The sequence below is a fragment of the Mesoplodon bidens genome, assembly GCF_964165515.1.
Source record: "Mesoplodon bidens genome assembly, chromosome: 19".
Taxonomy (NCBI): domain Eukaryota; kingdom Metazoa; phylum Chordata; class Mammalia; order Artiodactyla; family Ziphiidae; genus Mesoplodon; species Mesoplodon bidens.
The window spans coordinates 15,962,561-16,085,026 of NC_138179.1; the positions used below are offsets into that span (position 1 = coordinate 15,962,561).

Consider the following 122,466-nt stretch of genomic DNA (forward strand, 5'->3'; position numbering starts at 1 on the left):
TCAACCACTGCGCCACCAGGGAAGCCCTCTAATAAACTTTTAACTCTATAAAATCTAAGTACTATTTTATCTGTATCTCGTTTTGATATGTATTTTTATTATTGTTCAGGTTAAATTTCCTTTTAATTAGTTATCTTTCTTTAGTTTTTATAGCTTTATTAGTTATCTTTTAATTTTGGTTTCTAACTTGATTGCATTGTGGTTTGAGTGTGGTCTGCATGCTAACAATCCACTGAAATTTGTTGAGACTGACTCTATTGCCCAGCATCTGCTCAATTTTTGCAGAAGTTCCATATGTGCTCAAAACAGAATTAGTAAGGACTTCTCTCATGGTCCAGTGGTTAAGACTCTGTGCTTCCACTGCAGGGGGGCATGGGTTCAATACCTGGTCGGGGGTGAATGAGAGATCCCACATGCCATGTGGCATGGCCAAAAAAAAAAAAAAAAAAAGAATTAGCAGTTGTTAGATGTGGTAGGATACTAGATGTCTATTATATCAAACTTATTAAATGCTTAAATCTTCACCTGATTTTTTTGGTTGCTTGATCAATAATTGAGAAGTGTTAAAATCTCCCATTATGATATTGGGTTATTTGTTTTTCCATGTAGCCATCAGTTTTTGTTTTATATATTTTGAGGTTATTAGGTGAATACTAATTTAGAATCCTTCAATTTTCCTGGAGAATCAAGTGAGCATATAATTATGTATTGATTCTATCCTTAGTAATGCTTTTTGTTTTAAAGCCTATTTCCAGAGCCACTGTGCTGTACAATTCCAGGGAGGCTGTGAAAAACATATCCCAGAATTAGTCTGAGTGGCCATAATTTTGCTGGTTATTAACAAAGCTATACTAAATTTATTTCGGTTAGTACCTGCCTGATATATCTCTTCTATCCTTTTTTATCCTAGGTACTGATGTCTCTTGTAATCAACTTATGGCTGAATTTCTTTTAAAAATCCCATTTGACAATGTCTTTTTTCTGAAACATTTAACCCATTTATAGACATTGTAATTATCGTCACATTTAGATTTCTATCTTATTTGGACATGGTATTTGTCCTGTGTTTTCTTTTCTTCCCCCATCTTGTTTTATTTTAAAGTTAATCAATATACTTATCATCTTCCTCAGTGATGTGAGGACTTCAGAGTATGTTTATTTTATTCCAATCATCTCCCTCATTATCTATTTTCATGTATTTTGGTTTTATCTTTTTTTGAACCCTGTAAGACTACCCACAGTCACTTCTTGTTTAGATGGTGCACGTGTTTATCACTTTGATTCTACATTCTTTTGTTGAATTTCAGACCTTCTATATTAGATCACTATTGTTCTGCTTGGGCAACAGTTTTTGACTGAAGATGTCTTATTTCACCCTTGTTTTCCCCCTCCCCACCCTTGTTCTTGAAAGACAGTTTCACTCAGTATAGGATTCTAGGTTCATGGTTAATTTCTAATTGTACTTTGAAGGTACATTTCACTGTCTGCTGTCATATATAGTTGCTGGTGAGAAGTGAGCTGTCAATCTAACTGTCTTTTCTTTGGAGGCAATCTGTATTTTCTTCCTGGATGCTTTTAAGATCTGTTCTGGGGTTTCATCATGATATATCTAGAAATGGATTTATCCTGCTTGGAACAGGATTATTAGAATACTGTAAACACTGATTAATGCTTGAGCCTTTAACTAATGTTATCTTGGAAAGTGCTATGACAAATATTCCATGCTAGAACGGAGAAGGTTCTTGGAGAGCCCGAAAGGTAGGGACTCAGGCACTGATGGAAATGTTGATTAGGGTGCTGTATTTATTTGCTTTCAATGAAAGAAAGGCCCAGTCTTAGTAAAATACATACTCTTCAGCCCGTTCTAAGGCTGGACCTAGCAGAGCCTTACTTCCCACCCTTGTAGAGACCCTGGATCTTGGTGGAAGAATGGTTAAGTGGCAGGGGCACAAGCCCTCCTAAATATGGTGCCTGGAAGCCCTCTGCAGAAGCCAGTGAGGATCAGCACAGGCTGGGAAGGATCATACATCCCACAGAGAAGCTAAAGCAGGGCAGCCCTGAACCACCTTGCTGTTTTTTCACTGTCAAGAACACAAGTCACCTGGTTGCTTTCCTTTGTAGCTAAACAAACACACACTTCTTAGATCAAATAAGCCAACATACCTCATTTAGCAAAGTGTTTTATTCAAAAGCTTCTCAGCACCATCTAGTTGTCAGAAAGAATGGATATCCCCTTTACATGCCCACCCAACTCCCAAACCCAGAGGCAGAAGTTAAACCATTTGGTGAGAGCTCCCTCTAATGATTATAATTCAGATCATGATAAGGTTCTGGTTGTTCTCTCACCTACTTTCGCCAACCTTCTACGTAACCATGACTCAAGTAGAGCTGTGTTCCCCCGCAGTTCAGAACAACAGGAAGGAATCATGTCAGTTTTGATCAACCTCCCAATCCTGGGCTATTAGAGGCACATGAAATTACCTTGAAAAATCCGAATTCAGTGACTGCCACCTAGGAGGGACAGTGTTACTGCCAGGCAGCATGCAGTTTTGAGAGCTCAATATTAGGGCACCCTCCCCCGACTCTACTCTAGCAACAAGGAGCACTGAGTCCGTTTTCTCTCCACACACCTCAACTGCTCGTCCTCTCCTGCCTTATAAAACAGACACTGAACCAAACTGGTGTGACAGAGTTAAGACAGACAGTTACATGCGATGGAAATGCTAAGAGATCCTGAGCTGTTGGAGATGAGGAGACTAGAGAGTACGACCCGATGTTTCCCTTTGTGTCTTGAGAGAGTATTTTGTTTCAGCGTAAAGCACACTTTCCCAAAGAGGTTCCTGGAGGAGAAATCCAAGGGTCTGACCGTGTCCCGCGGGAACACGCAGTCACCTGTGTAACTCTGGCTTCAGTCCCTGGATCTGTCCTTGGCAGCTACTTCAGGTCCCATGGGAGGAGGAAAAGCTGGAGGCGATATCACTCAGCCAAAGCACCCATGGGGTCCCAGGCTGGCAGGACAATGGGTTCCTGCTCTAGCACAGCTAGCACCTCTTCAGGGACATGCTTCCTGTCCACCACCACTTCGTAGACATATTCAGAGAACCACTCATCTGTCATGCACAGGTAACCTGGAGAAAAGAACAGAAGCCTCGTGAGTCCAGAGGGCGAGGGGCAAAGAGCAGAAGCCTTACTGGCACTATAAGAAAGTCTTTTACAAAACTAACATTTGTACATGTTTTTCAGCTTTCCCATCTATAATCTCACTTAATCTGATTAAGTCTCATTAGCAACCCTGTGAAGCAGACAGGACAGGATGGCTATATTTTTACCAATTAGAAAACTGGGGCTCAGAGTAACTAAGTGATGTACCCAGCTCACAAGGGTTCAGAAGTTCAGGGCTGGGCCTGGCACCTAAAGCTGCTACCAGATGCTGCTATTCCACTGCCCAGGCTGCCTTGCTGAAGGTGGGTCAATGACCCTAAAGGTAGGTGGAAAGGTTTCTTGTTCATACAGCCATACATACGTAGGGGGTTAATCTCTAGGGTGAGAAGGGCAAGCATACCCGCTCGATTCTTACCCGACCCACCTTCTCAGCATCCGTGGCTGCCGTCTCTCCTTCCTCTCTACCATAAATTCCTACAACAGTCAGCTAAGCCATTAGGGGGATCCTGATGGGGCCTGATCATCACTCCCAGGTAGCCACTTATTTCCAGATGATACTGGGTGAGTCGCTGCTTTCTTAGGAGGAAACCTGTGGTGAGGATCAGGCAGGACGGACGACGAGACAGCTGCTCGACCTATATTCCTCACAAAGGCGCTGGGATTTGTGGATCTCTCCAGTGGCAGGACTAGAGGGGCTCAGCTGTACCAACACCCCAGGCTGACAGCTTAGCTGAGAAAAAGTGTGGCGTCACCAGGTACCTATCCTAGACACCTGCCTCTTCCCCTCAGGGAGACTGCATCTCAGGCTCCACTAGGACAACACAAATTCCTCTTCAGGATCACATGTCCAACAAACTGAAACAGCGGGGAAAATGCTTCACCTGAGCCACTGCTAATACAAAGAGCAAAATTAAAGCAAGAGATGAAAGAGTGTGTATTTAAAACAAGGATGGGCCAGGGAAAGAGCACAGAGGACAAACCTGTGTCCCTACACAGGGGTACTGCGTGCACCTACACACCCAAGGACTCACAGGAACTAGCAATCTTCCTCTTCATCATCATCATCATCATCTTATCATATCTGGCACCTGCTGTATACTAGACACTTGAGCAATTTTTCTCTGAAAGTGTCTGTGCAAATCTAGGTCTATGCTATAGCATTTCCCACTACACAGGACCAAGAGGAAGGGAGAGGAGGTAAGTATTTCTCCTAAGGTGATCTTCTAGTATGTTGGTTCTCAAACTTCCTGGCCCCAGGATCAAGACTGTACACTTAAAGCTACTGAGGACCCTAAAAAGTTGTTTATGTGGGTTATACTTACTGATATTTACCGTAGTAAGAGTTAAAACAGAAAGTTAAAAATATTGGTGCATTTAAAAATAAGAATTAAAAAAACATGAATATTAATAATATATTTTTAGGAAAAATAATTATATCTTTTAAAACAAAATAAATTTTAGTTAGGAAAGTGGCATTACTTTACAATTCAGAAGATAGCTAAATTCTTGTACCTGCTTCTGTGTGCAATCTGTTGTTTTGGATGAAGTAAATGAAGCAAATCCGGCCTCACACAGATACGTTGTTGGAGAAGGAAGACCTTGTAGATGCCCTAAAAGGGTCCCAGGGACCCGGCAGGGGTCCTCAGACCACACTCTGAGAACTGCTGCTCTAAAAGCAAGACTGATTTAAATAATTAAAAGGCATCACGGGCTTCCCTGGTGGCGCAGTGGTTGAGAGTCCGCCTGCTGATGCAGGGGACACGGGTTCGTGCCCCGGTCTGGGAAGATCCCACATGCTGCAGAGCGGCTAGGCCCGTGAGCCAGGGCCGCTGAGCCTGCGCATCCGGAGCCTGTGCTCCGCAACGGGAGAGGCCACAACAGTGAGAGGCCCGCGTATCGCAGAAAAAAAAAAAAAAAAAAAAAAGGCATCATGACGGTTAAGTCTAATTTTAAGCTAAATGGTGTGACAGAGGACATTATTTAACTTGAAAACACAACTGCTTTGGGGAGCTCATCTATGCCCAATTCTGCTCCTGCAACAGCAGTCAAAGACAGCTCATCCTGATGTGGCACCGCACGTTTACCCTCACCAGAAAATGTCCGGGAAGTGCACAAGGGCTTTCATCCCCTCACGATCCAGTGCTCCTTTCTCAACAGGAGATTCAGGGAAGAAGAACACAGATAAACGCTGTAGCCCGTGCCATTCCAAAGTCCCCGGCCCCTACCATCACCTACATTACTGCCACTAAGTTCTGGCAGCCAAAGCTTGGTCAGCTGAAGGACCAACCAGTACCATTTCTTGCTGCAAGAAATGTAAGTAAGTGCTTCCTGAGAAAGTCAGCATCTGCCTTGTCTAAGAGTTCTTGTGGGCAGGAGACCAGGCTACTAAACGCTACACCATTTGAGATATTAGGCATCCTTCCCCTCACCCTAATGCACGCTGAATAAATCCTTAGAGGAGCCTGGGGCAGTGAGGCAGGTGAAGGATAGAGGCGGATTCATGTAATAAAGTTCTGTATCCTTATGACAATACTATCATCACACAATCAAATGAGTCTTCAAAGAATGCCCAGAGAAAATGGACAATAAGTACATCTACACCATCTTGTTCCAAAAGCAGGAGATAAGAGTAAGTCCTTACAAATTAAAACTGCTATCAATTGTAATCCACCCTTTCAGTGTCCCTGCCAAGAGGGCCTGCCTTGATTAGTCTCTCTCTTCAGGATATGAGTTCTTTGGGGGCCCACAGAAACCTCACAGTCTAGGTGACTGCCAAGTAACTGCGCCCTGGGTAGGTAATGAACTTGTAGCCACTGTAACTGTTGATACTGCGTGTCTTGGAGTTTGACTGAGAAGATTAGGATCGGTGTGTCTAAAACCCAAGTGAGGGCTGTGCGGAGGAGCAGTAAGGTACCCACTCAGGCAGGACGAAAGAGGCCATTTCGATTTGAGGAAAGTTGCAGCCTCTAGCCCTTATGTACTCTGGCCATTAGAAACTGGTGTTCCCCAAAGGAAAAAGGAAAAAAGAAAAAAAAAGGAAAACAAAAAATCTGCTCCAAGGATCCCGAGGTTCAGGGAACAAGGCACTCAGGGAAACAGACAAATGGGTAAAGGAAGTCAGCTTTAGGAATTAAATTAAATTTTGTTTAAACTTTAATGTCTTGTTTACATGCTATGAGGAAGAAATAAAATTAATGAACAGGCCCTCAAAGACACTGGCAATGTTTCTGTATTTGTTAAGAGAAAGGGCAGTATCGGTCTGTAAGGGGAAAAAGTGTCTGTGGATACAGCTCTAGGCCGGTTAGGCCAAATTCACTCACAAACAGAAGAGTTTCGAATGGGTTCGTATAAGGGAAAGAAGAACTTTACCCTAAGAAAAGTTTTCTGAAATCCTGCTAAAGATCTAAATTTTAAATCTCTCAGACTAAATTAAAGTGATAAATATATTATCATTTACGAATTAGATATATTTTTTGCTTTGTTCTATGAAGTATTTCACCTCACTAACAAACTATTTGTGGTTAATATATATATATATATATATATATATATATATATATATATATATATATATATTTTGCTATTTTAAAAAAAGGTATGACAAAATCAAGTTATCAGCTCTGCTGTGACGGATCTGTCTGGCAGCGCAGACCTAAGGAAGCCAGACGACTGAAGCCTCATTAAGTCACCGCCAATCTTTCACCTGATGCTGATAACTCAAGGCTGAAGAAAGGCTCCCAGAAAGGAAAGCAAAGGCTTTACTGACAGTTGTCTCGTATTTCAAACTTCCTAATAAATAGTGAGAAACCACTTCACCCAACATTAATCAGTCATTTAAGATGAAGTTGCAAAGACTACATAGTAACATGGATATAAAACATGGATATAAAAACAAGTATACAAAAATGGCATATCCTATATAACTATGTTAAAAATCCAGATACACAGGGGGAGAAAACATGAAAAAAAAAAAAGCAAAATGATAATTTTATATCACTGGGTAGGTGATTTTCCCCTCAAAATTCTGAAATGTTATATTGCTTTTTGATTCCTTAAAGATTACCCAAATAATTAATGCCCATTATAAAAAATTCTGGAAACACAGGAGGAGGAGGAAGATGAGAAAAAGAAGGAAGAGGTGGATGGTAAGAAGATGAATATAAATTTTAAAACTGCCTACAGTCCCACCACCTTGGGATAAGCCCTATTCAGATTTATCATCCTCTGATAAAAGTTTCTACATATTCTCTGTACATTTAGATTCTGTACGTTTAATAAAAATGAGACATCATACGTGCTCTATTATTAGAGTACCACACATGCTGTTTTCCAATATTGCTCTTTTCACACTGATAAAAAAATACATCTATCTACATCTTAATTTTTAAGCTGAATTTGTATGAATAAAACCAGAATGTATTTAATCAATCCCCTACTGTTGGAATCTGGATTGTTTTTTTAGGCTTAGAAACAATACTGCTATAAACATTTTTGTAATTAAAGCTTTGTGTACATCCTTAATTATCTATTTAATTTCCTTATATCCTCATCAATACTTGGTATATATAATTACAACTTTCTTTTTGGGTCCAATTTGAACTTCTGTCTGTGTGTGCTTGCTATTTACAGTTTTCTTTTATAAAGAGTCTGTTTCGGACCTCTGCGTGATTTTAACTGGTGTGTTTGTCATTTTCACAGTGATCAGTAATAGTGCTCTCTACATTAATATATTATAATGATTGCAAACTTTTTTCCTATTATGCAATTTGCCTTCTAATTTAGTTGATGATGTATTTTTCTAGTATACTAAAAATTTTTATATTTTATGAAGTCAAATTTATCAATCTTTTCCTTTATGACTTCTAGCTTTTTTGTTATGCTTACAAACATTTTCCTGCTACTATATTAAAAAAATAAATAAGAGAGAAAAGTAGGGCTAGTGGTAAGAAAACATAAGAAACACAATCTCAGTGAAAAATCCACCACTCAGTAAGGCCTCGGCACAGTCTAGTCCCCAGCTACGAACATACACAATTTCAACAGGTAATTAAGTAGAGACAATCTGTCACCCACTTCTGTTGGTTACCCACTGTGTAAAGCATGCCTTACATTTGTACAGAGTATGCTGCAAATGTACAAAAAGACACAATCCCTATGGAATGGAATTTGGCAACCTAGAAAAAATTCAAATGCATTTACCCTCTTCACTAAGCAATGCCATTTCTGGAACTTCATCCTACAGACAAAACAGTACTTACAATGCAGACAATACATGTTTATTTAGGCACAATAATAGTTAATATTTATTCAGCTCTTACTATTGTCAGGTACTGTTCTAATCATTGTATGATATTAACGCACTGCAATATAGTTTGTAATAGCAAAAGCTTGGAAATGACCCAAGTTCCATTAGTAAGGGAACTGGCTAAATAAAGTATGGTACATCCAGACAGTGGAAGATAATGAAGCTGTACTGATGTGAAAACGTACCGACAGGCCTCAGACATGCTGTTTGGTGAAGTGAGAGCAAGACGCAGAGTGGGGCATAAGGTGTGCTACCTTTGTTGCACTAAAACACACTGGAAGGATACAACAGAAATGAACAGAAATGGGAAACTGAAAGAAGGGGAGGTGAAAGGAGTAGAGAGTGACAGAGGTGGAAACGAGATTCCCCTTTGTATACTGTTTTGTATTTTGATTTTGGAACAATGTAATTTTATTATTTATTAAAAGAATTATACCTTAGAAAGCAAAATAAAACAAAACACACACAGGGATCTGTAGGGAGCTTAGACTTCAAAATGCAATTTTAGGGCTTCCCTGGCGGCGCAGTGGTTGAGAGTCCGCCTGCCAATGCAGGGGACACAGGTTCGTTCCCCGCTCCAGAAGAATCCCACATGCCGTGGAGCGGCTGGGCCCGTGAGCCATGGCCGCTGAGCCTGCGCGTCCGGAGCCTGTGCTCCGCAACGGGAGAGGCCACAACGGTGAGAGGCCCGTGTACCGCAAAAAAAAAAAAAAAAAAAAAAAAGCAATTTTACATCCACTATCCTTGTTTTGATTTTAACCCTCACAGCAACACTACGAGGCAGGCGGGGTTGGTATGGGCTGTTTAAAGTCACATAGGCCAGTAAGTAAGTAAAGCCCAAACTCAAATCCACGTCTTAACTTCAAATTTGGTCTTTTCCATGGGGCTCAGCTTCCGCACTCAGGGGGGCAAAGAGAGTGGCAGGTAGTTATGACTTTGGCCGACAGATAACTGCTTAATCTAGCTCCTCATCTAGGCACTGTCTGGAATCAGGTCCCACCTGCTCAGACACCCCACATCAAGAGCCATGAGCCCAGGTTTTGCGGGGCCCATTTATGAGGTATTTTGTATCTTTAAATCAAAGAGATGTCATGTGTTCTAAGTGCATTTATTTAGAAGGCTGGAGAACAGGATGGGCTGGACGTTTTTCAAAAAGAAACAAGCCTACTACTTAAGAGACAGATATCTGGACAGTGATCTGAGGAGAAGCTTCTTTCTCCTCCAGAGTAAAACACAAACGTCTGGTGTGTAGTTCAGGTTCCTGAACCTTTTGCTGATAAGAGAAGGGCTACTCTTAAAGCTGGATATTACCTGTAGCCTCTTTCAGAAACAAAGGCTACAGAAGATTCTGTTTCCCTGGTAAGAAGGCAGAGTGGAAAAATGTGGTTGGGAAAGAGGGTTGTTTTGGTTTGTGGGTTGCATTTCTTTAAACCATCAAACCACAGCAAAGTTCAGTCTGCAGAAGTGCACACTTCCTGAGCAAGTGCCCTCTGCTAAGGGGTCCAGAAGAGGCCTGTCCACCTCTGGGCTGAGGAGAGAAGGCAGCACAGCAGCCAGCCTGATCTTTTGTTTCCCTGGACTGTGAGCATGATCCAGGCAAGTCTGAGATCACACAAAATCCTGCCAGGGTCTCGATGTTGGACAGGAGGAGAAAACACATCTTGAGGTGTCATCCAAGGGTTGTTTCCTCACCCAAACTCAATGACTTCTCTCTAACCCCAAATATCATTACTCCTATTTGTTTCAGGCAAAGCCTGCTTTCTGATCATTCCTCAAAAGCTCCATTGATGGCAGGCCACATTATTTCTTGGCTCCAGGCCTCGGACTGGCCTGAAGCATGCTCAACAGGTCAAGAGCAATGCTTCTCAGCTCCCCTTTCCTTGGCCTTCCACTTCGCTTCCCAAAAGAGCCACAACCCTAACATCTTTCCCAAAACTCTGCTCACCTTTGAAGAATCACTAAGGAGCCTTCCCTGTTCCAATCACTCACCATCTCTCTTGTAGTTTACCCCCTTTATTATTTTGCACTTATAATTATAAAAGCAATTTGTTTTTATAATAAATTGCTCTTATAATAAATTGCAAACACCATACAGAACAAGATTTACAGCCTCAATGGCCCCAGCTCAATTCCTGGCCTCCCCACTCCCTGTACCTAGCATTTGAAAGACTCAAGTACAAAATGTTCCTGATGTGGCATTTATAGCACAGTTGGGCTTCTACCCTCACCCCTCCTAAAGTTTCCAAAACCTGCCTTAAAGTCCAATCCCAAAGCCTCTCCCACTGACTCATTTTCTGGCTGCCCTGCTGCAGCACTATTTACCACCAAGTCCTCCCTGACATCCCCTAGTTCCATGACTTCTCCCTAACTCTTCACCCATTTCAATAACCTCAGCTTCAATGTCTTTCTATTGTCTCCCCACTGAGGGGGCTCTACCCGGTTCCTCCTCTTTTGCTGTCATCTGCCTTCTTGGAGAAATCATCCCTTCTCTTGCTTTCCTTGGTCCACTTATCCTATATCTTACAGTCTGAGGAGCACACCACGAATGCCACTTTTGTCCTATCACAGCCCTCTTCAAATCCCCTTCCATGTCTCAGGTGAATAAGTATAAATTCCTCTGAGGGTCAGAGACATTCGTTCCACCATGGTCTGTGCACGGTTCCCTGCATCCCATCAATAAATGTGAGGTGATGCTATTGCTAATGGGTTTTCCTGGGCACTAGGTTTATTCACCTCCACTGCTTTCTTTCATGCAACTAAGCCCACATGACGAGTCATCCATCCAGTAAACTGGTATGTAGTCCAGTGGTCACATGAGGGTCTTGAATTCTTAGAGACCTGACGCTAGAACCATGGGCAAGTTAAGACAGCCCTCTCCCAGAGGGAAGGGTTAAGGAGCCTTATGTTCTCTCTCTCCTGCTCCCACCTGTCTACAGGTAACATTAACAAAAGTAACAACAATAGCTAATATTTTCATGCACTTCTTATATGCCTGGCATGGTTCTCACAACAACCCTATGAGGTAGGTACAATTATTAACCCCATTTTACAGATCAGAAAACTAAGGCTTATAAAGGTTAAATACCATGACCAAGGCTACATAGCCAATAGGAGGGACTGCCAGGATGTGTTCCCAGGCATCTGGTGCCAGGTTCTGTGCTTAACCTCTATCCTCCTCAAAGCAATACAAACACACCTGGGAGACAATCTGGTGAAAATGACAGATCTTCTCTATAGGAGAAAGCAAATACACACACACAAATCTGTATTAAATGTGAAGAGATTTCTCCCTGAAACCAATGCCTGCTTGCAGGTTAGGAGAAGCCTCTGTTCCACAGTTTGTCCCCCTCTCACAAATGGTAGCCCTCTGCTAGTCACACACTTTGATAAGGAAGCAACGGTTAATCTTCCTCTGTTCCACTCACATGAACTATTTTTTAGCTTGAGTCATGCAGGTTCGTTGGTGAATGGAGATGGAGGATGAGGAGTCCCTCTGAAAGAACTCAGATACCCGAATCTGATAGTAGCAGCGCTTTCCCCAAGCCTGGAGAGACATGAAAACCCTGAGGTGACAAAACAAATTTGTATCTTGCTCTTTTACAGGAAATCAGAAGCATCCACTTTTAGCTCATATAATTTTCTCTTATTTCTGCAAGTCCAGCTCAATATTGTCTATAATTTATATTATCTGTGCTAGAAATCCACTGAATCTCAAACTGATCTGCAAATAACTGGTTATCTTTCATAGGTAATATACATTTTTAGGGAAGCTGCCTGTGTCACATTAAGAAATCTGAATTCCAATTCTCTCTCTGACACTGGGCAACCTGAACAAGTCAAAACCTCTCAGCATGTTTTCATTTTTTCACATCAAACATGGGTGTTCATATCCTGAGTTACTCTACATGATGCTGTGAGGAAAAAAAATACAAATACATTAGCAAATGTTGAATTCTTATGAAGCAAGATGTTATGAACTCTATGTCCTGAGTACCTCTGACAGAAATATGGAGTATTCATTGAACTTTTTAGAGTTATATAACAGTATACAGTTTGATGGCTATATATAAACTATAGGGCCTCACAAGGAAATAGTCACTATCCGTGTTACTGATAGAGAAATGTGAAACCATAAGGAGACAAATGACTGCCCAGGATCTATAATCAAGAAAGTAGTAACTGTCTCTCTTGGTTCCACCATTAACGTTATATGAAGGAGATGATGAATTTTGTGCCTAGCTTTGGACATACTGTTCCCAAAATCACATGGTGAGGCAATTTAAAGGCCATACTTTTGGTTTTTAGAAAGCAGCAGAAGCCCAGATGTAATGTGAATCAGCCACATAAATTTCTTTCCAGATTAATCTCTAACATGCCAAAGCCTCTTTAACTGAAATCATCAAGAGACTCCCTTTTATGAGGAAGTCTGGAAATTTTACTAAAATGAAATCAGGAACAGAAAGGCTTATCTGTAAGGAAAGATGAAGAATGTGAGTTAAAAACAACTTCAAGGGCTTCCCTGGTGGTGCAGTGGTTGAGAGTCCGCCTGCCGATGCAGGGGACACGGGTTCGTGCCCTGGTCCGGGAGGATCCCACATGCCGCGGAGCGGCTAGACCTGTGAGCCATAGCTGCTGAGCCTGTGCGTCCAGAGCTTGTGCTCCGCAACAGGAGAGGCCACAACAGTGAGAGGCCCGCACACCGCCAAAAAAAAAAAAACAAAAAACAACTTCAAAGTTGAAGTTGAAAGGCACAAAAGCAATCTGAAAAATGAAAACTAATCTTGGTTCAAAATGAAAATGTAGAGAAACAAATTTTTAAAAGACAAAGATTTTCCTTCAATGACCATTGCAGAGTTAGAAAATAATATTCCTCCTAACCTTACTAAAAAGTTGTATTATTCATCATATTAAGAAACTAGACTACAAGCATTAAGAACTATGTTATGATAATTCTACCTTCAGAGCTCTAATGTATCAGACTTTAGAGCTGGAATATCATCTCATGACTAAGTGAACCAATCATAAAAAGAAGTTCCATAATAAGACTGGTTCATTAGGGAGACCATCCAAGAATTTAATTTATTGAGTATCAACACTTTTGTTATATGCATGGCAGAATGTTGATAACTATTGAAGCTGGGTTATGGGCACATGGGGACTTCTTAATACTATTCTGTTTATATATGCTTGAAATTGTCCATGATAAAAATTAAAAAAAAAACAGAAACAAAAACAAAGAACCATGTTATAAAGCAGCATGGACAAAATAATCCTGGGAAATTTTTGGTGGTTACATACAGTTTTTCACTTGCCTAACTCACGATGTGCTAACTCTGGACACAAACCACTCACAAGATGCTCCATCCTCCCCTCCTTGTTCAGATTCCCAGACATAAACAGTGCTCTAAGAGCCCTTTCTCCTGCCAGCAGACATTTACTCGTCTCCAGATACTTTATACAAGTTTTATGTCCCCGTAGCCACTAGTTTCTGGTCACCAAGATCATAAATTGATCTGGTATGTCCATGAGCAGACTAGATGTTAGTAGAACAGAGAAGCTTGGAGGAAGCACAGTTAGTGGTTAAGAAAACAGGCTCTAATGTCAGACTGAATTATAATTCTGGCTCTACCACTTTTTAGTGAGATGACCTGTAGGTCACTTTGGCTTAAAGATTATGCTCTTCTCAGATGAATTTCTGACTAAGAGTAAGAAGCACCAAAGGTTATCACCCCTATTTTAAATTTTTAAACATTTTACAAACTACTTGATTCTAACAAGCCTATCAACTTTTCAAAATGAAAGACAATGTAACAAGTCCCAAGGTCTGTTCCCTCATTCAACTATGAAATCCATTTCTAATATGATCCATAAACACAGTCAAGTACTCCAAGAAGTGGGGGAAAAAAGAAAGCCACGTTGGTTGTACACCATCTTAGATATGTATCCAATTTTCAGTCCATCTGACTAAGAACACTAGAATTCTAGAATATTAGAATACTTCGCCAATATGAAGTAAACCAATGGCTTCAATAAGATAAGAATTAATTTCTCCCTTTATGTGTCTAGTGGTCAGAGGTAATATTTGTCCCCTTTGGGAAACAGTCAGGTTATCTGATTTAATTAGTAGTCTCATGACCAATGGGAAAGGCCAAAGCCAGAACTGGGCAGAAGGAAAAGGCAGCCTGCCCAGGTATCTCTGCTCTGTTCACCTCCAGCTTGTAGTATTATCAACATCGCTTTTTGAGAAACCATCAATCTTAACAAGCAGAAACCCCATAGAGAACAGTAACAAACTGTTAACGATGTTATCTACAGAAACAAAATCCTAGCAATGCTGTTTAAGGTTGCCCTGTCTCCTGAAAATCAAAGAGGTTCTGTCTCAGCCATGGCAGCCAATGCCCACCAGGATGACAGAAGGGAGGGCCCTGCTGGGGTAAACACACATCGCCAGCATAATAACATACTACGTATTCTCCTAAGGTCAGGCCAAGTGTGCCAATTAAATTAGATCATGTTTTCTTTCCTTCCTTCCTGTTAAGTCAGAAAGAACATTACCAAGAAACACATGAGAATAATTTATTTTGGCTTTGAATGAACTATTCACTACCCCCACTCAGTTCAATTTATCTTTTGGCTCTCTACGGAAATGCTTTACTCTGTATAATCTCAGGCATTTCAGTTACTCAAGAACAACAAAAAAGTTAGTTTAGTCTTAACTAGACAGCTGCAGGTTTCACTAGGAAGGATTACAGGCAGACCACAGGGATCAAGACCCCAGTTCTTGGGAGGAAGTGAGAGAGTGGCATGGACATATATACACTACCAAATGTAAAACAGATAGCTAGTGGGAAGCAGCCACATAGCACAGGGAGATCAGCTCAGGGCTCTGTGACCACCTAGAGGGGTGGGATAGGGAGGGTGGGAGGGAGACACAAGAGGGAGGAGATATGGGGATATATATATATGCATAGCTGATTCACTTTGTTATAAAGCAGAAACTAACACACCATTGTAAAGCAATTATACTCCAATAAAGATGTTTTAAAAAAACCCCGAAAAACTAAGAAGGGAGTTTCATTGTCATTAAAGTAAATTTTAAGAAGTAAAATGGTGATATAATGCAAATATAAAATGAACACGTGTTAAAGATTTTATTCAACTCACTACAAGAGTGAACCAGTAAGATAACACAATCAGTTCAAAGAGCCAAAGGACATTTGAAAATGTGTGTGTGATATAATTATGTGTGCTTTATAATATAAATTATAAAATTCATATAATTATGTAAATAATTAAATGTTAGACTTCTGGGTTGGAAGCAAAACTGGTTAATGTTTTATAGTGCAATAAGCTATAACCTTTGAAACAAACCATAAGCTATAACCTTTGAAACAAACAAACCATAACTTTAGTCCTTTTCCTAGACTCTAATCTTTATAATGACAAACCATTTACAGGGACCAAATGAGACCAAAAATGAAACAGAAGCTACAGAGTTTCATCTGAAACAATAGCTTATGTTTTAAAATGTTACAAACACCAAATCCTTCCAATTCAAGACAAGCTTTTCCTTTGCATCCACTTCTTAACCATCATCAACGGATATAACTGAATTCTGAGTTGTTTGTTTTTAATCTTTTTGCTAGTTTCCTTACACCCACCTCTACCTGATCCCAATGTTTTTGTGTCTTAAAATGAATTTATCTTATAAGAAATCACCAATTAAAAAATATGTTGCACTTTAATTCATAATAGTTAATTTAGCAAGTGCCCCATCATCACAGAACAATAACAGAAATCACAGATGGGGACATGCAACTACCTGATGATGAACAGATACGCACCAATAGCGCTGATATTCGTTTACATATAATCACTGAGCTGCTGAGTTTCACAGCAGATTCCAGGGATAGTTAGCCAAAATCCACCAATGAGCATTTCATGGGGAGATGAAAAGACTTGGAATGACAGATTAAATGGCCTCTAGGTGTTGGCCATCACCTACTAGCCTGTGCCACTCAATCGCAGCATACTCAAGTCTTGACAAGGCTCTTCTAAGACAGTAGTTTTCAAATATAAACAACTGAAGCCCCACCTGCTCACTTCCAAACCTCCACCTTTTACCTGTGAAAATCTTAGAGCTCTAAAGAACTTAGCTGGAAAATCACTTAAACAAAGAGGGAAGCAACAGGTAAAGAGTTGCTGAGATCACTATTTTTTTTTTCTTTCATTTTGTTTTACTTTTTTTAAAGAAAATTCCTGGCTGATTGCTGTTTGGGTGAGATAGCTTAAGTCTGATTCCAAGTGTCTGGGTAATCTCACTGGATTCCCTACCTATTTCCTTCCAGTCTTCTAACTAGTCTAGAGCGCTGTGGTTAATGTATCCTTCCTAGCCAGAATCCACTGGCTAAAAGTAAGAAATATGGACTCTGGGAAACAGCTGCTACAAGATATGACCAGCACATAACACACAAGCAAATACATGCTGACATGCATAATATTCTCTGGTAGTTGCCACTTTTTGGTTTGAAACTCTAAAAATTAAAGCATAACAACACCTTAAAAGGCTTTTATCTACTAAATCTACTATGAAAAATAGTCTTAAGAAATATGGTCTCCAAGATTTGCAAGAATATACCCTAAACAGTTAATCAATGGTGATTGCTGGGTAGCAGGATTATTAGAGACTTTTTTCCCCTCTTTTGGCTTATCTGTAGTTTTTATTTTTCTACAATTCATATATTACTTGTGGTTTTTCTTTAAGCCTAATTACTATAATTTACTTATGACTTCTGCCTGCGTTTTGTCAGAATAAAACCGTCTAAATGGTAACCACGGCATTCTTTCCCTCTTTAGACTTCACAACTTCTCATGAGTCTCCAATACATGCCTAAAGTTTCTTGCCAATCCCATTCTCCCACTAGAAAGCTTCTGATTTTCTAGTTAGTACAGTAAATGAAAATGCACCTAACTCCGTACAGCAAGTGTCCTGGCAAAGGGCACTCAAACTTCTTACTGGCCAAGTGATTCTGGTACAAAGGTCTACTAGGGTCAGCATGGTTTGGAACAAATGCCAGCACATACTGATCTCAGAGCCAACCAGGGAGTTCAGGCCTACCACGTTGGTCATAGGGATCCTGGGGGCAAACTAGATCCTCAGATTTTTCTCCAGAATAGTCTAGCTAATAATCTAGCTAATGGGACCAATTACTGAAAAATAAAAATGATCCACACTAGGGCAGCTTTTTCTTCACATTAGGAGGCAGAGAGTAGACCAGACCTAGGCACTCTGAGTTAGTATTACCAGATTAAGCTTACCTTTGTGGCCATGGTCTTCACCCCACGAATTTTCCACTCTCCATTTCACGAAAGCACCCTCCTGATCATCCTGCAAAAGAGTGGACGACAGTGTGTAGTCTGAAAGTAGATCCGTCCTGATGAGGTGTCATGTAATTTTAGCTCTTATTCAGCCACTCAGAAGAAAGAGCCTTCTCTATACAGCAATGATATACATGACCAGGGTCGTATATCTTCCACTATAACCAAAGGGATACTCGAATAGAAGTGGAGTTTGAATCTCTTGGGGTGAAAATGCAATAAACCCAGCAAAGCGATAAATACTATTTTCTTTATATCCTATTGTATACAGAAAGTAAGCACAATAAAATACCTCTTGGCTAAGAAAAACAAAATATTAAATTACTGAAAGCAGTGAACACCATCTGAAGCCAGAGACACTTGCTTTTAATTAATCAGCATTCTTTGCAGAAGTATCCCACTGTATTTATTTTAGAAATGATTCTAAGACCTGGTCAAGAGTTTAAAAAAGAAAACAAACACATTCTCATCAATACAGCCTACTTTTCTTTCTTAGGGGAACTGAGTAATGACACTCACCAATGTGTTCTTTTATTGATTCAGTTACACAAATATTGAATTTAATAGAGATTGAATGGCAAACCAAACACTATTTTCATAAAAGAAAACCCAGGCAGTTCCGTTCCTTCCATCTTCATTAATAAAATAAGCTCAATTTTCATCTTCTTAAAGGGACAACGATACTCATCATGATAACTTTCATTTATAGTCTTTATTACAGTGAAACAGAGAGGGATAAGAAGCCTGCACTTGGGAAAAGACTCTTCTCTCTCATGTTTACCCAGGGCATTAGCCGATGTCAAAACAACTTAAACCTCGGTAGCATGAGAAGAGAGCTGGCTCCTGAATTATCTCCTAATGATTTCATCTGTCAACTGCCACCTGCATAAAACTGCACGCGTCCCATCTACATGGGATTTGAGTTTACTCCTGACAGTTTTCTTGAATCTCAGTAATTTTCAGTCTCAGAAATAGCCAACAATCAAACCCACAAGTTTCAAACACCCTTCTCTGTACTACCTACCCCTTAATCTTAGCCCCAGGTACCTTTAAAACCACATCAATAAACTATACATTCTGGGGCTAGCTTATTAAATGTTTTGGTTTTCTATTCCCTGCATTATAGTCCATCTTTACTTTCCTTTTAAATATAACTGTTAGAATCTGTATCACCTAAAGTCATTTAGTATAGTAAGTTTGAAAATGTTTCTTCTTTCCTTTGCCAATGAATTCCTGCATGACCTAGATCAAGCCATGTCATCTACAAATATAGAATAATATCTGGACCTCCCTCAGAGGGATTCCAAGAAACCAGAAACAAGAAAGAATATCCCAGAATACTTACTAGCATTTATCTCTGCATTATCATTCAAATGTAGTGCAAACTAGTTTTGTAGTGGTCAAAAACTCAAAGTAGAAGGAAGAGAAAAATCTCAATATAAAATTCCAGTTATGATAGTATCGATTCTGCTTTATAATATTTACAGGTAATATAGCTCCATTTCCCAGAGGGGAAACAAAAGCATATTAATAAACCATGCCAATGAAAGAATGGAAGTTCCAGAGAAAATGACATGGAGTATGTATGATTTTATTTCTGAAAAACAGGAATACTCTATAATAGAGATGGAAAATGATAAAACCCAGAACTCTCTTGGAAATTACAAGGTTTTTAGTTTGTTTTTCTTTTTAATAATCCTCTGAATAGTTTAAAAGTTTAACTTTAAGGAGCTTTAGTTATAAATCCACTGAATTTTACAATATAGGAGGTCCAAACATAAATATGAACAACTTAATATTTTGAAGTCTTCTCTTCTTTATGATCCCTGAGCACAGGAGTAAATATCTATTCTACAGCCTAGAAATGGGGAGGCTTATTTGTGAAATAAAACTGCAGTTGTTGTTTCCAACACTGTGTCTTAGAAACAGTGATATTATTAGTCAGAGTATTTCATAGGAAATTCAACATACTTTTTACATCCAATTTCCTGAAGCTCTGCATAAATCCAGTAATGGGCATGGAGTCTACAAATTACTGTTATTGACATTTTACTGCAGAAGAATCTGAATGACAAATGAAAGGATGGTGAGTCTGAACACAAGTCATCAAGATATGAACACTTTCAGGGCACATTTTAATTCTTTTTTTTTTTTTTTTTTTTTTTTTTTTTTCTTTTTGCGGTATGCGGGCCTCTCACTGTTGTGGCCTCTCCCGTTGCGGAGCACAGGCTCCGGACGCGCAGGCCCAGAGGCCATGGCTCACGGGCCCAGCCGCTCCGCGGCATATGGGATCCTCCCAGACCGGGGCACGAACCCGTATCCCCTGCATCGGCAGGCGGACTCTCAACCACTGCGCCACCAGGGAGGCCCTAATTCTTGATTAAACTGAAGTTATCCTCTCCCAAGTTCCCTTGCTGACCTCTTTTCACACCAAGAATTTCCAAAGTTACAGAAAAGCAGTTACTTCCTTACTCCCTGCTGACACAAATTCCGCTCCTCATGGAAAGTTTCTATTTTTATTACTTCTGAACATCCAGCCAAACCCCAAGTGAGGCAGGTACAATGTCTTGCTAACTTTTAAAAGAAATCATATACACTATGAAGAAGCTCTGCTGGAATAAACGGTCTGCAGGAGCATGTAGATCCATCTATGCAAACACTGGAGTGGGCACGCTGAGGGTCATACCTTTTCTGAGACGGCAGTGAAGGTCATGGCGTGGGTCATAAGTGACTCACCAAAAGTCAGCCTCTCAGCTTTATTCATGTTCTTCATGGAGACACCAAACACTAACTCATGGTCATAGCTGTAAAAGAGAACAATAGCACAGAATATACAGAGTACAGTCATGGGGGATAATTGGCTTCTGGTTGTAAAAGCATCATAGAAGAACCTGAAGGGGCTTTGCAGCTCCAGATATATCTGGGCTGTAGCTCTTTAGAGAACGTGGTACATGCAAAATTTAGTCTCTCAATGGGATTCCATTCTCTCTGTGTCACAAGAGTACTCAGAAAAATACAAAGTTATTAAACATAAATTCCCCAAATCAAAAAGTTGACAAGATTAGCTTGCATTGTCATTTTGGCAAGAAAACTTAAAAGTTTCTGAAGTAATTTCTTTCAAAAATCGTCTCTTTTGAGCCGGCAGAAGCACTTAGTTTCTGAATTCATTTAGACCACTGCTAACTGAAATTTAAATAAATACTGTCAAAATATTGGAGAATATTTTCAAAGTTTAAAAAACCTCATGAATTCTCTCTTTTAGCAGATTTCCTTTCTCCTGTTGTTAACTGTCAAGATATTTACTCAATTTCCTACAAGCAATAATTACTTACAAGTAACACTAAAGTGATATATTTTAACAGTCAAGGAATTTGAATGATTCAGTTCACAAATCAATCTTCCTTGTCATAAACAACCAGGAGGAATGCTTTAAAGTATGTATGCATATTAGCCCTAGTTGTCATAAAGACAAAATACATAAGGTATCAAAGCAACAGAAGTAGTTAAGAAGGCTCAAATAGCAAACAAGAGATCTGGAAAACCTTTCATTATATCCCCAAATGCACTACGCAGATTTATACAGTAATCAATTACTATTATTTTTATAACCTTTCATAATCCAACTCTCTTTTTTTTTTTTTTTTGGCTGCGTTGGGTTTTCATTGCTGCGTGCAGGCTTTCTTTAGTTGTGGCGAGCTGGGGGCTACTCTTCATTGTGGTGCGCGGGCTTTTCATTGCAGTGGTTTCTCTTGTTGCGGAGCACGGGCTCTAGGCACGCGGACTTCGGCAGTTGTGGCGCACGGGCTTAGTTGCTCTGTGGCATGTGGGATCTTCCCGGACCAGGGATCGAACCTGTGTCCCTGGCATTGGCAGGCAGATTCTTAACCACTGTGCCACTAGGGAAGTCCCAGTAATCCAACTTTCAAGTTGCCTTTTTAAAAAAAAAAAATTTATTTATTTGGCCGCACCGGGTCTTAGTTGCGGCACACAGGATCTTCATTGCCGCATGCAGGATCTTTAGTTGCAGCATGTGGGATCTTTTAGTTGCATCATGTGAACTCTTAGCTGCAGCATGTGGGATATAGTTCCAGGGATTGAACCCGGGTCCCCTGTATTGGGAACGTGGAGTCTTAGCCACTGGACCACCCATGGAAGTCCCTTAAGTTGTCTTTTAAAAAGTAATTATTGTACAAAAATAAAGACAAAAAGTATGTGGTATCTTTGATAAATACTTGGTATCAAATACTTGGCATCACATTATTATATCTTTTACAATATTACTTTAAGTGTTACATTATTTTTTTTTAATCAAAAAAAAATTTTTTTAAGTGTCTTTCTCATGTAGGATGACTTTTTAGGAACGTCCAATAATTTCAACTCAGATATGAAGTATGATCTTGACTTCCCAGGTTAGAGCATATAAATATGTGAAGTTTCTGCTATGAATCCTCAAACTCTACAAAATAGAAAGAAATAGACCCACCCTCAGGCCAACCTTAATCTTTGAGTGAACCTGAGCTGAGTCACTTCATACCAAGAGTGCACTCCAACAGTCACAACCCACAAATGATTTTCTATTTTAAATTTCTTGCACTCACACATTCATGTCACTGAGGCCCAACTTGCCATTGAAGTGTTTTCCAACATCACAGCCAAACCATACAGCCTAGAAATAGAGGAAAGAAGAAGAAAGAAGTCAACATAAGTTCTTCCTATTACACCAAAGAAGTTGGAAGAAGGGTTTTAACGCCTATGCAGAAGACAAAGAAACAATACCAACCTCTCCATCTTTGATGGAGGCAGCAACCATCTTTTTCAATAAGTCAATGGGCTGGTTGTTATATAGAGTTTTCCTCCCTCCAACCATGTTGCTTAAGTAGTCCACCGTGTAAAGTTTGCTGTACTTGTGGTGGGGCCGAGGGTCATTCACTAAACAAATCTATTGAGATCAAGAACATGTTGATTAGAGCATAAAACCAGGAGTGTCAAGCAAGATACAGACCTCTCCTTTAAGTTCATATATTTGTATCAAGCTTAGCGCCTCTGCCTACCAGAACAAGCGTTACACATTGTTAAATGAAAAGCAAAAGGTGGCAAGGTCATGTGAGAGAGGTCCCTGTATATTCTAATTAGTATAAGGGACATATTTGGGAGTTGCAACAACCTGTATTTCCTACTGGCAGGAATCACCCCAAAACTAATTCTGCAGAATTGTGTGCACTGAGTAAGGCAAGTTGGCAATTCACGAGTCCATCACTACAAAACCTCCGCTCTCAAGTTACCAGAAAGGCTCAACATCTGGCAGTACCACAACTGAGTTGGGACTCCAATCATAAAACAACGCCATGTGCTTTTAAGACGGTCAAGATGCCAATGAAGAAGGCTCTAGTCATCTTGCTAGGCAGGCGGAGAAGCCCTGAAGTGAGCGGGAAAAACTAGGATGGGACACTGCTCCTTTCCGCAAGAGAGTCCCGAGAGGGGCCCACAGTAGAGTGATGCTCTGAACCCATGGTAAGAAACTCCCAATATACTTTTATTGTCTTCGCACCTGAGAATGACTCAGGGCCCAAATCAGGGGAGCTTATGAGAATTAAACTGACTGCTGGCCCATAGTCAGAAAAGTCTCTGATGAGGAGCACTGGGGATCCTGATATGATCAACTGAATTGGTACATAAAATACCTCAGAGGAAGGAGGAAAGATTTTGTTTAGTGTCTAGTTTGATGACCATGCATGGTAACCCAGGAATCGTGTATTCTTTCTTGTAGTCAACAGGCATTTGAAAGTAAACAGCCAGGGCTTCCCTGGTGGCACAGTGGTTGGGAGTCCGCCTGCCGATGCTGCCGATGCAGGGGACACGGGTTCGTGCCCCGGTCCGGGGGGATCCCGCGTGCCGTGGAGCGGCTGGGCCCGTGGGCCATGGCCACTGGGCCTGCACGTCCGGAGCCTGTGCTCCATGGCAGGTGGGGGGCCGCGGCGGTGAGGGGCCCACGTGCCACGAAAAAAAAAAAAAGAAAAAAAAAGAGAAAGTAAACAGCCAGTGGCTACCAGTGCCAGTCTCCAACCTTATCTTCCATATTGAAGAGTGGCTTGACATGTTCCTTGTAAAACTTCAAGGGTGTTATGGGGCCAATCTTCTGATAGTTTTTATCTTTGTCTCGATACTCCCAGGTAAACGTCTCTGGTGGATTACCCAAACAGATGCACACCACTCTGAATATCTGGAAAAAAGGAGGACAGATGAGTGATGGCTAGGGGGAAGCAGTATTTTTTACCTCTTCATTTTCTTCTAGCTTGGGAAACACAAGAAATCAGTGGCTAAATTCAAGCCAGAAATTTCACAGGAAATCTAATATTGCTCCAAAAATTGGAAGGTTGATGTCCAGGATTTGATATCAGCTAACTTCTGAGTTCTTAAATAAACACTGTGAACAATACAATTCTGAAATGTTAATATTTAGTGCTTAGTATTTGCCCTGCAAATTAAACTTCCCTAGCCAAGAAGTCACTCACCACTGATACACAAGACCTGGGTTGCTGTTCTGCTGATTATATTTCAAGTGACAAACAATTACATACATTTTATAAATGGATTTCCTTCCTTTTATGTTTCTAGGTTTTGCTTTGATTGTGACAGGGGTCTCTACTCACAGAAAAGTCATTAACTTTTTGGTGGAGCTTAGATGACAATGTCTATTAAAATTATTATTAGAACAAGACTAAATTTAGTAGTAAGGTACGAGTTTTTGGGTTGTGAGACCTAAACATACTATCCAATGATGTCATAAAACCTTCAATTAGCATTATTACAATCCAAGGATATTTCAATATTTTATATTATTTTCATCTTATAGAAAGACAAAAATAGAAGTATAGAGACATACTTTCCTCTTCTGTATCAAATTTGCTTTATCTTTTAAAAAATACACACTATGATCCGCTTCTTCTTTCTCCACCCCAGGCACCACCCTAATCCAATCTTATTACCTGTATTATTTGCGCCATACATTTGTATTGATATACTCCAATACAGTCAAAAGAAACGGATCCTGTATTTATTAAGTGTGACTATTTTGTGCTAGATACTATATATCTGCTAGGTTAACTTAATTCTCACAGAACTCTCTCAAGGCATAATTTCCCCTCCTTTTTCGTTTCTTCCCCCAAAAGAGATAGAGACTCAAAGAAACTAAGTAACCTACTTAAGATCACATAGCTAGTAACTGGCAGAACCATGGTCTAAACTGACGTCGCACACTGTCCCCCCCCAAAAAAAGTTTTGCTCCATTGGTACAGGTTTTAAAACAAAAAAGGGAACATTTATTGACTGTTTTCTGTGCTGTACTACAATCTTTAAATATCATATCTCTCAATCCTCTCAAAAAAAAAGGTAGGTATTATTCACATTTTACAGATAAGGAAACCAAGGTTCAGGGAAATAATTAGCTTGACTGAGGTCCTAAAGCCAATAAATCACAAAATTAGGATTTGAACCCAGGTCTGACCTCAGCACTATTTCTATAACACCATGAATTAAGCATTTGTCGTTTACTGTAACTTTCTCGGTTTCCTATAACCTGTCTCTTACAAAAGGTCATAAACTTCTCAAGGATAAGGACCAGGTCATGGATATTTTGTATCTCCTATAGCATCTAGCACTATATCTGACCTAGATATGATAAATGATGTGAACACTGTTCCACTCTCCACCACAGGATGAATAATTTCAGAAGTACCACCCTTTCTTCAAGTCACTTCCTTGTTGAAGATTCAATAATGCTTTCCTATAACAAATCTAAACCCCATGACCTGATCTATTTGTCTTCTTTTTTTTACTTCAGCATAACATACATTCAACAGTTATACAAAGTGCACTAATCTTACATACAAAACTCAGTTCAATTTTTTACATAGGTATACACCCATGTAACCACCATTCAAATCAATATACAGAATATTTCCAGGGTTCCAAAGGTTCCCTAGCTCCCTTCTAATCAATAACCACACCTTCCCCAAGGTAAGCATCATTCTGACTTATATAACCACTGATTAGTTTTGCCTGTTCTTTAATTTCATATAAATGGAATCACACAGCATATTCTCTGTTGTGTATGGCAACCTTTGTTGACATAATGCCTGTAAGATTCATTCATGGTGCTGTGGATATCATTAATTTGTCTTTATTGCTGTGTAAATATATTATAATTTATTCACTTGTGTTGGTGGACATTTGAGTTGTTTTCAGTGTAGGGTTATTTATAAAGCAGCTAAGAATATTTTTATCCAAACGGTTTTCCAGAGGCTTGAAGGAATTTCCATACTCTCCAGCAAAGGAAGAAAGTTCCAGTTCTAACAATACATTCTTGCCAAGCCTGGCACTGTTATTTTTAATTTTAGCCATTTTGGTGGGTAAGTAATGGTATCCCCAATGTGGTTTTAGCTTGCATTTCTCTGATGAACATGGTTGGATTTTAAAGGCTCTCTGTAACTTCACCCAACCTTGTTTCCCATCATGGAGCCTGCTCACCCGTCAGGCCTGTCTATGTCTCTCCTTACTGTCCACTCAATGCACTCAGCTCGCTGTCACCTTCATAACTTTACTGTCTCTTCTGTTCCTCAAAACCCAATCCTACTCCCATGCTATAAACTCAGTGCAGGGAACTCCCTGGCGGTTCAGTGGTTAAGACTCCACACTTTCACTGCCGAGGGCCCGAGTTCAATCCCTGGTCAGAGGACAAGACTCCGCAAGCCATGTGGCACAGCCAAAAAAAAAAAAAAAAAAGCTCAGTGCAGGATGACCCTTTTCCAGAAAGTTTTCACTAATTAAATTTTTGTCAGAAGTATTCAGAGAAGGGAGAAATTAGTGTGAGCTAGAAAAATTAACATTTGATTCCATAGTGTCATTTGTGTTTCTCTGTCTCCCCTGCTAGACTTAATCTACCAGGGACAGAAACTAGACCTTAGACGTATCCCCACATTAAAAACAGTTTTCTTAAATTGAAAGTTCTTCTCCAGTGACTGGTGTAAAACTTAAATTTAGGAGTTCAAACTGGGCAGACCCTAAAAGCAGAACAAAAGGGAAGGCTTAGAGAATAAAACAAAGCTATAGCCTGTAAGAAATAAACCTTTCCTTCCCCTCCTCTCCTTGGACCCCAACTCTGGAGAACTCCGCTGTCCTTAACCTGGCAGATCCCACCCTCTTCCCTCACTTTACCCTCCACTCCCTTCAGAAATGTCGGCTCCTGCCTCTGCTCTAGAAAGAATCACCAGAGAATGATCTATGATGGCCTGATTTCTTAATACACCCAACCCCACCACTTTCAGCCAGAAAGACCACTTAAGGAGCTTAGTTTTTGATACTCCTTAGCTGTACATTGGTAGTTGTTTTGAGCAGCCAGGACTTCTCCAGACTGACCTTTAGGTAAATTCAGTAGATACCCCAGTCCCTATCTGGCTTTAGGGAACACATGTCCAAGATCCCCCAATTCTAAATCGGTATCCATATGTCATCATCAGCCACTGAAATTGTATTTATTTCTCTTCATCATCTCCAGTGCATTCATTCTAGGCCTCAAAAAGCCTTGGGACAGACTGGAACCTGATACCAAGGCTCAAACTTATTCTCTGAACCAAAGCTAGAAAACTAAACATAGGCCTGCCTATGACATTAGGCCTATAATTAAGGGTAAAAAGACTCTTAATTCATGTGTTATTTTGGAAGACAGAGCCTGACTCTACCATCTTAACAGAAACAGATTAACCTACAGATGAAGTTATGTTTGCCTTTCATTTTATGTTTTGTTTCCCAAGAGAGAATCTTCCTTTACTAGGATTTACTTTGTGTTTTATGAGCCTAAACAGCTGCTCCTTAAACCACCTCTTTTTTTTTTTTTTTTTTTTTTTTTTTTTGCGGTACGTGGGCCTCTCACTGCTGTGGCCTCTCCCATTGCGGAGCACAGGCTCCGGACGCGCAGGCTCAGCGGCCATGGCTCACAAGCCCAGCCACTCCGCGGCATGTGGGATCTTCCTGGACCGGGGCACGAACCCATGTCCCCTGCATCGGCAGGCGGACTCTCAACCACTGCACCACCAGGGAAGCCCCACCTCTCTTTTAATGTTGCATCATTCTCAGGTTGGTTTCTAGTACAGAAAAGCAGCAGCAGGGCATCACATTAGCAACTGTAATTGAGCTAATCTAGCCATGGATTAATGAGCTCTGTTTGGGATTCATAAGGACCAGAGAGTCATTTTGTATTTGCTCAGCACCAAGGCCACAAATGGCACCTTTCATCATGAGGACGCTGCCACTGGTAACTAAAGACAATGACAATGAAAGTATATAATCAGAACATGTTTAAGTAAGGAAGGTTTTAAAGACTTAAATGATGTGTATTTTCAACTAGTAATCGTTGTCACATGTGTATGAACATTTTATATGGGGTCATCTTGATTAATTCTCAGTCATCCAAGGGTGGTTTATCCAGTTCAGTTAGGCTCTGGCCAAAAAAAGGAGGCTAGGGCTAGGCCTAATGAAGATTTAAGACAACTAAGTGAATTTCTGTTTACTTTAAAACACATTCTAAATACAAATGAGTGTTTGACACTACAATTTACATATACCTCATTATGCACTTGACTCCCTATCTAAAGTAAAAAGTGTTAAATCATTCCTTCCTTCTCCCCAAAAATGCATTAAAGGAAACCTGCATTTTAGTTATCTAAATGAATTCTATGATTAATCTTTTTGGAATACAAATACTTATGCCCTACTGCATATGATTTATAAATCTGAATTTTTATCAGAGGTACACATAAGGCATGAGTGAGGATAAGGGTGATATCTCTTTCTCTTGGATTTTAGTAAAACTGTAATTTGAGACATGTTGCTTTGTTTACCATGACTATAATTATCCAAAGCCATTCAGATTCAAGTCAGTTTATAACACTTTGGAAGGAATATTTGGCTCCAAGTCAACTAACAATAGTTAAACAAGCTCTAATTTTTTAAAACTCTCCAAAGTATAGTCTCCAGGGCCCCTGATACTACATTTCTTGATAAGAGACTCTGCTGTTCTGAAATAATATTCCCGGTTCCCAAAGTATAAAGCTGGCACTGAGTTTTGGATATCTGAGTCTGCTCTCTGGTGGGCAACTTGGGAGTGTCACCTGCTTCTCACAAGATGCACTTGGTATTCAGGACAAAAATAGACGCTGGACACTGAACACAAGTCATTATGCAGAACTGAATACTGGTGAATAATAAAACCAGGAAAGGGAATGGAAAAAAGAAAAAGGACACAGAAAGCATGAAATACAGGACATAGGGAAAGAATGTGTGGACCCCAATTTAAAGACAAATGATGTGGGATGGAGTCAATTCCTATACCCATGGCTAAACTGGGAGACAGACATCAAGTGAGAGGAGGAAGGCAGGATGCAATAGTTGAGAGTCACTCATGAATACTTAGAAGAGTGAGAGTTGAAAGCCAGCTACAGGCAGACGCAGAATGGAGGAAACCGTAATAATTAGAAATGTTAGAATGGGAAGGTAGTGCAATGGTAACAACCAAGCTACTTGTAATGGAGCAAAATTGATAAAGCTAAAAGATTTCAGTGCTTGGAACCACTGCAGAAGTGACAGAATATTAGAATCTTCATTTGTATTTACAATACTGTATTGCCTAGTAAAGTCTAAAGCACTGTAGAAATGTTACTTACTTCTATTGTTATAAAAACGCAAAGCTACAGTGCCATTAAGAAATCACCTACTCTGACTTTTTAGTTTCACTGATGGAGAAATTAGGCTCATAGGTAAAATGACCTATTGATCACAGAGTTGAATGACCGCAAGGACACAAAAGTGGTCAAAGAATATAGCTGAACTTTGAAGAAAGTTCAGTGCTAAGGGTAAATGAACCAGTTACAAGAGGGAAGGAGCAGAGACCTTAGTGACTGCTGATAATGCACAGAAAGGAGAGAGAAGACAGCTCTCTACTGCTTTCTGGTGGGGAATGAAAGAAAGGCAAGGATCTGTTTTAAAAACAAAAATCTTACCTGTGCCTGCAGAAGCAGGCAGAGAAGGAGATACTTTCTGGGGGCACCAAATATATTTTCAGGCAGGGAAAGACATAAGAAGGTACACTTAAAGGGTATGTGCCCTTCTGTGATGTTAAGAGAAATGAGGTCATACAGATGATAACTAAGAATCAAATGATCATCTTGAGACTCCTTCTAGAGCAGTGGTTGAATCAAAGAAATAGTTAGAAATTCAGACTCTCCAGTCCCACCCAGACCTACTGAATCAATCTGCACTTTAGCAAGATCCTCAGGGGATTCAACTGTACATTAAAGTTTGAAAGCACTACTTCAGAGCACATTTATTCTTTCCCTCCTCCAAAACCTTGCTTCTTCAATTACTGCTTCTCTCACTCGCATCTCCTATCCCTTACCACACACAGGTTTCCTCATCACTGCCGAAAAGCCCTCTCTCCTACCTGTAACCCCTCCCACTTCAGACACTATACATCACGCCAATTCTTCCCTCTTCCTTGTCCTCCACATCAGCAAGTCCTGACAGCTTCACTTCCAAGATACACCCCCAAATGTATTCACTTCTCTTAATCCTCACTCTCATCAATCTGGTCGGAACCACTAGGATATCTCATCTACACAACCACAAGAGCCTCCTAACTGGTCTCCCTACTTCCTCTCCCACTGTTTTACCATCCATTCTCAAAACAGCCAGAGTGGCATATTTTTAAAACAAAAATTAAACCATGTCACTCCTCAGTTTAAATTCCCCAGTGCCTAGCTCACTTAGAATAAAATGCAATATCCTTACCATGGCTCACAGGTGCTATATTAGCCGGTTCTCATTTCCTCTGAGATCTATTCCAGCCATTCCCACTCTCTTTCCAAGCTCGAGTCACACTGCCTTCTTTCTGTTCCTCAAAAATACCAAGCTTCCTCCTGTCTTAGGGCTTTTGCACCCACTGTCTCCTCAGCCTGCTATGCTCTATGTCCAGATCTCTGAATGGATGGATTCTTCCTGCTATTTATATCTCAGCTCATATTTGACCTCAGAAAGGCCTTTTTATTTTTTTGGCTGTGCCATGGCTTGCAGGATCTTAGTTCCCTGACCAGAGATTGAACCCCAGGGCCACAGCTGTAAAAGCCAAGCCCTAACACTGGACTGCCAGGGAACTCCCTGGAAAGGCCTTTCTTAACCACCCTATCAATCACTGCATTCTATGTTCTTCAGAGTACATATCACATCAGATTGTTTATTTACTTGTGTATCATCTGTCTCCCTCCACTAGTATGTAAAATCCATGTGAGCAGGGACCAGGTCTGTTTCAGTCATCACTGTACCCACAGTGCTTAGAACATGCTTAATATTTAGTAGGTACTCAATAAATACTTATGGAATAAATGTGTATCAACTTCTCTCCTCTGCACTGCCCAGCTTCTTGAAACCCCCTGCCTCTCCGTGCCATGGTCTGACTCCTCTCCACCTAGCTCCTTCCCTTCTCCATTCCACACACCCTTACTCAGGAATCAGCAGCCTTTCCTCAGTCCTCAGAGTCTCTGGCCTGTCTGCAGCATCTGACAGTGATGACCAGCACCTACATCACACAGTTCTGGCACTCACTTTTATAGAAATGGAAGTTTTATGGAAACAGATTATTTTCCAGAATTCTTTACTCAGACCTATTCTATCCTTCCATTCTCCCTCAGGAATTTCAATAATTCGCAAGGTTTCAGCCACCGGTACTAGCATCATTATCACTTTTCTAGATCATTCTCTTTCCTGAACTTTGGAATGATTTCCATATGCTTGAAACCCATTTCCAACTGGACAGTGCCTTGGGACTAGGCACTCTGAAGTCAATATTTCTCCTCTTCACGGTGGCCTCTGAAAAGAGCTTCTCTTACTGACGTGTGTGACCCACAGCAGCATTCTCCCAGTTGCCAGGCTTAAAACCTTAAAGTTATTTGTAATGATGAATCCTTGGCAGATAAGTTGCCAAGTGCTATGGATTTTTCCTCTGAGATCTCTCACATTTCTCTCATTTCCATTTCTATCCTCACTATTCTTGTTCAGGCCAAATTAGTACCACCTGGACTGCTGCAGCTTCTAACTGGGTTTCCTACCTCTCTTCCTTCCAGTTTCACCTATTTAACTAAATCTCCTGAAGTGCAGCTTTACTTCAAAAGGGAAATGCAATTTGTGAATATAATCTATTTCCTTTAAGAACCTCAAGGGAAAGGTTAGTCCCCTATTCAGTGTCAGAAATGTCCTCTATGACTATCAGAATAATAATTCCTTTCCTCTTCCAGAATCCAAAAGAGAAGACCATATTAGAAAATGTTACATCTTAGCAGCAGTGGCTCTTAAACCAGAATCACCTGAGAAGCTTTTAATGGTGTAGATGCCACAATTCAACAAATGCCAAAACAAAATTCACCAGGAAAACAATAAGAGAACAATGAGATGGGGGCTAACTCTACAAACACTAAAACACTATAAATAGCTTCAGTAACTAAAATACAGAATTACTGGCAGATGAATAAACACACTAAACGAACAGAACTGCATGCCTGGAGACTTCAGAAATGATAGATGGCATCTCAAATTAAGGGGCAGGGAGAGGATGGACTATTTGAAAAGATGTGGGTCAACTGGGTAGCCTTGAGAGGAAAACAGTTAGATCCATATCTCATACCCTATGCCAGGATAAATTCTAAATGGATCAGAGATTCAAACACAAAAATCAAAACTCTATAAGTACTAGAAGAAAAATGGAAGAATTCTTTTATAATTTGAGAAAAGGTTTTCTAATTAAAAACCATAAAAACTTCAAATTTGACTATATATAAGTAAAAAATTCTGCATAGCAAAAAAAAGCATATCACAGATAAGCAACAAACTAAGAAAAAATTTTTGCATCTCTTATCACAATGGGCTAATTTCTGTAACATTTAAGGAATACCTAGAAATTGATAAAAGACCAAGAAAAAAAACAAGTAAAGGATAAGAATATACAGTTCACAGAAAAGATGCTTAGCCCCACTCAAAGTAAGAAAATATAAATTAAAACTACAATGAGATAGTTTATCTATCAGACTGTTTACCTGTCAACTGTGTACCTTATCAGATCGGTAAGGATCCGATTGTTTGATAAATGCACTGCCTTGATAAATCTAAAGGGAAACAGGTTCTGTCAGATATTGCTGATGAGAGCGTAAATTGATAGACCCTCTTTGTTATGTTTTTTAAAAAAGAAATCTCTGGAAGGATGACTAACAGCTAAAACTAATAACAAAAACTAATAAAACTAATTTGGGGGTACATGGTAATTGGAAGGATGGAGAATAGGGTGAGAAGACTTCTCACTGTATATCTTCTTCTATTTTTGATATTTATGCTAAGTGAAATGTCAGACAGAAAAATACTGTATGATATCACTTACATGTGGAATCTAAAAGATACAACAAACTAGTGAATATAACAAAAAAGAAACAGACTCACAGATACAGAGAACAAACAAGTGGTTACCAGTGTGTGTGGGGGAGTGGGAGGTACAAACTAATGGGTGTAAGACAAGCTCAAGGATGCATTGTACAACATGGGGTATATAGCCAATATCTTGTAATAACTGTAAATGGAAAGTAACCTTTAAAAATTGTATTAAAAGAAACTATAGGCTTTAGAGAAAGACAAAGAAAATGAAAAAAACAAGTTATAAAACAGTGTATAGGATCCCTTTTTAAAGCTATTCTCATATGATCTTAAATGAAAAAAATATGGAAGAAAATGCACCAGAGTGTTAGCAGTGCTAACCTTTGGCTCACAAGGACTTTCTATGTCATCCTTCCTTGTGTTAGTATGTAATTTCTTATATTTATGAAGTTTAAAAGTACAAGCATTATTCATGCTCCTGGTATAACACTCAAAAGTCTCTAATGTGCAACACGGTAGAATGATTAGCAAATGTAATTCAAATATGTTGTATGTTTCAAACTAAGAAGTTAATTGTTCAGTTGAAAAAATAAAATAAATGGGTATACCTCCGAAAGAAAGATAACTAGGCCCTAATCTCAAAGAAAATGACCTTGACCTTAGGTCTGAAGCAAGCCTAAGCCCATATATTATTTTTGTTTGTTTGTTTGTTTTTGTGGTACGCAGGCCTTTCACTGTTGTGGCCTCTCCCATTGCGGAGCACAGGCTCCAGACGCTCAGGCTCAGCGGCCATGGCTCACGGGCCCAGCCACTCCACGGGCCCAGCAGCATGTGGGATCTTCCCGGACCGGGGCACGAACCCGTGTCCCCTACATCGGCAGGCGGACTCTCAACCACTGCACCACCAGGGAAGCCCCCATATATTGCTTTTAAAAGCTGAGAGCCACTGCTATAGAATTTCCTGAGTAAATCATAATGACTCCCTGTCTCTTCCTATGGCACTGATAAATATTGTTTCTGGTCTTTGTTCTATGTTTTGTTTTTTAACAGACAGTTTTGGTAGAGAATACACTTAATAATCCTAAAGGAATCTGGAGGCTAAAAGAGAGTAGACACACTAAGAAAACACTACAACAGAAGTGACTACACGGTTCCAGATCTGCCTTGTCTGTCATCACAACAAACAACCTGCCTTTCTGTTCTCTTAGAAAGAATGCCTTTAGCATACATACATTTCATTCAAAGCTATCTGAGCTTCATGGCTGTTAAGTCATCATTTTGATGTGCCTACAAGACTAGGCAAAACATACGTACTGATTTGCAGCTTTAAAACCACAGCTAGGGCTTCCCTGGTGGCGCAGTGGTTGAGAGTCTGCCTGCCGATGCAGGGGACACGGGTTCATGCCCCGGTCCGGGAAGATCCCACATGCCGCGGAGCGGCTGGGCCCGTGAGCCATGGCCGCTGAGCCTGCGCGTCTGGAGCCTGTGCTCCGCAACGGGAGAGGCCACAACAGTGAGAGGCCCGCATACCACAAAAAAGAAAAATAAAATAAAATAAAATAAAACCACAGCTAGACTCTTCATTACATAAGAGTCAGGTTAAATAAAGAGTTATCTAGGGGATTGTAAAAATCTAAAGACCTATACCACACAGAATTCTACAGTCAACAGTTTACCTAGAATCATTAAGTAAACAACCCTATTTATAAAACATCCATACTCAGGACTTGGTAAGGTGGTGTTGTACTATTTTTCCAAGGTTAGGAACAGGAGAGAAAAGATATGTGAAATATACCTGCCCTAATTTGTTTTTGTTTTTTCTTTTGGCCGCACCACACCACACGTGGGATCCTAGTTCCCCAACAAGGGATCGAACCTGCGCCCCCTGCACTAGAAGCGCAGAGTCTTAACCACTGGACCGCCAGGGAAGTGAACCTGCCCTAATTCTTATCAGCTAATCCCAAAGTCAGAACATGGATTTTAGACATATCATTTAAAAGATCATTAAAGCAAACATCTTAAGCCAACAGAATGCTTGTGATTTGCAATAAGTGTTATCTGAGCCCGTTTCCATAACTCTTTATAGAACCTTCATCCTTACTACATCCCACCATCTTACTATAATCATAAAGAAAGGCAAATTATGCAGGAGATATGGCCTCAACAGGAGAGATCATTCCAAGGAGAAAGAGAAAAAACTAACATTTATTGGACCACTGCTATGTACCAGGCACTACGCCTTACACTCTTATACTTAATTCCTTATTTGATCCCCACAAAAATCCAATGAGAAATATATTTTAAACCCCAAACGGAATCTCAGACAGGTTAAGTATTTTATCCAAAATCACAGAGCTGTTAAGTGATAGAGCCGGAACTGAAACCCATGTCCTACTCCAAAACCTATTTTCTTCTACTACAGTCAGATACCTCTCTTAACAAAGAACACTTAAGGAGTAAAGAAAGAGGTAAATATGAGATAATTTAAATGTATCTAGCAAAATGAAAACTCTGTATTCATCCACTGAACAATATTTAAGAAATGAATATTGTATCAAGCTAGACGTGTTACACTTGAACAAACTGAGACTTCAGAGCTTCAGGAACCTGTCTCAGGTCACATGGCTGTTAAATGAGGAGATCAGATAGCCTGACTCCAGAGACCATGCTCTCGACTACACTATGCTGCCTCTCTAAAATTCAAAGGAAAACACGAGTGAAGCATTAATGTTGTGCGCTGCAGTGAAAAAATTTAGGCCATCTTAACTCCATACAAACAGTCTTGAAAGTACTGTTAGTTGAGTGATTCCTAGTAATGGGCCCACTAGATGAAAAAGGGAAATGTTTGTACTTTTCTCAAAGTGATTTCACAGTTTTATACATATTCATCTGGATTATGAATAGTATTTAATAATAAAGATTTTCAACTGCCTTGATAATAAATATTACTACCTTATATTTGTTTAATGCTTTTTAAGTTTTCCAAAATGTTTTCACATACATCATTTTAACTGTTATAACCATCGATAGCTTCTCATCTTTATTCCTATAGAATAAAACCAAAAGACCTGGCATCTACCTAAGATCCCTCACAGCTCTGCCTTTCTAGCTTAATTTACTACCAAACACACTCACAAAATGTTACATTTCAGCTACCATGTTCTCTGAAGATTCCACCTTTGTTCATGCTACTGTACATGTAATTCCTGTTGTCTGGAATGGTTTTCCCAGTTACCCATCTGGTACATCTTTACTGCTCTTTCAAGAGCTGGTTCCAATATCTTCCCCATGAAACCTTCAGTTCACTGAATTAGTCACTCCCTCCTTTATGACCACCAAATTCTTTATAACACATCTCTAGCATAGGATTTATTTTAATTATTCATGTGTTTCTTTTACCAAGAGATTGAGCTCCTTGAAAGTAGAGACCATGTCTTTCTCATCTTTGTATTCCCAGTGGCAAACTCATAGCATGTATTCAATATTTATGAAATGAATAAAAGAGTGAATTATGGAATAATAAATTGGGAAATAGAAGATATAAGTACAAGTCCCATACTAAACTGCAAAGTTTATACTTCAGCTTTTTCAGCTTTAAAATAAGTAATTTTCTTCCTTTTATTTTTTAAAGATTCTACACTTTATTTTTAATTTATTTATTTTTGGTTGCATTGGGTCTTCGTTGCTGCACGCGAGCTTTCTCTAGTTGGGGCGAGCGGGGGCTACTCTCTGTTGCGGTGCATGGGCTTCTCATCGCAGTGGCTTCTCTTGTTGTGGAGCATGGGCTCTAGGCATGCAGGCTTCAGTAGTTGTGGCACGCAGGCTCAGTAGTTGTGGCTCGCAGGCTCTAGAGCACAAGCTCAGTAGTTGTGGCACACAGGCTTAGTTGCTCTGCGGCATGTGGGATCTTCCCAGACTAGGGCTCAAACCCGTGTCCCCTGCATTGGCAGGCAGATTCTTAACCAGTGTGCCACCAGGGGAGCCCTTGTTTTTTTTTGTTTTTTGTTTTTTTTAATATTTATTTATTTATTTTGGCTGCACCAGGTCTTAGTGGTGGCATGCAGGATATCTAGTTGTGGCATGCGGACTACTTAGTTGTGGCATGCATCTGGGATCTAGTTCCCTGACCAGGGCTTGAACCCAGGTCCCCCACATTGGGAGCTCAGGGTCTTACCCACTGGACCACCAGGGAAGTCCCTAAAATAAGTAATTTTCAATTCAATTCAACATTACCTACAATGACCACGCTTCCCAATCAATGTAACAGATAGGCATATTCTGAGAGTTCTTTAGAAGGGACACAAAAAATCCAAATAATTGTTATTACCTCCTCCATCATGGCATCCTGTGTGGCTGAGATTTCTCCTTTGGTTGCGCCACTGTGTACCAGGTTCCTTAGTCGTATACAGAATTCTCTCATCTATGATAGAAACTTATTCAGTTACCCATATTCAACTATAAATGAGCCTAATAGACCAGTGCTAGCTCTATTTTGAAGTATAACTCAGCCAAGACCCCAGGCAAAGTTCATAAAAGCAAATGCATCTTTCCCCAACCAGTCCACTTAAACACAGAGCTAAAAACACTCTCCATAAGGAGAAAAGACATGAATCATTCCCCAACAATACTAGATGGAACTGCTCCTGCTCTGCAACTGATGGTACCCTCTGTGATACATGTCTGGGGATGGGGAAAACATGTAATTCCATAATGCCATCACCCTCAGAAAAAGCAAGAGACAAGCTGATTATGCCACTAAGTCACTCTAATAGATTTTAATTTACAACTTTACTGGTTGTCCATTTCTGCTCTGTAAAATCATTATGACCATGGCTATGCCAACCCCCAATATACTTTTCATTTTTGTTGTCTTCAATTTTGAGAGATGCCAAAGATAAAAGTGAGTCATAAACCTAACCACTGTGCTAAAGAGAATCTTGCTCCCACCTGAAATGGAATCCAGTGCTATACTATTAATGACCTTTTAGCCTGTGGATAATATTCCCCAGTTTCCTGGATGGAAAATAACCTACTTCTAATATTGAGGAAACACATTTACAGTTTATTTTAAAATGCAGTCTTTCTCCCAGGAATGACAAATCCAATTTTAGCCTCATAGATCAAGACAGCAGATTCTGGCAACTCCCAGTTCTTAAAAAAGATGTCTGGCTGGCAGAGCAGCATCCCTGTAGGATTCACAATCCTCCTTGGGAAAATGGGTTATGTAGAGAAGAGAGAATGATTCATTAAGACAACTGAGGCAATAAAAAGCAGTTCAGTGACTACATCAAATGTTAAGTGAATGGATAAACTACACTGATATAGTTTGGGGAAGCTGCAGAACTCTGCATACTCTCTGAGGAAGTCTTCCAAAGAGTTCTTTTTGGTTTTACTAGAACATAAAGCTGCCCCAGTCCACCTCCACTAGAACCAAGTTAGCATGCTTATGGCTGAGAATGGGGCTTTCTTTCCTCAGTACCCATAAGAAAATATTAAAATCAATAGAAATAAAAGTGGGAGATTTTTAAAGAGAAGGAAAAAAAACACCCTAATCTCAATTATTTTTAAAGTTAATATGAGGCTACATTGCCTTGGATAGACACTGAGTAGCTATCTTGTACACAGACTGTGTATACTGAAATGCCCAGGAATGTCCCTGGAAAATCAGTTAGGAGTTTTAAGGTAAGTATACTACATGTAATCCCACCCTGCTCCATATGCTGTACCTTGTGATTCAGAATATCATTCATCCTTCTGGTTGCCTCTGTTGTATAAGATTCAGGGAAGCACTTCTTAGGGATGACACCGTATTTTTCTAAAAGAAAACAAATTTTAATGTTCAATAAAGTAAACGTATACTCCAGTGTCAGGAACCCTGGCAAAAATAGCTATTGCTTTTAAAAACAGGCCATATTGGGCTTCCCTGGTGGCGCAGTGGTTGAGAGTCCGCCTGCCGATGCAGGGGACACGCGTTCGTGCCCCGGTCCAGGAAGATCCCACATGCCGCGGAGCGGCTGGGCCCGTGAGCCATGGCTGCTGGGCCTGCGTGTCCAGAGCCTGTGCTCCGCAACGGGAGAGGCCACAACAGTGAGAGGTCCGCATATCGCAAAAAAAAAAAAAAAAAAAAAGGCCATATTTTGCTAGTCTAACTCCAAACTTAATGACCTTACAATATTATTAAACAGGTCATTTAATCTGCCTATTTATCCATCTATCTTGAATTAATTCTGTTCTTTTTAATCTAACACACTTTGTAAAGTATTCAGCATGATGAAGTTTCTCCAAAAGACAATTTTTTGAATGAGGACATTTTCAAACAGTTGCAGTTTCAACGCGTTTCTTGATTACATCAATGGATAAGAGGTAAACTTTTTCATAGAAAGTTAGTTCTACTTAATACAACCTTTTCTTCTCTAACTCAACCTTCACAGTACCTATCTCCTTACCTCTAATTTAAGAAAGGTACTTAATAGGTAAGAGTGTGAGATAAAGGTTCTTAAAGCTAACTGTATACCCCTCTGGGGACCAATTCTACTCTGTACTTAACCACCAAAGAAATGACCTATGCCTAACTACAGAGCCTTGCTTGATCATGCTGGGTTTCTGTTTCATTAGAGAAAGGCTCTTACCAACAATATTGACAAGCATATCCCATTGTCCTCCATCATTTGCAGGATTCGTAAGCAAATACTGCACCAGCCTACCATCCTCAGGCTCCTTTTTCTGGGCTGTGTCCACAAAAGCATTTAAGAAGAAATAACAGCGTTCAACCTAGAGTAAGAGAAGTTAAATAAAATTAAAGGAGAAGAGAGCTAATATCTTTATTGGCATTATCAACAGAATATGAGTCCTGGAACTACTGCAGACCCAACAGAGTAGGTATTTTTAAACTAAAATTGGTAATTACATAGCAGTATCTCTGGGGCTTCCCTGGGGGTCCAGTGGTTGACTCTGCACTTCCACTGCAGGGAGCATGGGTTCGATCCCTGGTTGGGGAACTAAGATCCCACATGTCACGTGGTGTGTGTGGTGGGGGAAAGCAGTATCTGGTTTCATGAGAATGTCTGAAGTGTTTTCCTTTATCTGTGTGTACACATTGTAATAGTTTATCCAAAACAAGGCACTGCTTTATTCTGAAACAGAAAAATCTGATATCTAGAGTCTTCAATCAATAAAGATCTAATGGATACATATAACATACACTTTAAAGATAAAAAACTGGAATAAAATTATTTACTGTTTTTCAGACAAGTATTACCTGGAGAAAGGGAATTAGGTCCTAGAAATACAAATAATCTACATAAAGATGCTAAAAGGGGAAATCACTGAAAACAAAATAAAAAATTTTAAATAAGAAAGAAACAAGGAAGTAGTAAGGTGAGTCATCAGACTTATTATTTCATTGCAAAAAGTAGCCACCTACAAACCAAAAGTAGTTCTGCCTTTGAAAAGAGTCAACTTTTGATACTTTGGAAATCAGAATAAATGCTGTCCCATCTATAATGGAAGGCAGACTACAACTAGAAAAGCAAGAAATGAAGAGATAGTCGCTACCAAGGCTGACACTGAAACCAAAAGAATATTTCAAGATCAGTCCCATACCTTGTCCCAGAAAAAGAGGTAAGACTGACTAAATTCAAATTCTTCAATATTTAATTTTCTCATGAATGGAAGTCTCATAACATTCAGACAAGAAAAGATCCAGCAACGCCCTGAAAAAAGAAAGCAAATCAAGAAAGTATGATGAATGTTCACATAGATTACATTCTTCCAACTGTATTTCCCAATACTGAATCTATGAGAAGATCTTGGACAATTTAAGACCAAATCAGAAAGAGCAGAAAGATACAAACACAAAAACAAGAAAGGTAGTACTTACTATTTGCAATATATATGCAAAGGTTTATATCCTTAACATATAAAAAAAACTCTTTACGTATCACATAAAGAATCAATTACAAATCACCTAAGGAAATTACATTAGAAAAAGAAATACTGGTAGAGAAACATGAGCAAAGATCATGAACAGCTAATTTAATAGTCAAAAAAGATACAAATAGTCAAGAAACATTTTTTTAAAGTTCATCATAAGACACCTGTTAAATGCAGAAACATTATTTTTCAATTAATAATGCCCAATATTGGCAAGGACCTGGGGAAACACCATTATTATATACCCTGGATAGGAATCTAAACAGGTAAAAAATATCTGAAGGCAATCTGGCAATATGTGGCAAAACCTTTAAAAAGTCTCCACCCTTTAATGTGGAATATATAGTATATGCTTCAATATAAGATGACTCTAACATAAGTCAATCCCCATGCCCCAACGAGAATTTTTCTTTAAGTTATTTAGTTAACTGGATTATATAAACACTTAAAAATATAGATGAAATAGTAACTGTCTGCCTATAATATTTAATTTAGTAGCTTTAATATTTAGATATTTAAAATCATATTAATATAATAAATTGATGTAGAAGCATTGTTTTTTCCACTTTGACATGTCATTTTCACACTGATCCACACTTTTCACGTGCATCTTGGCATCAGTGCCTTTACCATTATTAGATCACTCTTTCAAACAGAACACATCATCCTTCTTCCATCTACTATGTTTGAGTCACAGCAATGCTTTGAATCCATGCATAATGCTGTCCCTAAAAAATGTTATGCCACCACCATATAGTCATATTCGTCATTTGTCCTGTAAGTGGATAATCACAAACTCCACAATGTCACCATCTTCTGTACTTCTGTACTTCATCTTAAGTGATCTTTAGAGGTCTATTTACAAGGATATCCAACATTTCCACGTGAGGTCATGTCCTAGAAAAATATTGCATTCAAATTGTCTGCTTTTTAAAAAAACTGATTCAATCAAATGATCTCCATAAGCATCCCAAACTAGCATGGATCAAGGTCATTTCAGAGTAATTAATGTCTTTCCCAAAATGTACTTTACTTCAAATTAAATTAACTGAGAATGCTCATGATCAAAGTCTTTGTAAAGCCTCACACACAGGGTAACTCTTTTCTAAGGAAGATTCAGAGGGGAAAAACCTTGACTTTTATCCGGGCATAACTTTTTTACTAATATGAAAATACGTTCACAATATATTGGTAAGTGAAAAAGGTAGGTAGGTTACCTAACAATATGTAAGGTATCACCCATATTAAACACACACACACAGAATAAAGACCTGACAGAATACTTACTCATCAGTATTTTGCAAATATTCTACATTGAACAACAGTAATCTTACAAGAAGAAAAAATAATTAAAAATAAGTAACTACACACAGTGTTTTTCAAAAGTCACTAATGGGGCTTCCCTGGTGGCACAGTGGTTAAGAATCCACCTGCCAATGCAGCGGACACGAATTCGAGCCCTGGTCCAGGAAGATTCCACATGCTGCGGACCAACTAAGCCCGTGCACAACTACTGAGCCTGCGCTCTAGAGCCCGCGAGCCACAACTACTGAGCCCAAGTATGACTACTGAAGCCTGCATGCATAGAGCCCGTGCTCCGCAACAAGAGGAGCCACTGCAATGAGAAGCCTGCACACCGCAATGAAGAGTAGCCCCCATTCACCGCAACTAGAGAACAGCCCGCGCACAGCAATGAAGACCCAACGCAGTCAAAAATAAATTAAAAAATTTTTAAAAAGTCACTAATGACTTAGTATAGCTCATCTTTACCTTGGTTTTACCTGTATGCCACCTCTCTCATAAGCACACTATTATTTCCTAGTGAGGAAATCTGGATGAACTGTTAATGTGAAAACTGCAGGGAAATAACCTACATAGCTCATGTGCTATTTGTACCTCTTGCAAATAAAAATGACACTACAGGATATATAAGACATGATCTGTTCTAGATGAACATTTCCAGGCTTTTCCCTAAAAGGGCACTGCAATCTAAACCATGTAGGACCACTAATAACATTACTAACTGGATCTAACTGGATAATTTGTAGCCTGACAGGCCACACCACCCCAAGCACTTTCTACTGTGGCAAAACATTAATTATTGCAAGATCATAATTTTTTTCTTAAAATTTAAAAATGAACTTTACTGAGGTATAATTTACATACAATAAAATACATCCATGTTATAAATGTACACTTTGAGTTCTGACTGGCTTTAAGCAAGCACTGATCTGCTTTCTGCCAAAATAAATAGACTGGAAGTAGTTTTAAAATGGATAGACTTTAAAAAGTCCTTTTAGTACAATTCTGCCATGAGAATGTCCTTATTTAGATTCCTGGATAACCCATCTTTCACTGTAGCTGTTTTTCTGTTTTCTAGTGGTGCTAGATAGCAGATAGCAAAGCAAGAGCTCTTGACCAGCAAGGCATGAGAAATGAGTATTTTTCTGTATTACAAACTAGTCTACTGGTGGTAACTTAGCCCATTAGCACATGTGTTCAAACTGCAACCAAAAGTTATACTTAAAAATAACATTTGATGACATTTTGATGCAATTACATTGTGTCTTTTCCATCCCATACATTTGTACATGGCCTTCAGGGCAACGTGGAGGTGTCCTCTAGGGCATGAACCTTTTTGCATGATCTGTTTCGTACCAAGAACATATATCTCCAAGACATGGGGCTGCAGTCACATAAGTTCAAGACAGAATGTCGTGAATTAATTCAAACAGATGACCATGGGCTAGTCAGTCACTTTAGTGCTCAAATCAAATATACTAACGAACCACAGAGCACGAAAACAAGTCACAAAGTAACCTTCTTGGCCCAGCCTGTACTTGGCGCCTGTTCTCTAAAAATTTACTACAACTTCTTTCTATCCAAACCTCTTCTCCCCTAAGGCCATTCTTAGGTAAGACACCACAATGGGACGCTGTCAAGAAAGTCAAGGGAAGTGTGCAAGAAGTTTAAAGACCTCACCTGAGCTCTTCTGGTTGGTGACAGGCTTGCCTTCAGGATGCACGGCGTGCTGGAACACATGCTGAACACCCTGGACCGTGGCCCTCTTCAGACAGATGTCCAGGAGGTCGTGGGTGGTGCCGACATTCTGGGCCAGTACGAACTGAGGATCGGAATTCAGTTTCTGAAGCAAAGCAGCTACCTTCTCCGAATTCAGTCCTGCTAAAAGACCAAACGGGATTGATTATAACATCAAAAAGAGGCTGAGAAGGGCTGACCCGGGACTCCCACGCTCGGGCTCTAACTTGCTAAGAACATCCCGAGGTGACCATAGCAGCGGAGAAGCCCTTCACCGGCGTCCTCGCCCACAATGCTGCCTCCCTCCGGGCCGCTCCAGCCCACCCAGAAAGCTCTACCCTCAGCATCGCCTCGGGACCCGGCCCCGGCCCCGGCCCTTCCCCGCCGCCGGGCCTCCGGGGCGCAGCTGAGTCCCCAGAGGCCACCCGCGCCCCCCGGCTTACCCTCGGCGGGGAATAGTGGCGCCTCACCCGCGTCGTTCATGGCGCCCACGCTGCCCGGCGGGGGAACGGTAGTTTTGGGGTCCTCAGGCAAGAGCCGGGGCTGCACAGCGGCTCGCTGCCTAAGCTGCCCGACCTGGCTTTCGCACCCCGACCTCCGGAAAGAGGAAACCGGCTCAGCGGCGGCGGAGGGCTGAGAGAAACGGGGTCCGCGGAGGGACAAAACTCCCCCCACGCGTTGCTGAGTCAGCGCCATCGGGGCGGGCCCCGCCCGGGGGAGGGCCGAGGGGGCGGGTCGCTGACGCACTGCAGCCGCCCGCGCCCCCGCCCCGGGCGGGTCCCCCTCGGCTCAGGCCCACGCTCTCCCTCAGCGCTGCCTACCGTCTGCCCCACTGGCGCCGGCGTTCACAGCCAGCCGTGATTACGCTTCCTGACCACCGGGGCGCCCTCCTGGGATAAGGTCAGTCCCGAGCGTGGAACTCGAGGGTTCCATGCCGGGCCCGGAGACCGAATACCCTAGCATTGTGAAATTGGCCCCATGAAGCCCTTTCAGAGGCCAAAAGGGGGCTCAAAGGCGGTAGGGCGGGCTCAGGAGCCGCATAATTAAGCACTGGGCTTAGGATGGGTTGACTCGTTTCAGATATGAACCCGAAAGCTCTTCCAATAGGCATCCTTCGCTGACCAGTCACTGCACTTTTTTTTTTTTTTTTTTTTTTTTTTTTTTGCGGTATGCGGGCCTCTCACTGTTGTGGCCTCTCCCGTTGCGGAGCACAGGCTCCGGATGCGCAGGCTCAGCGGCCATGGCTCACGGGCCCAGCCGCTCCGCGGCATGTGGGATCCTCCCGGACCGGAGCACAAACCCGTATCCCCTGCATCGGCAGGCGGACTCTCAACCACTGCGCCACCAGGGAGGCCCTGCACTTTTAATGGCAATGTTTTTGTGTTTGAGGGGAAATTGGAATCAAGCTCTTTCCTACCCACTCAGTTGCTACCAGGGTTCTACAAACATACAATTGCTGGAACTTCCCTGGTGGCGCAGTGATTAAGAATCCGCCTGCCCACGCAGGAGACATGGGTTCCATTCCTGGTCCGGGAAGATCCCACATGCCGCGGAGCAACTTAGCCCATGCAAGCCACAAGTACTGAGCCCGCATGCTGCAACTACTGAAGTCTGCGTGCCTAGAGCCCGTGGTCCACAGCAAGAGAAGCCACCACAATGAGAAGCCCACGCACCGCGTGGAAAAGTAGCCCCCGCTCACGGCAACTAGGGAAAGCCTGCGCGCAGCCAAAAAACCCAAAGCAGCCAAAAACAAACAAACAAACAAAAAAACCCAACACCACAAAAAACATACAATTGCTCATTTCGAGGAAACTACTCATTCTGGGCTTCATGGAGACAGTGAGTGTCTCCTACCTAGCTAAGGGGAGTGACAGAAGTCAGTCTAATGCATCGATACTGTTTGTCCAGCCCTCTACAAAACCTTCAAATGAGCGGGCCCTCGTCCCCAGGCTTTCAGGATAACTGAGAGGTTTAACAAGGTTTTGAGATAGTGAAGCCTTTTTATGTTGTTTTTCGTGCTCTAAAATCTCAAACCTTAGTGAGATGTTGGGATGGGACCCAAAGGTGATGAAACAAATCCAGATAGATCTGTCTACCACTGAAAAGCCTGACTCTGCTACTCAGAGCAGTGAGAGTCTTCTGTGGAACCTAGCATCTAGGTCCTAGATTGAAAATAATCTCTGATTCGAAGGAACTCTAATATCTGGGGGAAAAACCATACTCAGACACCAATCAGTCATTTGAGAAATCACAGTCTCTGTGTCCCTAGAGAGACCTAGCCAAAGTTTGGGGATATGATGTAACAACTGTCTCCAACAGAGCCCATCAGCTGTCCCATTCTGAGATTCTTCTGATGTCTGAAGAAAAGGAACAGGTTGAAAATTATGCTGAAAGAAATCATTGGTCCTTTCACAAAATGATGTTCAAGCATCCTGCCCAATTCAACTCATAAAATTTTATTCAAGGGCTTCCTTTGTGGCGCAGTGGTTGAGAGTCCGCCTGCTGATGCAGGAGATGCGGGTTCGTGCCCCTGTCCTGGAAGATCCCACATACCGCAGAGCGGCTGGGCCCGTGAGCCATGGCCGCTGAACCTGCGCATCTGGAGCCTGTTATCCTCAACGGGAGAGGCCACAACAGTGAGAGGCCCGCGCACCGAAAAAAAAAAAAAAAAAAAAATTTTATTCAATATCCACCATGTACAGTCACTGGGCAAACTGCTGATGATATGGAGACCAACAAGCTTAAACTTGCCCTTAAGAAACACACAATGTAGTGAAAAAGATGCAAAATAACTTTTGGAGAATTTGTATTAACATAACAATAGAGATGTAAAAAGCAGTAAGGAAGGAGCTGTTAATTGGACCAGAGGTGCCTGAAAAAAGGGGTCACAGTGAGCATAGTCTTAAAGGGTGGATGATGGGCTTTCACAAGGCAAAACACAGAGGAAGGGCATGCAAGGCACCAGCAAAGGCACTGGAGCATTAAAGCATGTGGCAAAATTATGTTCAAGAAACTGTGCATCATAGACTGATGTGGTTAAGATCAGGGAAGGTGTTAAGATCAGGGACAAAGTGTAGGACTGGAAAGGTAGATTTGGGCCAGAATATAAAGGCTTTTGTATGCCATGCCTGAGTATCTGGACTTTATCTTATGGTTAACTAGAAGCCAACGTAGGATTTTGAAAAAGGGAACAATATGCTCATTTCTATGTAAAGAAAGAAATGCAAGAGCAGTGGGGAGAGTGATTTGGAGGGGAGAGATTCTGGACCTAGGGAAACTAGTTAGAAGGCTAATCCAGCAGTGCACTTGGGGGATGATAGAAGCTTTAAACTGTGAAAAAGGAGGAAGCACAGATAATCTGGAAGTTTTCACTTGATGAGTGGATGCATGGTGGTGTCATTAACTTAGAGAAGGAATACAGAAAAATGGATATGTTTGGGAATATGCAAGTGAGTAGATAATGAAATTAGTTTGGGCCTTGGCAAGTTTGGGATGCCCACAGGACACCCAGGAAAAGAAGTCCAGGAGGCAGATTAAAAGATGTCTAGAATTACATAGGTCTTCGAACCATGAAAGTCAACAAGGTTACACAGGGAAAGAGAATAAAGCAAAAAAAGGTGAGCACCAAGAATTGTACCCTGGGCAGCTGCATGCTGTTGTGCAGGGTGTTAATGGCACAAGGGTACCAGGCTGAGTGGGGTGAATGGGACCTGAAGCCACATGCCCTGGCCCAGGGCTGTGCCCAATCAGATTATGGTGAACCTTTTAATGCTTGTTACAAAGATGCCATAAGGGGGTACCATTAACTCTGGAAATAGTGGCATTAAAGAATGGGTGAAGACAGAGAAGCCAGCAGTAAATCACAGAAAGAGCAGTGAGAGAGGGAGAAGACCCATAGAGTTATGCCCTGGAATCCCAGGAAGGCAAGGAGAAGATGGTGAATGGGCCTGAAAGCTCCAGAAAAGTTTGGTAACTACGTCAGAGGCAACCTTAGAGAGGACAGCGTCAGTGAATGATGGGGTGGGCAGAAGCCACCACACTGCAGTAGGTTGAGAGGGAAGGAAATACCAGGAAAGGTCTTTTGGGAGAAAAGGAAAACTAATGTCTACCTGGAGGGTGAAAGGCAGGAACCAGTACAGATGAGAGATTAAATATGTGGCAGAGAAGGTACAATTGCTAGAATATAAGCACTGGAAAAGAAGAGGGATGGAATCACTGGAGAAGGTGGAGGGGCCAGTTTTACAGCTACGGCTACCCTTTTCATGACAATGACTACATTTTCCCACCCCATGCCCAGAAATTCCTATCATCATCACTTTGCCAGGTCTCCTGCTCTGCCCTCATTGCCAGGGTGTCACCCTTAGTACCAGTTTCCCACCCAGCAACTCACACCCATACACTCAGCCCCTGTGTGGGCACAGAGAAGAAGAGCAGAGGAAAGCTGGTTTTCCAATGGGTCTGCCCCAGATGACCAAGCCAGGAAGACGTTTCCCTAAGAGTAGGATTGTTCAGACCTACCCCTTTAACTCCATCCAGAAAAGATACTGTTGAGCCCTGTGACATCTCATGGAACAAAGCTACAAGAAGCAGAATTCTAGCATGAATCCACAATTTTAGAAAAGAAAATGCATATAAATTCAGTGAGTGGCATCACCTGCCTTTGCAGATATGCCTTCTGCCTATTGCTTCTATGGGGCTTCCCTAGTTAAACAAATCCAGTGTCAAGGCAAATTAAAAAATAATACTAAAAATATGTAGAGAACTCCTAAGCATCAGTACGAAAAAGACAAAAAAAACAATAAAAAATGGAAAAAAGACCTTAACAGGCATTTCACACGAAAGGAAGAATGAATGGCAACAGTAATGTTGGAAATGCACAATAAAATTTTAATAAGATGCCATGTTACCTCTTGATAGGCAAAAATTTTAAAGGCAGGTATTAAAAAGTAATATTGGCAATCCTTACATACTGCTTGAGGAGATATAAATAATATTACCAAGTTGGAAAACATTTGTCAATATTTGTAAAGTTGAAGATGCAAGTACTTTATAGCCCAGAAACTTTATTCCTGGGTTTGTATTCGAAAACTACACTGTCCAGTATGGTAGCTACTAGCCACTTGTGGCTATTTAAATTTATTCATTAAGATTAAGTTAAAAATCTACTTTCTCAATAGTAGTAGTCACATTCCAAGTGCTCCGTAATGACGTGCGGCTACTATATTGGAGAGCATAGATATACAACCCTTTCATCATGACAGTAAGTTCCACTGGACAGCCCTGCCCTAGAGAAATTATTGCATACGAGCCCTAGGCGTCACAGTCATGACTGTTTATGTGAGCATTGCCGGTGATTGCATAGAACCTGGAAAAAACCCAATAGTTCATCAACAGGAGTGTGTGTGAATTGTGACATATTCATACAATGGACTACTACAGAGAAAATGAAAATCAACGTGGGTGAATTTCAGAAACATAATGTTGAGAGCAAGTTGCAAAGCAAATGACACACAACCACTTTTTAAAAGTTCAACAACAAACAAAATTACATAATGTATTGTTTAGACATACAGACATACATGGTAAAAGAATTTGTTTTTAAAACAAGGGAATATACAAGCAGCTCATGCAGCTCAGTATCAAAAAAACAAACAACCCAATCCAAAAATGGGCAGAAGACCTAAATAGATATTTCTCCATAGAAGATATACAGATTGCCAACAAACACATGAAAGGAAGCTCAACATCACTAATCATTAGAGAAATGCAAATCAAAACTACAATGAGGTATCACCTCATACCATTCAGAAGGGCCATCATCAAAAAATCTACAAACAGTAAATGATGGAGAGGGTGTGGAGAAAAGAGAACCCTCTTGCACTGTTGGTGGGAATGTAAATTGATACAGCCACTATGGAGAACAGTATGGAGGTTAAAAAACTAAAAATAGAACTACCATATGACCCAGCAATCCCACTACTGGGCATATACCCTGAGAAAACCGTAATTCAAAAAGAGTCATGTACCACAATGTTCATTGCAGCTCTATTTACAATAGCCAGGACATGGAAGCAACCTAAGTGTCCATCGACAGATGAATGGATAAAGAAGATGTGGTACATATATACAATGGAATATTACTCAGCCATAAAAAGAAACGAAATTGAGTTATTTGTAGTGAGGTGGATGGACCTAGAGTCTGTCATACAGAGTGAAGTAAGTCAGAAAGAGAAAAACAAATACCGTATGCTAACACATATGTATGGAATCTAAAAAAAGAAAGGTTCTGAAGAACCTAAGGGCAGTACAGGAATAAAGATGCAGATGTAGAGAGAGAATGGACTTGAGGACTCGAGGAGGGGGAAGGGTAAGCTGGGATGAAGTGAGAGAGGGGCATGGACATATATACACTACCAAATGTAAAATAGATAGCTAGTAGGAAGCAGCTGCATAGCACAGGGACATCAGCTCGGAGCTTTGTGACCACCTAGAGGGGTGGGATAGGGAGGGTGGGAGGGAGGGAGATGCAAGAGGGAAGAGATATGGGGATATATGTATATGTATAGCTGATTCACTTTGTTATACAGCAGCAACTAACACAACAATGTAAAGCAATTATAATCCAATGAAGAAGTTAAAAAAAGAAAACAGGGCTTCCCTGGTGGCGCAGTGGTTGAGAGTCTGCCTGCCAATACAGGGGACACGGGTTCGTGTGCCGGTCCGGGAAGATCCCACATGCCGCGGAGCGGCTGGGCCCGTGAGCCACGGCCGCTGAGCCTGCGCATCCGGAGCCTGTGCTCCGCAGCGGGAGAGGCCACAACAGTGAGAGGCCCGAGTACCGCAAAAAAAAAAAAAAAAAAGAAAGAAAACAAGGGAATATTAAACATCAAATTTAAGGTAGTGTTTGCCTTTGGGAAAGAGACACAGCCAGCTTCAAAGGTATTGGCAATATTGTGTTTCTTAAACTGGTGGTGGGTACATGGGTTTTCATCTTATTTGTTACACCTGATTTCATACATTATCTATATTTTTGTATATATGAAATATTTCTTCTTAAAAAGGTCACTCTAGCTGCAGTGTAAATGAGAGACTGAAGGGAGATGGGAATGTAAGCCGGAGACCTGTTAGGAGACTATAATTGTCCAGGCAAAAGGCGACTGGTGACCTTGATCAAGAGGGCAGCAGTGGAGATGAAAGGAAGTGGATGAAAATGGGATATGTTTTGGAGGTGAATCACCCTAACCCCAATCCTAACCCTAACCATTATGCTCTGGTAGAGGTTTGCATGGTGTAATGTGGAGCATTAAAGAGGAGTATGTAAGTCAGACCGGGAGCTTTAGGGAGAGCTCCTTGGAAGAGAGGAGAAATTATTTGAATTTGGAACAATTAGGGGTTTGTTAAATGATAATGATTGAGGAAAGGCATTCTACTTGAAGGTAATGGCTTTTAAGAAGAATTTAAGGCAGCAAGTCTCTGTCTGGGAACTGAAGACACTGAGCATAGTTGGAACTAAAGAGTGAGAAGGAAGGGGCCAAACGCGGAGAGCCAATTGTGTCCATCGGGGGTTAAGACCTTATTCTGGAAGATGCAGGGAAATTGCCCTTGTTTTCCTTTCCTTTTGCCAGATCCTTGTGAACAACAAAATAAGGACCGATATAACGCTGTGAAAATCTAGCCACAAGGAGGCCCTAGCTGGGCTACTCTGAAAATGCTTCTCTTTGAACTAATCGTTTTTAGAAAATGATCACCCGTGATCACCAAAACCTGAATTGTAGAATCACAGAAAGATTGAGATGAGTATGAAAAGAAAAGAAAGGCACATGGAAGAGAAAATGATAGAGATGAAAAAGGAGTAATTGGATTTGAGAGAAAATAATAAGCATCATTGGAGACCATAGATCCCTGTTTCCTTTTAGGAATGCTGTTAGACTGGTTTTCCTTAATGGTGCAATGAACAAAACCAGAGCTTTCTTTATTTCTTCTTTTGTTCATGAACTACATTCTTTGCTATCTTAAGCAAATATTTAAGTGTAATAATTATGACATTCTTGTACTCTTTTCAGAGGTATTTCTTGAGACAAAGTATAAAAATCTGAGAAATAAAGTTAATACGAAGGAGGTGGTGACTCAAATCCACCTTTCCTAATGCACATTCTTTATAATATTTTCTCATCAGATTCCCATTTGTGCATCTCATTTTATTTTTCTTTCATTTAATTTTCTTTCTTCCTTGTTCCAAGAATAATTCATAAGCTAAAAGTAAAACAACACATTCACAGGGCAAATAAAAAACTAAAAAAAGATAATATGCATCTCACCCTGAAAGTAGATGAAAAACTTGTCCTCTCTTTTTAGGACTAAAAAAAGAAAAGAATATGTTCCTTAAAAGCTCTCTGTTAGAAAGCCTGGTTTCTTCTGTTAAATAAGAAAAGCAATGTGGAGTTAGGAGGCGAAGGTTTGAAGTTCATTAGACCTTGTTTTTAAGTCCCAACTCCTGTTTATAGGTGTAAAAAATCATTTAATCTGAGGCTCAGTTTCTTCTTCTGAAAACTGGGATAGTAGCTATAATAGCTAAAATTCAGTGAGTGCTCAGTGTGTCTTACAGTGTACACGTCTCAGCTCATTTAATCCTCATAGTAACCATAAGTCAGGAGGTAGATTCTATTTCTATCCCCATTTTATAGATGAGGGAATGCAGGAACAGAGAGGTTAGGTAACTTGCCTATCACCACACAGCTAGTAAAGTGGTAGAATTTGGATATATATATACCTAGGTAGTCTGATTCCAGAGACTAAGAGTTCAGGCTGTCTAAGCCTAAGGATCAAAAGATATAATGTAAGTGAAAGAATTTTGAAACAAGTACTTGAGACATGTCAGTTTAAATAATAAACTTGCAGATTTATAAATTGCTGAGCGTTGTGTGTCATTTTTCAATTTGCAATGAAGTAACCATTGTGGATATTCCATTTGTGGATGGTTTAGTTTTATGGGTGCTTTTACTCTAGGCTTTGACAAATGGAACATAATCAGGAAGTTTTTCTTGGGCCCATACATATACAGCTGTTAAGTTTTCGCATTGGCCCATTTTAATTGGTCTAATATAGGTAGAAAATCATGATGACCACTCATATGACAAACATCAATGATAGAAGCCTTAATAGCTTAACAGATGCTTAACTTTTTTTTTTTTTTAATTTATTTTGGCTGTGTTGGGTCTTCGTTGCTGCGCGTGGGCTTTCTCTAATTGCGGCAAGCGGGGGCTACTCTTCATGCAGTGCGCGGGCTTCTCATTGCAGTGGCTTCTCTTGCTGCAGAGCATGGGCTCTAGGCACGTGGGCTTCAGTAGTTGTGACTCACGGGCTCTAGAGCACAGGCTCAGTAGTTGTGGCGCACGGGCTTAGTTGCTCCATGGCATGTGGGATCTTCCCGGACCAGGGATTGAATCCGTGTTCCCTGAACTGGCAGGCGGATTCTCAACCACTGCGCCACCAGGGAAGCCCCGAGATGCTTAACTTAATAGCATTGTGGAATCATAAAACACATTATGCCTACATTTAGAGTGATTGAAAGAGGTTGTGCAGAAATCTTAAGCAGAAATATGAAATTGTTACTAAATCGTTAAATATTTTCTTAAAAACAAATATGATCCACATGTCAAATTGGGGCAAAGTCCTTTAGACTGGTGATTTCCAAGTGAGCCAAGTTTGTTATTAAACACTTTTATGAGTACCATAACTATAAAATTCAGGAATTCAAGGCTATGATCCTTTATCGACAGCAAAGTCTATATCCTCTTTAGTGCAATGTTTTAAATGATGCCCTTGAGCTGCCTATAAACTGCTGGAGTGAAAAATGACCAGTTTTGGGATGAGAATCTGTTGCAAGAGGAACATACATTTTGCAGAATGACACACAAGAAGGTAGTAAGACTTCCTAAGTTTTGTTACCATTAAATTTTTTTTTTTTTTTTTTTTCCTTTCGCGGCACGCGGGCCTCTCACTGTTGTGGCCTCTCCCGTTGCGGAGCACAGGCTCCGGATGCACAGGCTCAGCAGCCATGGCTCACGGGCCCAGCCGCTCCGCGGCATGTGGGATCCTCCCGGACCGGGGCACGAACCTGCGCCCCCTGCATCGGCAGGCGGACTCCCAACCACTGCGCCACCAGGGAAGCCCCTAAATTTTTTTTTTAATGTCAGTCATATAATATGAGGGCTTGCAGGATCTTAGAGATTGTCTTTTGGTATAGTCCCTTAGTTCAGAGTCTCTGAAAGATTATGTGACACCCTTGAGCTGAGCAGCTCATTAGTGGCTGAGCCAGGAGGAGAGGCCTGTTTTTCTGTTCGTACATGTGGTAGCTTCATGTACATCTGGTAGCTGAAACTTTTCCATGAGCAATGTTGAATATATGCAGCAGAGTTGCGTTACAGCTATAGGAATCCAGCTACTCCCTTTGACCCGGCTCATGTTCAGTGATACAAGTGGGTTGCAGCTTACTCAGAGATAAAGTTCCAAAGTCAGGCAAAAATAGACTATAGTCTACACTATCCTTGGAAATTCTTTGGGAAAGTATCACTTCAGAGACCCAAACACCTCCTCTTAATAAGCACTGCAGGGCAGGTTTCTATTCCAGTATGGGAAGAGATTGCTGTTTCTTCAGTTGAGAACCAATGAAGTAGTTGGCAAATCTGTGAGCACTAGATTCATCCCCAGCACATGAGATGCTCACACTTTGAGAGCCATGAGGGAATTAACTGGGACTGGCCCGGGGAGCTGATTCTCCTCTTCATCTCATGCTCACTTCAGGGCACATGTTCTTTCAGTTGAATGGCAGGTCTCATTGCAGGCACTTTTAAGTTGTTCTTCCTGTGTGTTTGTCTCTCTCTCTTTCTGCGCCCTTCCTTTTTTACCCATCCTCTTTTTCCTCCCTATCTTCTAAATCTAATTTCGATTTGAATTCAAATGTTAAATGTGTCTCTTATAGGGATTAAATGAGTTTATATATGTTGTTTCCTGCCATGTAGGAAGTACTATATAAGTTAGTTATTAATGTAAGGGGCAATTTTGTCTAATGGTTAAAGACCCAGGACCATACAACCTTGGTCTAAATTCTTATTCAGCCACTAACAAACTGTGTGACCCAGGACGTGTGACTTAAATTCTCCTTGCCTCAGTTTTCCTCCCCTGTAAATTGGGTGTGATAAAAATAGGACCCTTCTTATGTGATTGTTATAAAGATTAAGTAAGTTATATATAAGGTGCTTAGCATAGTACAATATAAGGTAAGTGCTTATTGGAGTATAACTATTGCTATGTGATGTCACTATACTTCAGGTAACTCAGAGAACTCAATTTTAAGAAGTTCTAAAAATTACGTGTGTTAGTTTAATTTCTCATCTCCTGCCTCAATTCTTACTGGCATACAGTGATTACCCATAAGGCAAAAGGGCTGACTGATTGTCCTGTACAAAACTGAGAGCAATAGTAGTACTCACCTAGAGCCAAAAGTCAGGGTGATGGGAGGAGTGACTCTTCATACAAGCTGTGTGACCTTGGACAGATCACTTAACCTTTCTGAACTTTGGTATCTCCAGTTGTACATCATAAATAATGACATCACTACCTGTCTCACAGAGTGGCTGTGAGGATCAAACAAGACATGTGTAAAATGTTTTATAAACTATAAGGTAACATGAAAATGTAAGAGATTGCTGTTAATACCTATAATTTAAACAGAGGCTGACACTATTGTTACTACCAAGATTGCCCAGAGAAATAAAGACAAATAATTAATGAGTTTCCACAGCAACACTTTAGGAATCTGTTGGCAGGAACACCAGATCTCCAATTTTTTCTTAATATGTACACAATCCTCTGAGAGCGCAAATTTTTGAGAATTCACAGTAGTGCCCTTCATGTTTTCCAGTATTACATACACAAAAACTACCCATGATGTTTGCTGTACAACAACCTTGATGTTGCAGAGATAGGCTCTTGAAAAAAGATTATATGAGTGTTAAGGAATTTGTCATTAACTTATAGATTTTATGTTCTATAGTTGCTGGCATGAGATTAAGTATAATTTGTCTTTTTTAATAAAATGAAACAAATGAATTAATTTTTTCTAGCTGTACTACTGCTGCCCTATTTCCTTAAAGATGTGTTGTCAATAGATGTAAATCTATTCAAAGGGAAAATTATGATTTTACTGCAGGTTATTCAGCATTTTATATGACTCAGGGTCCCTGGTGGGAGGGGTGGGGATTATTATGAACTTGCCCTTGAAATTAAGCATTATTTCATTAAACTAGATTAAACTTTCCCCTGAATTCTTATTATAATGAAAGTTCTGTGAGTATTTGAATTATGCCAATGAAAATACCTGTGTTAGTCAGGATAGGCTAAGTTATGCTGCAGTAACATATTAACCCTAAAGAATAGTGGTTTAACACAAGGATCTATTTCTCACATACATGTGAGCAGGTAGCTCTGTTCCACATCATTATTCAGAATCCCAGACTAACAGATGTTCTCCCCAGTTGCCATGTCAGAGGAAGGAAGAAGTGAAAGAATATGCATCCATTCTGCTTTGCTTTGTCTGAAAGTGACACCGTTAATTCTATCCATAGCTCCTTGACTAGAACTAGTCACATGGGCTAGTTAATGGCAAGTGAGCAGGGAAATGTGAAGAGCACAAGGATATTCAGTGAATGATGAATATCTCTGCTACAACCCCCAAACTCCTAAAGCAGTAAGATGTTCTCAATTGCTTTCTGGTAGCTTTATCCTAATCCTTAGTCTCCAAGATAGTGCAATGTAGAGGAAGGAGCATGGACTGTGGGGTCAAACTGCCTTGGGTTCAAATCCCAACTACACCTCCTGCTAGTTGTGTGAGTTTGAGCATGTTGTTTTGTTTCTCTAATCCTCAGTTTCCTCATCTGTAAAATGGGGATTCAAACACCTACCTGTTAGGGTTGTTGCAACAACAGGAAATTATGAGAGAAGTGGTTTGTCTTTATTATTCAACTTTTGCCCCTTCTGTGATAGCTTCTCTCCTACTCCAGGTCCCAGGCTTTGGATCAGCTTGGTATGAATTCCAGTTTAGTCACTCTCTATAACTTAGTTAAGCATTCTGAGCCCAAGTGTCCTCATCATCAAAATTGAGACAATCATGACTACTTTATAGGGTTGTTCACAGGATCAAGTAATGCAGGTAAAGTCCTCAGCACAACGCAGGCATACTTTGTTTTATTGCCCTTCACTTTATTGAGCATCACAGATATTACGATTTTTACAAATTGAAGGTTTGTGGCAACGCTGCATCGAGCAAGTCTATTGGTGCCATTTTTCCAACAGCATATGCACACTTCGTGTCTCTGTGTCACACTTTGGTAATTCTCACAATATTTCAAACTTTTTCATTATTATTATATTTGTTATGGTGATCTGTTATCAGTGATCTTTGATGTTACTTTTGTAATTGTTTTGGGTGCCACAAACTGTGCCCCTATGAGACAGCAAACAATTGATAAGTGTTGAGTGTGTTCTGACTGCTCCATCGACCAGCTGTTCCCCTGTTTCTCTCTCTCCTCAGGCCTCCCTATTCCCAGAGACACAACAGTATTGAAATTAGGCCAATTAATAACCCTACAGTGCCTTCAAAGTATTCAAATGAAGGGAGAGGCGCGTGTCTCTTACTTTAAGCTTAATGAGGAAGGCATGTCAAAAACCAAGATAGGCTGGAAGCTAGCCCTCTTGTGCCAAACAACCAAGCTGTGAGTGCAAAGGAAAAGCTCTTGAAGGAAGTGAAAAGTGCTACTCCAGTGAACACACATATGATAAGAAAGCAAAACAGCCTTATTACTGATATGGAGAAAGTTTGAGTGGTCTGGATATAAGATCAAACCAGCCACGATATTCCCTTAAGCCCAAGCCTAATCCAGAGCAAGGCCCTAACTCTCTTCAATTCTATGAAGGCTGAGAGAGGTGAGGAAGCTGCAGAAGAAAAGTTTGAAGCTAGCCAAGGTTGGTTCATGAGGTTTAAGGAAAGATGCTGTCTCCATAACATCAAAGTGCAAGGGGAAGCAGCAAGTGTCGATATAGAAGTTGCAGCAAGTCATCCAGGAGATCCAGCTAAGATAATTAATGAAGGTGGCTACACTAAACAATAGATTTTCAATGTAGACAAAACAGTCTTATATTGGAAGGAGATGCCATAGCCAGAGAACAGAAGTCAATGCCTGGCTTCAAAGCTTCAAAGGACAGGCTGACTCTCTTGTTAGGGGCCAATGCAGCTGATGACTTTAAGCTGAAGCCATATGCTCTCTTACCATTCCAAAAATCCTAGGGCCCTTAAGAATTATGCTACATGAGGGAAGGGATGTGGGAACAGATGTATATGTATGACTGATTCACTTTGTTATAAAGCAGAAACTAATTAAAAAAATGAATAAATAAACTTAAAAAAAAATGGAAAAAAAAAAAAAAAAAAAAAAAAAAGAATTATGCTAAATCATAATCTAAACACAAACTTTAGTTAAAATATATATATACATATAAATCAGTAGAATACCATATTACAAGTGCCCAGAAATACAGTATAAAGATCAGAAACTGCTTGGAAATATTTCTAACTCTTTTGGGGATTATACTCATAATCTAATAAAGATTATGAACTAGCACAATCATTACTGGGGCCAACATTTCAAAATTCGCCTGTCAAAGCTAGCACCAAGAGAGTATTATACACATAAAATTGAGAAACAGATAAACTTTACTTCAGAAAATAACAGTCCTACAGAGTATTGCTCTCATTATTTAGCTAGTATAAGGGTCAATCTGTCTCACTGAGGCATGTATCTATCTTTGCGCTATTAACATCTTATCTGAAATGCTTTCCAGTTTTTTGGTACCTGTTGAAAACCTGTGCTCTATAAATGGAACAACAAAGCCTGGATGACAGCACATCTGTTTACAACATAGTTTACTGAATATTCGAAGCCCACTGTTGAGATCTATGGCTCAGAAAAAAAGATTCCTTTCAAAATATTGACAATGCTCATTGACAATGCACCTGGTCACCAAGAGCTCTAATGGAGATATACAATGAGATTAATGCTGTTTTCATGCCTGCTAACACAACATCCACTCTGCAGCCCATGGATCAAGGAGTAATTTCAACTTTCAAATCTTATTATTTAAGGAAAACATTTCATAAGGCTATAGCTGCCATCGATAGTAATTCCTCTGATGGATCTGGGCAAAGTCAATTGAAAACCTGGAAAGCAGTCACCATTCTAGATGCCACTAAGAACATTCATGATTCATGGGAAGAGGTCAAAATATCAACATTAACGGGAATTTGGAAGAAGTTGATTCCAACCCTCATGGATGACTGAGGGGATCAAGACTTCAGTGGACAAAGTAACTGCAGATGTGGTGGAAATAGCAAGAGAACTAGAATTAGAAGTGGAGCCTGAAGATATGATGAATTGCTGCAATCTCATGATAAAACTTTCATGGGTGAGGAGTTGCTTCTTATGGATGAGCAAAGAAAGTGGTTTCTTGAGATGGAATCTACTCCTGGTGAAGATGCTATGAAAATTGTTGAAATGACAAGAAAGGATTTAGAACATTACGTAAACTTAGTTGACAAAGCAGTGGCAGAGTTTGAGAGGATTGACTACAATTTTGAAAGAAGTTCTACTGAAGGAAAAATGCTATCAAAAAGCATCTTTGCTACAGAGAAGTCACTCATGAAAGAAAGAATCAATTGATGTGGCACATTTCATTGTTCATTACTGCCTTATTTTAAGAAATGGCTACAGCCGCCCCAACCTTTCAGCAGCAACCATCCTGATCAGTCAACAGCCAAGAACATTGAGGCAGGACCCTTCACCAGCAAAAAGATTACATACAACTCACTGAAGCCTCAGATGATGGTTAGCATTTTTCAGCAATAAAGTTTTGGGTTTTTTTCTCCACTGCACCCCGCAGCATGTGGGAATCTTATTTCCCCCGACCAGGGATCGAACGCGCACCCCCTGCATTGGCAGCCCGGAGTCGTAACCACTGGACTGCAGGGGGAAGTCCCGGCAATAAACTATATTTAAATTAAGGTATTTACATCGTTTTTAGACATAATGCTGTTGCACATTTAATAGACTACAGTGAAGTGTAAACCTAACTTTTATATGCACCGGGAAACCAAAAAAATTTGTTACCCACTTTTTTGAGATGTTTGCTTTATTGCAATGTATCCGCAATATCTCTGAGGTATTTCTGCAGAACCTCTGATTTGGTTCTGCAGAACCTCTGATTTGGTTCATCGTGATCATGCTTGAGCTTTGGGGAATAGTAGACTATGAGTGAAAATTACAAGAGCTGTTTCACAAAAATCTCCATGAAACAATGAAAGCCCAAGTCAACACCAGGTTTCAACTTACCTAACAGAGAATGACACATATTGGGGTGAGGAGATTCTTCTACTCCTAGGTATACAAGATTTTTTAAAAGTTTTTTTAAATTAGGAGAACTACACATAAAAATCCAGATTTCTGACTTCTCTTACAGAATCAGAAGACCTGTCCCCAGTGGTAAATATTAGCCCCCTTTTAGACATAGATGTGCTATTTGCTACAGTCCCCACCACTCCCTATTGTTGTACATCTAGCCTGCTTCATTCATTGATCTGCTTGACCCCTGTAAGAATATGACTTTATGACCCCTGGCTAATAGGTTCAGGAAAGTAGTCATGATCATGGTGATGACAGGCGTAAAGTTGGTGAACTATTTGGTAAAGTTGTAAGCTATTTTCAATGATTCAAAAAGCCTAATTGCAATGATTATATTGTTAACCTCTAAAAAACTGCACAGGTTAACTATAGTACGAGATTTATTTTCTTTTAAATGGAATTACATCAAGTGGGTAATTGTCTTGTCATAAAAGAAGCTTAGACTGACAAGTAGGGATCATTGATAAATGTTTTTTAAATTGGGAAAACAGATGACTCTTATTTAATAAATAAAATTTGTTTGATAGACCAGTTCTTTCAAAATACGGGGCCCAAGAAAGAGAAAAATAATAATTATGAAAGTTGTCCTTATTGATAAAAAGGTTGAGAAGGGAGCAACTGGATTTTTCTGTCACTTCTCCACTGGTATTTGTAGTCCAAAGGGTCAAAACCAGATGAGGGAATGTTGGAATTCCACGTACCTCACAGTAGGTAGAGAAAACACTGGGGAAAGGGTTATGGGGTTTCTTTATTTTTTTAATTTTTTTTTTTTTTGCGGTACGTGGGCCTCTCACTGTTGTGGCCTCTCCCGTTGCGGAGCACAGGCTCCAGACGCGCAGGCCCTGCAGCCACGGCTCATGGGCCCAGCCGCTCCGCGGCATGTGGGATCTTCCTGGACCGGGGCACGAACCTGCGTCCCCTGAATCGGCAGGCGGACTCTCAACCACTGCGCCACCAGGGAACACCCCTATTTTTTAAATTTTATTATTTTTTTAATTGAAGTATAGTTGATTTACATATGGAGTTTCTTTTGAATCCTGGAATTTAACATCTTTCTAAGACAGGCTCTAGGCTAACTTCTAATTTTAAATAATAGACATAGTTTTAGTACAGACTGTTTCAAAACTGTAAGGCAAAATGAGAGGCAATGACTATTTATAATATTACTGTGCTCTGTTAAAACTAGTTAAGGTTCCTTCTCTGTGCTAATGTCCAAGGTCATTGTATTTAACAAGGGTGAAGAAACTCTTTCCTGATGACCTGTAATTCTCAAGGATATTTATATGTTCTAGAACAAAGGTGATTCATAAGTGCTAGGTGGGGCAAAGGTATTACATTTTCAGTCTTTCTTGCCAACTCCTTTAGACATTTAACTAAACTATGTGGGAATCTTTTTAGGATCACAGAATTTTCAAGCTAAAATGAAAAATGAATCTTAATTCTCCTCTTAATCTAACCTCCTTATTTTCCAAAGGCCCAAGAGAGGGAAAAGCGCTTGCCCAAGGTACCACAGCCAAGATCGGAACTCAGATCTCCTGATTCCAAGTCCAATTAAATATGTTAAGTTTTTCTGTTTCCTCTTCCACTTTAAACTATCCCAACCCACCGTTTTTTAATTTCTCATTTCCAGGGTTCTACTTAATTGTCTAACCTTTCAGATTTTCACAATCCTCCTACCTTATCTTTACAGCATTTTCACAGGGCTTCCAAATTCTAATCTGAGAAATCCTGAATGAGGGACATGATCTGAAGGCTTCCCCACAAAACCTACTAGGGCCTCCAAGAAGACAGAGAAATTTGTGAACCACAGTTTTTTAATGGTCTCTGTCTCCATTTCATGCTGACGTTTCCAAGGAAGCAAAGAGGAGCCTAACAGGAGGATGTGTCTGTTCTTCTTAGAAACAAAAGACTGTTAAGGTTTAATACATTCTGCTCATTTCTTCTCTTTGCTTCTAAGGCAATAAAGGGATTTTAACCACCTGTCTGACAGCAGCTCTCTCTCCTTCTCTTTCACTGTGGCACATTTAGCTCCTGCAACATTAGACAAAAAATTTTTTTTCTAAGATAGAGTGAGAGCACAGCAGAGACAATCAAGGGTGCTTCTGGCCAAGGCTGCCTCTCCCTATAACCCACCCCAGCTGTGTGGGAAACTGAAGCAGAGACTCTTACAGGGAAAAAAATGAAGAAAGAATGGAAGTGGGGAAAGTCAGCAATAAATAATAAGAGAGCTGCAATTTTAAATTAAGGTATATGAGAAGAGTACAGGCTGATTCATAATATCGCTGGATCTATGCAAATGGTTATGCAAAAAGAACAAAGGATACTAGGAAACAAACATGCTATCCCCTGTCCCCTGCCGTTTTCATCTTCATCACCACACAAAACTCACAAAGTTTGTGACTGTCAACCACGATAAGATGAGAAAAATAAGGACATATGTTGTTTTTTATAATACTGAATTTTTCCATTTAAAGGAATACTTTATATTCTGAGATTATATCCTTCCTTTTTTAGTCCTAGAACATTTCTTTTTTGAAATGACAGTGAAGGTAGATATAATTGATATTACTTATGTGTTTCCTTGGCAACTTTAGAAATTGATCCCTCTATGTTGCCCCCATCCCCCAGTTTTTTTTTTTTGGTGGTGTACTGATTAGTGAAACCCAAATGTCTGTTAATCTCCTACCTAGAAGAATACACACTAAATGTAAATGGTTACCAATCTTTTCAGGACAAATTTCAATTAATTAACATATCCTTCAAGGAGAAGACTTTAAAAATCTTATCTTTCAATCTTTACAGCTTTCTTCCTGAAAGTGTTCTTGCAAGTATATTAAATTAGTCATAATAACTACTGCTAAGTGCTTAATGAAACACTTCTTCATAACCTCTGACAATTTGACAGGAATGAACTTAGTAATAGCAATAAATACAGATGGGACTACATAAATCAAGGAGGTCCTGATGCAAAACTCTTGCTGTATTAGATGTCATCTTGGCTTTTTCATCTGAAATGAATCAAGAAATTAATTATAATGGTGATCATAACACTAAGAAAAAAAATCAAAACAAAATTCATACTCTTGGAAAGAATGCCTCTGTTCTTTTTAGCCACTGCCCACTTCAGGTATGCTGGAGCCAACGGTCTAAAGGAAGCTCCAAAGAGAAGGCGGTATTTAGGATGAGGAATGTGGCTTCTGACCTGGCTGTGAAGGAGAATGCAGTAGTGGCTTCCCCCAGGGTAAGCTCTCTCAGACATTTACATTGTGTGGCAATAAAAGGCAGTTGCACAAGAATTAGCCTGAAATTGCTTAAAGAAAGAGTAGGCTCAAGACCAAAGGTGTTGTCATTTCTAAGCAACGTTCCAACCTAGCCTCACCTGTCTTCCTCTAAAGTGGAGGCAGATTCTCCTCCACCCTCCATTCTCCTCTGAACCACTTCACCTTCTAGCACCTTACATCTCAGGAGGAGTTTGCCCAGGATGGGCTTTATGATGCACACCATTGACTGCTACCCATCTGCTTATGGAAAATCGTTGACCCCAGCCCAGAGTACTTACAGAGCTGTTCTGCTTTGAAGATCTTTATCCTTTATGCAGAGCTAAAAGCAAACATGACAAGGGCAATGAATTTGCCTGTTTTGCTAAGGCCCGTGAATAAACATTTTGAATGCATCAAGGTGGCTCAAGGGACAGGAAACCCAAATGTCTGTTAACCGTCTATGTAGAAAAATACATACCAATACAGAGGTGGCTGGGAATACAGCCACCTCTGCACTGGTCGAGGTCTTATTTCTTTGACCACATTAATCATTTTTATTTAACCTAAGAAAATGTAATTCCACACTGGCCTTTCCTTAGAGGCTTTCTGCCACATTTGCCTGCCTTTGGCACTGGATTAACTGGTGGAGTCAAATGCATAGCATTAACCTATGCATGCAGGTCCTCTGCATCATGCTAACCAACAAGGTTAACCATTCAACAATTCAAACTCCAGCCCACCACAGCCAGGGCATGTGGCTGTACTCAAGAGGTGAGCAGTAAGTGCCATCTTTTTCACACAGATCTCTGAATCCAGAGCAGATGTGCCTCTATATTTATTTATTTGTTTGTTTGTTTGTTTGTTTGTTTATTGTACCAAAGGAACCATAGCAACAATAAAGAGAAATTTAAAAGGAAGAAAAATCAGCACCTACTTCTAACACCACAGCTATTTTCATTCAGGTCTTGTCCATATGCACGTCTATTCTTCTACTCTATTCTTCGTAAAGCTGTACTCATAATAGATGTACAATCTTATTCCCCTTGAGCAACTTCCATTTTAGATCTCATGGTAGAGAGACCAGATCGTTCAAGTATGGTTCCTAATTCTATAGTCACTTATATAGCCAGTTCTCTGCCTTTATTTAGATGACTTTTTAGCTTAGAATACTTAGATACCTTCATTATTCTTTTTCTTCTGGCAATCAGTCCAAATAACAAGGTCAGAAAGACCACAATACATGCAGCAATAATGGGTTCTATTGGTACAGATGAAGCTTTATCTGTTGGAAGTGCAAACACAGGAAACAAGAAAGTTCACATTTATATGCTTCTAATTTATGTACTTCTAGTATGTCCCAGCCACAGTGCCTTGAACTTAACACTTTTCCTCTTAATTAATTTCTCCAAACAACCTCGAAGAATATTATTATCATTTTTTTTATAGGCGAGGAACCAGGGTCTTTGAGTTTACTTGTCAAAGTCACAGAACTAGTAACTAGCAGAGACAGGCTTTGAATCTATTCCTTTTTGGAAGGATAATTTATTGTAATATGAATAACTCCCCAAAGTCAGATCATTTTGTGCTTGATCCATAATTTTTGCCATGCAGAAAGCAGAAGTAAGCTGAAATCAATGCTTTTTCCTACCATTTGAAAAGCCCGAAAGATGTTGGGAGGTATCCTGGAGGGAGAAAGAGAGGGAGGAAGGTTTTAAGAGGAAGAAGAGAAAAGGTGAGGAAGCTGCTGGACTAAGGAGAGAGGAACAGTGGGACCCTTGTAGCTGTGCTGTGATTGTGCTCCAAGTAGGTGACAAGACATTATACAGGGTGGTTGCATAGTGCCCCCTAGGAAAGTAGAACTCTAAGCATCAGCCTTCCCAATCTTGGCAAAGATTTTCATCTTTCTCTAAATGATATGGAAGAACAGAGAGTCTACTTCTAACTTGGGCTAGGAAGACACCAGCCACCTAGAAGTGAAAGCCCATTCCCTTGTTTTGTGAACACCAGGTAAGCTCAGAGCCATTTTGTACTACAGGTGCAGTCCCTGTGCTTGTAAGCTTTCCAAGAGCCTATGAAAATATTTGAGACCGGAAAGAAAAGTATTGGCTCCAAAATATGAAAATAAAGTAGCAAAGTTAATCAAAATTCATAAATGTTTAAGCATCTATAAAATGTAACTTTGTGTCAACTATCACCCAACTGTTAAATAATAATAATATTTAAAACTTAAGAACCAAATTAATAACTTATTTATAGAAAAATTCAAAATGTATGCAAGTTTTAAATACCCTTTCAAATTTTTACAGCAAAAAAGTATACTTAATACTTCATGTTAATATATTTGATATGGGGTGAAACTTACAAAAGTAAGAGTGCTAAAGTCAACAAAGGTATTTAAATGACTCTAAGCTCCTGGATTCTGATGCCACCCTAGGAGGGAAAGGGGCTCCAATCATGGCTAAGATAAAATTTTTGGAATTTATAGGAAATAAAGAGTGTGCTATTTATTGTATAATTGAGTTTGTAGAGTGAATGAAATCAATAGATTTTTGCTAAATGACTACTGTGTGTTGGGTGCTGTTCTTAGCCCTGAAAAAATAGGACAGGCATGAAAGGCTCCTGTCTCTGAGGAGTTCATATTCTAGTGGGAGAGACTGACATTAAAAAAAAAAACTACTGCAGATTGAGATAGTATTATAAAGGACAAAGTGTTATGAGATAGTATATGAAGGGTAAAAGGAAGAGAGAAGGGGAAGAGAAGACTTTTGATTAATTTCAAAGCCCAAGCCCTATATGCCTCAAGATTATGAAATGGGGTTTATCCCTCCACAATTGTATGAGACACTATTTACCTTTTAACTGTTGTCTTCTCCATTATGTGTCCGGCTCAGGATAATTTTAGGGAGTAGATTAAGCATCCTTTACTTTTGCTCTCTCGTGGCTGTTGCTAAAAATTATTCTCATGAGGATGTGGGTGACACCAAACCTCTGGAGAAGCTCTGCTCAGTGGGATTTCTTTTTTTTTTTTAAATATTTATTTATTTGGCTGCACTGGGTCTTAGTTGCGGCATGTGGGATCTTTAGTTGCAGCATGTGGGATCTAGTTCCCTAACCAGGGTTTGAACCCGGGCCCCCTGCATTGAACCCGAGCACCAGCATCGGAGTGCTTATGCTCCTAAGGCAGCCAATAGCCAGGCAAGTAATAACGCAGGAAGAAATAAGAAAAACCAGTTGGTTTAGAAGAGCTCAACCCAAAACAGGATTCTGCCCACCTGAAAGCTAATTTGCCAAGCTGGCATCCTGCTTGCCACACAAGCTGTATGTTTAATGTGACATAGAGAAATTATGATTCCTTCTTAACCAAGAGTTTGTGGGTTTGGTTTTTTTTTTTTTTTTTTTTTTTTTTGCAGTATGTGGGCCTCTCACTGTTGTGGCCTCTCCCATTGTGGAGCACAGGCTCCGGATGCGCAGGCTCAGCGGCCATGGCTCACGGGCCCAGTCGCTCCGTGGCATGTGGGATCTTCCCAGACCGGGGCACGAACCCGTGTCCCCTGCATCGGCAGGCAGACTCTCAACCACTGCGCCACCAGGGAAGCCCCTGTGGGTTTGGTTTTTAAAGCAAGTAGCCCCTGGGCATACTGTCACTGTTCTGCAGGAGAAATTACTGAACGCACCAGTAATCACAGTGATGGGCATTCAACTGGCAGCCCCTCCTACCCACCAGCCACTCTATTGGTACAGTAATAAGAAGCCCTATGGTCACATGTCCAACGCTTCTGGCTGGGGTTCAATTGGCTTCCTGAGGACTGGCAAGAAAGGCAATGAGTGGCACAGAGAGGCAAATGACAAAGTGACTGATGTTCTAACAAGATATAGGAGCCTCAGCTTGTTTGGCTGCTTCTAGCATCCTGGCCCCAGACCAGGAAATGTGTGCGTGAGCATTATCTGCATCTGCCACTCCAGGTATCTCGCCTTCCTCTTTCTATATGAGTGAAAAATAAGAGGAGGGAAAGACACTTGGAGCTTCTTTTGTTCCTTGTTATTGCAGAGATCATAAACCTGGGTAGAAGAAGCATGAAGCCAAGAGAAAGAAGCTGTTTCCCCCATTCTCCCCCACTCCCTTTTCTGATTAGCCTATAGGTTACAATTTCAGAGTTAGGAGTGATTTTATAGATCTATTTTCTTATCTAGTCAGTATATTTTTCCTCTATGTGTTTATGACTTCTCTTCCGTTTGTCACTAAGCTGTTAACTCAAAAGTCCAGTTTCGGATTTCCCTGGTGGCGCAGTGGTTAAGAATCCGCCTGCCCATGCAGGGAACATGGGTTCCAGCCCTAGTCTGGGAAGATCCCACATGCTGCGGAACAACTAAGCCTGTGCACCACAACTACCGAGTTTGCACTCTAGAGCCTGCAAGCCACAACTACTGAGTCCGCATGCCACAACTACTGAAGCCTGCGCTCCTAGGGCCTGTGCTCCGCAACAAGAGAAGCCACCGCAATGAGAAGCCCACGCACCGCAACGAAGAGTAGCCCCCACTCGCCGCAACTAGAGAAAGCCCGCGCGCAGCCATGAAGACCCAACACAGCCAAATTAAAAAAAAAAAAGTCCAGTTCCTACAAACCCTGTTGCCTAAGAAAATTCATGGAAATACTCCTCCATAAAAGCCAACCAGAACAGTCTTCTACTACTTGATTCTAGAAAAGGACCTTTGCTCAAAAAGCAGTATCCTATATGGAATGGGAATAATTCCCCTAAAAGAAACAACTAGAATTCCTTGGATCGAGATAATTCTCCAAAGAAAATCCTAGCTACTAATCATAATTGTCATCATCATTAGTTGTCACAAAAAATATTTACTGAGCATCTCTCTGAGTTTTGTACTATGCTAGATAGTACAAACTTTTAAAAAAGTTACCTTTGTGGATGGACCTCAAAAGTATTATGCTCTCTGTCGATTTGACAGAGAAAGACAAATACTGTATGTTATCACTTATATGTGGAAAAAAAATAAATGAATGTATAAAACAAAACAGAAACAGACTCACAGATATAGAAAACAAACTAGTGGATACCAGTGAGGAGAGGGAAGGAGGGAGGGGCAAGATAGGGGTATAGGATTATGAGATACAAACTCTGTGTATAAGCAACAAGGATATATTGTACAACACAGGGAAATATAGCCATTGTTTTGTAATAATGTGAAAGGGAGTATAATCTATAAAAATATTAAATCACTATGCTGTACACCTGAAACTAACATAATATGGTAAATCAACTATATTTCAGTAAATAAACAAGAGAGTTACCTTTGACAATAAGGTGAAAGTCCTTGGTCTTCGTTTCCATAAGTGAATTTGCAATACAGCTGTAGGTTCCGTTGTCAGATTTCTTGACTTTGGTGATTGACAGTTGAAGATACTCACTTGTCTGTTGGATTTGGTGATGGTTTTTCTCTAAATTCAAGAAGCCACTGTTTTTGTACCACATCATTTGAGCCTGGGGGTTGGATTTCACATTGCAAACCAACTTCACATCACTGCCTTCCTCAGCTGTTTGGAAGTCCTTTCCACTTAGGAGAGGAGGAACTGCAAGACGCAAGCATTTAAGTTTAATTAGCAGATAAGCAGTAGTTTATTGCCCGTGTTCAAGATGTCCCTTCAGTCTATCTCATGTAGTCATTCATTTATTTGACAAAAATTTATTGAGGGGGCTTCCCTGGTGGCGCAGTGGTTGAGAATCTGCCTGCTAATGCAGGGGACATGGGTTCGAGCCCTGGTCTGGGAGGATCCCACATGCCGCAGAGCAACTGGGCCCGTGAGGCCATGGCCGCTGAGCCTGCGCATCTGGAGCCTGTGCTCCACAACAGGAGAGGCCGCGATAGTGAGAGGCCCGCGCACCGCGATGAAGAGTGACCCCCGCTTGCCACAACTAGAGAAAGCCCTCGCACAGAAACGAAGACCCAACACAGCAAAAATAAATTAATTAATTAATAAACTCCTACCCCCAACATCTTCTTTAAAAAAAAAAAAAATTATTGAGTACCTATCGTTTGGCAAGCACTGGGTTAGGAACCAGGGGTACAATGGTAAATAACATACATCCATTTTCAAACTTAATAGCACTTTTTTTTTTTTTTTTTTTGGCGGTACGCGGGCCTCTCACTGTTGTGGCCTCTCCCGTTGCGGAACACAGGCTCCGGACGCTCAGGCTCAGCGACCGTGGCTCATGGGCCTAGCCGCTTCGCGGCACGTGGGATCTTCCCGGACTGGGGCACGAGCCCGCGTCCCCTGCATTGGCAGGCGGACTCTCAACCACTGCGCCACCAAGGAAGCCCTTAATAGCACTTTTAATGTGGTGGGGAAGACAAACCATGAAACAAATGTATATAATAATGAATCTGTATTAAATAGACAATTTGTAACACATGGAACAATAACCATACTTGCCCTGGCCAGAGATTTACCAATGCATATTTGCATTTCCTCAATGATCTTCTAGAAATAATGTCCTTCTATCAGAAGGCACTCCAATCGTGGCAACTCTGGCATCCATGGAAGATGAGCATAACCTTGAGTCCCTCTCAACCTTCTGTGTGAGCAACTTCTTATTCCCTTCATGATAAGGACATCTGTAGACCCATAGATTGTCAAACACATTTATCTTCACCAAATGATTCCAACCCTTACTACCACCAGGGCTTTCCAACATCTAGGGGGAGAAATGGCTGAACTGACTCTCCCCTCTTCTCCATGCTCCTTGCATTTTTTTGGCCAAGGTACAGAAGAGTAATAAAATGCACGAAAAGTGGGCAGTAGGAAAGAGGTAGACGCAGAGAAGGAGGGAAAAAAGGAGCTTGTATAATCTGCACACTGAATAATTAGACCCTGAGTAGGCTGTGCTATTAATAGCTCTCTCAGAAGAATGACATTTTATTGCTCTTTGGAATGTGTTTGAATTCTGTATCCATGTCCAACAAGAATGTTATACGGTATTCAGATAGTTGTTCCTTTTTATTTAACTATTTAAAATTAATTTTTAAGCATATCGGCTCTACATGAGCATTCCCTTTTAAAAGTATTAGTACAGGGCTTCCCTGGTGGCGCAGTGGTTGAGAGTCAGCCTGCCGATGCAGGGGACACGGGTTCGAGCCCCGGTTCAGGAAGATCCCACATGCCGCGGAGCGGCTGGGCTCGTGAGCCATGGCCGCTGAGCCTGTGCGTCCGGAGCCTGTGCTCTGCAGCGGGAGAGGCCACAACAGTGAGAGGCCCGCGTACCGCAAAAAATAAATAAATAAATAAATAAATAAAATAAAGTATTAGTACATTTCAGATAAAGTTAAGGTCCTCCTTGACTCCATCCTGGTCACTTCCTGACTCCCCAGAGACACCCCGTGCTATGAGTTTGATGTAAATACTTGCAGATCTTTTTTTTTTAATAGTATTTTTAAAATACATATGATATTCCCATAGGAAACATATTGTATTGTTCTAGGAGGGTGAGAAGTGTTTACAGAAAAGACTTCACTCTCTCAACAATCGCACGCTTTGAGATATATTCATGTTGAACCACAGAATTCCAGCTCATTGCTTTTAGAGTGCTATAGTATAATATCTGACTCTTTAATTATTTTATTTTGATGGGCATCAGGTTATTTTCATTTTAAAATGCTAAACAGTGCTTCAATAAACATCCTTGTAAACAAAAAAGAATGGGCTCAGGACAGAACCCTGTGTAGTGGCTATAATCTAAAGACTAAAAGCAAAAGCAAGGAGAAAAATGTGACCAGATGTTCAGCAAATACTTAAATAAAATCTAAAAGGAAAAGTCAAAAAAATCCTTGTATATGTCTCTTTATGCATATGTGCATGTATTTCTCTAAGGTTAACATCTCAAAGCAGAAACGCTGGGTCATAGGGTAGGTGCGCTTTAAATTTTGATAGATATTGCAAAAGAGGTGGTCTCAATTTATACTTTCAGCAACAACGTATAAAAGAAGTTTCTGCACACCCTCCTCAAATAGTGTATTATCAAGTTTCCATTGAGTTCTTGGTCTGCCATTTATAACAATAATCCATAATACTTACTCAAGACTGTACATGATATTCTTGTCACTTTTATGACCTTATCTTGATTTATTGATTGATGAGTTTGTGTCAGTTATTGTCACTATGAATCACTGGCCAATTGGTTTTCTTTCTATATATGTGCAACGATGATAATATTAAATGTGGAATCAGGCTGGGAAACTGAAAATCATTTTTTTAAGCCACTGAATCATATTATCGGCATTTCTACTGTGTCTCTCTTAAGGTTACAATGGAAAGAGCACTAGATTAGGAGCCTGGGGATTTGTGTTCTGTTCTCAGCTCCAGATGTGATAATTAGGGCCTTCATTCTGGGCCTCAGTTTCCTTGTCTGTCATTTTATAACGATTACAAAAGCTCCAAGGTATGCTGCTAGTCTTGGATTCTAACAAAGTTGCCAAGAGATAGCTTGTTAAAAATCACATTTTATCAATTCACAGGAAATAAAAAGCAAAGCTCCTTTGTCCAGAAACATGTAAATGATTCACTCTGGAAGCTCAAGCTGCAAGATGCCAGCAGATTCCAGCACTGGATTCCTTGGCATTTTTCCCACCCTTTTATCTCCGGAACAATGGCATCAATTTTTCACAGAAAAGTTTGCTGAGCTCATGGGATCAAATGGCTTTGACATTTTATTACTAGGTTCCAAGTCCAGAGCTCTTTCAACCAGACCACACCATATTATCACCCTTACTCACATCACCCCTCACCACACTATCCACACCCCCCTCACGTAGAACCAGTTTTCCACCCAAACCACCTACATGATCACCTCCATAGACTCATTCAAAGGACAACTAACCTCAGATAGTTCCACCAATGGGTTACCAGTACCTGGAACCCAAATATCAAAGAGCTTCACCTTTGAGGGTTTAAGGTGATGTTAAAAGATTCCCAATGAATATCTTTCTAAGTAGAACACAAAAGCTAGAAAAACTTTTAAGAAAGAAAAGATTGGTAATTTTAAATACAGAAACATTTAAAATTTCAATATGGCAAAGGAAAGAACTATTTTAAAATGTCAAAAATAAGTAGACAAAATACTTATCATTCAAAATGACAAAAGGCTAATTTCCTTAATGTACAAAGCGCTTCTACAAATCAATAAGAAAAAGGCAAATAACCCAATAGAAACATGGGTAAAGGACATGAGCAAGCATTTTGCAGGCAAGAACCATGAAAAGGTAATGCACTTACGAAAAGGTGAACGCCCTCATTCCTGATTTAGAAAATGAAAATAAAATTTCAAGTCAGGCTGGCAGATTCTTAGAGCTTGAGGATACTCAGGCTCATGAGGGTGAGGGAAACAGGCACCCTCATGCGTTGTTGTGGGATCATAAATAGGGCAATTGGGCAGTATCAAGCAAATGTTAAAATACACATACTCTTCAGACCCAGATTTCATCTACCACTGTGTACAGGCAACACAAACTAACTAGCAGTTTCTTTCCCCTCACTCACAAGTGACATTCAGCACCACTGAGATGGACGTCGACTGATTCCTCCTCAGCTTGCAGGTAAAGGTGATGCCGTTGTCATTTTCACTGATGGAAGTGACACAGACAGAGCTTGAGTTGATTTTGTTTCCAGATTTCAAATCCACTCTCCCATCTTCGCGGTACCAGAGAAGTTCTTCTTCTCTGGTATGGTTTTGAACAGCACAGTTAAGAGATGCTTCGAGGCCAGGCTCAGTGTCCAGAATATAGTTTTCAGTTTTACCATTCACAGTTAAAACAGAACCTGGGAGTGCAGGAAGAAACTATTAAGATAGAGTGAACAATCTAAATGACCATAATTAGAGAATTGGCTAAATATATTACATCGGTACAATGAAATGCTCTGCAGTGATTAAAAATAGTCATATTGAGTTATGTGATTTTACAAGGAAAAGATCGAAAAGGATTATTAATTTAAAAAAGGAAAAGGTTAAAAAAGGGTGGTTACCAAATTTTGCTGCACATTGGAATCATCTGGGGATCTTCAAAAACGTACTGATGCTTGGCTCCCATCCCCAGACTTTCTGACTAATTAATATTAGTGTAACCTGGGCACTGGGGTTTTAAAAAAGCTCCCAGGTGATTCTAGTATGCAGAGAAGTTTGAGAACCACTGGGTTAGAAAACAATATGTATGGAATTACCCCATTTATACACACACACACACACACACACACACACACATATACATATATATGTATGAACAAGTCTTGGGAAAATCCTATCTATATATTGACTAGGATTGATAAAAATAGAGAAAATGGCGGAGAAATAGTTACCAGATCTAAATTGTTTACTTCAAGTGCTTGAAAATAGCATAGTAAGGGGATGGGAGTGGGGAAATACAAAGGAGAAAGAAAGAGCAAAATGGAAAAATATTTAAGACATAATATTAGGTGAATAGGCAGAATGTAAAGTACATCTCTAACAATTCCTATAAATATATCAAAATTGAATATGCATGTGGGCAAAGCTAATTTGAAAACATTTTTGATTAGATGATGGGATTATAGACAAATTTGGTTTTGTATATCTGATGTTTCACTATTCTACTGACAGTGTAGTAAAATAAGATGTTTAAACATCTGTGGTTTGTGTGGTAAAGTTGCTGTTGTGGGGTGGATGATCAGGATATATAGCAGTTAATCTTTACCTCTGATTTTTAGAAATCCATCGTAACATCCCTAAATTTCAGTTTGTACTTTCCCCATTTAGAAGCAAGTAACAAAGCTAAAAAAATGACTTTAGCTGCCACAAACTTGCCCCCTATATATCATTTGTTAATATATTCTGTAAATGCATTAACTTTTCCTTTAAAAAGCATGAACTACTGGTGATTGCTGCCTAGCATTTTTTTAAAACCTGGAAGAATATACATCAAAACGTAGAGTGGTTATCTCTTTTTTTTTTTTTTTTTTTTTTTTTTTTTTTTTGCGGTACGCGGGCCTCTCACTGCTGTGGCCTCTCCCGTTGCAGAGCACAGGCTCTGGACGCTCAGGCCCAGCGCTCTGCGGCATGTGGGATCCTCCCGGACCGGGGCACAAACCCGCGTCCCCTGCATCGGCAGGTGGACTCTCAACCACTGCGCCACCAGGGAAGCCCGAGTGGTTATCTCTTGATGATGGGATTTGGGGGAATTTTTACTTTTCTTTATTCTTTTATATATTTCCTAACTTATATTACAATGACTGCTTATCACTTTTTGAATCAAGAAGGAAAAAGGTATTTCCAGGTTGGGGTGGGGAGCAAACGTAGAAAAGATTGTCATGTATGTTGTATGCTCAAATAAAGAGCAGAGGTTTATTTTAGATATGATTAGTAATGAAATGCATTAAAATGTAGGAAAATTCTGGCTGTGGCTTTGGAGAGCATAAAATACTTCACCCTGTCTTATAATATTATAACCATAAAAATATTTTTCCACTTAATTTTTCACTATTTTATCTGACTTCTGTACTCTGAGCCATATCAACTGTGTAATCATTCCATTTTGGATTTTGTATTTTCCCAAAGCCCCCAATCATTTTATAATCTGAAATTTTCTTTATTTAAAAAGAAGCCCAAAAGTATTAACTTACTTGTCATCTCATGTGGCAGAAATAAAATCACTAAGAGAAGAAATCTGTACATTTGCATTAGGCTGCTGGTCTTCCATGCCATGTTTAATGAATTTAAGTCTGATCTGCTAGGGGAAAAAGAGTGCATTTGGTTCTGCACTTTGGTCTACACTGAGCTTATGAACCTTCCTCTTGTCTATTATATATTTAAAATAAAGTCCCAGATGAGTCATCCCAGTTATAATGGTACTATTTCTAGTTTTTAATTAAACAATCTTGTTCTGACTACTAAGTTCAAAGTACTTCTAGTATTAGGTTTTCTTTTTTTTGCGGTACGCGGGCCTCTCACTGTTGTGGCCTCTCCCGTTGAGGAGCACAGGCTCCAGACACGCAGGCTCAGCGGCCATGACTCACGGGCCCAGCCGCTCCGCGGCATGTGGGATCTTCCCAGACTGGGGCACGAACCTGTGTCCCCTGCATCGGCAGGCGGACTCTCAACCACTGCGCCACCAGGGAAGCCCATATTAGGGTTTTTTTAAAAGACAGCAAAACACGAAACCACAAGGAAATAGGCCATAAAATAGAGGGCAGCTACAGAGCGGCCCGGAGGAAGGTGAAACCAGTCTTCCCTAGAGACGTTGATAGAATGTCATTTTAACAGTAAGAAAAGTGAAATTTCCTTTCTGCTCAGATAGCCTCTGCTGAACAAAGTAATTCTTGTCTTGAAAGCCTCTCTTGGGACATTTTTCATAAAGTTGCTCTCTGCTAATAGAGGGTTTTTGAAACTGTTCCAAATCACATAGATTCAAATGGTTTGTACCTTAGAAAAGACTCAATTTGAACATGGCCTCTAGTCTTTTTTTTTTTTTAACATTTATTTATTATTTATTTATTTTATTTATTTTTGGCTGTGTCAGGTCTTAGTTGCAGCGCAGGGGATCTTTGCTGTGGTGCGTGGGCTTCTCTCTAGTTGTGGCGCACAAGCTTAGTCGCCCCGTGGCATGTGGGATTTTAGTTCCCTGACCAAGGACTGAACCCGCGTCCCCGGCATTGTAAGGCAGATGCTTTACCACTGGACCACCAGTGAAGTCCCAGCCTCAGGCTTTAAACCACATTAATCTCTGCTTTCCCCCTTCCCTCCACCCCTCATAACACTCTTGCCCCTTGACCCAGCATGGGCTAAAAAGAATAAATAACAAAGGCCTCTTTTCTCCCTTCTTCTGCGCTTTTCCTGCCGCCGTCTCTCTCCCAAAGATATTCCCTGCTTCCATCTGGGAGAAACATGTATTTATTACTTCCTTTCAGGAGTATCACTGTAAATACAGTAGAAACACATGTGGACTGTTTTCTAAGCAACAGGCAGTGTGCTAAACACTTTACATACATTATTTCAATCTCAGTTAAGCCCCTAACAAGCTTCTTGAGGTCATATCTAAAGGTTTTGAGAGATTATATAATTTGACCAAATGTCAAATTACATGATCTGTAAATGTCAGGGTGACGATTCTAACCCAGGTCTCCTAAAGCAAGGTTCTTCACCATGCTGCTGCCTAGGTAAACATTATCTTCCTTAAAGAAACTGCTGTTCATCCCTTCCTGTCCCTGTCCACTCCAAAGACCTCAGCAACTTGGAGTTTTGTCCTCTTCACACAAATATAAATCTTCAAGAGCTGGAACATACCTATGACTTTTGGGGGCTGGCTCCGCTCCTCCCCATGCCAGGCCTGTCCTGCCAGGAGCAAGTTTCATTCCTGCCAGGCTCACTCTTTCTGGCTGGCAAGTCTTCATCAGTCTTTCAGTAAGATGCTATTAGAAATAATATTGATTCTTTTATAATTTAAAAATTTTGTCAGTAAGATTTCCAGTACAGCACTGTTAACAGTGATATTTCAGAATTTGGTCATTAATAGAGTTTTCTCAAGCACTCTCCACTGTAGGTGCTTAGTAAACAGTGAGAGTGTGGGCTTCTTAGCAGACCTCACCCACCCTATTAAGGAGGATGATGGCTGTCTCCCTTTATCTTCCACCCCATTAAGAAAACAAGTTTTCAAAATGAATTTCTCTCACTTGACTTGTTTTTAATTTTCATGACTCTCTACTTTCTATGCAAGACAAAGTCTTACCACTTACCCACTGAGCTCTGAAAGCTGACTTCCTTGGCCAATTGTTCCTCCGTCTGGGAACCTGAATCCTTTTCCTGTTACCATCTTTATAATACTTGAATCTGAACACTTTATGACAGTAGGTTCAAGTAAATAAGATACATTGGGTTCAAAGTCTGTTTCTCTTTGTGGATTCTTAGAGAAGACAGTAATTGGGAAAGGCATCTTCTTAAGATCCAAGTTTTTCTGTGTACTTAAGTTACTGGGTGGGGCCAGGTATTACTAACAAGGATGTAATTGTTCCAAGAAAGCCTGACCTTGTGCAAAAATTGTAGCACATCTCACTGAGAGTTGTCATGCTCAAGTTAGATGGCTGTGCTGGATAATCTGACAGCCTGAGAATTGTGATAGGGCAAGTCTGAGGGGAGTCTGATTTTCACAGCAGCTGAAACACTGGAAGATTCCACACAACTTAAATAATGCTGGAAAAATAATACTTACCACTGGCAACCCAAGTGTAGTATATAAGCTGTGCTAAGACAGGCATGGCAGGGGAAAGTTTTATCCCTTTGAGGCTCTCAACTGACTGGGAATCCTTGCTTTACACTTTTAAGATTAGCAATTTGAAGATAACGTTTTTATTTATTTGTTTGTTTGTTTGTTTATTTATTTTTTATTCAGCAGGTTCTTATTAGTCATCAATATTATACACATCAGTGTATACATGCCAATCCCAATCTCCCAATTCAGCACACCACCATCCCCACCCTCCCACAGCTTTCCCCCCTTGGTGTCCATACATTTGTTCTCTACATCTGTCTCAATTTCTGCCCTGCAAACTGGTTCGTCTGTACCATTTTTCTAGGTTCCACATATATGCATTAATATACGATATTTGTTTTTCTCTTTCTGACTTACTTCACTCTGTATGACAGTTTCTAGATCCATCCACGTCTCAACAAATGACCCAATTTCGCTCCTTTTTATGGCTGAGTAATATTCCATTGTATGTATATATGTACCACATCTTTATCCATTCATCTGTCGATGGGCATTTAGGTTGCTTCCATGACCTGGCTATTGTAAGTAGTGCTGTAATGAACACTGGGGTGCATGTGTCTTTTTGAATTGTGGTTTTCTCTGCCTATATGCCCAGTAGTGGGATTGCTGGGTCATATGGTAATTCTATTTTAGGTTTTTTAAGGAACCTCCATACTGTTCTCCATAGTGGCTGTATCAGTTTACATTCCCACCAACAGTTCAAGAGGGTTCCCTTTTCTCCACACCCTCTCCAGCATTTGTTGTTTGTAGATTTTCTAATGAAGCCCATTTTAACCGGAGTGAGGTGATACCTCATTGTAGTTTTGATTTGCATTTCTCTAATAATTAGTGATGTTGAGCAGTTTTTCATGTGCTTCTTGGCCATCTGTATGTCTTCTTTGGAGAAAAGTCTATTTAGGTCTTCTGCCCATTTTTGTATTGGGTGGTTTGTTTTTTTAATATTGAGCTGCATGAGCTGTTTATATATTTTGGAGATTAATCCTTTGTCGGTTGATTCATTTGCAAATATATTCTCCCATTCTGAGGGTTGTCTTTTCATCTTGTTTATGGTTTCCTTTGCTGTGCAAAAGCTTTTAAGTTTCATTAGGTCCCATTTGTTTATTTTTGTTTTTATTTCCATTACTCTAGGAGGTGGATCAGAAAAGATCTTGCTGTGATTTATGTCAAAGAGTGTTCTTCCTATGTTTTCCTCTAAGAGTTTTATAGTGTCCGGTCTTACATTTAGTTCTCTAATCCTCTTTGAGTTTATGGTGTTAGGGAGTGTCCTAATTTCATTCTTTTACATGTAGCTATCCAGTTTTCCCAGCACCACTTATTGAAGAGACTGTCTTTTCTCCATTGTATATCCTTGCCTCCTTTGTCATAGATTAGTTGACCATAGGTGCGTGGGTTTACCTCTGGGCTTTCTATCTTGTTCCATTGATCTATGTTTCTGTTTTTGTGCCAATGCCATATTGTCTTGATTACTGTAGCTTTGTAGTATAGTCTGAAGTCAGGGAGCCTGATTCCTCCAGCTCCGTTTTTTTTCCCTCAAGACTGCTTTGGCTATTTGTGGTCTTTTGTGTCTTCATACAAATTTTAAGATTTTTTGTTCTAGTTCTGTAAAAAATGTCATTGGTAATTTGATAGGGATTGCATTGAATCTGTAGATTTCTTTGAATAGTATAGTCATTTTCACAGTATTGATTATTCCAATCCAAGAACATGGTATATCTCTCCATCTGTTGGTATCATCTTTAATTTCTTTCATCAGTGTCTTATAGTTTTCTGCATACAGGTCTTTTGTCTCCCTAGGTAGGTTAATCCTAGGTATTTTTTGTTGTTGTTGTTGCAAAGGTAAGTGGGAGTGTTTCCTTAATTTCTTTTTCAGATTTTTCATCATTATTGTATAGGAATGCAAGAGATTTCTGTGCATTAATTTTGTATCCTGCAACTTTACCAAATGCATTGATTAGCTCTAGTAGTTTTCTGGTGGCGTCTTTAAGATTCTCTATTTATAGTATCATGTCATCTGCAAACAGTGACAGTTTTACTTCTTCTTTTCCAATTTATATTCCTTTTATTTCTTTTTCTTCTCTGGTTGCCGTAGCTAGGACTTCCAAAACTATGTTGAAAAATGGAGATAACATTTTTAATTGGTTAAAAATACATATGTTTATGATATCACTTATATATGGAATCTAAAATATGACACAAATGAACTTATCTACAAAACAGAAACAAACTCACAGACACAGAGAAGAGACTGTGGTTTCCAAGCAGGAGGAGAGAGGCAGAGGGATGGACTGGGAGTTTGGGGTTAGTAGATGTAATTATATATAGAATGGATAAAAAACACAGTCCTACTGTATAGCACAGGGAACTATGTACAATATCCTGTGATAAACCATAATGGAAAAGAATATGAAAAAGAATGTATATATATGTATAACTGAATCACTGCTGTAGAGCAGAAATTAACACAACATTGTAAGTCAACTACACTTCGATAAAAGAAATTTTTAAAAATACATGTTAATGGTGTTGTTGCAACATGAATTTTATCTGGCAAGTACTGTTGTTCCCATTCATACAAGAATAGAATAAAAAATATTTATGGTCATCTGTACATTTTAATACATTGGTTAAGAACACCAGAGATCTGCTGCTTGCTAGCTGTATGACTTCATAAAGTTATTTTACTTCTAGGGTCCTCAGGTTCTTCATCAATACAATGGGAATAATAATAGTGTCCTCTCTACAAGGTCACTTGAGGATTAAATGAAATAAAGCATGTGAAGCAGCCACACAGTAAGCTCTTATTAAGCAGTAGCTATTATTATTATTAATAGAGGTTGGGCAGGGCATAATAAATAAACACAGCCTCACTATAGCATTGTTCCAGTAAGAATCATAACTAAGAGCATTTCCTGTTGACTGGGTTGCAAGCACCATCTAAGCAGGTTTTGAGTTTGCTTCTGTATGGATCTAAGGGCACTGTGTTTTGCTATCATTTTAAAGACTTTTACATTTATTTATTTATTTTATTTATTTATTTTTGGCTGTGTTGGGTCTTCGTTGCTGCGCGCGGGCTTTCTCTAGTTGCAGCGAGCGGGGGCTACTCTTCGTTGCGGTGCACGGGCTTCTCATTGCAGTGGCTTCTCTGGTTGTGCAGCGTGGGCTCTAGGTGCATGGGCTTCAGTAGTTGTGGCACATGGGCTCAGTAGTTGTGGCTCACGGGCTTAGTTGCTCCGCGGCATGTGGTATCTTCCCAGACCAGGGCTTGAACCCGTGTCCCCTGCATTGGCAGGTGGATTCTTAACCACTGTGCCACCAGGGAAGCCCTTGCTCTCATTTTAAAATGAACTTAGCAGAGGATTGATGTCTTGGTTCTGGGTCCCTCCAGAGCAGACCTGAAGATAAAACTTTGCATGCAAGTAGTTTATTTAAAGGTGATCTCAGGAAGCACAGTAAGGGAGTGAGATAGGGAAGGAAGGAAAACTAATAAAGGATGTGTTAATGAACAGGTTACTATGGGTGACTGTTGCTGTGGACCCTTTGACAAGCTCTGTGGAACACACCTCAGAATCAACTCATGCGGGGGAAGGAAGCTTGAGTATCTATCTACCAGCTTTCCTCCATCATTGGTTAAGGGGCACTCTTGGGGTGTTGACTCCCCAGCACTTCCAGCCCGCCCTGTGAAGGCAGAGTGCACTCTCTTGATCTGGCTGTGAATGTCCAGGCAGACCCTCAGGAAGTCTTTGGCTATATGGGAATTGTTTGCGGGTGACCTCTAGGCAGGCCAAGGGATGTGAGTAGGGCACCAACATCAACTTCTACAAGTGGGTATTAGGTGGTTAGGAAATAACAGTTAATTACTCTTAGGTGTGATAATGGTATTGTTGTTATATAGGAGAATGTCCTCATTCTTAAGAGATGCCTGCTGAAATATTTATGTGTCACAGTGATTGCAACTAACTTTCAAATGATTCAGCAAAAATAAATAAACACACTCACAAAGCAAATACAGCAAAATGTTAACATTTACTGAATCTAGAGTCTAGGTAGTGGTCTATAGATATTCATTGTACTATTCCTTCAACTCTTCTGTATGTTTGACATTTTCATAAATAAAATGTTGAGGAAAAATATTCAATATTTATTGAGTGTCTGCTATGTGATGAATACTCTAAGCAATGGGGTTGCCAGTCCCATCCAAACCAAGGTGGTAGCTTTGTCATGAATTAGTAAGACTTGGCTTTTCAAGTCACTCTCCTGCCATCTGTGGAGAACTGTTTTAATAACTATACAATGGATGATGTCTATAAAACGAATGGTGCTCCCTTAACTCCACAACATTAGGTTGGTACCCTGGGAGATACAAAGATGAGCACAACAAAGCTCCTGGTCTTCAAGCGTCTTACATTCTAGTGGGGTAACAATGATTAGGAGCCAGTTAGAGTGCATTTTCAGATTAAAAAACGTTATCATGGCGCCCCTTCTGGAGAGTCAAAGAAGTGACGTGCTTTGTCCAAGACCATACAAATTGTCCCTGGAACATTCCTCTTTCCTAGGACCGACAGAGAGAGGAAACCATTTTGCCATAAGTAGTTAAGCCCAGTAGTTAACCATTAAGCCTAAGTAGTTTGGCTGGTTGGAGTATTAACAGAGTCCAATACTCCACGTCCTCCACAAGTGGCTCAGGCCCAGAGGGAGAGAAGACAGGCAGCCTCAAATGTGGAAATTCCTGGGAGTAGATACAGTCTGCTCCACATCAGGCCCATGTACTTCTGGGCAGAGGAGGGGGTCCAAGAATTGGCAGCCATGGCCATCTGATTTAAATGAGCCCAAGAAGCACCTGTGAAGTCTCTGGGCACCTTTCCTTCATCAGGAATCTCATTTTTAACAAACTCCCAGGTGACCGACATGGTGGTTCAGGGGTCTCATTTTGAGAACCATGGACTATGGGACTAAGTATTGATGAGGGTGATGAAGGTAGAAGCCCCTCAGCTCAGGGTAAGTGCCTAGCACAGTGCCTAGTGCATGGTGGGTACTCAGGAAACAGTAGTGAAAGGAAGGAAGGAGGGAAGGAAGGAAGGAAAAATGGAAGGGAGGGAGGGGGGGAAAGATGGGGAGGATGCCTGCTCAGAGGTAAATGGGGCGCCCTTCCCCGGAAGAGAATGCGTACACAGGGCTGCCCCGTGGGAAAATGACTCTGCTGGTGCACAGACCTCACAGTACTTCCTGCTGTGTGGGAATGAAGAACAGGGAGGGAGACAGACAACCAGGGGGACAGACCCGATGGGCAGCACAGCTGACTGCTGACAAGTGCCATCCCCAAAGGCCTTTGAGCTGCAGCCTTCACATCTGCTGTCACCAAGCTTGAGGTGACAGAGGCAGCAGCTCAGCAAATGGGTGGAGGGTCACAGGCCATCAGGGTCATCTGGCCAGGTCACTGGAAATACAACGAGGGTCTTAATGTAAAAGAAAAATTAGAAATCTGGCAGTCACAGCCTTGCAATGACAGAGTGGCTCTTTGAGCAATGCAGGGACCCAGTGTGGTGCCTTTCCATCTAGAATCCGACACAGTATCAACTAAACTGCTTAAAACTGGTCACAGAACTTCAGAATTTCCAGCTTGTAAACAGTAATTAATGATCCTCTAACTTCCCATCCTCCATTAGGATTCCTTCATCCCCCAAAATCCTAGACCTTAAATCAAGACCTGAAAGGCCACCTGTCTAGGGTTGCCAGATTTAGCAAATAAAAATACAAGACACCCATTAAATGTGGATTTCAGATAAGTAACAAATAATTTTTTAGTATAACTATGTCCTGTGCACCTACTATCTGTTAATTTATGACAAAGCCAATATTTGGAATATATTTATACTAAAAAACCCTTTATTTATGTGAAATTCAGATTTAACCAGGTGTTCTGTCTTTTATGTGGCAACTCTACTTCTGTCTAATCCTCCTGTTTTTTAATAGGTGAGGAAGTGAAGTTCAGAGAGGTAAAGCGACTTGTTCAAAGTGACACAGGGTTAGAATCCATTCAGGATTCCTCGCTGCCACACTGTATCCTTTTCCAAATGCGTTACTTCAGAGTTTCTTAACTTGGCTTCTTGAACCACTAGGGATGAATTTTAGAGTGTCAGTAAAATCCCTGAATTTTAGGCAAAAACGTGTGCGTGTGAGTGCGTGTGGGTATTTCTCTGGGGAGGTCGTCTCTGCTTTTTCAATTAGCTTCTCAAGAGTCAAGATTTTAATAAAATATTAAAATATACTATTTCAGGGACTTCCCTGCTGGCGCAGTGGTTAAGAATCCACCTGCCATTGCAGGGGATATGGGTTTGATCCCTGGTCGGGGAAGCCCACATGCCATGGAGCAACTAAGCCCGCGAGCCACAACAGCTGAGCCTGCGTGCTGCAACTTCTGAAGTCCACGCGCCTAGAGCCCATGCTCTGCAGCAAGAGAAGCCACCGCAGTGAGAAGCCCGCGCACTGCAACGAAGAGCAGCCCCCGCTCGGCGCAGCTAGAGGAAGCCCGCACGCGGCAACAGAGACCCAACGCAGCCAAAAAATTTTAAAAATATAAATAAATAAAATAAAACATACTCTTTCACAGTACTACGTTCTGCTTTCAAAATGCAGAACATCTACTACTTTGGGCTGAAGTCACATTTCTGCTTCCCCTATATCCCTTCATTCCCTGGCACAGCACTGGGTCCAATCATGCTAGGAGATGAATAGATTTTGAGTGCAAGTATATGGAAAAACATTCACTACATCTTCTACATGCCATGCAGTGGAAGCCATCTTACCATCCACAACCTACCTATATCAAAATGCAAAATTCCTCTCAACTATCCTATATTTTCCTTCCTCCACTTCTTAGACAGGCAACCCAGAGTTGACAGGTCAGAACACCTTTCAGAGGATAAGTAGAAGGTCGCAGTGATGTGACCTTTGAGATTGACCACTAGAGGTCCCTTCTTATCCACAGTGATTCTGAAGTTAGACTTTGCTAGGGGTTAGAGAAGATATTTCCTTGGACCAATGGGGCAGATCTCTGCCTGTTACAGGCATAACTGGCGTATTCTGTATCCAGCAGTGGGGAAGTAGCCATGTGATACAGCAGGAATGATGCAGAATAAAATGGCTTCCTAAGAAGAAATTGGATAGGGCTTCCCTGGTGGTGCAGTGGTTGAGAATCTGCCTGCTAATGCAGGGGACACGGGTTCGATCCCTGGTCTGGGAGGATCCCACATGCCACGGAGCGGCTGGGCCCGTGAGCCATGGCTGCTGAGCCTGTGCGTCCGGAGCCTGTGCTCCACAACAAGAGAGGCTGCAACAGTGAGAGGCCCGCGCACTGCGATGAAGAGTGGCCCCCACTTGCCACAACTAGAGAAAGCCCTCGCACAGAAATGAAGACCCAACACAGTCAAAAATAAATAAATAAATTAATTTTAAAAAAAAGAAGAAGAAATTGGATAATGTCTTCCAGTGTCAGGCTCGAAGGCAGAGTTTTTAAACAGAAACAGGGGTCTGGAGTTTCCTCATCAACCAAAAGGAAAAAAAAATGCAGGACATTCCACCACTCACCAACACCAGGCAAACATCCAATTTCCTTCTGAGTGTAGTCTGGCTCCAGGGGCATATTTACTGGAATCTTATGATGCTTCTGCTGGAGACCCTCATTTGCACAGGCTCATTCTAAAGACCCTGACCTCAGTAGCTTTATATTTGTAATTATATTTGTAATTCTTTTCCTTAAAGAAGACCCCTGAGTATATAAATGTTAGGCCCCATAGGGCTTGGATCTAGCCCTGTTTGGCTCCAGGATACAGGATGTCAGGGAGGAAGGAGGTGGGGGAGAGTTTCAAAGTCCCTGGAGACTAACCAGAGTTTTCTGTGGGATGAGGAAGAGATTCATACATGTGCCAAAGAACCAGACAGCAACTTAATTTCCAAAGAATTGTAACTGAGGGCACCAGAAGTGATGGGGCTCCCTCTTGCCTGCTCAGAGCTTTCCTTGGCCAGTAGAAGTTTGCCAAATCTTTAGGTGAACTAACAAGCCTGTAGCATCCTGTTGACTGCTTTCTGAATAAACAAATGGTCTTGCCAACCATTGTGTAGATTTCGGAGGAAAAAATCAACCAAACAAAACTCTGGTTCCAGAATTCCTGTGAGCCGGGATAAGCCGTGAAGTTTACCAAGGACTAAATAATCAACCAGGGTTGAATGAACAATTCTGTTTGGGACTTACGGATTGGATTTTGGAATAAAAGTTAAAGCCATATCCACAAATTTAGAAGCAGGTGAGTGTAAGGAGTTGCTTCTGTTTCTGAAAGAGAATGGGGCTGGAAACCTGCAGCCAGCAACGTGGTGGAACTGTTAGTACCGACTAGTAAGAGCTGCCTCTGCGCTTTTCTTCTCAACTCTGCATTCAGTGACTTCAACTTGGTACATTGAAATTGGCCTGGTTGGGAGCATTTACACCGTTGAAATTGACAACCGTTACAAATCAGGGCTCTCCTCTCCAGGACGGGCTGTTAGACCTTTACCAGCACATGGTTGCCTGCACCCCACCCCTAACCTACTCTCCCCCTCCTGCCCCACCCCACCCACTGACACATCACAGAACTTGCAGGCACATCCCCCTGAGTATTTGTATATGTGTAGACACACAGAGGATCATATATGCACACTTTCCCCTTTACGGCCAGCTTGGATGTCAGCAATCGTCCTTGCTCTGTCTCGCCGACATCTTTGGTGTTTTTCTACTTATTACATTGTGATCTCACACAGTGATCTCTCTCTCTCTCTCTCTCTCATTCACAATTGTTCTCTCCCTTGAATCATGAGGCCCTCTGTGCCTCAGGGATTAAAGTAGCCAATTGTGGAAGTTCTGAGGCAATAATACTAGTTAGGAGAGCGGATTTACCTTAGCTATCCATAAGTGAGCAGTAAACATGACACGAATAACTGCACAGTATCATCCAAATGGAAACCATGTTAATACTTGGTCAGTGTTCTTTCACAATGCTCAGTTTTCACCAGTGTACATCCCGTTCTTGTAGCACTCTGAGAAATCTGAGATGAGCAGCTTTGTGTCAGATGGACAGAAGCAGGCAAAGTCATGTGACTTGCTCAGGCCAGTCAAACCCAGGAACGGATGTCACTTCTCAGCCTGAAGACCTTGAGCTACAAAATATTACATGGGAGACAGAGGGGAGGGACTGACATTTTCATGCCTACTTTATGCCAGGTACTCCTGTAATAAATAGTCATTATTCCCAATTTCCAGACAAAAGAACAGAGGCCCAGGGGATTTAATCTATTCAAGGGTATATAGCTAGTAGGTAGTAGAATATTTTGTTGAGAATTTAAAATTTTTTATATCTAAGAAAGTGTGTGTATATACATATCCTAAATCCACTCCCCAAAGGAACTCTTTTCAGACTTTTACTGTTTCTTCTGGTAGTCATCTTAATGTCTCCACCTTTAACCAATAGGCTTATTAGTAGAATGATGAGTACAGTGGCTTTTTTTAGTTTAGTATTTTATGTTTGTATCCTTGATACCTAGAACAGTGCTTGGCACATCATAAACATGTGTTGAAAAAATATCATTATTTCTTTTTTTAAATTCTTTTCCATTGCAGTTCATTATAAGATATTGAATATAGTACCCTGTGCTATATGGTAGGATCTTATTGTTTGTCTATTTTATACATAGTAGCTTGCATCTGCCAATCCCAAACTCCTAAGTTATCCCACCCCCCTTTCCCCTTTGGTAACCATAAGTTAGTTTTCTATGTCTGTGAGTCTGTTTCTGTTTTGTAAATAAGTTCATTTGTATCATATGTTAGATTCCACATATAAGTGATATTATATGATATTTGTCTTTCTCTGTTTGACTTACTTCACCTAGTATGATAATCTCTAGGTCCATCCATGTTGCTGCAAATGGCACTATTTCATTCTTTTTTATGGCTGAGTAATATTCCACTATATATATATATATATATATATATATATACACACACACACCAAATATATATATATATATACACCATGTATATATATCATATATATATACACACCATATATACACACACACACACATATATATATACCACATCTTCTTTATCCATTCATCTGTCAATGGACATCTATGTAGCTTCCATGTCTTGGCTATTGTAAACAGTGCTGCTGTAAACACTAGGGTGCATGTATCTTTTTAAATTAGAGTTTTCTCTGGATATAAGCCCAGGAGTGGGATTCCAGGATCATACGATAACTCGATTTTTAGTTTTTTAAGGAACTTTCATACTGCTTTCCATAGTGGCCACACCAATTTTCATTTCCACCAACGGTGCAGGAATATCATTTCTTGATTTATCAATTGACCTCCTGCTGTGAGAGAAAAGGCTCTAGTGCACTAACAGCATTTCCCTTTCATCTCCCAAGCTGCTTCCCGGTAAGGTTTTATCAATATTTTTAGTTCTTCAGCTGGTCATCTTGTAACTCTAGGTAATGGATGTACTCCTTCATTTCTAGTTCCACACCTACAGATAGTATCTTTGGACTCCAGTGTGAGAGTCTTGATCTCAGTGCAGGTCTGCCTGACTTGAGGACCCAAACACTTTGTATTCCACACTGAGCCTCCCACACTGACCCCTTCTGGACCAGTGAAGGTCCCTTTGCCTGATTTTGGGAAATGTATTTTAAAATAATTGGCACTGGTAATGGATTCTGAACAAGAGGCATTCTCGGGCCAGTGCATACCAAGATAGAACAGTCTGAAGATAATGGAGTAAGTTTATCAAACTAAAGTTAAATTTAGTTCAGAAGCATTCAGAAAAGTGTGCATGGTCCAGAATCTTGACAGTAGGTAATAAATTTGCTGAAACTCTCCTGTTCCTTAAGGTGAATTCCTGCTCTTTCCATCAGGCTGGACTTGCATTTTACAATAGGAATACTTTGAGCCTAAGAAACTGGTGGATACCTTGGATCCTCCACTGCTCTCATAGGCACAAAATGCCCCAGAAACATCCCTTGTGTGTGCCCTGAGGCAAGTTATTTCTTGGTATGCCGTGAAAAGGAGAGTGAGAGCTGAGCATAGCCCTGGCATAAGCCTGGGTGTGGGTTTCACTAGGGAAGGTCATTGATACTGTAGAGCAGAGGCTGTGAAAGGAAAACAGACATGGGCTTTGTTTCCCAGGGCCCTCTGGCTGGCATTGCACACACAACGCAAACACTGTGCACGTTGGTGCTTGATATGGGTTTTTGTTTGTGTCTATTCCCTGCCTACTTTCAGAAGACAGCTTTGCTTATCTTTTATCTGTACTTCCTTGTCCCTGGCAATTCCCACCCCTTGTTCTTAAAGGTACCTGCTGGCTCTGCATATCTGAGTTAGACAGGGACTTGACCTACAGATCATAAACCTGTCAGGCCTTTGGACTTAGGCAGCACCCATGGCAGATGGCAGGAGAGCTCAGGGTCCCACAGCCTCCTGCTAGTCCTGCTACCCGAAGAGAACCCCAAGGACTAGCCCCTGCCCTGATGTAACCCTACCCCTGTGGTTCAACAGGTACATCCAGCTCACTGCAGATTGCCCCATAATCTGGATACAGCCAGTCAGCCCATCCTAGGTCCTCACCCATTACCAGTGGGAACCTGGCAACGTTTGCTATAGCTTTTTGCCCTATACTTGGAAACAATACCTGCCCACTAGAAGAGAAGTAGGAAGTAGTGGGGCAGCTCAGGTCATAGCAAGACTAGATGTGAATTGCATACATTTAGGATCTGCACTTGGACAAAGCCACATCTGTAGTTAGGATTAGCTTCAGTTAGGAGTAACAGAAAAATCAAGACATGGCTCAAACAAAAATGCAAATTTATTTCTCTTTCGCATATAAGAAATCCAAAGATAGTCATCCCAGGATTGATGTGGTCTGCCAGAGTCCTTCTTTCATGTTGTTTCACCCTGCATAGCTTCTACTCCCAAGGTGAACTCAATATGACTGCTAGAATTTCAGCCACTACATGCATATTCTAGGTAACATAAAGGAAAAAGCCTATAGAAGGGTATACTGCTTTCCTGTAGGCCCACTTCCTCAAAATTGCTCACACCATCTACTTATATTGCTTATACCAACTATGCTTATATTTCATTGGCCAGAGCACAGTCACATGACCACATATGACTGCAAGAAAACTGACCATTGTTGTCCTTTCTCCTGGCAGCCATGTGCCCAGCTAATAATTGAGATTTTCTTACTAAGGATAAAGAGGAAAATGGAGATTGGAGGATGACCAACAGTCACTCATCCCTGGTAAAGTAGATCAGTAAAAGACTCACTGCCCTAATTCAAGCCACTCTTATTTGGGTTGACTGGCCAAAACAAAAAATGCCCAAAGTTTGAAAGCCTGCTCCCAAGCCATAATGATGGAGAATCCTCTCAGGTCAAACCCACTCTATTGCTGTTTCAGTCAGGTCAGACCAACTCTATCTGAGGAACTAGGATGAATCCATTTCTCAATACATCCCAGCTGAAATGGCATGCTGACTGAAGACAACCTGTATTCCTGCCATGGGAAGGAAGAACAATAGGTTTAGACCTCTCCCACCAAACAGCCATGCCCGCTGAAGGGGGCGGGGGAATACCCACCAGCTCTATCATACACGTGTACGCACAGACACTGGACTTCTAAATGAGGTTTTGATTTAGACCTTACACCCATCTTCAGCAACTGACATGGCTGGTCAAGTTTGGCCTCCTGGATCACAGAACACTGAGAATTCAGCCCATGCCAAATGGAGAAGTAGAGAGCTTCACTGATCAAGACCTGGTGAATCGGGCTTCCCTGGTGGCGCAGTGGTTGAGAGTCCGCCTGCCAATGCAGGGGACACGGGTTCGTGCCCCAGTCTGGGAAGATCCCACATGCTGCGGAGCAGCTGGGCCCGTGAGCCATGGCCGCTGAGCCTGCGCGTCTGGAGCCTGTGCTCCGCAATGGGAGAGGCCACAACAGTGAGAGGCCCACATACTGAAAAAAAAAAAAAAAAAAAAAAAAAAAGACCTGGTGAATTGTGTGACACCTGGTCCAAGTAAAACCACACCCACGAAGTATATGGATACAGGCATCCTCTGAGAGGGCCCTAATGATCCCTACCTCCTGGTCTCCATACCTGTGTGTAATCTCCTCTCCTTGTGCCTGGGCAGGACCTACTGACTCATTTCTAACAAATAGATTAGGGCAGAAGGGATGGATGTCACTTCTGAGGTTAGGCTTACAAAAAGACTGTGGCTTCTGTCTTGCTGGCCTTCTCTTACTCTCTTACTCACTCTGAGGGAAGCCAGCTGCCATGTTGTGAGATGGCCTCGGGGTGGGTGGAGGGGCACGTGGCAGTGGATGAACTGCCATCTCCAGCCAACAGCCAGGGATGACTGAGTCCTGCCAACAGCCGCCCAAGTGAGCTTGGAAGTGGATCCTTCTCCAGTCGAACCTTGAGACAACTGCAGCTCCAGCCAATAGCTTGACCACTGCCTTGTGAGGAACCCTGAGCCAGAGGCACCCAGCTAACCTGCACCCAGATTCTTGCCCCACAGAAACTGTGAGATCATAAATGTTTGTTGTTTTATACTGCTGAGTTTGGGGATAAGTTGTTATGTAGCGACAAATAATTAATTCAGCTTGTTTATATCTTCTTAAGAAATTCTGCTGGTTTATTTTCAACTTTTAAAACTTGTTGCTATATCCATCTTGAAGTGACAGGTTCAGGCCATGCGAGACTGTGAACACAGAGCTGAGATAATCCACTTGAAAATAGAGAAATGTCTCTGCAGGCATTATGAGTGTCACGAAGAAATACCAAAAATCCCTTCCTTTATTTAAAAAAATGTGTGGGAGTGACTTTCTTCAGCAGACAACACGTCTCCACTTAGAAAAGCAGAATCTTGTTTCTTCTCTCTAAAAAGACATTCACTCAGTGGTTGTGACCTGAGCATATTTGCGACCTTCACTCTTTCCTTCATCCTTGATTCAAGGTCAGGGTGCATGTTGTCTGCTAATCGTTCTCTAGGAATGAAGTAGAAGATTGGCATTCAAGTGCAACCTTTCTTTGCTAAACATATGGCCAGGTTTCCATCAGTACCGACTCCAACATATATTTTCTCAGAAAATAATTTTTGTAGATGAAAAATTTCTTCTCCCATATCATGCATCTGTAGTGATAAATAGAATTAAATGTCATGGAGCGTTTTCCCCTCATATATGTAGCACACATATGTCAAGGGCTGATTTGTACATAGCATATCAGCCGTTTCCTTCCTATGCAATGGGCAATAGCTTCCAGGATGCACACATGATAGTAATTGCTCTTTCACATTGTATGCCATTGAATTTTTGAAGTTGCCTAGACCTTATAAAGGACTTTTGTTCACTTTCTCTTCAAGCACAAAATGTGTCATTAGCTTCATAATTGGATTTATACCTATTTGGCAATAGAATGATTTACAGCCTTATTTTGCTGAAGAAAGGTAGATTTCATTACTATAGCAATGATGTTGCTATAGTTTTGATATTTTCTGCCTGCCTTTAGAAACAAAATTCTTCAATTTGGAAAGTATGGTTTTGTTCTTATTCTAGAAAAATATTATTTCCTTACTAGGCAGGTCACTTTTGTTTGAAAATGACAATAAAAAGTCAAGGGTGGCTTTATGCTCATATATGAACAAGTTCATAATAAATAATACACTGAGGAATACAGATGAATAACTTGCTAGCCCAGTAATATCCAATTTTCAGATACTCATCATCCCTTTTACTATTTTCACTGTTATCTTTTGCTTACTGGTGCAATTTAATCGTATTTTCAGACGCTTATTCTATAACACACAGAATCATACTCTATATTTTCACTAGAGTCCTGTTCACTATTTGACTTTATAATGCTATTCTGATTTATGGTATCACATTACCATATTAATGATTTGTTAAAAAAAACTTTAATAATAGGTTTATTGATATATAATTCACGTAAAATTTGCCCTTTTAAAGTGTGCAATTCAGTGGTTTTCAGAATATTCACAGTGTTGTGCAACCATCACTATCTAATTTTAGGATATTTTCATCACTCCAAAAAAAACCCTGTGCCTCTTAGTAGTCACTGCTTATTTCCCCCTTCCCTCCAGTCCCTGAAAAACCACTAATCTACATCCTGTCTCTATGGATTTGCTTATTCTGGACATTTCTTATAAATGTAATCACACAATATGTGGTCTTTTATGTCTGACCTCTTTTACTTAGCATGATGGTTTCAAAATTCATCTGTGGTGTAGCATGTATCAGGACTTCATTTCTTTTGATGGTCAAATATTATTCCATTGTATGGATATACCACGTTTTGCTTATTCATTCATCAGTTCATGCACAATTAGATTGTTTCCACTTTTTAGCTATTGTGAATAATGCTTCTATGAATATTCATGTACAGGTTTTTGTGTGGACTATGTTTTCATTTCTCTTGGGTATATACCGAGGAGGGGAATTGCTGAGTCTTATGGTAACTCTATGTTTAACATTTTGAGGAACTTTCAAAGTGACTGCATCATTTTATGAACCCACCAGCCACATATGAGGGTTGCAATGTTTTGACATACTTGTCATCGTTTGTTATTGTCGGTCTTTTCTATTTTAGTCATCCTAGTAGGTGTAAAGTGGCATCTCATTGTGGGTTTTCGGTGATGGCTTTATTAAGATATAATTCATCTGCATACAATTCACCCATTTAAAGTGTACAATTCCATGGGTTTTAGTACATTCACAGTTGTGCAACCATCACTACAATCAGTTTTGGCACCATCATCTCCAAAAGAAACTCGGCACCTTTTAGCAATTTCATTGTGGTTTTCATTTGCATTGCCCTAATGAGTAATAATGCTGAGCATATTTTCATGTTCTTATTGGCCATTTGCACTTGTTCTTTGAAAAAATGTCTATTCAAGTCTTTTGCCAAATTTTCACTGAGTTATTTTTCTTCTTATTTTTTTTTTTTTTTTTTTTTTTTTTTTTGCGGTACATGGGCCTCTCACTGCTGTGGCCTCTCCCGTTGTGGAGCACGGGCTCCGGACGCGCAGGCTCAGCGGCCATGGTTCACGGGCCCAGCTGCTCTGCGGCATGTGGGATCTTCCTGGACCGGGGCACGAACCCATGTCCCCTGCATCGGCAGGTGGACTCTCAACCACTGCGCCACCAGGGAAGCCCTCTTCTTATTTTTGAGTTGTTAGATTCTTTATATATCCTAAATACAAATCCCTTATCAGATATATGATTTGCAAATATTTTGTGGATTGTCTTTTCACTTCTTATTTATTCATTTATTTTTATTTAGTTACTTATATTTTTTCTGTTTCTTTTTTCCCCTGTGTCCTGGCTCTTGAGGATAGAACCGGCAGACTAGAAGCCGCCGGTACCGAAGACATGATGTCAAGGGGGCCAGAGCCATACCTCTTTCCCTCTACTCCTTGCATTACGGGGACCAGGACCGCAAGCCCCATCCCTGCCAAGAAATGGAGGGTGCCTTTTTACTTTCTTGATACTGTCGTTTGAAGCACAAATTTTAAAAATTTTGAGTAAGTCTAATTTAACTATTTTTTTCTTGTGTCACTTATGCTTCTGGTGTCATATCTAAGGTACCATTGTGTAATCCAAGGTCATGAAGATACACTTCTATGTTTTCTTCTAAGAGTTTTACAGTTTTAGCTCTTATGTTTAGGCCTGTTATCCACTGTGAGTTAATTTTTTGCATATGGTATGAGAGCAGAGTCCAAAATCGTTTATTTGTATGTGGATATCCAGTTGTCTGAGAACATTTTGTTGAAAAGACTATTTTTTCCCCATCGAATGGTCTTGCACCCTTGCTAAAAATCAGTTAACCAAAAAATGAGAAGGTTTATTTCTGGACACTCAATTCTATTCCATTGATCTATGTGTCTATCCTTATGCTATTACCACACTATTTTGATTACTGTAGCTTTTTACTAGGTTTTGAAATTAGGAAGTATGATTCCTCCAACTTTGTTCTTCTTTTTCAAGATCGTTTTGGCTATCCTAAGTCCCTTGAATTTCCATATGAATGTTAGGATCAACTCACCAATTTCTGCGAAAAAGGATGCTGATAGAAATTTCATTGGATCTGTGTAGCAATTTGGAGTAATGCCATCTTAACAACATCAGATCTTTTGATTCATGAACATGGGATGTTTTTCCAGTCATTTAGATCTTCTTTAATTTTTTTCAATATTTTGTAGTTTTGGTGTACAAGTCTTGAACTTCTTTTGTTAAATTGGTTCCTGAGTATTTTAACTTTTTTGATGCCATTGGAAATGGAACTATTTTCTTAATTTCATTTTCAGATTGTTCATTGCAGGTATACAGAAATACAGTTGATTTCTGCATGTTGATCTTGTATCCTGCAACTCTGCTGAACTCATTTATTAATTCTAGTTGTTTTTAGTGGATTCCTTAGGATTGTCTGTATATAAAGTCATATCATCTGCAAACAGAGGTAGTGTTACTTCTTTCTTTTCTACCTGGTTGCCTTTTATTTCTTTTTTTCTTTTCTAACATCCTAAATGGAACATCCAGTACAATATTGAAAAGAGTTAGTGAAAGTGGACATCTTTGGCTTGTTCCTGATTTTAAGGGCACGTGTCAGCCTTTCATCATCAAGTATAATATTAGATGTGGTTTATATTAATATTTTAATGAATCACTTTGAGCTACTAATCCTTTTTTTTCATTTTAATCTCTTTCTTTCTTTCTTTCTTTTTTTTTGCGGTACGCAGGCCTCTCACTGTTGTGGCCTCTCCCGTTGCGGAGCACAGGCTCCAGACATGCAGGCTCAGCGGCCATGGCTCACGGGCCTAGCCGCTCCAAGGCATGTGGGATATTCCCAGACCGGGGAACGAACCCGTGTCCCCTGCATCGGCAGGCAGACTCTCAACCACTGCGCCACCAGGGAAGCCCAATCTCTTTATTTCTTATTGAATTTTTAACATTTCCCTTTTTCCATTTTCAACTAAGTGATTGTCAAATGTTTATCCACTCCTGCATTCTTTAAAATTTAGTCTTCTAATGTTCTTTTTTTTAAAAAAACAGCAGGTTCTTATTAGTCATCAGTTTTATACACATCAGTGTGTACATGTCAATCCCAATCTCCCAATTCTCACACCCCCACCCCCATTCCCCACCACTTTCCCCCCTTGGTGTCCATACGTTTGTTCTCTACATCTGTGTCTCAATTTCTGCCCTGCAAACCGGTTCATCTGTACCATTTTTCTAAGTTCCACATATATGCGTTAATATACGATATTTGTTTTTCTCTTTCTGACTTACTTCACTCTGTATGACAGTTTCTAGATCCATCCACGTCTCTACAAATGACCCAATTTCATTCCTTTTTATGGCTGAGTAATACTCCATTGTATATATGTACCACATCTTCTTTATCCTTTCATCTGTCAATGGGCATTTAGTTTGCTTCCATGACCTGGCTATTGTAAATAGTGCTGCAATGAACATTGGGGTACATGTGTCTTTTTGAATTATGGTTTTCTATGGGTATATGTCCAGTAGTGGGATTGCTGGGTCATATGGTAATTCTATTTTTAGTTTTTTAAGGAACCTCCATACTGTTCTCCATAGTGGCTGTATCAGTTTACATTCCCACCAACAGTTCAAGAGGGTTCCTTTTCTCCACACCCTCTCCAGCATTTGTTGTTTGTAGATTTTCTGATGATGCCCATTCTAACTAGTGTGTTTTTGTAGTTTTCATTTGCATTTCTCTAATAATTAGTGATGTTGAGCAGCTTTTCATGTGCTTCTTGGCCATCTGTATGTCTTCTTTGGAGAAAAGTCTATTTAGGTCTTCTGCCCATTTTTGTATTGGGTGGTTTGTTTTTTTAATATTGAGCTGCATGAGCTGTTTATATATTTTGGAGACTAATCCTTTGTTGGTTGATTCATTTGCAAATATTTTCTCCCATTCTGAGGGTTGTCTTTTCATCTTGTTTATGGTTTCCTTTGCTGTGCAAAAGCTTTTAAGTTTCATTAGGTCCCATTTGTTTATTTTTGTTTTTATTTCCATTACTCTAGGAGGTGGATCAAAAAGGATCTTGCTGTGATTTATGTCAGAGAGTGTTCTTCCTACGTTTTCCTCTAAGAGTTTTATAGTGTCTGGTCTTACATTTATGTCTCTAATCCACTTTGAGTTTATTTTTGTGTATGGTGTTAGGGAGTGTTCTAATTTTATTCTTTTACATGTAGCTATCCAGTTTTCCCAGCACCACTTATTGAAGAGACTGTCTTTTGTCCATTGTATATCCTTGCCTCCTTTGTCATAGATTAGTTGATCATAGGTGCATAGGTTTATATCTGAGCTTTCTATCTTGTTCCATTGATCTATATTTCTGTTTTTGTGCCAGTACCATATTGTCTTGATTACTTGATTACTGAAGTCAGGGAGTCTGATTCCTCCAGCTCTGTGTTTTTCCCTCCAGACTGCTTTGGCTATTTGGGGTCTTTTGTATCTCCATACAAATTTTAAGATTTTTTGTTCTAATTCTGTAAAAAATGCCATTGGTAATTTGATAGGGATTGCATTGAATCTGTAGATTGCTTTGGGTAGTATAGTCATTTTCACAATATTGATTCTTCTAATCCAAGAACATGGTATATCTCTCCATCTGTTGATGTCATCTTTAATTTCTTTCATCAGTGTCTTATAGTTTTCTGCATACAGGTTTTTTGTCTCCCTAGGTAAGTTTATTCCTAGGTATTTTATTCTTTTTGTTGCGATGGTAAGTGGGAGTGTTTCCTTAATTTCTTTTTCAGATTTTTCATCATTAGTGTATAAGAATGCAAGAGATTTCTGTGCATTAATTTTGTATCCTGCTACTTTACCAAATTCATTGATTAGCTCTAGTAGTTTTCGGGTAGCATCTTTAGGATTCTCTATGTATAGTATCATGTCATCTGAAAACAGTGACAGTTTTACTTCCTCTTTTCCAATTTGTATCCCTTTTATTTCTTTTTCTTCTCTGATTGCCATGGCTAGGACTTCCAAAATATGTTGAATAATAGTGGTGAGGGTGGACATACTTGTCTTGTTCCTGATCTTAGAGGAAATGCTTTCAGTTTTTCACCATTGAGAATGATGTTTGCTGTGGGTTTTTCATATACGTCCTTTATTATGTTGAGGTAGGTTCCCTCTATGCCTAATTTCTGGAGAGTTTTTATCATAAATGGGTGTTGAATTTTGTCAAAAGCTTTTTCTGCATCTATTGAGATGATCATATGGTTTTTATTCTTCAATTTGTTAATATGGTGTATCACATTGATTGATTTGCATATATTGAAGAATCCTTGCATCCCTGGGATAAATCCCACTTGATCATGGTGTATGATCCTTTGAATGTGTTGTTGGATTCTGTTTGCTAGTATTTTGTGGAGGATTTTTGCATCTATATTCTTCAGTGATATTGGTCTGTAATTTTCTTTTTTTGTAGTATCTTTGGTTTTGGTATCAGGGTGATGGTGGCCTCATAGAATGAGTTTGGGAGTGCTCTTTCCTCTGCAATTGTTTGGAAGAGTTTGAGAAGGATGGGTGTTAGCTCTTCTCTAAATGTTTGATAGAATTCACCTGTGAAGCCATCTGGTCCTGGACTTTTGTTTGTTGGAAGATTTTTAATCACAGTTTCAATTTCATTACTTGTGATTGGTCTGCTCACATTTTCTATTTCTTCCTGGTTCAGTCTTGGAAGGTTATACCTCTCTAAGAATTTGTCCATTTCTTCCAGGCTGTCCATTTCATTGGCATAGAGTTTCTTGTAGTAGTCTCTTAGGATGCTTTGTATTTCTGCGGTGTCTGTTGTAACTTCTCCTTTTTCATTTCTAATTTTATTGATTTGAGTCCTCTCCCTCTTTCTCTTGATGAGTCTGGCTAATGGTTTATCAATTTTGTTTATCTTCTCAAAGAACCAGCTTTTAGTTTTATTGATCTTTGCTATTGTTTTCTTTGTTTCTATTTCATTTATTTCTGCTCTGATCTTTATGATTTCTTTCCTTCTGCTAACGTTGGGTTTTGTTTGTTCTTCTTTGTCTAGTTCCTTTAGGTGTAAGTTTAGATTGTTTATTTGAGATTTTTCTTGTTTCTTGAGGTAGGCTTGTATAGCTATAAACTTCCCTCTTAGAGCTGCTTTTGCTGCATGCCATAGGTTTTGGATCGTTGTGTTTTCATTGTCATTTGTCTCTAGGTATTTTTTTATTTCCTCTTTGATTTCTTCAGTGATCTCTTGGTTATTTAGTAACCTATTGTTTAGCCTCCTTGTGTTTGTGTTTTTTATGTTTTTTTTCCCCTGTAATTCATTTCTAATCTCATAACGTTGTGGTCAGAGAAGATGCTTGATATGGTTTCAATTTTCTTAAATTTATTGTGGCTTGATTTGTGACCCAAGATGTGATCTATCCTGGAGAATGTTCCATGTGCACTTGAGAAGAAAGTGAGGTGTTAAAATCCCCCACTATTATTGTGTTACTGTCGATTTCTTCTTTTATAACTGTTAGCAGTTGCCTTATGTATTGAGGTGCTTCTATGTTGGGTGCATATATATTTATAATTATTATATCTTCTTCTTGGATTGATCCCTTGATCATTATGTAGTGTCCTTCCTTGTCTCTTGTAACAGTCTTTATTTTAAAGTCTAGTTTATCTGATATGAGTATTACTACTCCAGCTTTCTTTTGATTTCCATTTGCATGGAATATCTTTTTCCAACCCCTCACTTTCAGTCTGTGTGTGTCCCTAGGTCTGAAGTGTGTCTATTGAAGACAGCATATATATGGGTCTTGTTTTTGTATCCATTCAAGCGAGCCTGTGTCTTTTGGTTGGATCCTTTAATCCATTCATGTTTAAGGTAATTATCGATATGTATATTCTTATTACCATTTTCTTAATTATTTTGAGTTTGGTTTTGTAGGTCCTTTTCTTCTCTTGTGTTTACCACTTAGAGAAGTTCCTTTAGCATTTGTTGTAGAGCTGGTTTGGTGGTGCTGAATTCTCTTAGCTTTTGCTTGTCTGTGAAGCTTTTGATTTCTCCATCGAATCTGAATGAGATCCTTTCCGGTAGAGTCATCTTGGTTGTAGGTTCTTCCCTTTCATCACTTTAAGTATATCATGCCACTCTCTCTGGCTTGTAGAGTTTCTGCTGAGAAATCAGCTGTTAACCTTATGGGAGTTCCTTTGCATGTTATTTGTCATTTTTCCCTTGCTGCTTTCAATAATTTTTCTTTGTCTTTAACTTTTGCCAATTTGATTACTATGTGTCTCGGCGTGTTTCTCCTTAGATTTATCCTGTATGGGACTCTCTGTGCTTCCTGGATTTGGGTGGCTATTTCCTTTCCCATGTTAGGGAAGTTTTCGACTATAATCTCTCCACATATTTTCTTGGGTCCTTTCTCTCCCTCTTCTCCTTCTGGGACCCCTATAATGTGAATGTTGTTACATTTAATGTTGTCTCAGAGGCCTCTTAGGCTGTCTTCATTTCTTTTCATTCTTTTTTCTTTATTCTCTTCTGCAGCAGGGAATTCCACCATTCTGTCTTCCAGGTCACTTATCGGTTCTTCTGCCTCAGTTATTCTGCTATTGATTCTTTCTAGTGTATTTTTCATTTCAGTTATTGTATTGTTCATCTCTGTTTGTTTGTTCTTTAATTCTTCTAGATCTTTATTGAACATTTCTTGCATCCTCTCGATCTTTGCCTCCAATCTTTTCCCGAGGTCCTGGATTATCTTCACTGTCATTATTCTGAATTCTTTTTCTGGAAGGTTACCTATCTCCACTTCATTTAGTTGTTTTTCTGGGTTTTATCTTGTTCCTTCATCTGGTACATAGCCCTCTGCCTTTTCATCTTGTCTATCTTTCTGTGAATGAGGTTTTTGTTCCACAGGCTGCAGGATTGTAGTTCTTCTTGCTTCTGCTGTCTGCCCTCTGGTGGATGAGGCTATCTAAGAAGCTTGTGCAAGTTTCCTGATGGGAGGGACTGGTGGTGGGTAGAGCTGGCTGTTGCTCTGGTGGGCAGATTTCAGTAGGGCTGGGTTCCCTCCCTGTTGGTTGTTTGGCCTGAGGGGACCGAACACTGGTGCCTACCCGGGCTCTTTGGTGAGGCTAATGGCGGACTCTGGGAGTGCTCACGCCAAGGAGTACTTCCCAGTTCTTCTGCTGCCAGTGTCCTTGTCCTCACCGTGAGACAGAGCCACACTCTGCCTCTGCAAGAGACCCTCCAACATTAACAGGTAGGTCTGGTTCAGTCTCCTGTGCGGTCACTGCTCCTTCCCCTGGGTCCCGATGCACACACTACTTTGTGTGTGCCCTCCACGAGTGGAGTCTCTGTTCCCCCCAGTCCTGTTGAAGTCCTGCAATCACATCCCGCTAGCCTTCAAAGTCTGATTCTCTAGGAATTCCTCCTCCTGTTGCCGGACCCCCAGGTTCAGAAGCCTGACGTGGGGCTCAGAACCTTCACTCCAGTGGGTGGACTTCTGTGGTGTAAGTGTTCTCCAGTCTGTGAGTCACCCACCCAGCAGTTATGGGATGTGATTTTATTGTGATTGTGCCCCTCCTACCATCTCACTGTGGCTTCTCCTTTGTCTTTGGATGTGGGGTATCTTTTTTGGTGAGTTCCTGTCGATGACTGTTCAGCAGTTAGTTGTGATTCTGGTGTTCTCGCAAGAGGGAGTGAGAACACGTCCTTCTACTCCGCCATCTTGAACCAATCTGCTACTAATCCTTTTTTAAATTTTGGAAATATGGTGCACTGTGATAGAAACAATGAAAATGCAAATTTAATCATTGTTCAGTCAGAATTCTTAGTTGCAAGCAACAGAAACTAGGTGGTTTAAGCACAAAAGAAAATTTGCCAAAGGGCTATTGCTAGGAAGGATGGAGAAATAGGCTATGAAAATGGTCAAAACAAGAAGTCGGGGTGGTGGGGGGTGGCGGCAGTCCCAGCAGCAGTCAGGACCACAACCTAAATGTTGCCATAAGTCAGTCCAGGAAGATTCTGTGATGACAAGTGCTGAAACATTGAATGCCACAGGTTGGACCATGGTCCTCAGAGGCACTGGACACTGCCCCACTGCTGAAACTGTAGCCCCTGCAAATGGATGTTTCTCCCACCAAAGCTGCCACTGGGCACCACATCCAATTCTGGATTCATTGTGTCACTTGCTCTAAGCTCAAAGTTGAGGGGAGAGGTGTGCAAGTGCACTCTTACTCTTCTCTTTCTTATCTGTTGACACTTGCAGTGGTGAGGAGGTATAGCACTCCAGGGTTAAGAGCACACCTTTGGAATAAGACTGGACCAGATCAAAGATACAGCAATCTGGAGGAGGTCTTGTGTTGAAATTGCATTCACAGAGTTGTTTTTCCTTAGATTGTATATTTATTTGAGGTATTTGAGGTGGCTTTGGGCAAACTAATAGAAATTATGGAGAGACAGTGGTTGGAGCATTCCTCCACACCAAACCATCCTTTAGCATACGTAATTCAGACATACCTAGGTTCAAATCCTGGCTGAGCCACTTAGTTTAGCCATGGGGCTTAGGAAAATGGCTTCTTTTTTCTAAGCCTCAGTTTCTTTGTCTAGAAATTGAAAACATAACAGTACCTTCTTTACAGGGCCACTGTAAGAGTTAAAGGGACAATGAACGTAAGGTGAATAAGACAGTGTTTGGGACATAGTAAGCATTAACAACTGGTGGCTATTGTTCATATTCCTCTGTCACCCTATTCCTTGGCAACCAGATCCTTTTCCTTGGACTCAACCACAGTCTCTGTTTTTCACTCTAGCTTTTGAACCATTTCTGGCTCCCAGTCTTTTTTCATATTTCAACCCGCAACCAGTGCCAGTGTTTCTGAACTTGAGTATCTGATCCACTCAGAAGCAGCACTGCCTCATATTGAACTTGGGATCGGCCATGTTATTGGCTGAAAGCTGTCTGACTTAGCAATGCCTCTCCACCCCTGTTACAATTAGCCATGACAAGTTGGCATGAGACAGGGCAGAACAATGAGGTGCTATAAGCACAGGCTCTGGAGTTAAACTGCCTAGACTCCAACCCACCCACCTCTACCATTTACTAGTCAGTGACTTTGGGGAAGTTGTATAATCTCTGTGTCTCAGTGTTATCTTCTGTAAAATGGGGATAAATATTATTTTAGAGAGTTAAGAGGATTAAATAAATGTATGTAAAGCACGCAGAACAATACTAGGCAAGGAGTAAGTTCTGTAGTATTTGCTATTTTTGCTGTTGTTATTGCTTTATCTATTTACCTATCTATCTGTCTATGTATCTATCATCTATTTATTTTAAATCCGGGACTCAAACCCAAGCATTGACGAATGAGGACACAAGGCGAGAAAACCATAACTGGCAACTAAGTTGCTAAGGTCAGACTGTGCCCAGTAGAAAGACTGGCTCAGGCCAAACACTGCGTTGCTGACGTTGGCCTCCTGGCAGGAGAGGGACAGGGTCAGAGCAATGTTTTACTACAGTGGCCTCCAAAGGGGGTACCTGTGCTCCTTCCTGAGTGTACATTAGATGCTGCCTTAGGATACAGAAAAAATATTACAATTTCTATTTATTTTTCTTAAAAAAAATTAAACTTTACTGATATCTATCGATTCATGCTGGTAGCCACACTTGTCTGTACAGAAGTTGTGTCATAATGGTAAGAGAAATCTCCTGAGAGGAATTTCTGTGCTCTAGGGTGTCATTGTTAAGAGCATTTTCATAAAAACAAAAACAAACCTCCCAAATTTTTAAGTGGTAGAACCTTTATAATATTGTAACGAGATGGGGAGCAACAGTAAAAATCAATTGTATCAAACAGGTTCACGGGTCACTTGAGGGTAAAGGAGTTAAAAGAATTGTCAATTTAAAGATGAATTACTTATTCTCTTACAAAAAGACTGGTGTTCCAAAATTCCTGACCTTTTCTGTTATGACAAGTGACTTTCAATACTGTGCTACCTAACAGATATTAAAATAATAAATACATTTATTTAACCAGTACCTTTAAGGAAAAGATAGTGTTAACAATGAATGAAAAAGTAACTGCTTTTGCAAATAAACACTTTTTATTGAGAGAGCATTTTATTTGAAATGCCTGGAAATGTTTCCATTATTATTTTATTCCTGAAATGAATACAACTGTATCATTGCCTATGAAAAATTTATATTTGCATGCTTAAAAAAATTTGGAAACAATCTTCTAACCTATTAATATTCCAGATGTAGACTTATATTATCTTTCAATGAGCTTGCAAGAATAACTCTTTGATGGGACTTCCCTGGTGGTGCAGTGGTTAAGAATCCGCCTGCCAATGCAGGGGACACCGGTTGGAGTCCTGGTCCAGGGAGATACCACATGCTGCAGAGCAACAAAGCCCATGCACCACAATTACTGAGTCTGCGCTCTAGAACCGCAAGCCACAACTACTGAAGCCCACGTGCCTAGAGCCCATGCTCTGCAACAGGAGAAGCTACCATGAGAAGCCCATGCACCACAACAAAGAGTAGCCCCTGCTCGCTGCAACTAGAGAAAGCCCACACGCAGCAACGAAGACCCAGTGCAGCCATAAATAAATAAATACAAGATTAATTGTAAAAAAAACACTTTGCATAATTGGTGGACGAAAATGAATAATAGGATTCAGTAATGCATTTTTGGTGCATTTGGTACTATGTAACTCTGTGAATATCTTCTTTGGCTATGATGACAATTAAAACCTATTTTCAAAAGACAGTGAAGTTAGAAACATACTTGTGGATCTCTGCATCACAAATTATTAACCAATAATTTAAAAAAACAGTGACATTTATTCAATTATAGGGAGAACAAAAATGATTTTGTACCTTTAAGAAAGCAAATAAAAATTTAAAGTATTCATTTCCTCTCTATTTCCTTTTACTTTCTATTTTTCTGTACGTTTTACAAAGTACATGTATGTTTAGTCATATGTGTACATTAGTTAGAAATAAATAAATATAGTAGGAATTCATGCTCAAGCATTTTTATTGGTAGAGTGTGCTTTCAAAAGGGTTTGAAGACCACTGCTTAGAAAGACAGGTCTGAACCTGTGTATGAGATAAAAGTAGAGAGAGAGCAGAAGGATGACAAGACAGGAGATTAATCAAGCCCTCGAACAATGCAACATTCCAGGTCAGGGCAGAGGCTAGATTAAAGTGGTGACATTTTGAATGGAAAGGAACAGATTCAAGGAAATGAGGGAATGAGGGGAGTTCCCTGGTGGACCAGTGGGTTAGACTCTGCGCTCCCAATGCAGGGGGCCTGGGTTTGATCCCTGGTCGGGGAATTAGATCCCACGTGCATGCTGCAACTAAAAGAGCTCGCATGCCACAACTAAAGATCCCTCATGCCGCAACTAAACATGCCGCAACAAAGATCCCACGTGCCTCAGCTAAGACGCAGCACAGCCAAAATAAATAAATAAGTATTTTTAAAAAAGAAAAAGAAAATGAGGGAATGAAAAGACAGGAGCAATAAATTTTGATGACTAATGGTACGTAGAAAGCAAGGGAGAGGGAGGTGTCAGTGAATAAACTGGGAGGAAGAAAAAGTTCTTGGGGGCAAAACAATGGATTTCCCTTTAAATATGTTGAACTTGAGTGCCCTTTGGAACATTAACTGAAAGGATCTAAGGAACAGTTGAAAAAAGACCAGGTGACAGTGACTAAAAATGACTTTGTAGAGAAGTTTTACATTCCATATGTTTTACAATTCTGACATATATTGCTGTAAAGATAATATGCATTCGTGGGAACCAACAGATTTGACTTCTTAAAATATGAATACCCTTTAGAGGCACACACATCTCTTTTTTTCCTTCAGGACTTCCCACTATAGCAGAAGATGGGAGAGAGAGAGGATTAATGTGGAAACACTGCTTTGGGAAACTCTGGTTCCAAACCCACTCTACCATTTAGCAGTGAGGCAACTCTGGAGATTTATTTAACTCTTCTGAGGCTTGATCTCTTTATTGAATCATGGTCTAATAATATTTGTTTTGTATAGTTATTTTTGAGCATTGAATGAGTTAACACATGTAATGTGCTTATGTCTTTGCCTTGTACAGTTTTGAAGCATTATTTAATGTTAACTAAAAATTAGTTCTAAATATTGCTTGGTCACTGTAGTTCTTGGAAAACAAACTGACTACTGTGTTATCTTTTATCTCAGCCTACTACATCATTATCACACATTCGCATGCTTATAAAACCTGGACTTTGTGGTATGTCTGTTCCTAAATAAACATTATTTTCTCCCCTTCAATATTGCTGTAAACAGTGGCACACATGTAGCATATGTTTGATTTTTTTTTACTGTTTCATAAGAAAAGTACATACATGCTCAAATGTGTACTCACACACTCAAACACACACTAAAGGTCATTCACAAAATTTTTAGTATCTGAGACCTGAACTGAGAAAGAACAGTAAAATTCCCATATTTGGATCACACTTGTAACAATAATTATGATCCTTATGTTCCGGACTAAATGTTTGTGTCCTCCCAAAATTCATATGTTGAAATCCTAACCCTAAATATGATGGTATTAGGAGGTGGAGTCTTTCGAGGTGATTAGGTCATGAGAGTGGAGCCCTCATGAATGGGATTAGTGCCCATACAAAAGAGACTCCAGAGAGTTCTCTTGCCCCTTTGGCCATGTGAGGATACAGTGAGAAGATGGGCATCTATGAACGAGGAAGTGAGCCCTCACCAAACACTAAATCTGCTGGTGCCTTGATCTTGGACGTCCCAGCCTCCAGAACTGTGAGAAACAAATTTCTGTTGTTTATGAGCTACTCAGTCTATGTTAGTTTGTTGTAGAAACCTGAGCTAAGACACCTTACAACTACATAGAATTTTGCTGTTATACGAATGATATACATTGATAAGTGACAAGAGAAATCCACTATATAAATGTATTTGGTGTCCCTGAGGTAGAGAGTACAGCAAATGGAGAATAAAAGTATTCAAAGAGAAAAGAATACTTTCCTGAAATGAAGAACAGAATCCACAAATTTAAAGGATACACTGTGTTGTAGGAAAAATTAACACAGAAGCATAGAAATATGACATGGCCACATGAAATGACTAAACTCATGAATTAAGTAAATAATCCTATGTATATCTAGGCAAAAAACCACAAGTCACTTGTAATAGGAAGAGGTAAATCTGGGTTCAAACTTACTCACAGCAATGATCCTCACTAGAAGATGATAGAGCAATGTTTACAAAGTTCTAAGGAGAAATGAGGTGACCCAAGAATTTTATACCCAGCCAAATTTCTGTGTATGAAGGAAACCAACAAATAGTCTCAAATATGCCACGGCTTGGGTCAGGTAAGGCACATACAAATACTTTTTGAAAAAGTTGGGGACTTCCCTGGTGGTGCAGTGGTTAAGAATCTGCCTGCCAATGCAGGGGACACAGGTTCGAACCCTGGTCTGGGAAGATCCCACATGCCGCGGAGCAACTAAGCCCTTGCGCCACAACTACTGAGCCTGAGCTCTAGAGCCTGTGAGCCACAACTACTGAAGCCCGTGTGCAGCAACAAAAACCCAATGCAGCCAAAAACAAATTAAAAAAAAAAAAGCTACCTGATGATAAAATCCAGGCAATTAAGACATTTCAGAAGGGAAAACTAGGGAATGGGGAAAATAGGATATAACAAGGCTTGTAGTGAAGTCGAATCTATGTAAATCTAGAAATAAGGCAAAACAATTACAGATATTGCAAAATATGACCTACATGTTTGAACAAGGAGGATAAGCTGGCAAGCAAAGTGAGGCGGACATCCATGCAATGGTGCAACCCAGTATGGGGTGTCAGAGCTTGAGTGGAGCAAGGAGAGCATCCCCTCAGGGGAGCAACTCAGCACAGGGTGGGTGTCCGAATCTGAGCAGGGTGCCTCTGGTGGAATGCAAGGAGCTGGAGCCTGTGCAAGGTGAGAATGGTGTCCTCATGGAGCGGTGGTGATGGTGGTGGCTCAGAGCAGGGTTTAGAGTCTGAGCCAGTTGAGGAAAATGTCCGTGCATACGGGTGACCTGGTGAGGGTATCAGAGCCCAAGGAGGGTGGAGGAGAGCCACCCTATGGGTGCACAAACTGGCATAGGGTTTGAGAGCTTGAGCAGGATGAAAGGGAATCCCCGCTGGAGGGACATAAAAAAGTTTTTGTTCTTATTTATGATTTTTCTGAAAGTATGTTATTTTTTAAAATGTGTCTTAACACATCAGATTTTTTTTTCTGATATTGCAGCTACTTGCCTGGGAGGAAACAACATACAAAATATATTTAAATTCTCATTTGATGTACTATATGTCTACAAGCGCTGGGATTATCATATAAAATCACATGACACCGATTCCTTTCAACTGTATCTTGCTTTCATAATACATAAATCATTCTGGATGTATCAATAAGAATTTTGTTGTGCTAATTCAATAGAATATTTTAATGCTACTTAAAAAATGTGAAGTCAGTAGAATGCATATAGACCCAGAAAATTCCTGGAGTTTGCAATGCCTGTTCACCTCTTTCCTAAACGGGCACATGAAACTTAGCGTTCAGGCACCCAGAATTTTCTGGGATGCCACTCACTGCAAAGGTTGAACCTTGGAACCAGCTCTGAATTTCCTTGTGGTTTCACACTTACTGCATTTTCTTCTCACCTTGCCACTTCCCACGCAGACTCAGCCTTCCTGGCTGTGTCAACTTTGGGTTGCTTCACTTCCTGGCTTCTGTGAAGTTGCAGCTGCAAGAGCTTTTGCACGCTAAGCAGGCACCCTATATAAGGCCCCCAAATTAGAACACAGATGCAGGAAAGTCACAAGTGTGCTTTCTGGGGGTGTCAGGGTGAGAAGAACATTGTGTCCCCAGCCCTCACTGTCATCCTCTGGTGAAGAGGTCTCTCTGATCTTCAGTCTTTCAGAAGCTGTCTCTGGGATATTTTTGTGTGATAGTCTCTACACATGAATGAAAACACGGTTTCAGGACACTGGAAATGTCATATTGGGTCAAATAATGGTTCGGTGGGCTTGGGCTTTTTATCACTGCTTTTGGTGCCATCCACCCCCACTCTGTAGTAACTAGTGGTAGCAGTTCCAAACTCTGGTCTCCAAACAGCTGCTGATATGGGAATTTTTTTAAATTAATCTGTAATGAAATAAGAAGAGTAAGAATAACATGGGAGAACATGTTCAAATGTCATTTTGGGGTAAAGAACTGTTCTTTATCGTGAGACTATGTCCTTCTTCCATTTTTTTGACCTTCAAAAATATCCCTCCTTTTGTGAAATGCAGGTAATAGTAGATGGCGGGTTATTTGTTGGTTTTTTTTGTGTCTTACCTGGCAAAATAAAAAGGAGACAATCATAGTCCCTGTGCAACTTTTTTCCATAATCTTTTTTAAAAAAATGTGCTGACAGAGAGATCAGCTCCGTGCTTTGTGACCACCTAGAGGGGTGGGATAGGGAGGGTGGGAGGGAAGGAGATGCAAGAGGGAAGGGATATGGGGATATATGTATATGTGTAGCTGATTCACTTTGTTATAAAGCAGAAACTAACGCACCATTGTAAAGCAATTATACTCCAATAAAGATGTTAAAAAAATTGTGCTGAGGTACACATAACTTAAAATTTACCATAATTTGACTGAAACTTTTTCAAGTATACAGTGCAGTGGTATCAAGTACATTCACAGTGTTGTGCAACCTTCACCAACATCCATCTCCAGAACTCTTTCCATCTTGCAAAAAGGAAACTCTGTACCCATTAAACAATAACTCCCATTCCCTCCTCCCCTTCCCAGCCCCTGGCTACCATCATTTACTTTCTGCCTCTATGAATCTGACTATTCTAGGTACTTTATATAAGTGGAATCATACAGTATTTTTCTTTTTGTGACTGGCTTCTCTCACTCAGCATAATGTCCTCAACGTTCGTCCATGGTGTAGAGTGTGTCAGAATTTCCTTCCTTTTTTTTCTTTTTTTAAATAAATTTATTTATTTATTTGTGGCTGCGTTGGGTCGTCATTGATGCGCACGGGCTTTTTCTACTTGCAGAGAGTGGGGGCTACTCTTCGTTGCGGTGCGCGGGCTTCTCATTGCGGTGGCTTCTCTTGCTGTGGAGCACGGGCTCTAGAGCGCAGGCTCAGTAGTTGTGGCGCACGGGCTTAGTTGCTCCGTGGCATGTGGCATCTTCCCAGACCAGGGATCGAACCCATGTCCCCTGCATTGGCAGGTGGAGTCTTAACCACTGCGCCAACAGGGCAGCCCATAATTTCCTTCCTTTTGATAGCTGAATAATGTTCCATTGTATGTATACACCACTTTTGTTTATCCATTCTTCTGTCAATGGGCACTTGTTTGCTTCCACCTTTTGGCTATCGTAAATAATGCTGCTATGAACATGGGTGTACAAATATTCTTTTTTATTGAGGTATAATTTACATAAAATGCACAGACTTTAATGAACTGTTTGATGAGCTTTGACAAATATATAGATCAATGTAACTGCCACCCTATAGAACATTTCTACGACCTCAGAAATTTCCCTTGTGCTTATTTCAGTCAATGTCTCCTCCCAAACAAACTCCTCCTCCCACTCTCCTGATTTTTATCACCATAATTGATTAGTTTTGCCTGTTACTAGAACTTAATAAAAATGGAATCATACACTATGTACTCTTGTGTCTGGCATTTTTTGCTCAATATAAGTTTTTTGAGATTCAGCCATATTATTGTGATTCATTACCCTTAATTGCTAAGTGTTATACCATTTCATAAATATATACAATTTGTTTATCCATTCTCATTTAAGTTGCTTCCAGTTTGGAGCTATCATGAATAAAGCTGCTAAGAACATTCTTGTACATCTTTTTGTGGACATATATTTCCATTTCTTTTGGGTAAAGACCTAGAAGTGGAATCTCTCTCATAGGAAAGGGGTATGTGTAACTTTACTGGAAAATGACAAAAAGTTGTTTTATTTTATGTTTATCATCTTACCCCTTGTCCTCAGCAATATCTGAGAGTCCCAGTTTTTCCACATTTTCGCCGTTTGGTATTGTCAATTTAAAAAATTTTTAACCATTCTAGTTGATGTATGGTAGTACCTGTGCAACTTTTAATAAATTCCTCAGGCAATTAATTTCCTTCAGTAATATTGCCAGATGGCTTTGCTAGGATAGGGTTCTTTGGATAAAAGTTAAAGAAACACAACTTAAACTAGTCTAAGTGGAAACAGAATGTATTGCCTCTTGCAACCAAACCATGGAGGTCAGAGGTGGAACTGCCCTTCCCATCACTCTCCCGTGTGTCCTCTCCTCTCTACCTTTCTTTGCATGTTGGCTTCAGTCTCCAAATTCCATTGTCCCCATGAAATTGGAGCTTTGTCTTCAAGCAAGTCTAAGCTTTCATTCACATAGCCTTCCAACTGAACAGAGAAGAAATCACCTTTCCATCTCTTGCAGTTAGAGAACTCTGATTATCCTGGCTTGGGATTCATGCCATCCCTGAAACCAATCATTCTTCAAATCACTGACAACCACAGTCAGAGATACAGCCCAGACACTTCTTCATTTTTTTCTTGGCCATGCTGCACAGCTTGTGGGATCTTATTTCTCCGACCAGGGATTGATCTTATTTTCCCAACCCAGGCCCTGGACAGTGTGAGGACAGAGTCCCAACCACAGGACCAGCAGGGAATTCCCCCAGACACTTCTTTTCAAAAAAATTTTTTTTATTGAGTATAGGTGATTTACAATGTTGTATTAGTTTCTGGAGTACAGCAAAGTGATTCAGTTATATATATATACACATATATACATATTCTTTTTCATATTCTTTTCCGTTATGGTTTCTTACAGGATATTGAGTATAGTTCCCTGTGCTATACAGTAGGACCTTGTTGTTTATGTATTTTATATACAGTAGTTTGTATCTGGTAATCCCAGACTCCCAGTTTATCCCTCCCCCACCCCTTTTCCCCTTTGGTAACCATAAATTTGTTTTCTATGTCTGTGAGTCTGTTTCTGTTTTGTAAATAAGTTCCTTTGTGTCATATTTTAGATTCCACATATAAGTGATGTTATATGATATTTCTCTTTCTCTTTCTAACTTACTTCAGTTAGTATGATAATCTCTAGGTCCATCATGTTGCTGCAAATGGCATTATTTCATTCTTTTTTATGGCTGAGTAGTATTCCATTGTATATATGTACCACATCTTCTTTATCCATTTGTCTGTCAACGGACATTTATGTTGCTTCCATGTTTTGGCTATTGTAAGTAATGCTGCTATGAACAGTGGGGTGCATGTACCTTTTCTTTTTTTTTTCGCATGTGTATTTTTTGAATTAGAGTTTTCTCTGGATATATGCTCAGGAGTGTAATCTAGACTCTTCTAATCTCACTTAATTTGTTGCACATCTCTCAGCTATGGGCATACTAACCATCCATGAACCAATTCCATTTAGGTTCTGGCTTGTATGGCCTCTCAGGTGAACTTAGGAACTGGAAGAGAAGTGCCACGTAAGCAACATTCTGTTGGGCCCAGTAGCCAAAATCCCATCAAGGCTTCCTAGCAGGCCTGCCACACCTTGCTAACATGTTGACATTCTTTCATATTCTCCTTTGATTATTTAATCTTGCCTTTAGAACCCAACTCTACACAGTAAATCATTGGCTTTTAACTCCTCTTCCACTGTCCAGCTTTTTAAAAAAAACTTATTTATTTATTTATTTATTTATGGCTGCGTTGGGTCTTTGTTGCTGTACATGGGCTTTCTCTAGTTGCAGTGAGTGGGGGTTACTCTTCATTGTGGTGCGTGGGTTTCTCATTGTGGTGGCTTTTCTTGTTGCGGAGCAAGGGCTCCAGGCACGTGGGCTTCAGTAGTTGTGGCACTTGGGCTCAGTAGTTGTGGCTCGCGGGCTGTAGAGTGCAGTCTCAGTAATTGTGGTGCATGGGCTTAGTTGCTCCGCCGCATGTGGGATCTTCCCAGACCAGGGATTGAACTCGTGTCCCCTGCATTGGCAGGCAGATTCCACTGCACCACCAGGGGAGTCCCCAGCTCATAACTTTGGAAACTTTCTTTCTTTACAGTTCTCAGGTTCCAAGCCTAATTATTTTAGCTATTGGAATCCATCTCAGGAACTCTCTTTTCCTCCCTGGTCTTGACCCGTACCTATACTGCTTTTCTGTGGACCTGCCATTCTTCAAGTCCTGCCTGGTTTAACATTATTCTCAGACTTTAGCCACTGGATTCCAATGGTCCCTGAGGTCAGTTATAAGAAGTGATCTCTAATTCTAGTGTTCAAGGATATGATGGACAAGGCCACTTTTGCTGAAGCCATAACTTCATGGTTTGGGTCATATAATCTCCCAATTTTTATATGTTTAGATAGTGTTAAAAGTATGAAATGATTTAGTTTATCATTAAGATGGAAGTCATTTCATCCCTCTGATATCTTGGTGTTCCTCCTCTCAAAACCTTCGGCACATCTTGAAGCACAACTACTGAAAGTTCATTCAGTGTCCTGATGTGAGAGCCCAAATGATTTTGTGGGATTTTTGTCATCAAGAAATCTGGTCCCTTTTCCAGCATATTAATTCCTCCCCTTGTTGCCATCCTATTCTCCTTCCACTCATTAACAACCATGGTTGTTACCAGAAATTGGGAAAGAGAAGAGCAGCCATTGTAGCCAGAAAGGCAAGCATCATCCTCCCTCTTGAGAGCTTTTTAAGGGTTGGGAAAAGGCTCATAGCTAGGTTACCCCTTAAGGCACTGGCAAAGCAGGAACATCAAAATGAGAGAAACATTCATCTTTAATGTAATCTGAACTTTCTAATCCTCAAACCTAGAAGGAAGCTATTTTGATTCTAGAATATATATAAAGTTTGTGTCATTTTGAAAAATAAAAATTTAATTTGAATTTTATTTTGGGAATGGGATACCATAATTCTTTAGTTCTTAAGGTGCGGAGGCTCTTCTTAATCTGCCCTTAATTGTGTTTTCCTTACTTCTATGTTCAGAGCCTTGTACTGGATCTGGAACAGAGACTGTGCTTAGTCAAGTTCTATTGCATGAACTAATAAATGGATGGAAGACTTGTAGAGTAGAATGAAGTGCTGGGTAAGGAGCAAAGATGGGAGTTGGGGGTAGGGTGGCATTGGGAAGCAGCATTAGAGAACCTGACAGGAACATCTGCTCTGGTGTCCCTCGAGATTTGCTATAATTGCCATCTATGCTGTCTTGTCTTTGGTTGCATCAGTTCCACCTGTTTTATCTGGTTTCATTGTCATTCCTTCCTTTCTGCATAAAGTGTTTCCCTTCTCTATTGAGCATATGAGCTAGTAATTCCTTCTTATAAGGGTCATTTTGCAAACCCACTGCTTTGTTCTGTGTCCCTGGCACTCAGGGTCTCCTGGGGAGCCTTGGCTTCTCTGTGGGCTTGCAGCATTTCAGTAACTGCTTTGTCCTTGTAACTGCTATCATTCCCTTACACCGTTTTCACCCAGACCTGTAACAGAGAGATGACTGCAGATTGTTCCCATAAATAGTATCAATCTCTTCACCTTCTGGAACTTCTTCATCTCGTACCCTTGAGATAGAGTCCAGCTGGCTGGGTGTGAATGTGCTTTGTTTGTGCCAATCCAGTCTCAGCAAGTATTTTCATCAAAATTAGAGGCTGCAATTGCTGACTGCCAGAGCATCCCTGGTAACAATATTTTTCTGGTTGGGAGATGTGAGTTGTGCTCTGGGGCCTTTATGCAAGAGCGCACAGTCCTAGTTTATTGCTGTTTTTATTGGAAGATGTCTTTGGATCGGGGCATACCTGACTATGTCTGGGTAAGAGAGCACTTGGTCCCATTTGAATTTGTTGCTAGAATCTAGGACCAGCCTTGGGCAGACTTACACAATAGGTATAAGTTATAACCCAAGTAAGACTAAGATCTACTCAGCCCTGTCTCAGCATGGTCACATCCAAAGGAAATCCAAATCCGATTCCTGAAAATTATGGTAAGTCTTCACTGACGTTATCTTAAAGGTATGTCTCTCCTAAAGTCTCACACTTCTCAGGAATTTCCTCCAGTCTTCCTTTTCTCTCTGAAACTCCTCCACCCTCATACATGCTCTTTATTACCTCCCCACTCTCAGGGAATTCAGGGTGCTAGTTTTTTTTTTTTAATTTTAGCTCACATAACATAAAATTAACCATTTTAAAGTGTACATTTCAATGGCATTTAGTACATTCACAATATTGTAGAACCATCAGCTTTATCTAGTTCCACAATTTTTTCATTGCCCAAAAGGAAACCCTGTATCCATCAAGCAGCCACTCCCATTCCCCCCTACACTTGTATTTTCAAAAAGCTTCCAAGGTGGGCTTCCCTGGTGGCGCAGTGGTTAAGAGTCCACCTGCTGATGCAGGGGACACGGGTTTGGTACCCCGGTCCGGGAAGATCCCACATGCCACGGAGCGGCTAGGCCCATGAGCCATGGCCGCTGAGCCTGCGCATCTGGAGCCTGTGCTCTGCAACGGGAGCGGCCACAACAGTGAGAGGCCCGCGTATCGCAAAAAAAAAACAAAACAAAAAAACCTCCCAAGGTGATCCTAAGCAGGGTTGAGAACCACCAGTATGAAGCAATCTAGTCTTTCCTGGGGCTTCCCCTACTGACATCTCCACTCTTTACCCCAGTGGGCTAAGTAGAGAAGCCAAAGATCCTCCTTAGAAATGTGAGGGCAACCTGTTTTTAGTCCCAGTCTCATGGAAACCCTATTCCTCCTCTTTTAGTGTTTTTCTCCCTCTCCTGTCCCACCCACCTGTATCCCACTCTCATGGGCCCTTACTCTTAAGCAGCTGTTAAACAAGTCCATCCAGGTGTCAGCTGACAAGACCTCGGGATCCCTGGAGTGTTTGCCTTTTAATTGAGGGAAAAGCCTTTCAGACTCAGAAGAACCTCTCTCTAGTGGTACCCTCGGGTACCAGACAGATGGGGAGAGAAAGGGACTATTTTGCGAATGAAGGAGTCTTTCTGTTTCTCCTTTACCTGTGAATGAGGCATATGGTGAAAAAAGTATGCGTTTGAAGTTGGAAGATAGTGTGGTCCTAGGTACAAGTTACTTAATCTCTCAGAGCCTGTATTCTCACCTGAAAATGAGGATGATAATGATAATACTGACCTCAAAGGGTTGTATTTCACTAACTTGCAGCCTCAGAAACTGATTCTGATTAAAAACAGGTTTATTGAAAGGATATTGGTTGACTCGCAGAATTGCTGGAAGCGTTGGAAAATCAGAGGTTACACAGATAGAACAAAATGCTCCAAAATGAGCAGCAGAATTGGCTGCTACTGTCACCAGGTACCAACTGCTGCAGCTTGTCCCCCTACCACCGGCACTGGGAGCTGGATGTCCTTTCTGTTTCCTCTGTCACCCCAGAAACTGTATGTTGCTGCCACCCTCACCCACCACAGCCAAAAAGAGTTATCCACAGTCTCTGCTTCTTTGTGTCACTGGCTCCCAGTTCAAAGTCCGTCACAGGTTCATCTGCTTGACCAAACCGAGACTATGAGCCCATGTTCCAGGAGACATTTTCAGCCTGAATAGTAGGAGACCCTGCTCTCCACCAAGACCCCTAAGGTGGAGGGTCCCCCAAATGAGGGGAAGGGGTTCAGATACTGGACAGCCAAATATAAGGACAAATATTCCTTTTCCAAATTGTGACGATTAGTGAGACAAACTGCAGATTGTAAACTCTAAAGCCCTGTGCAGGGCTTAGTTATCAGCACTTTGTACATACTGTTACTTATTTCACTGTGTTACAGCACTTCCTCTTCCTTCTCCCTTTTTTCTTCTTTCACATGCCCCCACCCACATCCCCGGACAGGGCACACAGATACGCCTTATAAATATTGAGTGAATAAAACATTCTGCTGCTTTCACTTGGTTGGTGAAGCAGGTTGGTAATTGGCTGGCTGTCTCCCCAGCTTCCATCCCCCCTTCTGCCTTGCCATAGGCCCTAATTTCCATTTGGGGAACCATGTAATTTTTGGGAATCAGATTCCACCCCCAGCCCCAGCAATGGAGTTCATATCCTAAGCCAAGCCAATCAGCATACTCCATCTCCCTGGCCATAGTGATTGGTTCGGGGTTAGGCATATGACGTAAGCTGATCCAATATGAGTGTAAATTAGCAAAATCAATAGTACAAGGGCATCCTCTGTTTGTTGCTGAGTATGAAAAGAAAGCATGTGGCTTTAGGACCTTCTGGCATGTGGCTTTAGGACCTTCTGGCAGCCCTCTTGGGACCACAAAGGGAGTCAGACTTAGAATAAAGTGAACATTGTAGAAGGCAACATCAAGGGACAAGAAGAAAGCAGGTGCCTGGTAACCATTTAGCCACAGGATAAAGCTATGCCTGAATCCAGACTTCTCCTTTGGACTTCTCAGTGATATGAGCCAATACATTCCATTTATTATTCAAACTAGAATGAGTCAGGTTTTCTGATAGGTACAACCAAAAGTAACTGATACCTGCTTCCCTCCTTCTTTGCCACATAAGAATAGAACTGCTGTCCATTTGGTGCTGGCACATAGTGAGTTTTTTTGAAATACTGATCAAAATCGTTGTCATGGCCTCAGGTTTGGGTGGCAGCATGTCTATGCCCTAGAATTGGGCCTGACTAAAATTAAAATAGAATGGGCCTACCTAACCAAGGGCAATTTTTGAAAGTGATTTCAATAAACATCTTTCATTTCTCTTTGGTCTGGAAAGATAAGGACTCTGAGGAAGTAAGACCAAACTCTGTAAAAACCAAAACAAACCCCTCTGTTCCATGTCCCATTAGCAGGTCCAGATGACATGTTAAAAAACTGCTGGTCCTTTTTAAGTGTCAATGGCTGAAAACTATTACTCTCCATTTCTCTCTCCCACTCTTTGAGATAATTATTTCACATCTTTCTCTCTTTCCTCAAACCTCCAATACCACCACCACATCCTTACTCTCAACTGACAGCTACAACATCCCGTTTCATTAAGAAAACAAAAGCAATCAGCAGAGAATAACCACCAGCTCTCAACATGTCACATACCCACTTAATTGTACTTATGCCCATACATTCTGCCTTTCCACTTGTGACTACAGGTGAAGTGTCTGTGCTCTTACTTAAGACCAAGCCTCCAGTGGTGTATTAGATCCTATGCCCTCTCAAAGGCTTGGCTCCAGCAATTCTCCCTCCTCTCTAATGAATCATTAAAATTTCCCTCTTTATTAGATCATTCCCATCAGTATATAAACAATCTGTAGTTTCTCCCATCTTAAGAAAAAAACCTAAAGCCCCCAAAACTCTCTTGGCCTTCCATCCCCATTCAGCATTGTCTCATTTTTCTACTCTCCTTTATAGACTCCTCAGAAGAATTATTTCACCAACTCCACTTCATTACCTTCTAGTCTCTCTTGAACCCCCTCCATTCAGGTTTTCCCTGCACCATTCCACGGTAAAGGTCATCAGTAAAGGGACTTCCCTGGCGGTCCAGTGGTTAAGACTCCGTGCTTCCACTGCAGGGGTGCAGTTTCCATCCAAAAAGTAAAAAAAAAAAAAAAAAGTCATCAGTAACCTCTGCATTGCTAAATCCAATGCTCAATTCAATTTAGTCCTCAGCTCAGAGAGATTTTTCTCCTGCCTTCCTTGTCTTGGATGCTGGCAAGGCCATCTCATCTGGTCATCTTCACTAGTTGTGAAGTCATCTTTTACTTCCTCTTCCCTCTTATCCAAGCAGTTGCTTAATCTTGTCAACCCAATAACCCAAATATCATTCTAATTTATCTTCTCCTTTCTGTCCTCACTAATCTTGTCAGAATCAGCTCCTGTCTGGATGGCAACTGCATTTTGTTTTGTTTTTTTGCCATGCCACGCGGCTGGCAGAATCTTAGTTCCTCGACCAGGGATCGAACCTGCACCCTGAGCAGTGAAAGTGTGGAGTCCTAACTACTGGACCACTAGGGAATTCCCAGCAACTGCTTTTAAGTCTGCCCCACACAGCTCCTGGAATTCTCTTGCTAAAGCCCGGATATGATCCACACCACTCTCTTCATAAACAGCTCTGTAAGTTTTTCATATGCTGTGGAATAAAGCAAAAACCCCTTAGCATAATAGTTAAGGCTTTTCATCATCTGGCACCATCCTTCCTTCATAGCTATGGATTCTGCTGCTCCTCCCAACACATCTTATATTCCAGCCACCATTACTGCATGCTTCTGCCCCTCTATCCTCACTGGTCCCACTGCCTGGAGTGTTCTTTTCTCCTTTTTTTTTTTTTTTTCCTGTTTGAGAATTCTTCTTATTAAGCACAATAAAAATCATGATGATTTCTGAAAATCTCTTATATGCCAAGTATCAAGTATTACATTAAATATTATACATGTATTATCTCATTTAATTCTCAGAAAAATGAAATAACTTCCCCAAGTTGAAACAGCTAGAAAATGGTTGATCTAGGATTTGAACTCAGTTCATGATCTAACAGTATTGATGAAGTTTTCTCTGACTCCTCATCACAATTAGTTGCTTTTTCCTCTGTGTTCCAATAGAAGGTTCTTTTTGGTTTTTGTCTTTGTTTCATTTTGTTTTGTTTTAGTTCACTACATAGAAGCAGTTTTATCACAGTGTAAACACACGGACTCTGAAGCCAGACTCCCTGAGTTTGAGTCCTGGATCTGTGGCTTGCCAGCTGTGAGATCTGGTGCCTCAGTATATTTATTTATCTTTGAAACGGGAAAGATAATAGTACCTATCTCAGGATTGTTGTGAAGATTAAATGCATCAACCAATGTAAAGGGTTTAGCACAGTGCCTGTTACATAGCACTGGCCTCATGGGAATATTCTGTCCTGTCTATGTTATATCTCCCTCACTAGACTCTGACCTCCTAGAAGAGGACAATCTTTCATTCATCCTCCAATCCTCCTGCACCCAGCACAGCAGACCTTTCACTAGATGGGTGCTCCATAAACATTTGCCAACTTGAATGTGTCAGTCTGTGGGTGTTTCTGCCAGACAGTGTGACATTTACAGGTTCATGATCTATGGTGTGCTTCAATTACCTAAGAGTCTTTTTAGAAAAAGTGGTTGCTGAAGTTGGGCAGGCCATTCAAAAGCTCTGCCCTGTTTTCAAAAATCCAGGTCATTACCACTCTGCTTCTGTGAACCGGAAGCCTTTCCCCAAGTTCCCTCACTTGTGAGGCCAAGACTTTCCTTGTGGGAAGGAGAAAAGGGACACCTGTCACAAGGTTAAGATTTCTCAGGGGCAGCTGGAGTTATTTAGTTGGAGTTTTCCCCTCCAGTGAGCAGTGACCGGGTTGAGAGCTTTGGGTTTCACTTCTAACCACCAGCACCGGGTACCTGCTTAGGATGGAGACTCCAGACCCAAAAGAGGCAACAATCACAAGGCAGGAGGCCCAGGGATTCCTGGGAGGGCGGTGGCTCAAGTTACATCACATTATTTCACTGCCTTCACACGTTTATTTATCGCCTCACTAGGCGAGGCTGCAGGAGTGAGTTGGCAGGAAGAGGCTTCAAAGGAGAGTGAAAATGGTAGAAAAGGAAATATTTGATTAGAGGTTAACATGTCCCCTGGGGCTTCTTTGATTTGGATTATTCTAAAAGTGCACAGTGTAATGATTAAGTTCCGGGGTGGGCGGCGGGGGGCGGGGGGGGAGGGGGAGTGGTCTCTGTACAGAGTTGGGGCTTTGTTTCTGATGAGTTGCAGCTGCTGTGTAAAAGGCACACTAAACCAAGCAGGCAGGGAGGAGAAAAGGAGCTCACAGGACCAGAGTGACTGTGCTAAAGTCATCATCTTCACCTAAGCCCGCACTTTCTCCTGTCCTGCACCTCAGTGAACACCTGCAAGTTGCTTTGGCTATAACTTGAAGTCAGCCTACAACCCTCTGTCTCTCTCTGTCACCAGATCCTGTCCACTTTCTCTCCTAAAGTTCTTTCAAATCCATTTCCTTCTTTCTACCTCCACTGGCACTGTCCTTGAGGGTTCAGAGCCTCATGTCTTCTCGGATTATATCTTCCTTACAGGGTTCTTGGTCTCGAGTCTTAGTCCTTCCACTCCATTCTCCATGTTACTGTCAGAAGGATTTTTCTAAACTAGCTTAAAATCCATCAGTGGCTCTCCGTGGTCTTACAGATCAAGTGCTCCCCAGAGCCTGGCTTGTGAGGTTCTTTGGGTTCTGGTCCTGCTTCTCTGACTTGTGTCCTCCATACCTGTGAGCTCCTTCACAATCCTGCTCTGCATGCAGTTCCCAGAATGTGCAGTATTTGCTCTCAAGCCTTCGGCGCTTGCTCTTCCTTCTGTCCAGAATACCTCTCTTCCTCCCCTAGTTTCTCTCTTTCTCCCTTACTCCTCCTTGGGTTGAATGAGGTTTCCCTCACCTGGGCCCCCATATCCATATTGTACCACTTATCACAAACTGTATCCAACCTCTAACTGAGCAGAGTGAATTGCTTACCAGCACGTAGCTCTAGCACACAATAGTTGCTCAGTGAAAATCTGATAAATGAATGAACTCTTTACTATTTATATTAGGGTTCAATCATAGTTCAAGGAAAGAGCCTTGAATCGCCTGGCTCTGAAAGAAGGAACCAGAACAGTTATTGCAATTATATTCTTTGTTGGGTAGAATTTCACACTTGATAAAAGGATTGTGAGGTTTTGTGTTTCTTCAAGCTAAAGTGATTTAAGCCTACTTTGAAGACCAGTTTAAAAGGCCTCTTCTCCAGACGATAAGACAGGGTACTTGTCAGCTTTGAGGCATTCCGGAATTATTCTCACCAAGCGTCTCCAGAAATGTCATACCTGCTGCTTTTAAAATGTTATTTTAAGGCCACAGTTAAACAAGTATCTCGCTCAGGAGAGGTGTGAGAGGTGGGCAAGTGAATCATGAAATGAAATCTGCCTACAGGGCTGAGAA

General features: G+C 40.6%; 2 protein-coding genes across 5 annotated transcripts; both read right to left on the reverse strand.

Annotated features, from left to right (window-relative positions):
- Positions 1 to 2,163: 2,163 nt before the first annotated feature.
- Positions 2,164 to 45,056, reverse strand: BLMH (bleomycin hydrolase). 4 transcript variants are annotated; one of them, XM_081220243.1, is made up of 12 exons: positions 44,749 to 45,056; positions 44,222 to 44,419; positions 40,910 to 41,019; positions 39,937 to 40,078; positions 39,034 to 39,122; positions 37,635 to 37,727; positions 23,910 to 24,065; positions 22,626 to 22,784; positions 22,444 to 22,511; positions 20,532 to 20,649; positions 17,786 to 17,855; positions 2,164 to 3,128 (listed from the first exon to the last, which is right to left on the reverse strand). In XM_081220243.1, the coding sequence occupies exons 1-12, from the start codon at positions 44,972 to 44,974 to the stop codon at positions 2,977 to 2,979; spliced, it is 1,581 nt and encodes a 526-aa protein (XP_081076369.1). In that variant the 5' UTR covers positions 44,975 to 45,056; the 3' UTR covers positions 2,164 to 2,976. The 4 variants fall into 4 exon arrangements, with proteins under 4 accessions (XP_081076369.1, XP_081076368.1, XP_081076367.1 ...); XM_081220242.1 differs by having other exon boundaries at positions 44,222 to 44,422; XM_081220241.1 differs by having other exon boundaries at positions 44,722 to 45,056.
- A 19,288-nt stretch (positions 45,057 to 64,344) lies between these two features.
- Positions 64,345 to 75,790, reverse strand: TMIGD1 (transmembrane and immunoglobulin domain containing 1; the record flags this gene model as incomplete). Its single annotated transcript, XM_081219180.1, has 5 exons — positions 64,345 to 64,389; positions 65,228 to 65,331; positions 69,358 to 69,636; positions 73,597 to 73,875; positions 75,709 to 75,790. 5 exons carry the CDS (start codon positions 75,788 to 75,790, stop codon positions 64,345 to 64,347), a joined length of 789 nt encoding a protein of 262 aa, XP_081075306.1.
- Between the last annotated feature and the right edge of the window lie 46,676 nt (positions 75,791 to 122,466).

Coding starts and splice junctions, on each gene's coding strand:
- BLMH (XM_081220240.1), bottom strand. CDS start 44,974: ATGGCGCTGACTCAGCAACGCGTGGGGGGAGTTTTGTCCCTCCGCGGA. Junction 39,123..39,936: donor TATGCTTGTCAATATTGTTG/GTAAGAGCCTTT, acceptor GTTTTCTTTTAG/AAAAATACGGTGTCATCCCT. Junction 20,650..22,443: donor GGCCTCAGTGACATGAATGT/GTGAGTGCAAGA, acceptor TCTCTTTTACAG/CTATGACCATGAGTTAGTGT.